Genomic DNA, 112,857 nt, shown 5'->3' with positions numbered 1-112,857 from the left:
AGTATTCTTGCTCTCTGCAGAAAAAGCAGATTTCAAGGTTTTCAAGTCTCATCAGGTGAGACACTGGAGGAGGAATATAGAGTGGAAGTATTGTAATTATCTCCATAAAAGTGATCACCAGACATGTCCTGAACAACTTTTTGTCCCGTTGAAACCAACAGGGAGAAGTAGGAGATGTAAAGCCAAATCAGATTACAGGGAGGTCAAGAGGAATGAAGTCTTTCCACTGATCTAAAACTATCAGCAACTTTGCACACACACACCCACCCCCACACACACCCCAAAAAAAACAAACTAAAACTTCTGCTGTAATTTCCACTGGCCAAAAATAAAGCTAGAAAGATGGGTTTTTTTAAATGTACAGTTTAAAAGTTCCAGACTTGCAAAGGAAGCAGGTGAAAAGACTGGTCTTAAGTTTCCTTTATTTCATTCTGGAAATGTGCCAGCAAAAATCAGCCCAAGATTAGAGAAAGGTACAGGAATTACATGCCAGATGGCAGATCAACCAGGTTTGACAGATCCTTCTTCTTCTATGGATTATAAAAACAGGTGCTGGAGTTTCAATTTGTGTGATTCAGTTAGGATTCACTGACTTCAGCTAACCAAGATCTTGTTCTCTTGTCTCCATTTGTACTGGATAAACTCATAAAGTAAAACAAAAGACAAATTGCAGACTCATTTATATTCTCTTTGGGAAATCCTATCTAGTCATGGGACAGACACCAATATCTGATGGATTAGCATCATGTCTCAAGAAAAGCATGAGCGTTGGTGTTTTCCCAGGCAGAGTTTTGTTGGGTTCTTATTTTGTGAATTTTTTTTTAATTCAAGTTAATTAGTAAATATACCACCTATATGTACACCTAGCCTTCAGTGCACACCAGAAATTTAAAAGCTGCATATTCTTTCTTTCCCTGAATCTTTTACACTTATTTGAAATATAAGATGACATATAAACAAAACTTCTAAAGATTATTATGTCTACCTGCCTGTTCCTTTTTTGAGACACACAGAAGGAGGCAGAAATAGATCCACCAGTGGAGCACATCTCATGGGGATTATACATTCACTCATCCATTTAGGGTTGTGTGGCTTTTCTCTGAATTCTGGACAGGCAGAACACAGACATCAAGAGTGATGATCAAAGTTTCAGGGTTATGATCTCTGGTAACTTATGATCTTTTCTGCTTCTCAGACAAGGTCAAATGGCTCATGTAATAGAAGCCTTCTGCAGCCCCTCACTATGTGCAACATCAGTGATTAAAAGGTACATTCCTAGCAAATCCCAGGGAGCTTTTGGACTTCTCAGCAAATTCTGAGAGCCCACATTGGACTTCCAGTGACTCCTAGAAGGACAGCACCATCCCCATGTGTTCCTGAACTGGCCCCTTACTGACCTGTCACTCTCAGAGCTGCCCTTATACAGCCTGTGCATTGCAAGAGGCTTTCTGAAAAAATACCTCTTGTTCAAAAGACCTCTGGGCTCAGCCTAAAACCTGGGGGACTCCATAGCTACAAGAAATCTTGGACATGCATAGGCTCTTCATTGGACATCTTCTGGACATCTTTCTCCATCTCCTTTCCCATGCACGGAAAACTGAACAATACCAGGTGCTGTTCACTTCAACACCACATCCAATTCCAAAATTAAAATTGGCCAAACAGATTAGGTAGCATGAACACCAAAACTGTCAGCTACACAGGGAATTTTTAATTCCATCTCTGTCTTTCAATGATAAGCCTCTCAAATTCTAAGATGCCTAGAACTAACCATCTTCTAGGACTATTTGTATTTCAGTGTCTCAAGGCATTCCAAGTACTATGAGCAATCCATCTGTATCCTAATTAACATGCAACTTGGAGAGAAGCAACTAGTGTTGAGGGGGAAAGGTGAGAGCTCATACACAACTGAATCTGTACTAACAGTGATTATGTTCATAACTTGAGTAGCATTTGGAGTAGGTTAAAAAGAAATTATCAGCACTGCTTTAAAATAAATCAAAACCAGCCACCACTGAAAAATTATTGCTTTTCATATGAGGTGCCAAACTTCTGGTTTCAGATTGAAAACGTCGGTTTCATTTGGTTTCTTTTTCAAACTAGCATTACAAAATCCTCTAGGTTTTGCTCCAGATTTCTGGGTCTTTCTAGCAGATGTAACATTTCTCATAAATTTTGAGGAGGGATTCATAAAATGGGAAAAAAAAAAGTTTTGATGGCAGCTCAGTTTACCTGGTTCTTGTGGACCTTAATGACAGTACTGGATATGGAGGAGGAACTAGAAAACAGTTTGTGGAGGTCTTCAAAACATTCTAAGATGCTCTGCAAGTAAAGCAATGGAAGAGAGCATGGAGGGCAGAGGACCTTGGACATCTGATTGCATTATTGTGCCAAGAGTTTGAAGTAGGCAAGGAAGTATGGGGAGGAGACAGGTTTGTGAACCGTCAAGCAGGATATGCTACTATGTATGCTAAGTGTAATTTAATGAACTCACTGAAAAACTTCACAGCAGAATCACTTTTCCATCTACAAGCTAACATTAGACTTTGTCTCAATAGGTTGGTTACTATTTGACATTAGCTCTGAAAGAAAGATAATGTTTGTGTCCTGAAAACAGCATTACAAACAAGTACATTAAGAGTCTTTAATCCATCCCCACAGAAGTAGTACTGTCTGTCACTTCCTAAATTTCTAAAGAATGTGGAGGTTTGCAAAGGGACAGACAAAGGAGTTTTAACCTTGAGAGGAGACAGCCAATCTGCAAATTAAAATCAAAGGAAGTGAGCAAAGCTCAGGGACAGCGCTGAGAGAAACACTGCCAATGGTAAGCACAGAAAGCACAACGCAGCAATCAGGAAATGTCTTCCTGGATGGTAATTAGATAAATGTGGACTTCCCCTACCAACAATGGGACACCAGTCCTGGCTGAAGGTCTCAGGCATGCAAAGCCACTCATGCTTTAAAAGATTTTCTGCCCATTTCGCTTCCTGAGCTTAACACAACACAAACTGGCAGCATCTGAATGAGCCTCAGGGTGAGAAGAATGAAGTCAGAGAAAAGATTTGTCGAGCCTGCTGTGGAAGTAAATCATGTCACACTTACTACTTCAGGGAATGACCTGTCTTGGCAGAACAGACTAATGAACAGACCTGCAAAACCTAGCTCAGGAGATGTGAATTACTGTGAAATAGCACTGCACTAACTGCAGCAGTATCACAGCTACTCCAGCACAGACACTGCCTTACTAGCATTGTTGCTGCAAGGAAACTGTCAAACACTATTCATCTCTCCTCCATACAAACCTGGAAAAGTCCAAGGGTGAGGATTTAGCAGTAAGAAAAAATGCTAACCCTCAGTTGAGGTTAGTGCTTGAGGCACTATTAACACAATTCTACTGAAAAAGGTCTGTAGCTATGATGGATTCAATCCAGGAGAGATGTACAGAAGGCCTTACTAGAAGATGCTACTAGAAGAGCTGGAGTAACTCCCTGGATCCTGCCAAGTTTTGTGCCCTACTGACACCTGCAAGGCAAAGCAATGCATGGTTGAGTGTGAAAATAAATGGCATCCATTATATGACAGCTTCCATATTAGCATTCCTCTCTGTTTAGCACTTCTCCCTGTCTCAGAAGAAACTCAACCAAAAAAAAAAAAAAAAAAAAAAACAAAATGCCTGAGCAACACCTGCAGAACTTGTGCCAAGAGAAGATACCCAAATGAGCAAAGCAACTGCTAATACAAACCACCATTGATGCACCATCATAGTACAGGGGTGGGGAACACTAACTGATCTTAATCCATGTCTACAAAAAGGGGGTTCTCCATGGTCACCAAGACATGGCATCTGTGCTCCTATGGATGTGTTCATAAAAAATGACACATGGGTTGCTTGATGTCTGGTGGGTATTACAACAATCCTGCAGCTCCTGCTCAGGAGGGCAACAAGGTGGACATGTAACCACAATACTCATAACACCTGAAAAGTGCTAAGTGTTATCATTCTGCCAAATTTGCTATAAACAGCCAAGGAGGTTTTGGGGTGGTGTTTTTTTTTTTAGACATCTAATCTGAGATGATAGCACTGTGTTTCACTTTATATTTTTAAGGATCTGGAATGCACACTTCAAGCACTACAGGATTTACTCCTGCGCTTTGGTTTTGCCTTTATCAAACCTGCACTGAATAACTGTTTGTGGCCATGGCACATTATGGGTAATGTGCTTCTCAGTTTTCACAGACCCTTTTGAAAGCATGTTTACCTTTATATTGTCCTATTCTGTGGACATATTTTCTTGCCTGTGAAACTGCTCATTTATGGTCATGCAGCTGATCACTTCATCCCAGTGTAATTCCAAAATTCAAACACAATGGAGTTGGCTAAACATTCGTGTAGGTGAGAACTGGGCGCTGTGTTCATTGCAATGTGAAAAATAAATCCCCCATAAATACAGATGCCATGTAAACTATATGTGACGATAACCAATTTAACTCGAGTCACTTCTGCATTCCCAAAGCTTGCTTGTAATGGTCTTTTGAAAAGAGGTTTGAAGCTTTTATGACAGACTAGTGGGCCATGACACAGCTCCGTTAATCCTCTCCTCTCAACTCAGAAGCTGAAGATGAATCTTCTTAATCAAAACTACAGAAGTTCAAAGATACATTATCTTAACTCATTAATTTCTTCATTGTTCATGTCCAGTGCACCAGAAAAAAAAGACACCTCATTTCGACATGCATCACCACCGGTGCTAATGCTCTGCTTCCAACATTGCCTTGGTGATGAGTGAAGGTTACAAATTAGACAAAGTTGGAAATTAAATCTCCTGAAACAAAGCTACCATTTCTTCCTGGGAATACTGTTAGAATAAACTCATAGAACTATCAAACTAATTAAAATCCAGCCAGGAAAACAAATATGACAAGAGTCCCATATCCCAGAGCGGCACTTGCCCAAATCAAATCTCAGCATATCAAAGACCCAGACAGTAAGAGGAAAGAAGTTTCAGCAACAGACAAAACCAAACCTTCCAGTCTGAACTCTTTGTACCCTCTAGAGAAATGTGGATCTCAATCAACACTTTGAGTCCTCAGACTATTTGCAGTTGTTCATCACCCCGTTCTCAGTGATTTTAACAAGCTCCTCATGAATGCAGTCATGCCATGTCATGGGAGAAGGGCTCACAGAGATCATATGGAAAAGTAGGTTTCAGCAGACCTCTGAGGAATAAACTCTACAACCATACAAAGGCAGCTTAGGTGACCACAGGGCTGACAGTTTGCCATTGTCTAACTTGGGTCACTGACTCGTCAACAACTTAAGAATTAACAGGGGATGAAGATGAGAAGATCGAGAAATGATGAAGCTACTCCATTCATCAATGGGCACCACTGCCATGGCCACATCGCTCTGTAACTGTCTCATTGCAATCATGCCCATCTCCTTTCTGCAGAGGTTTCCATTTCAACACATCTGAAGAGAGCCAAGCATGATCTTTGTGAAAGAACAACATAGAGGCCATGCTGAGAGCAGACACAGATCCCCCTTTTTACAACTATCATAAACCAATCCTGAATATCATCTTTTAGTCACAATCCATCTCAAAACCACTCCTATGAATCAAGCAAACAGCAGGCACACTATTGCATAGCAACATGCCATGACCTGTGAAATGCCAAATCCAGCACAGGACAAACAAATGCCCTGACCATGAAGTGTGTTGATATCTACTGAAACACAGGGCTTTCTCAAACACAGCTCTGTCTCAGAGGGAAACATCTCTCTGCCATTGGGAAGACATCTCTCATTACAATTTACAACTTATTTACAAATGCTGATATCACAGCAATAATAATTTCATACTTAAACTGAAAGGTCAGCTCAGAGTCTGTAGTCTTCTGTAATTGCAGATTAAGTGACAGGGTACCAAAAATTCAATTTCATGGTGCTACTGCTACACACCTCTGCTTTTCTTCAAGCATGTTTTATATTCAGCATTTTTTGTAAGCTATGACTACTTCAATGAGACAGATAAATCCTGATAAAAATAAAATGCTTTTGTAATTTAAAGACACTTTCAAACCAGAGATCAATTTATTAATATCTGTCAGTCTAACAAGACAAGTTTCATACTTCATTAATTTGATTCTGATGTCTGCTCCATCCTTTTATGCTCAAAGGTCAAATATGTAAATCATGGCCCAGTATAATAGTTTCTTGCTTTGACAGTGGCAGGCATGTGGAAAACAGATGCTGAAATGCAGCTGTTTAAATCCTCGATCAGCCATTAAAGTTGAAACCCAGCAATGGAACAACCAAAAGGTATGTTTTCAGAGCAGTGTGCCAAACTGTACCCCAGGGATTTCCACTCAATATGCTAAAAGGCCCTGAGTCCTTTCAATATATAAAGAATACAACATGCAGATGTTGCTTTGTAAGGAAAATGCATTACAAATGACTCACAGATAAAGCTGGAAAGATAATAAAATGCTGAGTTTGACCTTAATCATAAGGCTAAAAAAATTAAATATTTGCCTCTTTAATTACCATCAGTGCTGATTATATGAAGTGATCAGATATCCTGCAGGGGCCAGTTGCATGGAACTGAATTTCTGAATTCATGAACCTTTACCGTCACACAAGAGCAATGCACACAGTAGGCTAAATTTACAGGAGTTAGTAATGGCTAAACCTTCACTGGCACTGAAAGGGGAAAACTGCACTGGCTTATACCCCTGTTAGAAAGCCCACCCCACAGAGATCAGCCTCAGGGTGCTGGACAGCCATAGGTACTGTGATGGTCCCAAGGGACACAGTCCAACAGTTACCAGTTTCCTTCTTTGGGTGATACACTCTGCGCAGCACAGAGAATCGTGGTGGAACTAGCAATGTGTCTTGGTGACAAGGGCAGTTTCTCTATGTCACAGGTACACAGTATTTTGCAACTGAGAAAACATCTCACTTTGTTTTTTAAATGCAAGGAGCCAGTGCTACAAAACTGATTAAAATTGGCTGCTCTGTTCTTTTCCCCTGTTTTGGTTGTTTCATTACATGGACAGGTCTGTGTCTACATAGAGTTCGTGTGTGAGGCAAAGGTTTCCCAAATCTCCTTCTAATATGTAAGAAACAGCCAGTGACTACAGGCAAAGTAACAAAGATTTTGCCCGCTCAGTATTCCTGGCCCCACTCAAGAGCAAATCTGGAATGAGAAGAATGTCACAGGAATGTCTCCATGTCACAGGAATGCAGGAACTTCAAACCATGGTCCAAGGGTGTGGTCTTGTACCAGTCATCAAGGGAGTTTTAGCACTAAATCCCCTGGGCATTCAGTCTTCACAATGTGCCTAAAGAAGGCTCAATGGTTTTATTGAGAATGTTTCCTTCACCAAACCTGTTTAGCAAATAGGAGTAAGAAATAGCTGGAGGCATTAAATACAGCTCCCCGCATCTTCTCTTATCCTGTCCTTCAACACTGAGGAGAAGAAACTTCACTTCTCAAATGCCCACACAGAGGCCATATTAAAGGTTCTGCACACCTATGGAGACTGGGAACAGATAACTTCTCAGGTTGCCCCTCTCTACAAATTCCTATCACATAGCATGAAATTTCATCAGGGCTACTGCTGAGGAGATGTCAGATGCACTGACACTGCATCAGTGAAGTGCTCATCTATACCCAAACAATTGTTGCCCTGTACAACAAAACTACAGTGTCCAACCACTAGAACAGCACAGACAGTCAAAGAAAGGCCTCTGACTGATATGGCCATGACAACTTTATCCATACAGTGGGGGGACAGGAGTAAAGTGTTTTCCTGGATGTAAACAGATTTGACATATTCAAAAATTACTTGTTTCCCTAATTTCTTGAATACTTGATCATCCCTGAAGGAAGATAAATGTTGAAACAGACTTCACCTCTTCTGTTTTCACCTCATTGTAGCACTCCCAATTACAACACTTCTTTCCAAACTCACATTTTTCCCACATTTTTCTCCTCTGCAGGTGTGGGTCAGAGCGGTGCACGTAAGAGTCATAGAATCATGGAATTATTTTGATTGGAAAAGACATCTAAGATCCCTGAGTCCAACTGTCAACCTAAGGCCACCATGGCCATTGAAACATATCCCAAAGTGCCATGTCCACGTGTTTCCTGAACACCTCCAGGGACAGTGACTCCACCACCCATCCTGGGCAGCCTCTTCCAATGCCTGACCAATCTTTCTGTAAATAAATTTTTCCTAATATCCAACCTTAACCTCCCCTGGCACAACTTCAGGTCATTTCCTCTTGTTCTATTACTCGATACAAGGAAGAAGAGACCAACACACACCTTACTATAACCTCCTGTCAGGTAGCTGTAGAAAGCAATGATCTCTAGAGCCTTCACCAGCTTTGTGCCCTTCATGCAAGCTACCTTCTTCCATGATCTACAAAACATCATTCCATTTCCATTGCAGGGTGCAAAACCAGACAGCACTTCTCTGCATCATGCTGCTGTTTACTGCAGTCTGTATAAAATACTTCTCCTGTATGCATTCGGTACTCGACAACTGAAGAAAGTGAAGTTACACTGATTAATTTCCTTTTCCTACACTGATTAATTAACTTTTTCTCACATCAGAGACTAGGTAAGCAGTTTTTTCTTAAGACAGGATGTTTTAGGTGTGTAACAGAGAGTCTCAGTGCAAAAAAAGGAGCATCTTAATACCACTGGTCAGAAATCACCACATCAGGAAAGGGAAGCTCCTGCTCTTGAAAGCAAAAAAAAAAACAAACAAAAAAATTCCTTTCAGTTTCCCCAGTAGCTGAGTATCATCTTTTGAACAATGCTGCCCTGTTCATAACCTAATTGTGTCTAGACAGGCTTAGAAAAAACTGCTTAGCATCAAGGAGTTGTGTTTTATTGCATGTGCTAAAGTGCTTAACTGTATGCTCATGTACTGGTCACAAATAATGCAGTGTAAATGTATTTGGTATTTCTCTGGAGCTGATGGGTGCATTATTGCAAGACAGGCAGGAAGCAAACAAGAATCACATCTTCTCTCTGAAGGTTAGATCCATGAAAGCTTTCTAGAGGTCACCCAGCTAATATACACAAAATAGTAGATGATATTAGTAGGATAAATGTACTGCAGGAAGAGGAAATGAGTTCAGATCACTCCTGTTAGTTTCCCATACAGACACAGCAGATTTGTCCAATCTCTTCACAGATCTTTATTTCACTTTTGGTGACAGCAACACTACTTCCATCATCGACTCTGGCAGGAAGAGAATTAAGTCCTGCAGTTTACAGAAGAGCTGTACTTAATCTCTCTCATCGTGCTCTGTACTTAGAAAAGGGAAGATCTCCATCGTTCATCAAGTGTGAGTGCACCCAAGGTAAAAATAATAAAATATTCTTCTGGTTTGTTTGTTGTTTTTTTTTTTAACTGGAAGCTACAAATAGAAAAACATGGGGTCTATTTTGGGGATTAAAAAATAATTCCCTTCTGCAGTGGGACAAACTCTGTTCTGGATTAACACACATGTTTTTCCTACATATCCTCATCTGATTGGGTTTGGGTCATTACTGACCCATGTTAGCAGAGGATGCTTTTCATCTAGAAAAGGTAGGTGAGAATCTTGATTTGACCTGCCAGGGGATCCCACAGAAGGGTGAATACTAAGAGTATGAGATCTGGAGGGTAGGAGAAGCAGGTTCAGACAAAACTGCTGGAGCCTACAGGAGCTCCAGGTCACAGGCATGTAGTTTGGGGCTGCAGTGACTTTGGCATTAAGGATTAAGGGTTGCCTCTTTCCCCAGAGAGTTTATGACAGAATGAAATATGGCCTCAGATTAAGAGGAAGAAAAGGAAAACTGAATGAGAGTGGGTACATGACAGCTGGGATAAGGAGGGATCAGGAGGTGCCCAGTCACTGAGGTACTCAGGGAGATGTGTTGTGGGATGGAAAACCTAAGGACTAGGAAGCCATGGGGGAGTAAGTAAGGATTAGTTTATGGTCCTCTCTCCCCAGGAGATAGAGAAATCATACCCCTAGACAGCATGTATGTCCTTCCTGCATCATCATGCTCCCATCCCACCAGCAAAGGAACACCAGAAACCCTTTGCCTCATCATCTGCCCAGTCCTCTTTTTACAGACCAAAAGGTAACCACCCCAACTCTGCAAAGAGACATTTCCAGACAGGAAGACATTACTCGCAAAAATGTATTATCATAGACAAAACTATGAGAATGAGGAATGGAAATGGCAGAATGTGAACACATGGAAAACAATTCAAGGCTATGGTAAAGGAAAATACATTTCAAAGCTCCATTTTGGGGACTTTAATCACTACCATGTCAGGCAGCACAGATGGAGCAAGCCCATAAGAAAGTCAAGTCACAAAATTTTAACTGACAGATAGTATTTCCATAGCAAGCTTGAGATCACTGCTCCTAAGCCTAACGTGTATTTTGCACATCCTGGGTACAGAAAAAGATTATGCTTCTCCTTCAGCTGATTTTTCTCTTTCTGTTCTGTTCATTAAACCACTGAGATATATTACTTAACCCATTTCTGCCTTAAAATTATCCTACCATAACGAACGAAGGTTGGTCAAATAGTCATCCCATGAAACCAAGCTTATGCAGAAATGACAGCCTGAACACTGGAAACTGAGTTGTTATATATTATTGCAGGATCTGGATTTCATGCTCACACTCCCTGCTGCCATCATGATGCAATCAAAACAGGCTAGTCTATGTCAGTGACTAACTGAAGACCAATGAAAAAAAAACCCACACAGTATGACATTAAATGGCTTATTTAGAGGCTCTGCTTTTCTAGACAATGAATCCAAGCATTTATATTTAATTATTAGATTTCAAATCCTGGTAATAGGTTGGACACTGTTCCATTAAGTTATCTACCTCATACATTTCATTGCCAATGATTTGAAACTGGTTTGGTAATTTAGAATAGAAAGAGAAAGCAGCTTAATGATGGTGGATTCAGCAGGGATGTAAATTATCCTTGATTAAAAGGGCACACAAAAAAGGGGTGAGCTATGTGGTGTCTTAGCAGTCCAATTAATTCAGTTTATCTCTTTTCCTAGGCCCTGAATTCATAAGCTAAAGGGTCGACTCTATACAGAGCTGGTACCTGCTGCAAGGCAGCATGCTCCTGCTTGTAAATGCTATGGCCCCTTTATTGATTTGGTCAAGTCCGAAGCACTTGATAGAAACCAGAGGGCTGCCATTGGAATAGCACTTTTCATAAACCATGCAAGGAGCCTTGTACGCCTTTATGGTGAAGTTTCCCAAGGAAGCAAATTCTGTGTTATCACATCACATGCCCCTGATTGCTGGCAACTTCCCTCTCTCTTCTCCACAGCTTCTGTCTCAGTTGAGTTCAACGATGAGAGGTCAGTGCCTCAGAATGGCTCCTGCAAGCCATACCTACAAAGCTGTACAGGAAAGACATGGGAAGCCAAGAGTCAGTAGTTGTACTGATCTGGAACTGTTTGATCTTTGTTACTGAAGTGTACTCGGACTGCCCAGAAAATTACTAACATGCACTCTGCAATAAAACAAAACAAAAAAAGGGAGATGGACATTCAGAGAAAAAGATCTGGAAAAAAAATTAAAGTTGGTGGACTAAAATATCATGGGACAAGAGACACCTCTGCTTTCCCACATTCTGACAAAAACCTGCAAACCAGCAATAATTCTGTATTAGAAGATTCAAAACAGCTTATGCAGCCTGTGAGCATCTGATCTTTACAGATATCAATCTCAGATACACCTAACCTGAGGCATTACATCTCAAGGAGCTATGGGGGATAACTGCACTCTAGTGTCCATGCACAGAGGGGGACATGACATGTTGAAGATTGTGCCATAAAGGGGACTTACATAAACCTTCTCTGAAGCAGAGCTCTTGAAAGCAGCTCCTTTTTTTCTCTCATTTGTCATGTGTTGCAAATTTTCCAACTTACCATTGGCAGAATGAGCTCTAGAGCAAGAGGAAGAAAAAGTGGAGGGAAAAAAATTCCTTCTTTGGGTGATCTTATATTAGTCAAATCAAAGGCCTTATCTACTCTGTCTTTAGATGTTCTGTTGCATTTATGGCAGAAGCACTTCTAAATATTGGAGCAAATTTATAGAAGTAAAAATTTTCAAAGTACTTTACCAACAAACTCTGAATAAGCAAATAGCACTGGGATTTGAAGCAGGGGAGGGGCCTTTTAATTATTCACATTGGAAATTTTAGAGAAATTTAACAGATTTAAGGTCATTACACAGAAATACAATTTCAACTGAAAGAACATAGTTTCTGCCAAAGCAGGTCCAATGAGAAGGTGGTTCCACAGGACCTCTCTCTCAGAACAAACAAAACCCAATCCCAAACTCAGTTATTTAGCTAACCACATGGAAAAGTACTTGTTAGGATAAGGCTAAAATACCCACAGGCCCATAATCACCAGTCCTCTATAATTTTGAATAGAACAAGGATTTTTGCTTAAATTCAGCCCACTGGAAGCCTTCAAGCTTGTGTTTGCAGAAGCAGGAGCCTGGCATCACTCAGCAGCTTGAGGAGAAAGGAGGGCATGGGGCACCATACCACAGCAGGAAATACTCTTTCCTTTGTACCCCCAGTTGTTGTTTTTGTTGGGCCAGAATTGATATTTGAAATCTAGTGCACAAGCACCAACCATGACAATTACAGTCTGACAAGTGCTATGGACAGCAAAGAGCAAAATATCCCTTTGTGGTTTTCAGTCTCTGGACTAATAAACTAATTACCACTGTCTGAATTTCACATTTCCTTGCTCCAGAAATCAAGACTGTGTTTTGCCAAGTTTCATTTTACCCTGAGATCTGTCAACTGCAGACTTCAGCCTGCTGCCTCCAGGATGCCTCAAAAAGAATACCAGGGCTCATCATGGATTGCAGCAGTTATGTATACAGTGATTGTCCACATTATCTACACAGCTAAAGGAACATCTAGAAAAGCATGGGAGTCACCACAGAGCCTTAGCAATGACAGATGGGCATAAACTGTAGTTGCACTCAGTCCTATTTACCCAAAACTGAGCTGGACTGTTTGACCAGTTTGCTTACCTGGCTAATCCATGTTCACTTCCTCAGAAGGAGAAGGTTCAAAGCTGACCCAAGCCTGCTCAATGCAAAACAGGTTTGCAGGTAATCTCTGCCTTTTGCTGATGGAGGTCTACAAAGATGGTTGTACAAAGGAATTGTCTTTGCCTTCCTTGCTGTCAGGGCAGTTATGTTTGCACTTCCTTCTGCTTTAGCTGGCAGCTGGGCACACACATCCTCAGCATACCACTCCACCATCCAGATGTTCTATACATATTCCTCTTGGTTTGCTGCTTCCTCTGTTGGTGAAGTGCAGAAGCTTGGTACACAAGCAAAAACTTGTTCCAGGTGGTGACAAAGTAAGAATTTCAAAACCAAGAACATCCCTTTCTGATTCTCTTTTTGGAAGACCTTCCCGGATTCAGGCATAATGCAAGAGAAGTTCCCAGACATTTTCAAGTGTGTATCAAAGCTACGAGCCACAGCCCAGCTGCACAAAATATGTATTCCCATCCTTCCCTGAGCGATCTCTAACTTCTCACACCTTCAGCAATTTCGGAAAGTACTGAATAGCCCAAATTAATGGAGAAGAAAAAAACCAGCAAAACAGAACACAGGAACAAACATTAAAAAAAAAAACAAACAAAACCAAACAAAAAAAAAAAATAAACCCAGTAAAATACAATGTTTCAGTATGCAAGATTTTCATGTGATGGAGAGTTTCAGAAAAGCCCAGTCACCATTTACCTACAGTGGGTTAAGTATACTTTCAAGGACTTTACTAAAAAAATCAGGATATTCAGTTTGGCTTCAGCATTTAATCTTCAAAACCATAGATAGCTCTGAACTCATAATACAAGACCTCATACCAGTTTCTAGGTTAATATACAAACTATTGCTTTACTGTAGATTGAAGCAGTATTTGAATACAGACATACGAACAGCCTCCACCTGCACATAGAACTGTCCTCTGTAGGCCACAGACTTGTGATCTGGGGTCCCAACTTAATGCAAGATAAACTAGGCACTCTATCATATGAAAAATCAAAACATTTGGGAGAAGGAAAGACAGACAAAAGATTAACACAGCAATTATCATTACCAAAATTAGGAAACTCATTTCAATTTTTACCTCCAATCCTTTAAAGGTTGTTTTCTAATTTGCAAATACTGAAGACAAATCTTACCCTGAAGGCCAGCTTACTGCATGTACTCATTTGGTTTTTAACCTTTTTGGAAAAAATCCCTGACTCGCAATAAGAAAGAGACACGAGGTTCTTAAGTGATCAGAATATTGTCTTACAAGTATTTCAAGAGATTTGTGAGAATGAGCTCTTAAAAAAAAAAAGGCACATAAGAGCCAACTGCTGAAAATATGATTTGGGAAAAAATCAAAATGGAATTTTCAAGAATTAGGCTACTAGAATACTCCAAGCAGGAAAGAAGCAGATGTTTAATACATCCTGCCTTTTTATTGCAGCATTCTCCTGTGCTTCGCTAAGGCCATTCACCAGTGCTGACCCTTACCAGGCTCTATCCACGGCTCTCTCCAGAGGGGGTTTCCTGTGTATGTGACCATCTTAAGCCTTTCTCTTCCCTTCGAAACTGCAATGTAAGTAGCACAAGAACTGAAACAGTAGAATGATACTATAGAACAAGTTACTTCAGCAGCTGCAAAGTGTAAGGTTCAAAGGGTTTACAAAGAACAATATGTGGCTCTTTTCTGTACCCACTGTTCTTTACCTCCCCCACAAGCATGGTTGTATGCAGTACAAGGATATTCATCATCAGGAGAGGACCTTTAAGAAAAAAAAAAGTAACACCTTAATGAAAAAAGAGCATTTACTATGGCAAATCTGGCAGAAACTTAAAAAATTACCACCTCCCTCCTCTCCTCTTCCACCCCCCCACCCCCCCCCCAAAAAATGTATCCTTATATTTAAATACCTGCTAATGGGTATCTGACTGCTGGAAGCTCACCATTGAAAAGGTACAAGAAGTTAAGAGGAAAGAAAGGTGGAATAAAAAGCCAAGCACCTGAAAAACACTTCATTGCTTCTTTATTTAGATGCACCCACAGTACAGAGCCTCTTGAGCATGTGTAAAAGAAGAAGATTACACTTTTATAGCTGGGAGCACCATTAGTTAGTTTCTTTGAGACCATTTTTAAGAAAGTAAACTATTTCCAAAGAGTGACATTTGAATCCAAGAGTTTAAGACCTGCTTGTACTTTATCCAGAGGTGGAAGGTGTTTTCCTTTTATTATTACTTTGAGCAGAAGACATTTTCACAGTCTGGTTAGACCAGTCTGTATATTTTCATATGCACCTTTTAATATATATAAAAAATGTTCCATTCCCCCCCCTCCCCCCAACCCACAGACAGTTAAATGCATCAAAGATTAAAAACAGCAATGGACCAGAGCATTCCTATGGGGAAAAATGAACCTTTGCTGCCCTCTCCTGCTTAAACAATGAAATGCTAAAATATTAAGATCTATGGATCTAATGCTAACCTTTAAACAAAAAGCATGACAGGTCATTCGCTATACTACAATCAAAAATAGGACAACAACAAGAAAAGTATTGGTACTATTTATATTTGAAAAATCCTCATCATTACATGAGGTTATGAATACAACATATTTACAGGAAGCGATCCAAATAACAAAACCTTGTATTCAGAGAGGTCATGATAAAAAAAGCACGCTTCTGTGGATGGGAAGCAACACTCAGATAAAAGGTTTCAATCAACGTTAGTTCCATTCTGTTTCAAGATACTGTATTGTAGACCTCAAAAAGAAAAACTGGGTTATACAAAATCTGCTGCACATGTCAACTAGAAAGACTAATTGGTGACTCACTTCAGAGCTGCTAAGGGAAGCAGGTGAGCCAAACTAAAAAAGCCACATATAAATAAAAACATTCTTCAATCTTGCGCTTTGTCACCTTTCTTCTGTTTTAGGGCAACTGCTTCGGGATGATGTCGTTACACATGTAAGAGAGAAAAGGCCATCTTTGTTTTCCAAGACAGAACTGGGGTTGGACCTGATGATCCCTTGAGGTCCCTTCCAACCTCTGATACTGTGATACTGTGTAAAAGCAAATTATTTGTTTTACTTGGGGGTAGAAGAATCGAGTTTTTCCCCCTCCTCACAAACAACAAAGAGGTTTTTAAAGCTCCTGATATTTTCCTTTCCAGAGAGTGAGAGAGCCTGAGGCTGTACTTACATATAGTAAGTACAGCTGCTGCATTTCTTACTTTGGCAGTTCTTGGCTCTAACACCCTCAATTATTCCATATATAGGAGGAGCTAAAAAAATAAATCCTTTTATTTATGCTAACAAAACCAATATTACATTTACCATAAGCCTGCTAATGAATGCTCCAATGGCATTAGAATACTTTTTATTGAAAGCATTCCAACATTTGGAAGAGAGACAAAAACTACTCAAAAGCAATGAAAACAGTAAGAAAGACTTGCAAGATGAAGAAAGCAATGTGTGCTCAATTTAAAGTACGTGAGAGTAACTTTACTTTTACAGTTGTTATATCCCCATGACCTGATGCAATGCCCTACTATTGAAAACGCAGCTTCTTCCTTTCACCAGAGCATTCAATCCCTTCTCCTGAAACCAATATGGTACAGGACCCGAGTGACCACCCAACAACTGCTGTACACGCAGTTACTAAAGACGTTTACACAAACAAAAGGTAGTTTCTAGAACTCAAGAAGCAAACAAAAGCATAATTAAATGGACGCACTGATCATGCTTGGGCCCATACGTTGCCGCCTTCTTTGCCTACAACTCCAACTGATAGCAACAGGAGCTCTGCAGAGTGGCAGGACATCACCTTTGGATTGCGGCAAACAGTGGATCCCGGGGGTACAGTTGTATCAGAGTGGCAAGTGCTTCTTCAGGTACATCGCACAGTGCAACCCTGTGCCATGTCAGCCTTTTAGAGTCAAGTGACTAATATCACATCATCTTGTTCACTTTAAAGAAACATTCCTTCTTGGAAGTGATAAATCTTCTATAAACTTTAGATACTCTGCACCATCCCCACACCAGAGGTAACATCAGAGGTTAACAAAATATTGCAACCCATCAGGTTCTCATCATTTTTGTATGATCAATACCAGAATGTCACGTGAAAAACCAAAAAATAGTTATGAACAAACAACACCTACCTAAGCTCTAAGTACAGGACAAGGTGCTTTTTCTAATTTCATATTGTTGTGGTTTACTCCACTACACAGAAAACTTTAATCTTTTCTCCTCCCTTCTATCTCAGGTTTTCACAACTGAATATAGTCTTGGAGCATGAGTCTAGGTCCACTGTAAAGTATGATCATTTCACACAGAAATCACACTAGCAGGTATTTTTTTGGTAACAGAAATAAAAGACTGTCAAAATCAATGGGCTAAGGGACATGATTTGTTATAAATTTATTTAACCTTCAGTATTTCAGCTTGCACCTTTGCTTCAGCACTTTAAAATAAAATGTTTCAACCTTGACAGTAACTGCCTAATTTACATTGCGTCCCAGTCAATGTTCTTGAAAGAAGCTCATATTAATCCCATTTAAAGCATGTTGTGTTTGGTGTTGCGTGACTAGTTCCACTGTTTTTTTCCACAATTAACAGTGTCAGGTTCTTACAAAATCGTTGAGATTACAACATTTGTGTGCGCAGACCCAGGAGTACAAACTGTGACCTGATAATCCTGAAACAGTCAGTAGTCTGGAAGGGAATTCTTTTTAACTCTTTTCCGTGCCTGAAAACAAGAAAACTTCAAATCCTACTGCATATTTAAATGGTAGGAAGAAAAATAGACAAGCTTGTATTTATACTGTATTTCTATCAATGGTAACAGGTCATAAATTCATGTTTGCAACTATCACAAAGACTCATGAACACCAACTCAGTTTTATACTCTAAATACTGCTGGATTGATGGTTTAGGATTATCAATTCACTGTTGTCATATGTCTAGAACAGTTCAAAAGCATCCTGGAGAAAAATCCTGAAACACATACCTTTTGGTATAGAATAATGCAACTGCATTAGCTAAATATATACTGTACATAAGTCTTATCAGCATTTTACCTACCAAAGATGTAAGATTCCACTTTCAAATACAAAGCAGATAGCCAATAATGCATACTTATAATACAGCCCTCCTCTTTGTTTTTGCATTTTTTTCTCTTTTGTTTTAAACAATTTGGTCACAATGCACCTTTGATATAAAAGCATTTTAAACTTTATTATTAATACTCAGAACATTAGGATTTCCAGAATTTTTTTTTTTTCAGTAGCATTTGTAGAACCACTTTTGGTAACAAATACAGTAGTTAGGAATGAGCATCCAGATGAGAATGCAGAAGTATATTATCCAGAATCCTTTCCAGCTAAGACCATAGGGCTGGTACTGTGATGAGTAATAGTACTAGAACCACAAAAACACTATAGTATGTTTCTTAGAGGCTACATCCTCTTTTGCTGGAACACTTTATAAATACATATTAAAAAGTAAGGCAACAACTCCAAACAGTTCAAACTGCTATCTCAACTTCCAATTAGATCCATGACCACTGGAGATCAATTTCATGCTTGCACTGTTTAGTGTTTGTCTTTATTCTTACGAAATGGTCCAATAAAAACATACTGTAACAATTTAGCAGTTAGTATTTCTAAAATATCTCGGGTATGTGTCTCCAATGCTGTGTCGCTAATACTGGTTAGGTACTGAAGTCCACCGTGTTACCACTGCCCATTTTTAAAGGATTGTAGACACTAATTTGGATTTGCAATAAATAGGTGCATGAATCCAAAACTGCCTTTCCCTACTATGTTTATCACCTACTTGTTTTTTAACTCCTAATGTTCAAATTAAGGAAGCACCAGAGACACTCTGGTACTTTAAAAAAAAAAAATGCTCACACCAGTAAACAAAACTTTTATTCAGGGCCTTTGTTTTTCATGGCCCTGATCTGAATGGACATTCAATTCATGAAGATGTGCAAAAGGAAAAAAAGTCAAATTACAGTAAAGTTATCCAGAGAAGGAGGATGTTACACAAACTCATAAGGAAATGACAGTCTTTTTTCTCTTTTACTATAAATACACTGAACATTTTAGCAGAAAGACAAGCTAAATTTTAAGATTGTTCACATTTGAAAGTTGTATTATACTCTCTGCTAACGATAAATAAGGAACAGGTCCTGACAATGGAATTTGACATTGCAATTTTCATTAACAGATCTTTGAAGACTGGTTTTAAAGAAGGGTTAAAACAATGATTATGTTTGCAAAGTTCTGAGAAGTCCATCTGCTGTCCAAACTTTGGATTAAAGTCCTTATTTTTTTCCTTTACTTAGAGACAGGTATATACAGTGCTGTTGTAATAATGAAACAAATGTGAAATCTACTGTAAAGTTGCACAATACAGAAAACTGTTGCTCCATCTTCTACTACATAAATGTGTGACTCCACAGGTTAATAATGCTGTTGTGTTTTTTTTGTTAAGTTGGAATTATTCCATCACGTCTAAGACCTCTCTTCAACTCCAGATCCTCCAGTTTTTTCCACAGTTCTTCACGTTCTTTCTCTTTCTTCTTCTCACTGAGAGATTAAATAAAACAAATAGTTAGCAGGAGAGATGACTGTAGAAGGTTTATGTTATAAAATAAATAGTTGACATTAATTAGCAGCACCGATTTTTTTGAACACAACTGCAATTTTCCTAACTTTTTAAAATGTTTGTTACCTGTGTAAGTATCACTACAGATATCAAATTCCTACAAGATCTATGGAGCATTTGCTTTAGCTTCAGGCTTTAATGGCTGATTTGATCAAATTAAACAGCTAACCTAACACTTCCTGTCTCTGCCATAGCTTACTTTGAATAAATCTCCTTAATACTGCAAGGCACAAAATGCTTTGCATTTCTGCTACATCACTTTGTAGGTTCATATGAAATGGAAATCTAGTAATTACAGAGACTGAGATTCACTGCCAGTCACATTAGAGAATTCTTGAGAAAAAAAAAACCTTTCAGCAGAGTAGGAACATTCCTACACATCTTGATTCAGTCAAAATGCAACATCTGGCTCATTTATTTGTAATTTTGATTTCCCAAGAGTATTTTTAACATACATTAAAAAAAGAAATACGAACAACATTCAGATAAATCCCTGAAGAACAGTAAAGCCCACTGTGACTAGTAATTATTTAAAATTAAATATAAGTGAAATAGTCTGACACTTTCAGGCTACTTACTGATATTTATCTTCTAATTGTGAAATACATGCGTGTTTACCTAAAAGACTGCTAGAGGATCAACTCATCCAACTTACCTATTTGACCTATCAAAGTCATTAATATCGAACAGTTCTTTCCTCAAGCTTTAAGTGGACCCTTTGAAATGTGGTTTAATTAAGATGCTAAAGATTCTCCGTAAACATTGAAGTAAATATCCCAGTTTATACATTTATCTGTATGTTTTAAAATTACTAGCAGTAAGAAAAAATAGTGAAATGGTTAGCACCAGTCTTGATAGGATACAGTGTCAGCAGGTGCAAGAACAATTCTTTGCGCAGTTCAGTCAATGAACGTCACTCATTATCCTGACACAGGACATACTACACCAGTGCCTAGTCTTGTTAAGAGCAGAGTTCCCCATCTTAAGGGGCAAAGTGCAATCACAAATTGATTTCATTCACTGATGTCCCTAAGTAAACAGCTGGATTACATGACCAGTCCTAAGATTCTCTTCCTTTTCTGCTAGAAAACCATGCAGTGTTGTTATACACACCAATCTAAAATTTATCTGACATGTTAGCTCAAACCTATATCCAAGTCCCTAAAAGTAACATACTGTAATAATGAAAACAGTACAGACTTGAGTAGAAATTTTTGTATTTTGCAACAACCACGCAGAACAAAAGGACAGTGTGACTCCAGTCACGCAGTTCAAAAAATACGGCCTCCAAGTGACTTTAGAGCCTATACCAGCCTAACAAGATCTGACAGCATACAGTACTCTTTGCCTTGCTTAGGGGAACTCTGAGTCATGGAAAAGGTATGACTTAAATGAAGTTGCAAACTCTTCAGAATTCCCAAAATTTCCTCATGTTTTTGCCCTGATGCTTTGGATTAGCTGAAGCTTTTGAGGAAAAATGTTGCACTGTAATTGGAAAAGGAAGATTAAAGAAAACAGAAGAAATACAGAAAGCATTTTACTAGGGTAGAACTAATGATCATATGAGTGGTGTATCTAATGGATCCTACACGCTAAAAGACTCAGATACAGCAGATACTCTGAAGAAGTAATGAAAGGGCTGAGAGATGCCTCTTTGCTTTAGATAAAAATCTAGCCTACAAACAGTAGTTTGTAAAATCAAATTTTAGAGGTTTCCCTCATGTTTATTTCCAAAATTCAGTGTAACTTGTATTTAAGCAAAGAGTTATCTTTAAACCCTCGCTTTTATTTTATCATTGCAGATCTTGATACATTTAAGTCTTTTGGAATACAGAGTCAAAAGAAATTCCATGGGGAATCAGGATTCCCAAGCAGCCCAATGGATACTGCATTTCACAAGGAGAAGGCTAAAGGGTATGCAAGGGGAAAAATGAGGCATTGGATCTATTATGTGTGAGATTATGCAACTGCATCTGAATGTAAGGGAAAAAACTAAACAGCAGGCCTTATGCACAGCTGACAAAAAAAGCTTTAAAAAGTTACCGCTGACGATCTGACTTGTAAGTGGCTGTCAGCTCATCAAACATGGTGCTGTTCATTTCCATAAATGCCTTCAACACATTGTAGACTAAAGCCACAATAGCCCTGCGAAACATTAAAAAAGAAAAAGAAAGGAGTCTATTAGTTTCAGGTGATATCAAATGCAAAACCAGTGTTTCTCCAACCATTTCTGCTCTTTCAAGTATGATAACATGAAATTTCTTTTGATTAACATATTTAAAGGTGAGAATCAGCTTTCATATCTTTACTTAAATGGAGGAAGCCAAAACTCTAGGGTAAAAGGTAACAACAGAAAGCTATTACATATAACTACAGACTCTTTCCTCATGCTGTGGAGCAATTCTGAATGCAACTCCAGGGATTCAAATCATCAATGCTGGCAGAAGGGATAGAATTTAAACATGAAATGGAAGTGATTCATATTTCTAAGGAGCTGAATATTCAGTGCATTTATACTAAATACAAGACTGTATTTTAAGAGTAATTTCCTTGTACTCATACATTCACTTAGATATGGTAAAAAACTTCAAAAAACCAAACCCCACAAGTCCTTCAGATAAGTACTACCATATCTGTATAAAACTGCATGGTTTATGTATATAAAAACATATAAAATATATGTAGTGTCTATAGATCTATATAGGTATATTTCGAAGTATTTCTACAAAACTCTGCCTACTTTGCTTATTGCTGTTCCCAATCTCACCCAAAAGCCAATACAAAAGATGCTTATTTGAATTTGAGTTGCTCAGCTGCATAAAACATGACAGGCAAGATCTGTTCATGAAGGACGAAATGATGTATAACAATAATTTCAAAAAGACATCAATGGCATTCTGTCTCACAAGGGTTCAAGAAAGGCAGAAGCAGCTTACTCTTTTATATCATCTGACTGGATGACTCATCTAAAATACACTACAATGTACAAAATAAGATGGGTCTGACAATAGTCTAGAGGCCAAAACTCTCTGGAAGAGTTGAAGATAAAGAAACAATAAAGGAAACTGAATAGGTAGAAGGAAAAGAAACACATTTTGAAAACTTTCAAGTAATTTGGAATAGATAATCAACCAAGAGATCCAAGTTCCTGATCAGACATGGGGCTTACTAGGAAACAGCTTTTCAGCCAGGAGGCAACCAACCAGCATTTCAGGTTCCAGAAACCTTTAGAGCACATCCATACAGCAGACAAACTATGTGCCGTTTCCTACACACCCTTGTCTATCATTCGCCTCTTCAATAAACTTTCCTTTTTGTTGCCAACATTTGAAAATGTTCTTAGAAAGGTTCTTTAAATGCCTTCTTTATTTTACATGTATCATAATGTGCTTGTGTGTCAAAGGCACAAAATTCCTGCGGGTATGAAAATCACTAACTGGGATACTGGAACATCCTCATTACCAGAAGCATCCCCGAGCATGTTATAAATGGTTGGGCAGGAGCATTGGCAAGCTGGAGATCATTAATGCAGTACTATGCTGTACAAAGCATCTTTGTGTGACCAGTTCTAGGCTAGGTATAGAACAAGAATACTAATGTTTGAAAAGATGAAATATTTTACAAACACTTTACAGTAAAGGTCTTACATCAGCTGGGACCTGACCATAGCACAGCTTATTAAAAATACTGGGTTTAATGAACAGTGACCACCTTGACATAGGAAAACTTTTCAACTTAACTATAGAATATATGACATCTAACTGCAATTGCATTTTTCATTAGAACACTTCCTACTAGGTCACTCAGTTTAAAAATATAAATACCAAATGAAGAGGGTATCAATATGAAGGAACTGTTTTATTACTGCGCACAATGGAACAGCTGAATTTAAATAAATTTAGAAAAAACAATCTAACCTAAGAATCTAGTGATGTCTAATTACTTCATAGATGTTGATTAAAAAATTCTAGGACCAGTATGATCCATGACATAGTCACAAAGCTTGAGTAATGCAAAGCAATTGTCTTCTAGACAATTTACAAATCAGGCTGAAGACGTTAACTAGTTTATAAAAAAATGGTGTGGGAGAAATGCTCGATGAGTAACACACAATGTAACATCTAATTTTTCTTTTTTTTCCAGCTTGTGAAAAGATCTATTTTTATTCCATTTTTGTACACATACCAGATAATTAAAAACGTTTTGAGGTAAGATCAAGCATAGATTAATTTATATTGGCATTAACAGAGCTGCACCTGCCCATGCTAACTTTGGATTTGGATCTCTTCCATTCAGATGTTGCTCTGTTACCACTCCCTCTATTTATCAGTGGCATATCAAACGTTAAGATAAAGTGTAATGGCAAAAACTTACGGATTCCAGTGCTCTTTAGAAATCCTATAAAGGCTGGAAAACATGATGGGAAGTATAACATTGGAATTCTCCTCTATCAAACTCATGATGTATTCATTATTCCAATAATACAGTGCTCTTTCAGCCACCTTTGAGTCAAAGGAAAAAAATAATAGCGATTCAGATACCTAAAATTTTGCCAATTTCTAAAGGGAAAACAAATCATAGCGAAATTTCATGAAGATAAATTAACAAGCCATTATCTTTGGAATTAAAACTCTACTTTATTCAGTAGCATAACATGCACTAAAGGAATTAAGTTTTTATCCTATAATTCAGATCCCACAGCATCCACTCTCTCTTTCCCCTGAGCAGTGTGTTGTTACTCACTGAAGACCAGGTGCAGACACTGCATTAACGCTGCAGCTGTGGAGGGGAAGAGCAGACAGACTTTCCTTCACCCCTTTCCCTTAATCCTGTGACTGCAGTCAGAAGGAAGAGAGCAGTGCTAGGATACCAAAGGAAGTAGACAGGGAAAGGCCCAGTAGCTGGGGAGAAGCTGTGGGGGTAGGAGGGGAAAACACTGCTCTAAATGATAGTAAAAACAAATGTAGTTCAAGGAAGCACCAAAGTTACAACTGCCTTTGTGCCAAGCTAGGTCACTTAGCTTATATGGAGATGGCACAAGCCAGGAATCCTCTCTCCACATATGTTCCCATTCAAATCCTACTTATTCTCCTTCTTCTCGTTATGCAATGGGAAAGAAACAAGCTATCACTTCTATCACCTCTAACTAGAAAACTCCTTACAGAAGGAAGGAGGAAAACATGAATGCTGTGTAATACTGCACTAAGAAAGAGAGCAAGTAAATCCTACAGAGTCTATCAGTCCAAAGGCCATATGGTGAGTTCCCATCACCTACAAATCAGGACTCAAAGGCTTAGGTACAGTTCAAGGCCTTATGCAGCTCAGAAGGGAAACTTCTTCACTGTAAACCCAGAAACATCCGTGAAGTTACTCCTGGGCTTCAGAACTAAACTTCCATTGCAACACACCCTCCTCCACAGAAATCCAGAAGAAAAGTATTTAAAACCATGTAACATAGAATAATATTTATACTGTGAGGGGCGGGGAAAGGGGTTGTTGTGTTTGAAATTGAAACTACACATTCCTACACAAACAGTAACATTTACCACTGACCTGAAAATGAGGGCTGGAGACACACTTGGCAATTTGTTTAAACAAGGGTTCTTGGATTTTGACAAACTGTGACGGTTCGATTACATCCAAGATTTCCTCCAGCTCTCCTAGGAACATGACCTAAAAATAAGGAAGTAAGCATTGAAAATAAAACATCTGAATCAGCAAAATGCTGGTAACTATCCAATTCTACCATTTCAGGAATAATGGAAGCCTCGTGAGCTCTGCGAGACTCTCTCAAAAACAAATCCATGCTGAAAACATATCCTCGTTCGGATAAAGATTTTGGCTAAGGCTTAAACTTTGTTAAAGTAGGAGAGCCTCTTAATTTTACCTCATTTTTGGAAATAATATTCAAAATAACAGTTTTGCCGTGTCAAAATCTCATTAGGGAAAATCAGATTTGCGTCATGAATTTGAAATGCAAAGGTCAAACTGTACCTTTTACATGTTTAGTAGGCAAACATCAGACAATAAAATACCTTTCAACCTACCTGGAGAAATACTATCCTCACAATTCCAAACCTACAGAGTTTTCCAATCTAAAACCTCAACTATGTTTATCTTCTCCTTTCTAAAACAAATTCTTTGCAGAAGAGTCAGTATTTATTTGATGAACAGAAACCATGAATATCAACTTTTTTTCTCTTCAGAGACAAAACTGACCAGAACAACCAGAAATCAAGTATGGAAAAATCACCCACAAGAATCAATGCCAAGATCTACTGCAGTATGTGTTATATACCTGGAAATATCTAAAGATGCCCTGCCTATTAGACAATAGAATAAAATAACTTTGTTTTGCTAATACTAGAATATCACATACCTCTTTTTGACTGCAGGTTTTTGGCCAGAACTTCATTAAACCTCTAATGACCTAAGTTAGAAGGGGAAAAAAAAAGTTGTGTTTTTTTTTTTTTTTTTACTTTTCTCTCAATTGAATGAGACATTTATGATGTTAAAAAACCATGAAAGACTTACTGGTTCTGTGAGTGAAGGGTCTTTCTCCAGAAACTGTACTATGCAATATGCCAGCTGTGAAGTGTAAAGATTTAAAAAGTGAAGTTAGAACTTTTCTAACTTTTCTAGAAGCCACAAAGAAACTTTCTTTTGTTTTTCAAAAAGGACAGACTCAAGGCAAGATGCTATAGAGCATTCTCAAACTGCATCCAATTTTAAACTGAGATGCAAAGTTCACACTGTGCATACTCAAAGTTCAGTTCATTATAAACAATGGAACACATCACCAAAAAAATTAAGGTGACAAAGTAGCTTATACAATAAAAACCAGAACAATTTGGAATTCTAAATACATTTATACAATAAGCATTTTGAAGCTTCTGTTACTCTCCGAAACTGCATCTTTCTGTACATTCTATACATTGTCAAAAAGCATGAAAACTCTTATAAGATGAGCTGACAGTTAAAACCTGGAGTAACATTTAGAAATCACAGCTTTTTCAGCATAAGAAAGACTGCACTATCCAAACATCTGAGAGAAAGGCAACAAATACCACTTATCAGAGGAAAAATTACGTCATGAAATCTAAATGCAGCATTAAGAAATCTCTGAAGGAGAATCTCAGAAATTATGCAAAAATGTGGGTATTGGTATTCAGAAAGTTGTCATGGTGGAGATTCATCATGCAAAGCCTTTTAAATGAATTTTAAGGAAACACATTTTTTCCATATTTCAAACTTCCCCCTCCCCTTTTATGTGCTACACAATTATATTTCCACAGCAACTTAAAAAATATACCATTCTAATTAAGCAGAAAATATTTTTATAGTTTCTACCTGTGCATGGAAGAGTGATAAACTCCTGACAGTATGTAAAGGGATCAGCACCTTCACCAGAAACTGTTTATGCTCTGCCTTAAGAGGTAAAGCAAAACCATTGATAATACTAGAAAATAGAAGAGGAATACTTGTTAGTGTTATGACAGAAAGCATTCTTGAGGTCTAAATAAGCACTTTCTAGATTAAGATAATTTAGCAGACAGCGAATAAGTAGCAGGCCCATGTTATTTGTAAACAGGTACTGATTCTTGTCCAGCTTGATATGAGCAGTGCAGTACATATCTGGGTAGTAATCACACAAACAGCTGCACAAACCTGTTGCCAAACAGGTAAGACCTTCTCTCTGTGGTCTGTAAATTCATATAAGTAGGGTGTTCTTAGTAACTAACTTACCAGAAATACATTTATTTAAAATACTCACAGTATTAGTGTGCTCAAATTTATTACACAGCACGTTAAGGACGAGGTACGCAAATTTTACACACACAATCAATCCAACGCTTTTGGCTGTAACTTGCATCTAGTTATATACTCCTGGCAAAAACATGACAGAGATTTGCACATGGGCTTAAAGATGAGCATGTGTGCACATCTGTTTTCAGACTCAGGGCTTACACTAATACTTTTTCCAAATCTGATACTATTCTGATGTGTCCAGAAGGGAAGTTTCAGACAGATAATAAAGATTCATTTACCTTCCTAAAATTTCCAACAGTTCAGCTACGCCATTGAAGTGTTCAGTTTCATAAACAAATCTAAAAAAAGGGAAGTTAAATGTAAGTAAAAGATCAGTTTTCTAAAATGTTCGTTTAGGGAAAAGCACTTTCTTCCACAACTTACCGTAGAAAAATATTATTAATCTGTTTTCGGATAAATGCTCTAAGACCCAGAAACTTGCCATAAATTCTGTGCAAGACTGTTTTTAGGTAGTCTCGTTCTCGAGGATCTTCGCTGTCAAACAGCTCCAACAGCTGTGTTTAAAGGAAAGAGAGAACAGTAGACATTTACAAGTACGACACAGGCTCAGGACAGCACATGCATGTAAAAATGTGTTATCTGTGCTACCAAGGTGTAGGAATGCAGTATTTAAAGGTCTGGTTTCAGCTTAGCAATTTCCACTTTTGACATAAAACTTCGGAAATCTTCAAACGACTGATAAACTTTTGATTAACTGGCTCCAAAATGCTGTCTTTCTTCTCCCACAAAATAAATAAAATAAACTCTTAGATGTTGTCGCATCTACAAAGTAAGATAATTTGCCTCTTAATATCTAACCTTCAGTTCACCCTGCAGAACTAAAAGGCCCTCATTTGCTGTGATTCTTTGTTCCCACAACATTGTGCCATGGTCATATTTTTCTAATTGCTTGTCATTTGTATTATGAGCTCTTGAGCCTTCCTAGTGATTGTGTGGCCTTCACACTTTGGAAAGACTCAACAGTGAAGTCTATGCCAGCAATGGATCTGCTGTTAGAGGATCTCCCCCAGTCAAAGCAAATCAAAGCATCAGGGCAAAATTAATAATCCAAATCAAAATACCTTCAATACCACTATCAAAATGAACTTCAATACCCCATTTAAAAAAAACCAACCAAACAAAACATCCCCAACAACAAGAGATAACTCACCTTTAATAAGTAACTCTTAAATAAAAAATTTAAAAGAGCGAAATTATTATGTGTTTCTTAGACAAAGCCATCAGTGTCTTGTATTGCACAAAATATATCCTGAAATACTGAATTTGTCTCTAAGAATTAAGGCATGAAATGAGCAGAAGAAATACCACCCTGCAGATCTTTGTTCTATTCCCCTTGAATACTCTATCACAAAAAGTATAAGCTTGCCCTTACTCCTTCTTTGTCTTTTTTTGACACCACAACACTGGCTATACTGGCAGACATTTGTAATAAGTTAGAAGGTAAACAAAAAAAACCCAAGCCTCCCCCCAGCAAACGCACAGAAAATAGGGAAGCTTAAGGCACTAATCTTAAGCAAACAGTATTTCTCTTGCATGAAAAAGAAAGTAACTGTCAACCAGTACTTGACTTGCAAGAGAAAGGAAGACAGTTTGCTAAAGAGTTCTTACAAATGCGTAAGATGTCAGAGAATTATCACAGGAACAATAGAAAACAAAATTATCTTGGATTCACAAATATATAAATTATAAATATCTATTGTAAGCAGATGTCAGCATATGTATACTACCTATTAAACTGCTACGTAAGTTTGAGGAGGTGAAAAAGAAAAACTGACAGAAAAATGATTGCAGTTGTTAAGCTGTCTGGTATTTTGCTTTCTAACACTCAGGTTTAGGACTGATGTACGAATTCTTCTTCACTACTTTGCATGTTTCTGTAACTTGTCGTGAGGTCTCGCTATCTTTTCTTTGCAATAAGAATCTGAGGTAGGAACTTCATGAGGAAATTAAGAGGTTTGTCAGCTGTCCTCCAGAGGTTACAAACACATTGCTTTGCTCAATTAGTTCTATAGTTAAATAAATAAATAGTTGCCTCATCCTACCCCAAATCATAAATTTTACCCAAAGACAGCAAACAGCTGGAAACCCTTATGTTTTTAATTTCCTTATTGGATTACTTTTAGGAGTAAAATATTTGTATTTCCAGTTCTCTCACACAGATCCTCTGTGGAAACATTGCTGAACTAAGACTCAGTCTCTCACTGAAAATAAAAATTATTATTTTGGTATGTCCAATTCATTATTGGTTTCAACATTAAATTTTTATTTTTATGGATAAGCTGCAAGACTTCCATAATTTACGTGACTATTCTGACACTAAACATACATAGAAAAGGGAAATAAATTTTCCAAAATAGCAGCCTACATAACACAGACACTTGTGGATATATTTGAATAGTATGTCTCTTAGCAACCACTGCCAACCATTTCAGACTGTATATAAGCAGGCTTTATAAATGAACAGTTACACTCTTAAGAACAGCATTTTATCAAACCATACAGCAGAAAGCTAGAAAATATTTAAAAAAACCCAGGTAAACAAGTAAAAGCTTGGAAGATGCCCATTAAAAAAAACTATCACTTTCTCATACAGGCATTCTTTCTGCCGAGAAACACTTCATTGAAGTTACTTGAATATTTTAAAAAATAAAAGAAAAACCATAACAAATAAATTAATTTGGAAGAGAACTGATTTCAAAGATTGTGACATTTGTGTTGTCACTGTCATGAAACAAACGTAATTGTCTCAAACTGGTTTCCTATGTAAGTATCTGTAGTCACAGATTCTTAGGAGTTACCCTAGACACATAAGCACATGATGAAGTGGAAGGCCACTCCAGTTCCTACAGGCTGGACACAAACACATACACACAGGAATTTATCTATTTGCATGTAAATATAAGGCTCAACAGAACTTTTACAGAAAAAAGTGAATTTCAAATTGACACACTGTGCATAGCAATATATAAAAATGCATCAACTAACCATGTGCCAAGAACTTGGACATTCCTAGAATTCTGTTGGCCTCTTAATTATCACATCATACATTTTCAGATAGCGAGGTTTTAAAATCTCCTACTCCCTTCGTTCAGTAGATACCACACTTTCAGTAGTGGATTTAATAAGGACTAAATTTTTTTAAGTCCTTGTTTTAGACCCATTCTCCTGTGCCAAACTGTAGCAAGTTTGAATGCCTTGAAAGAGTGTGAGTGGGATGCTACCAGTCATGACTATGTTCAGCTGCATGTAAGAGCATTTAGGAATTACTTTCTCTGTATTTTGAAGTAGAACACAAGCATTCCTGTGTGGCCTAGCTTGTGCATAAGGAGACAGATACAGTATGTGCAAAACACTTGGCTGCCAGCTGACCCACTGACAGAGACCATCTCTTCCATTCAGCCATGAGCATGGCAAGCAAACAAGAAAAATAAAGCTACCCATTCTTTTCCAGTATTGTTTATTATCAATGCTACTTCTTCTTACATGCTTTTAATAGAGCTTGAACTTTCTATGGCCTTTTGATTTACTTCCTCAACAACCACTACAACATCACTGTTTTCAGTACTGTGCTGGGAATAGGTTTGTTAATGAACTTCTGCCCCTGTAGCCAGCCCTCCAGCAGACAAAAAAGGGAGTAATACTCTGCCCTTCCAACAGAAATATTTTAACAATATTAAGACACATTACAACCAGCATTTAAGTAGTCACTCTAGATAGCAGAATTTTTAGACTCATCGAGAGTAAACCTTTCATTTTTCAACAGATACCGTTTCAGCTCCCTCCCATAACCTATAAGTCAAATATTTTGATTAAGGTATCAAAACTAGAGTCAAACCAACTATTTTATATATCTATAGCAACAGAGACTGACATATAAACACACACACATTTCCCCTACCTCCACAGAATGAACACTCTTCGTTGTACAAGTTTGTTCAACCTTTTTCTGTTGCAAATAACATTATGATTTCAAATTCTAAACTAAATCTTTTTTAAGAGTCTTTTTTAAAAAGCAAAAGGAAGCCCCAAAGAAAACAGATCAGCTTACCTGCAATACAAATTTCTGATCTATGTACTTTTTGGCAATGCTGGGCTGAAATTCTTGGCTTTCCAAAAATCGTATGAAAAACTCATATACAAGCTGCAAATGAAGAAACAAAAACATGCTTAATGACTGGATTATTATTTGTATTTAAGTATTTACCTGAATTCTATTTTTTCTTTTAATTTACCTGAATACTAATCTTTCTATAGAGCAAAAGGTTAAGAAGTTTGTTTCTCCTTTATCAATTTGCTACCTTAAGAGACAGAACTAATTACAGGAGCTTCTAAGTTAGCTTTGCTTATTTAATTCCAGTCAAAGACATTCCATCACCAAGAACAGGCACTGCCCTGCCATCTTTTCATGCTTGTTATCATCTTGTAAAGCTTCCTAGAGTAATTGGAAAGTACATTTTAAACTGCCTTCTGAACTGCTAAGTCACATCAAATATAGACCCTATAATTCTGAAAGGGCTGGTGAAACAGCTGGAAATATTTAAATTATATTAGAAACTGCTTAGAGTAGCATTCTACTACAACTTAAAACACAGAAAAAGAATACAAACTGGAACTTATTCAGAAATTCCTAACTTACTGTAAAGATTAGCCTTAGGGCTGGAGAAAAGCCTGCTTACTTTCCTGCAGTTCAAGTGGGACAGCGACAGACTTTTCATTTAGTGGAGAAAAATAAAAGTATAAGAATCAGGCAAAAAGAATGGAAGTAAAACAGGAACTGCTGTGGCCTCCTGAGACAACAATTCTGACCTGTCATTGACTAGATGAGCTACCACCTACTAATTCTTTGCTGAACCTTTTCAAGAAGAGCAACCATTGAAGTTTTTTTTCCTTTTCTGACTTACATGAGTATGAGTATTGATAATGAAAGGAGAAAGGAAATTTAAAATTACATTATAAAATAATTTTTAAAACTTTCCCATTCAAAGCCCAATATACTGATGCTTTACATCTGTTTTCTCTGACTTCTAAAATGAGCAATAGGAAATCAAAAATCGGGAGAGAGGTTTAAGAAATACGACATGGGAAAAGTGACAGCTTACATAACTAATATTCATCAGGAAGTCAATTCCATCAACTCCTGACAAATACTTTGATGAATTTCTTCCTGACAATGGTAAATCATCCACTGGCTAAGAGATAACACCATTTCCATGTACATAATGACTTTTAAAACTACAGAAGTAGTATTAATGAACATAACAGCCATGTGTACCTGTACTGTCTCCAGACAGGTAGAGCTGTTCAGAGCTGCCTTGAATTTTTTTAATATTCTTAAATTTTGTGAAATTTAAATATAAATGAGGGATGAAAAGAGAGATTCTAAATTTGAAAGCACAAAAGGGTAAAACAAACTCTTACAGGCAAGGACTACTCATGCAACTGTCAAACAAAATCTTCATTTCAAGCTAAGATCAATTGTGCTCCTTTGCTCACCGAAACTCCCTGACTCCACCAACTGTTATTTAGGCAAGCTTCTAAATTTACTAATGGTCTAAGTCATCATTCTGACTAACACAGGCAGGATCTGCATCTATGTTTTCTGTAAAGGAATTTAATGCATTAGCATCAATGATGTTCCAGTATCAGTTTCTGTTCTTTGTTCAAAATGCCTTGGCACTTGAAATAGAGGAAGGGATGATACACAGTGGTTGAAAATGCATCCTGCTACAAACATCTCGACTCAGGGAAAGAAGGCTTAGATAGGGAAGTAGTTTCTCATCCATTTTTCTCATCGGCTGCCAACATCTGTGTACTTTTGTATGAAAATTAACTAGACTCGGTAAAACAACACTGCTAGCAGTGTCATCTCCACAATGCTCCTGCTGAAGCTGCTGAAAAAAACCCTTGTGTATCAGAGCAGTTTCTAAAGTAAAATAATTTTTTTTAATCAGTGAAGGGAAACAGGAATGAGGGACACCATCAATGCAATTTTGAAACAAAGCCTCAACATTTTGCAACCTCTCCAATCTTCATAAGCACAATATTAATAAATGTTAGTGCCTGACAGACAAGTTCTGATTCACAGGTTTAGAGAAACTGAGAAAATTATCAGACACATTAAGTTACGATTAACATTTCTTCTGAGATAAATAATAAAAAACCTGCAAATGCGGCCATGATGCCTCCAAGGTGGGCTCATCTTCTTCTGGATCAAATTCATTGCTGTCACTAGGTGGGAGAGTTCTGAAGATATTGCAAGATACCTGAAAAGTCAAATAAAGAATTATGAAAACTGTTTTTCAAGTAAATACTAGATTTCAGGAGTCTGGATGTCCATAGCTACTCTATCCTCCATCACACAAGCAGCAATTTTTTGCCTGCTATCTGACAAAATTATTCAGCAACAGCACAGATCTAAGGAACCTGTCATTTTACAAACCTGTCACCAGCCTTGGCTTTCCCGTCCCAGCAATTTTTGTTTCATCTTTCCACAGACACTCCAGCATTATCCAGCCTGCCACCAGTTCTGTGCACCACATTCTAGATGAGCCCAACAACATGTAGTCCCCAGTCCTGCTGGATATCAATGGGCTGAGAGCCAAGGCTGGTTAGAAGTTGCAGGAAATGTCACCAACATGCATTTATGAGTGTTCATATAACACCTGGTTATTTTCCTTTACACAGGGAAAACACTAATGATATCTGCTTAAGGTCTCATCTGTCAGCACTTGTTAAGAGTTGTCAGTGCTATTCACACATTATATGCCTGGACACTTTATGTCAAGTACAAAACTTGGTACTAAATGCAAGTAACAAATAGTAGTTGCTTGACAGCCTACATTTTATTTCATGGTTGATTCACTTTGCTTAATCTCATTTACAGGCATTTTGCTGAGACTGCCTTGGCTTTGTAAGGTTCATGCTATCAGCAAAGACTGAACCAGAGAGTTCCCTGGGTTAATTATAGGGCTGAATGGAGTGTACAGCTTATTATGCAGCAAATCTGATAAACTGCAAACATGCTGTAGGGCCTTTTCTGCACTTTGAAGGTGATGTTGTGCCTTCTTTGCACTCTGCTACTGCATTTGACCCATCTCTAAGCTGGTTAATCAAACAGCTAGGAAAAGCAGTCTGTTATCTCCTAATCCCGTCTATACATGACCCCTTCGTAGTAGTTCAGACAAACTAAGCTATTTAAGAAGCAAAACCAGTATGTGCTTCAACATCCTTATTCATTTTTCCAGCCTTTTACTTGCATAAATGTTTTAGTATTAGTCAGTAAGGCACATTTTCAATATCTTTGTGACTTAGTAGGAAAGGGCACTTTAAATCCAAGAGTTTAAACACAAGCAAACACTGATAAAACCAGACTGAGACAGACAGTCAAGTTTTAGGATTTGCAAGACAAATAGAGCAGATTCAGGTACTGCATAAACAGAAAGATAAAACAGCAAAAAAAAAAAATGGTAGGAAGGCACGTGTGGTGCATACCAGTGAGGAATATTTACTGAACACAAAGGAAAGACAAAAGAGTAAGAAAGGCAAACCAGTGAGCACAGAAAGAGGTCACACGGTTTTCTGCCTGGACTTTTTCCTTCTTGCCACAAGAGGGTGTTACAATAAAACATACTTGTACAGAAGCCTCCACCAAGTATATAAATCTCACATTTTCAAGTCGCATGGTTTTCAACCTTTACAGATACAGCACTTAGAAGCCTGTGCTGAGAGGTTCCACAAAGATTCCTGAGCTCCTCCTTCTAATATGATATGAAAAAGCAGGAAGAAAAGTGATCAGAATTAGCAGGGCAGAGTTGTTTCTGTGTTAGAGCAAAGTTGCAAAAGAGGGTGAACAGCCTAAAAGATTTGTAAATAAGAAGGGGGGGAAGCATACCTATTGGTGCCTTGGATTCAAATATATGGGATTCTGCAATACTTACTGAAGCATTTTTGGTTAATGCTTCACATTCAAAAATCCCAGCTTTCTCAGGACTTGGACCAAAACAGGGAACTAGTCATTCCACAGCTTTTTTTTTTTTTCCCCATTTTTTTTTCTTTTCTTTTTTCTTTTTACCCTGCTTTAAACTTCATTTGAATGCAGAAAGATTTTTTTCTGCAAATTTAACCATATATAAATTAATGAAACTTGTCCCAGCGGATTAAAGAAAATGTAATTGTTATCAGCTGATCTGTTTAGAAACTGAAATAAATATTAAATTATGGCACAAGCAAAACCTGCAAAGAGAAGTATACACTTTCAGAATAAAACTAAACTGAGAAATTCTTGGAAAATTCAAATTAAGTCAAACCAAGCCTCAAGCAGTTAGTACCAAGGCCTTAATAGCTTGACAGAAGCATGGAAGGCTTCAGCAACAATTAGTTAAGTGCCAGCACTGACACCTGAATCTTGAGCCTATAACAAAACCAGTAGGTCTTCTGGTGAGTGCCTATTGAAAAAAGGGCCGTCTCAAGGCAACTCAAAAGCAGATTTGTTGAATAAAATTGCTATAGAGGATTAAAGAAAATGCAAGCTAGAATATGGTCTGAGTATACAATTTGCTCTCTTTTATTATTTTTTTTTAAACACATTAGGAGTAAAGATAAGCTACATGAAGCCAAAATGCAGACACTCTCCTGAGAAGGACAGACAGAACAGGTTATCTTTAAGTGATTTCCCAGTTATTATAATTTTTAAAAGATAATGTGTGCCATTACAGTTACAGTAATCACCACAACACAGCATGACAGCTCATTTACATGCAGCATCAATTTACAGCATGCTTATCTAAACCAGTAGCCTCTGGGTGGCTAATGTTTATAAGCCTCTAAGGGAGAAGTGAAGGCAATAAGTTCTTCCATGCATGAACTGCCCATGCATGAACTGTACTTTCTAGAGACTTTGACAGCCACCACACAAAGATGAGAATATCAACTCTGGAAAGAGACAATTTTCTCAGATAGGCATAAAAGTAGGTGTTTATTCCTGGGCCCAAAATTCCTTCGGATGGATAGCTGAATCATTTCTCCTCTGACCTCTGTTGAATCATCAAGCCAAAGGACATCCCTGCCAGCCTGCATATACAGTCCCTGATGAGTCCTCCCCCATAGCCAACATAAATGACTACTGATCAATACTAACTTCCACCTTTCATTGATCAGGAAACGCCTCCAAGACCAGATGATATTTTTATAACACAAACCAGAACTCTAATATTCTAGAAAGTTTAAGCATGAAAGATCTCTCCTATTCTGTTCTCAAAGACATATGCAGGCTGCCCTCCATGACTGTCCCTTTCAGAAGTACACATCAAATCAGGTAAGGAAAAGTACATCACTGCTCCCTTGCTAACGCAGAATTTGAACACCCAAGTGCCAGAAATCAATTTATCAAATCAGTAAAATCTACCCAGGGCATTGAATATAAAATTTCCAAGATCAGGTTAGAAATCCTGAAAAAGAAATCCTTTCTTTTAATTGCAGCTGCCTAGAAATCTCTAAGTGCCATGTCGTTGTGTCTGTCAGGGACAACTCCAACCAAAAGCAAGACAAATGCTTTTCCAGATAATTACGAGTCAATATATCAATTCACTGAAAACAAGCAAGATTGCAAAGGCTACTCTGATACCCCCACATAGAACGAGCTGCAAGTTCTGCACAGATCTGATGACTGGTACCTGGCAATGCAAACCATGAATATAGAGTTCAAAGCAGCAAGCTTCAAGAAAGCTTTGATTTTATCACCACATTTATATTTGAAATAACTTTCCAAAAAGAAAGTACTAAGAGGCTTAAGTCTGAAATCAGGAATCAATGTTTGCAAAGTCCTCTCTTAGTCCCTCACTGGAGTGTTGTGAAAATGACAACACTGCAACAGAAGCACTTCACAAATTCAGTTGCAGCTCAGCGCTCCTACTCTGTGCTGTTTGAAACAAAGACTTTTATCAAAAACAGTTTTCCTGAATGGAATCTGAAATTAAAACATACATTCAGGGAAGCTTAATTTATTAGCTAGAGAAACCCAAGCTAAGTGAATACCCAATGAGCTCACAGGGAACACCTGTTCTTGTTGTCAGGATGTGAAACCATCCAAATAAACCCCATGCACATATGAAATTGAAACAGAGTATCTCTGCACACACAATGTTTAAACTATTGTGCAAATTAAGAGCATACACTAACAATCAAATTGAATTATGCCATAACGTAAAGCCATGCAAACTGGGAGACAAAAATGGCCCCTGGAACAGACACTAAACTTCTTCTAAAATATGTCTGCACCTAGGCTGTTTGGTTTGGTTTTTTGGGATTTTACATTTTAGTTACGGATTTAGATATTTTAGAGCCTCATTTTACTACTGCAATATCGCTCAGTTATAACATCTCAATATAAACCATTGAACTGTTCCCAGAATTTTGACTAGAGTACCTCTTGCAAAAAGTAGTATCTAATTTTATCTTAAAAGATTGTAAGTGATTCCATCCTGAAGTTCTAGCACTAATTACAGCAAAGTTTCTGGTTTCAAGGCTGAATTTTCCTGATTCCCCATTGGTTCTCATTAAACCACCAGACCTCTTCTACATCTGTATATATATTTACTTATGCAGCATCTATTTATATATAGGTATTTTTAAAGAGATGGCACTTCTCAACCTCCATGTTCCTACATGGAAAGACAGAGCTTCTGAACCCAGACAGTTGTTGGTTATACTCTTTGTATTTAATCCTGTGATTGTTTTTCCTTCCTTCCTTTGAGCTTCCAACTGTGCACAAGTATACTGGGGTGCATGTAAAAAGCCAAACCATGACCCTCTTGTTTTTTCCTGCACACTGCCATTTCGATTTATAAACATTCACTTCTTTGAACAGTGCACTGTAGCAGAAACTCATATTAATATACTCCTAATAGTAATCCACAATGTCCAGGTCCTTTTCTGCACCACTGCTTGCCTGAATACAGTCTTTCAGGGCTTAATATTAAATGTCTTCTTTTTGCCTTGCAGCATTACTTTTGACTTTGCTGTATTAAAATGAATTACACAGGACTGTGAACAGTCAACAATCCAGACCACAAGGTGGGGAGATGATGGTTCTTTTCATTTTTTCATGACCTCTAAGTCTTCTAAAATTCAATCAATAACCTGCAAGAATTTAGCTCTACATCAGGGCTCCTACACTTTTTAGCTTAGTATCACCCAAGCAACAAAACTGAGATCCTTAGCCAATGCCTCTCTTGATACAGAAGTGCAATAGGAGCAAGTCTATAGAAGAAAAGAGATGGTGCTCAGGTGCAACATCTACGGTACCTATGTCTGGAGGGAGGACTTTCTAGTTAAGAGACTTCTTGCAGTGAAATCCATTAGGCAAACTGGAAAGCATTAGGTACACTCATGGAGTGGACATTTTCTTTAAAAGGAACTTAATTTACAAACCTTAAGACTTCTTTATAACAAGCATCAAAGTCAAGGGAGAACAGAGATGAGATCCACTTCAAGATGACACTTGCATTCTGAGTTTTAAGTGCTACCACAGACCCCATGGCTAGGCAGCACCCTTCTTGCTACTGGGCACGAGCTCTGGGATTCCACTCTGTGTCACCTAGGCCCAAACTACAACAGGTTACCCTACTAGTCACAACCCTTTTCATTGCTATCTCCATGTAATTATGTTTTGAGATGAGCCAATGGTACAGTTATTTATTGAATGTGTGCACAGATAATTCTATACAATACAATCTAAAACATCACAGCATGAACTCTTTGACAAACTAAAGCAAAGTACCAGCACAAAGAGCTCCCCATCTCTAGAGCAGGCATTGGATCAAGTGAAAGCCTGCCAATACATGAAGTTGAACTCTGGACAGCATTACAAAACTCACGCTGTCTCAGACTACAAATGGAAGAACAAACAATTCAATATGCTAGAAAACAATCCCTGAGAAGATTCGCATTGTGCTTACCTAAAAACACAATGCTCATACGGTAACTAAAAAGATGACACAGTCAAAATGCGGGGAGAGAGGGAGTGTGCAACAAAATTACTTCTTGTAACAATAACAGTTTTTCCAGTTTATTTCTTTGCTTGAGACCTAGTCACTGTACTATTATGCAGATGAAGTCTGACAAATGAAAGGTCTATGTAACCACCAGGAGGAATAATGGATACTGGGAAATGTAATTACATACTGTCGGGAAAAATTATTAGGGACAACTACTGCAAGAGAAGCTGCCTCCAACTGATTTTTTGAGAGTATAGAACATTGGAGTCTCTGCTTTTAATAAGTATTGTAGGGTTTGTACAAGCTAGGTGTTTAAGAATGTGAACAATAAAAAGCATCTAATGGAGGAATTTGGAAATCATGCATAAAAGAAAAACCAAAGTCAGATTCTTTCCTTGCTTTAACAGAATTGATAACCTTCATGTTAAAGAAACAAGAACAGAATTTACAGTAAGATCTATTTTAAATTTCTTTTCATCAATAGCATGCTTGGTCTATCACGGCTGTACCTGCAAGGCAATTTTTAATCAAAGTTCATTTTGGAGTGGGGAGATGCTGTCAAAGAATATTACACCTTCATTTCAGCATTTCAGCATTCAGGTTTCAAAACAAGCTGGTCAGCTTTCACTGATCCAAGCTGAGTTTGTTCCCAAATATTTTACAGAATTCTTGAAGTTATATAAAATTCATAATAGGAAAGAAACATCTATCAATTCTTTTAAGAATATATGATATGATGAATAATATTTTGAGTTGAAGAGAAATAAAGAAATTCATATGCTCTCATATCTTTAATACAAGAAACAACAGGAACATATGTACAGGGGTCTTGCTAAATCAAAAAAGTAAGACTGAATATAGGTAAACTTGCATTAAGTTCTCTATTCAAGAACATTTTAACATGAAAAAACCTGAACAGCATGAACATTTAGCAAGCAGGATGTCATACTTATTCATAAGCTACAGAAAATAAAGAATATCATAATGTTTATGAAGTCTACAGCTAGAATGCTTCTAAAAATAGGTTCCTTAACATGATAAAAAAATCATGACTTAGTAAGATACTCTTTATGTTTAACAAGTCTGGTATAAACAAACTCCTGATCAGACTCTGGCCTCATATCTGTTGAGACAAATCTGCTGCAAAAGGAATGCAATCCCTCTAGATTTGTCAGTAGAAAGAAGAAGAAAAAACAAAAACAAAAACAAACCTGACCTTTGAAATACAAATTTTGGTATTTATTTGGGTATTCATTTAATAAAGTTTCTTTCTCTGTGTTGCTCAACGCAGCTTCTGAGCCACAGAACAACTAATACCATGTTTCACTTTGACTGTAGAGATTACAGTCTCATGTAACTTGATTCATCATTACAGAAAAGATAAAGCCAAGGGCATTTCTAGACTTAAAAGAGAGGAGAACAAAGTAATACTATTCTGTTCTAAAAGATTTATCTTAGAAAGTTTTATTAGCCATTTCTTACAGGCTGGCAACTGTCCACAGATATTGCATAAGCATCACAGTAAAGGTCAGAGGTTGTGTTTACAATATTTGAAGCAGCAAGTAGGAGAACTGAAACACTGCTCACCAACAAAAAGATCCATCCAGATTTCTCCATTTAACAGTTTGTCAATTTTTGCCATCTGATTTTTTTTTTAAATAGAAGAAATCAGTTTCCTCAATCTATGTCTTAATATCCCAAAGCACAAAAAGCTCTACTAGATACACCCTTTAGGATACCACAGATAATAACAAACATTTATTTCTTTCAACTAGCATTGTTTTATCTACCAGCAAAATCAGGATCATTACTCTAAGCTTCCACATTTTGTTCGGACAGGAACAAATTTTAGATTAAGTGTCCAATTACTGGCTCATAAAGTCACATTACTGCCATTTCCTTCTTAGCAGAGTGGAGTTTAATTGGCAAGGGCCTTTTTTTCTTAAGACTAGCCTAATTCTAAAGAATGTCATATGTCCTTCTGAACAACACATCAAACTGCTGGCAAAGCACACTGAGCAATACCCTCTTGAATAAACCTGTCCAGCTTACAACCATTAACACAAATCCCAACTGCTCTTCCCATCAACTGATATTGATGATAGCGACAAGACCACTGCAAGCCTGCTCTGGTGGCCATTAGTAAATTCAATTTTTTTGTTACTTTTAAAAATAACCAATAATATCTCAAACACTTCCGTATACATCAAGCTGAAAAGAGTGGTTTAAAGAAGCAGGGATGCACACAGATTGACAAATAGCCAAATAATTTCATCTTTAGCTATATACAACATCCTATCATATGCTCAAGAGAACAAGATGAAAGTATCTGATATTATGAGTTGGGATTATGGTTTTAATGGCATGAATTTAGGACAACTGGCAGTAAAAATATACCAGAGCTGTTATGCTGGCTACCACAAATGACTGTTTTTCAAATCCTTACATCATCCATACTGCGTTTTAGAAGTAATAAAAAGTATCAGAAGTAGTTAAAAATATCAAGAATTTTAGAGGCAAAATTTTTCTATCCTAGTATCTCTAAAGCCAAACTCTTTTGGGTCATGAACAGAAAACATTAATATACACATATGTTATAAAACTTTAAAACAAAAAAGGGCTCTTCCACAGGTATCACTTTGGACAACTTAGATAATTAAGGTAATAAAGCACTTCAGTGACTAATCCTTCTTTATAAGTATTAGCAACATTTTAAGCTTCAAGTTCAGACCAGCGTGTCTTTTTCTGCTTTTAAACAATGCCAAAACGCAGAAAACAGCTTCTTTCTTTTTCACCTGTTTACAGTACTTTGCTTCACTAGCCCAAAGGGTTAATCAGGAAATACTATTTCCTGGATTCATAACCACTAAACATAACAGTGAGGAGACCATCTAATGGGACAAAGAAGACTTGTGCTCCATTTTGATCAGTTTAATGATACTTGGTCTTTCAGTCAAAACACTCCCATGACGTTTGTGGCACACAGTCAATGGGAACACTGATGTGGTCAGGACATAGATATTGCTCTTTTCTTCACTATGACAGGCCAGAGATTGTCAGCTTGACAGCTTCTTTGTGAACACAGTTGGAGACCTAGATAAAAATTCTCAAAAGTAGATAAATGTGGCAGTTGCACTCAGGAAGCCAACTATGTACAATTAAGTCTGTCTCCATACATGATTATGGGCACAATGCTGTGTAAAACAAGAACATTCACTTACTGCAACGAGCAAGTTACACTGAACATGGTACTTCAACAAAGTGCCCAATGCTATTCACCAGGTAGTATGTGCTGAAACTTATTTTATATAATATTAGGAGCAATATCTTTCCCTGTAGGGCCTGTATAACTGCACTCAAAAATATAGGCAGAAACTAGATGGAAAACCAGCACTTTTACCAGATAGCATATCTGTAAAACACAAAATGCCTGCCACACACAAAAGCCCTGATGTTGTGGGTTAGTAGAAACACTCCATTAGCATTCATTGGGATGATCAACAGAAATCATTCATGCATTTGCCATGGATTCGCTCACACAAATTCAATACCAGAGTGCAGCATTCTGCCCGCATGGAATAAAACCACCGAAGTGGATTTCCAAGAGCACATGCACCAAGAATGCTGCTTGTTGTGACAGGCACAATTAGGTATCTCCAGCTTTCCAACATCTTACACCTTCAGCAAAGCAGAGGTGACAGCAGCAGGCTCAAATTTCGCACAAAATTTAAATACTACCCCTTTCCAAGGAAATTCTTTAGGAAAAAACATCACAAAAAAAAATCACAGAATGCCAGGTTGCAAGGGACACCAATGATCACCCGGTCCAACCTGGCTAGGTGATAACCCAGAACCCTGTCAGGCTGAGTCTTAAAACTGTCTGATGTGGGACAATCCACTGCTTCCTTTGGGAGATTATTCCAATGTCTATGTGTTATCCTGGTGAAAAAATTTCTTCTGGATTCCAATCAGAATCTCCTCAGGAGTAACTTGTACCCATTGTCCTGTGATCATTCTCATGATCCTTCTCTGGACACTTTCCAGCCTGTCTGCATCTTTTGTGTACAAGGACCAAAACTGCATGCAGTACTCCAGGTGTGTGGTATGACAAGCACTGTGTAGACCAGGATAATAATTTCTTTATCTCTGCTGGTAATGCATCCCCAGGTTATGTGTTCCCAGGTGCAAGACTCCACAATTGTCCCCACTGAACTTCATGAGGTTCTTGCTTGGCCACTCATTCAGCCTGTCCAGCTCCTCCTAGAGGGTAGTTCTCCCTTCTGGAGTGTCAGCCTCCCCAGTCATTTTGGTGTCATCAGCAAACTTCATCATGGTGCTCTTGATCCAAACATCCAGATCACTTACGAAGATACTGAACAGCACTGGGCCCAATACTGATCCCTGAGAGACCTCACTTGTGACTGGCTGCCAGGTTGAGAAATAACTATTTACTACCACCCCCTGGGTAAGGTCTGTTAGCCAGTTCCTCACCCATCGCACAGACCACCTATCAGGCCACAATGTATCAGTTTCTCTACAAGTAGGTTGTGGGGGACACTCAACTGCTGGCTCTGCATCAAACGTGGAAGTTACTTTGTTATAGAAGGAGGTCAGGTTTGTCAAGCATGATCTACCCCTGCGGACTCCATGTTGGCTTTTCCCAATCATGTGCTTCAGTTGACATGTCCACCTCCCTAATTACTCAGCTATCTTTTTATTTGTAAAAAATCAAATATAGGTAGTCAGAAGCCACTGAGTAGCCAGATACAGGACTTCAAGTATATTTTCAGTCCTCCCTTACATAAGTACCCTGATACCAAGAACATAGCTCATGTTCAGCACTGGAGGACAAATGCAAGGCAGAAGAAAGAAGCAGCATCACATAATGCAACAAAAGAATCAGGGAAATATTGGACAAAATATTAGCCTAGTTTTCCGTCAAACATGAGCAACCTGAAACCGGAATTATTGAAGCTCCCTTAGCAAATATCTGTGAAATCCACTAGGAAAATTCAGACTCTGCCTTTACTTCCAGTGACTCCTACCTATCATAGTTACAGACTATATTTAAGAAAATTATTTAAAAACCATACTTTTCAAACTATTTAGGGAATGCATCAGTTCCTCAAGACAAAAATTGGTTTGTAAAATCAATATAAGTGCAGGGACAGTAGCACATGCTAGTAAAGGGCTTTTGCTTTTTTTCTACAGTTCAAGTTTGGATTGCTTCACAGGTTATGATTTATGATTCAAATTGAACTTTGTGAGCAATTACAGATCAATTCTTCTTCCTTGGGGCCCAACCTAAGACAACACTAACTTGCAGAGTCTTTATTCTACAGTTATTTACTGTTGCAGCAATAAACAACTATAACCAAAGCCAAAGTGAGAATATAACCTCAGTAGCAGACTTTTAAACAAAACAAACAACAACAAGGAAAAAAACCTAATTCTCCCAGTGGGTGAATTTGGAGGCATCTTCGACACACAGAAACATAACTAAATTTTATAGAAGTAACCTGTGCATCGGTGTCCTGTCTATACAAAGGTCATGACATAATTTGTTCATCACAAGGGGTACAAGTAAGATTAAGCTAACCTTTGCAAATCATTTAAATACTACAGCACAGCACCAGCAGAAGAATTCAGCACAGAACTAGTACTTCTGTATTCAGACTGGCGTTCAAATTGTGCATTAGACCACACGCTGAACAAGTAACACCACAGACTGAAAAGCAGTTCATTCAGAAGATTGGCCCAACACAGAAGCGAGAAAGGGAAGGTGAGGGAGAAGGGGAAGAATCTGATCATGTACTTACACACCTTCTGACAATGCACACACACAAAGAAGCCATATTAAGATTTTTCCATATACACTTATAATCCAGTTTGTTTGTTTGTTGGGGGTTTTTCCCATTATTAACTGCTTGATCATTCTGTCACAATTTACAGCTTTTTTTATATATTACAGACAAGCAAGAAAGCACAAGTCTGAGTGTCATAAAAGAAGGAGTATATATAATGTATTATAAAATCTATTCACGTTTTTCTTCTTACAGCACACAGCCAATGGATTCCACAACCACTCAGTACTATTAGGAAACCAGCATCATATCTCTATTTAACTCACTGCCTTCTAAGCTAGGTAACAGGTTATAAGGGTTCTGCATGGTAGTACAGAACAAACATTTTAAAGCAGTGGTTGATTTATCCAATTGCAATGAACATTCTTCACCAGTCAGTATCTTGTACTGTTTCCACATTTACACTGGAAACACTATTATTTGAAAATTTATATACACGAGGCTTTATTGTTGTGCAATTCTGCTCACCCTAATGGCAGCTGCTATGAATCCACATAATACAACCAGGAAATTCTCACACTGATTCTGTGCAACTTTTTAAACATCAATTATTTAAAAATCATTATCCGTGCATACTTTAAGCTATCTCTGCCTAAAGTACACACTCTAGAGCTTGGATTAAGTTCAAAGAAAGATAGGAAACTTGAAAAAATTATTCTATTATTTATACTGCGGACAAGAGGAAGGGTAGGTGGGTGGAAATGTGAGGAACTCTGATTTTATGGCTTCTGGCTTTCTCCATTAGGAAACAATCCAGATTTCCTTTCATACACTTGTGACACTATAATAACCATCATCTACATGACTTTAACTAAGCATATATAAAAATTAATATTTTTGTCTTTGGAGAATTATCCCCAAGTGATGTCTAGTAGAAAATACAACCAAAGGCCTCATTTAATCCACCTCCTCCAGGGTTCAATTTCGCCCACAATGCGTAACTAGAATTGCAAGTGGATTTAAAGAGACCATGAGAAAGAAGTAACTCACCATTCTAACTACTTCAGGGTAAGTCTGCTCTGTCAAACAGCCTCTGCTTATTGTAATGTAGTCCACCAGTTCATTAAGAGTGGAGCGCTTGTATTCTTTCATTTTAAGGTCTGAAAGCGTGTCCATGAAGTCAAAAATGACACAGCACTGTTGAAGTTTCTTTAGGAACAGTTCAGGCTGCTCTGAAGATGGAACGTCTATGAAACAAGAAAGGAAATCTTTGTGAGTCTGGCATCTTATTTTACAAAACAGGATTCTTTTTGAAGATCAGTTTCAAAGGAAAGCAACATTCATACAATTTTTTGTAAAACAGAGCTCAGATTAACAAATGCACCCATTATAGAAACTTTATTACTATTGTGTGATTGAGATCTTGAACAATATGTTATAGAAGTATTTTAATCATTACCCGCTATTAAGAAAATTAAGTTCCCAGAAAAAGTCCAGGCTTAAGTGGAGAATGCAAACACAATATCATTCAAGACTTAATTCTACCATATACCACTATTTTCATCAGAGGGTAACATTCACCATTGTTAACTTGCACTCCAAAGAACAATGAAAGAACTGTCAAATAGATCAAACTTGATTAATTTATATTTCTACGAACATTATCATTTATAACTTTAGACAAATACACATAAATACATATATGAATAATTAGCAAAACTGTAACTCTGCAAACAACTTTTCAGATTCGATCATTATCCCCATGTTGACACTTTCCATAGCAAAATCAATTTTCCTGGAACACAGTGAGAATTTTTTTGATGTGCTATGAACACACAACATGCGTTAATAGAAAAATCTTCACACAAGATAATGCATGTGCTTGACCAACAAAGAAAGCAGAATGTCCTGCTTAATATTCTGCTCTTTCTTACTTCCCAGCAGATAAGAGACCTAACAATAAAATGAACTCAAAATTTTTGGTGTTTTGTTAATTTAACAACTGTATCAAAAGTATACAAAGATTGGTTTACCCAATGCTCACATATGGAAGAGGGTACTAATAGGCAGAAAGTTGCAGAAATGAAGCATGTCCCAAGACTAGAGGACACTTCACTTGCTTTGATCTACCTTTTTTGGTTTTTAGAGGCACAGAATTCAGTGAATGACCAGTACCGCATGTAAAAGAAAACATTTGCTAATTTCAACAACAACAAAACCTTGAAATAGTAAAAAATTGATTTTTTTATTGGTTAAAACCTGGACATAGTAGTAAAAAGTCAACCTAAGATGGAACTTTAAGACACAAGAGTATGTCAAAAGTTAAAGAATATTTCATGAACACTGGAAGCTGTTAGTAGCTGTGTAATAGTTTTAAGGACAAAAGTATCATGAACCTGTTTTAATTAAAACCACGCATACAACTGTTATTGGTTTCAAGTTCAAAAGACCTATGAGATGTTACAAGGTCACAGCAGAAAGCTACATTGCTTTAAAAAGTACTGATATGACCCCAAAGCACTTCACCTCAGCTGCCTGCAGTGCTTAATCACTGAGAAGGACAAATATGGACCGCAGTACAAATAAAGATGCTACATGCCTCCTGGCTTGACATGGTAAAGCACAACACTTCTCTCAACCTCCTTCCACTTACAGCACTGTGGCAAAAGCAGGATTCAATAGGTTAGCAAAGTGCATTGTGCAAAGAATAACCAAGATCTTGACAAATTTCTGTTGACCACACGAGGCAGCACACAGCAACATCAAAGGGTATGCTCTACGATAGCTTTAACCAAAGGAAATCAAAGATGACGAAAAAGTAATATATGACACCACACTTCCTATCACTGTAATTGTTCACCCCATTTTCCCACAACCTATATTCATCTGTGTCAGAAAAGATGCAGGAAACACGGTTCTGCAGAGCTCCAACAAGAAGAGCTATATTGGAGAAGAACCCCCCACTAAAGCCCTCTGGAAAAACTGCAGGTCCCCAAAACAGGTCATCCTAAAGATGGCCAGGTCTCTTGCATACATCCAAACACCTCACAGCAGGCAGTGCGGAAACCTAAGATAAACCCAGAGTCATAGAAAGTCAGCAGCCCTCACCCACGACAAAAACGACTGCTTCTATTAGCAACCTAAGGTTACAGACTTAGAAGAGATAAAGGGCCTGGGGAAGCGAAGTACTTGTGACTGCTACTTGATTACCTTCCTTCAGACAAAGGAGAATGGACTTCAGAATTCACTTATTAGCTAGCAGACAGCAATTGATTAAAAATTTCTTTGATTAATTAATTGATTAAAAATTTCTTCTGAATGACAGACTGTAAATGAAAGCTTAAAAACAAGCAAACAAAAAAAGAAGATATAAAAGTGCAATCAAACTGATCACTTTTCAAGACTATTATGTTTAATTCTAACTTCTGCTCTGTACTGAGTTGGGGGGGGGGAAGGAGGCTTCTGTAAGAAGCTACTAGAAGCTTCACTTATTGTGTGACAGTGCCAATGTCAGCTGGCTCCAAGACAGATCTGCTGCTGGCCAAGGTGAAGTCCAAGCCCAGCTGTGATGGTGGTAGTATGTCTCAGATAACATATTTAAGAAGGGCAATAAAAACTTCACAATGGCAGTTGCAGCCAAAGAGAGGAGTCAGAATATATGAGAAACAGCTCTGCAGACACAAAGGTCATTGAAGAAAAAGAGGAAGGAGGTGCTCCAGGTGCAGAGCAGAGATTCCCCTGGTGAGGCAGGCTATCCATTCCCCTGCAGCCCATGGAGGTTAAAAGTGGAGCAAACACCCATCTGCAGCTTGTGGAGGACCCCACGCCAGAGCAGGTGGATGACCAAAGGAGGCTGTGACCTCATGGAAAGCCTGTGCTGGAGAAGGCTCCTGGCAAGACCTGGGGACCCATGGACAGAGGAGCCCATACTGGAGGGACTGTGGCAGGACTTGAGACTCCCGCATGGTACCATGAGGTATCCATGTTGGAGCAGTCTGTTCCTGAAGGACTGAATCCCATGGAAGGGATCCATGCTGGAGCAGCTCATGAAGAACTGCAGCCTGTGTGAAGGACTCAAGATGGAAAAGTTAATGGAAGACTCTCTCCCATGGGAGAGACCCCATGCTGGAGCAGGGGAAGAGTGTGAGGAGTCCTCCCCCCAGAAAGAGCAGCAGAAACAACCTGTGATGAACTGACCACAACCCTTTTTCTCTCCCCTCTCCAGCTAGGCACCTGGCATCCAGCTAACATCAATCCAACATATACTTATGCTATCTACAATCCCACATAGAGCATGAAAACACTAAAGTGGTATCAGTAAAATCTATGATGTTATATGAACATAATGGGTTTGGTTGCATTGTTCTACATGCTCTGCACACATTTTCATTGACTGACAAGGATATCCTAGTCAAAGAAAAACATGGGCTGAAATAAATGGGGATCTATTAAAATAAAATTCAGCACAAGTAATAACCAGACTCAACTGACTCAAGATTACACTCATGTTAAGGTACGGTTGGTATTTAAAAAAAATAAATTGGACAATTACTAAAGCATTAAAAATAAAAGTTTCTTTTTTTCCTCCCATTAAGTATCTGGAGGTGTGGGAACAAAACAAAAAAATATAATTAAATTCTTTTCAAGAAAAACCACTCTAGAACACTATACGATTTCATGCCAGCATAACTACATCAACAAGCCATGCAAACTACAGAGGCAGACTAAAAAAAAATTAAAAAAAAAAACCCCAAACACAAAAACCCTACCACACAACAACCAACCAACCAACCCAATCAAAAAACCCACAAACAAACAAAACCCCTTGAAGTCTCCACAAAATAAAATCATAAAACCCAAGTTTTCTGGTCATATCTGCTTTCCTTCATTAAGCATTAAGTTCTAACACCACAAAAACAAAATTGCAAGAAGTTTCATACAATAACATTTCTTCTTATTGTTCTTTGGGGTACCTTTGGAACAGGGAAGCAATACCTAGGGTTTTATTACTTGGAAACAAAAAAACATAGGAAAGTAAATTCTAGGGGGTTCTAATACACACAGCATAAGCAAAGGGCAGCAGAAATCAATAAAACCAGTACTGCAGCCTTCCCACAGGCATTATGCCATTAACTGGTATCAGATTTGGATTTTTTTTTTTTTTTGTGGTGGTGGTGGACTCTGGGGTGTTGTTTTGGGGTTGGGTTTTTTTTGTGTTTTCTTTAATCCTTTAACATCTCTTTCAAGCTGTACAAACCTTACCAAAAGGTCTCTAATGGACTTCCCAACCCACCTTCACACCACTAGTTGGAGTAGAGAAGGCACTGGTACTTAGGGTACTTGCCTATTGAGCTTCAAGCAGAACTCAATCCTGTAATTCAATGACTTGAAATGAAACACATAGTTCATTACAGTTGTTCATAGTTGGCGAAAAACAGCAGACAGATGCTCAGAACTTGTAATGAATTTTGCAACATTTTGCTCTTCTTCTAACACACAGCCAAATATTTAGGCCCCTAAATTTAACAACTTTCAATATTACCATTTAATCAAATTTCAGTTGGGAAAACTAAAAATTGAGCAACTGCTCTATTAAGTCAGTGTAAATACCTAGACTACTTTAATAATCCACAAAATAAAATCAAACTGACACCACTAAGTAACACAAGATTTGAATCTAATGCACATGAGAGTACACATCCATTAAAATCAAAATTTGAAGAAAGGTCAACTTCTGCCTGGGCTTGACTGTGAGAGCTCTCCTCATTTACAGAAGGTCTTTGCTACAAGTAAATTTTCAGGCTTGTCAGTTTTGTCCTTAACCATTTAAAACTGCACAGAACTTGTGACATGCACTGAGCTTTTGACATTCACAGATTCAAAGGGAAATTGGCTGAATGAAAGTAGATACTAACACATCTAAGCAATAATCAAGACAGAATCAGAGCTTTTAACAAAATTAAGTGTTTTATAAAGTTATCAGAAAAGTTAACAGAAAGTACTGCAATTTTATTTCAGGCACAGAGCAGTAATTGTTACTGCAAAGGCTGAAATACTAATTCTAAAATGGCCAAGACAATTCAGTTTGTGTTTTTACGACCTTTTTTCCAGAATAATCCTAATCCAACCAGCCCATCCTTATCAGTCATCTCTGCAGTCTCTGCCCCCTGTATCCTTTTATCAAATAAAGACATAACAATTTGAAAGCACACTTTTAGTGCAAGTCTAACACAGATTAAAAAAATAATGTTTATCCAGGATTCATATTTAAAGTAATTTACAAGCAACTGATTGTGCATCAATATAAAAACAAAAACTATGCATGAGACCAGCAAAATTGCATCCAGAGAGATGAGCTATGGTTCTCCTCTCAGTGAAAAGCCAAGAAGGGTGAGATACTGAACACCTGGATCAGTTGCCTGATCCACTCTAGCCTGTAGTTTTGCTTTGAGGGGTATAATGCCAGGAAATGAAGAGGAGGGCAGGGATTTTGCCGTTTAAACCACCACAGCAACCGTAAGGAAAAGTCACAGGATTGCAAACAGAACACAGCATAGGGCCTAGAATTAGGGGAAGGGGGGAAAAAAGTGTGGATTACATTAAGCAAAAGTAGGCTATGCTCACGTTGTAGACATGGAACTTAAGGACATGGTTTAATGGCCATAGCAGTGTCAGGTTGATGGTTGGACTCAATCATCTTTGAAGTCTTTTCCAACTAAAACAATTCTATGATTCTATTCTATACACTATCCTGCAGACACATATGTACTATCACAACACATCCTAATAATTAAAGAATGCCCTCAGAATAGCTGTTTCTTCCAGTATATACGCTACTGTTATTAAATAGCTTGAAGATGACATTTATAGAACTAGTACTGTCGTCTTGTATGATAGTAAAAGCAAACACCCCATCAAGCATGAAGAATAAAGCATGTACTAAAAACTGAAGTATGTCTAGAATGGATGATAGATTAATAACCTTAAGACCTTCTTTAATTTCGCAACATCTGAGAGCTCTGTATTCACTAGCCTCCACCCACTGAGATTGTTTCCTGTATTCTTTCACTACCAACTCAATGGCAAAATAATTCCCCAATTTTTCTTCAATTTCCTTATCTTCAGGATATTAAATAAACACACAACTATTATTTTTCTAGTTATTTAAAACCTCCTTGGGTTCAAAAATGTTTGTTAAAAAAAAAAAATCAATCAATCAATCAAACTAAACGCTCCTGCTTTGGTGTCATTCATCAAGTCACCAACTTAACCACTACTGAAAGCAAGGACCTATCTGCACAAATTAGGCAGTTGTGCATAAGTCTCTTTATGTCTACATCTATCCCCCCCTTGGTTATTTATGAAGATTTTATTTTGTAAGAAGATAACTTTCCAGTTTTTATTCATATAAAACTGGCAAATTACAATTTGAAAGCCTTCTGGTTGTCTTTGAGAAGTATATTTCAAGGAAAGGTTTAGCAATGCCCTGTTCAAAGCTTTTGCTAAATGCAAAGTCCTGTTATACACATACCCCAGTACGAAATGGGATCACATTTCTACAAGCCACTTTTCACAGCAGAATACTGGTCTTGAGATGCCAAGAAGTATAAATGTTTGCCCTCTCTTTCTTACACACACTTCTTGAGAAAGTAATCACTATCCTGATTGCATTCGTTCAATTTTCTTGACTGGATGTCAATATTATGAACGTTTTGTGAAGTCAGTAATCACTCATTTATTATAGGTGGCTTTTTCAAAGCTGTTTTCCTCACTCATTCTCTATACTTGGTAATTATACAGGCAGGGCATCAGTTAGGCATTGTGTTCCAAACATACAGTCTAACCAGTACCAACATCATTCACACAGCAATAAATACAGTGGGACAAACTCAAGCTGACTTTCATGAGTGAAGCCACACAAAAAGAAAGGCAGCGTATTCAAAAGGCATGACTGGAAACTTAACAGAGGACATACTCCACTGCTTTTCCCAATAATCAGTATCTCTTCAGATAATCAGCCACAAAACTGAGAATTATTTTCCTGCCCAAAAATTTCTCCGTTGATCAAACTGAACAAGTTTTCAAGTGGGAGTCTCCTGAGCAGTTTTGCAGAGATCCTGGATACTGCAAATCCCTCTACTGCTTGCCAATGCTCCTCAATCATTTCACTGAGGTTTTCAACAAACATCATTTACTTGCACAAGTAGTATGAAAGCAGCATGGATTTATGATTTGAGTGCCTTGAGTGCATATGGAATAGCATTACAAGCAACAAGAGATACATCTTAAAACACACACACATATATCCACCCATACAACTCAACCCAGAGCCACAGCACTCAAGGTTTCAATGAAAGGATTCCTTTAGGCAACACATTGTCAGTCTGTGACCAACATTTGGTCACAACTGCACAAACGTTGTCTGTGCTGTGAACATCTTTCAACTTGGAAGTGGATCAAGACCATAACTTTGATCATCAAAGCTACTGATGAGCCATAACAAAACACTATTACATCCATACTTGATGCAAAACGACTGTATTATCAACGTGAATTAGCAACAATGATGTGCCACTCTGAAGTGAACAGACAGCTGCCAGGGTGCCACAGGCTTTAAAATTTGGGTGCTCTTATTCATCACTAACGTAACATGATGAATCCATTATGAAACAGTTAAACATCTCAGATAATAACAAGCAGTCAAGGAAATACATAGTGCATAGTCAGAATTGATGAGCAACTAAAAGACAAGATTACCAGGGTATTTGGGTACACCAATCACTGTTCTAGGTCCCACAAAAATAGAGACTCAGAAGGTATTTGGTAGCATACAGTATTCCTCACACTAATACTAATAGCCAGCACTTAGTAACGGTGTCATTTCATAATCAAGCAGTAACACTTTCTTCCTTAGGTAAGTGGACAATGCTTTTCAGTCCCTCATTAGCTCTTCAGCGAATGGGAGGAGTTTAAAGTAATTGTAACCCAAGGTAGTCAAAGGTTACCTGTCCATCTATAAGTACATTCAAGCCAAAATTATTCAGGTCAAAGAAGGTATGGAGAAGTATTCAAATGACACAAATTTTAGAGAAAAAATTGCTGGGAGAAAAGCAAGTTGGTGAGTGCACCAAGAAAATTCAGAGGACATGGAAGAATGGGAGTAGAGTTGTATTATGAGAAAGGGAAAGAGTGGGAAGCCAAAAGTGACACAGCAACAACACAAAAGAGTATTAAAAGACCAAAAAAGAATGAAGTTGATCATGCACAGGAGAATTGGGAAAGACAGAGAGGAAAAAAATTGTTTAGGGAATAGGTAACAAAATAAAAGCAGCACAGCATTTTAAAAGGAAAGAAAGAGGAGTTCAAAGTGTTTAAGCAAAACAGGAATGCTGAGTTCATGGTTGGGGGCTAGACTTGACTAAGCAGTTATATTATCTGGACGTGCCTGACACTGTGCAGCATCTTTAACATATCTCATTATGATATTTATGGAGAGTTGGCACAGACATCAAATTAACTTTTTTTTAATCACAGGTTTTGTAGGTTGCTTTCTTTCCACACCCTCTTTTTACTAGCATTTCAAAAATAATGGTTGCCAATTTTTATCTTCTTTTGAAGGGAAGCAAAAACCTGTCAAAAATACACATAAATGTTATTTTGATTTCCTAAATTGAATACATGGCACAAAATCCCTGAATAAGACAAAAATACTTTGGTGAAACAGTGAGAATTATTGTGGCCAATTTTCTTGGACTGACTGAAATTTCTTTTATACTGGCTCAGAAAGTTTATGTTAGATATTTTAACTAGGTTATGACTGAATTCCACTTTCAAAGTACAAGCTAACTTTGCTTCAGAAGAGTCCAAGTCACTAGGTTTGCTGAACAGTCACCAGAGAGACCTGCTGCCCATGTTTGTCGTGCTACTTGGGAATACCAAGATGAGCTAGTGGAGAAATTATCAGGATACTTTTGCCACATACCTTCTGCCTGTTTCTTTTCAAAGTCTTCTCCAAAGGCAAGAGTTACAAAAAAAAAAAAAAATTGGGGTGGATTATAATCATTCTTTTTTTCAGAAATTGTTTGCCTTGTACATTTATAGTATTTGTAGGCAAGTTGTTTTGTTTTTCAAGATTTTGCAGTGTGTTTTTTTAGGTATTGACCTGATAATTTAGGTAAGGTGTGTCCGAAAACCAACCCAACATTATGATTAAAACCTGGTGGTGGCTTGAAGCTCCCCAAGCACTGTTAGACCATTCTTAGGCTAATAATCAAAATACCCACAACCATAAAGATCTCTGAATTTTAGCACAGTCTTCTATTATAAACAAGACTCTACATGAAAATTCTTTGCCCTTGGCTTTTTTGAGACTCTGGGATTAGTATGTACAGATGCATCACTCCTTATACATTTGCTTAACTCTAGCTGCTAATGCCTCAAAGTGCTGAACCTTCCACTGGTTCCTTTCAGCTGTTACGAGGAAGAGCAGTACTCCAGACTTTAACTTGTGTCTTTCTTCAGATATCTGAATAGGAAAAGCTACAAGTAGAGCAAATGCAAATGAACTTACTGACTTGCTTGGTCCTCTATCCTAAAACACATGACCAGAGAGATGAACGCCATATAAACAAAGTCATCTCATTTTCCAAGTGATTTCTCACATTACAAATGTAGAGGATAGCTACACAATAGTAACTTAGTGCTCCACTGGATCACCCTACTGCTGTCTTCCTCTCATTTAAATTCACCAACTCCTTCAGGCTATTTTTCAAGGTATTTTTTAATTGCTTAGCTAGTCTCTAGGACCTTCCCACCCTTTGTCCATTCCTAAGTTCTTGAGAGCAATGTCAATAGAGACATATCTCAGCTCATTATTTCAATTTTGTCACACTATGTTCAGATCACTTTTTTCTTGTACTTCGTTGCTGTTAATTTTAGAGAGAATGATGGATTACACTGCAGCTTCAACTTTACCTTGCTACATTGTGTGCCATTTTTAATTTTTTTTTTTTTTTGCATAGGAAATTAATGGCAAATAATGAGAAAACAGCAAGACTAGCAATTTATAATGAACATCTCATGGTTTACAGGTTCCTCAGAGGGCAAAAAAATATCTAAGACCTAAAAAAAGTTTTACAAGTTCCAGGCTACTAAGAAACACCTTTGCAAAATACCCACAATGGCCTCCTGACCTAAACCCAAAGAATCCTTAAGAGGATTACTGTCTTCCTTTTGATAAGATTCTTATGAGATCCCTTCTTTTTTTTTGTACATGACATGAGAATTTTTTGCTCTATAATGACCATTAAATATAAGAACACTAACACGTCACAGCAATCTTACAGTTACCTTCTGTTCCAACTGCAGTCACAAGGCAGTTCAGGATTTGCAGTGAAACTTATTTGATTGGTGCATTAAGCACATAAGGAAATCATGATAAAATTATGTATCTGTGCACGCTTCCTGTAAGAGTGCAAAAAACCCACTACCTCACTTCGTAAGTGATCTGAAACTGCCATCTGTTGAAGTAAAAATGTGCAATACTCATTTTGCTCAAACTACAGAGTTGCTCTATGAAATGTATTCAGAAACACTTAGACACTTGCAAAAAAACTGAACCAAGAACACAGGAAACCCAAAACATAACTGTCATCCAAACGGGCTGAGAACAAATGCCAGGATTGCTGCTGTGCTTGATACAGACCCACTAATTTATCCCAGAAGTCACAGGAGCACTTCATTCTCCAGTGAAAGAACTAATTAAGTGAAAACTATTCTACGTACACAACCCACTGACTAAGAGCTCAGGCTTCTATTTAAAAATATTTACATTTATTAACTTACATAAGACACACACACATAAAAGATAGATTTCTATAACCCTATTTATACATTTAGAAGAGTTTAATTGAACTCTGAAAACATAACTTCTATTCCCTTCTCATTTGGTAGCATAAATTTAGTCAAGAACATACTCTACACTAATTTACCCTAACATTCCCAAGATTTTCCAGTAGTGCTCTAGGCAATTCAACTGTCCATGATGTGTTTGCTCTCTCATTCTCTCCACTGAGGGAACAATGTGTGTAATGCCATAAGAACTGTATGGGACTGAACAAGTGTAAGATGCTGTGTTTGTGTAAGAAAAAGACAAGATTTAATAAACGTATCTCAAAGTTGTGATGTAAGATGTGGAAATAAGCTGAGAGTTTACTCTAATGTCCCAAAACAAACCCTTCCGAAAGTTCAAGTTCTCATGCATGCTTCCTCTTTACTGCAGAAGCTCCATTATGACAGAACAGAATTATTGCATTTGGCTTTCATTATTCGTTTAGTCTTCTAAATACTAGTTTCAGCCCACTGAGATCCTTTGAGATGATACTCAACACCTCAAGCTGGAATCAATGCTATACCAAAAATGAGCCAAGCTGCAAAGCAAGATGCATCTGCAGCAGCACATCCCTCAGGAATACCAGCCACAGCATCCATTGCTCATAGGTGTTTCCTTCCTAAGCACGAGAACATAACCCCTGCTGCCTTCCAGCAGAGCCATGAGGAAACACAGGAAAACCTGTAGGTATATCCTGATCTATACACTGGGATAACATCTTCTGGACAACTTATAAACTAGAAAGTATTACTCAAAGGATGCTACATTAAGACTTTGCATCCACCAGCATTCCACGAGGCTTATTTGTTAAGAAAGGAGGTTAACGCATCATTTGCCCTTTCAAGATATTTTCCTTACATAAGTCCTTCAGGTGCTTAGGCTGAAACAGCTGCCCTGAGATATGGTCATCTGTAAGGCTCAGACTATGTTATTCATTACCTCATGACAGTAACTCAATTAGTCAAGCTGTTAGTTAAGGGAACACCCTTTCTCATATTGTCAAGCCCAGTAGATCTATCTAAATGACATATCAAAAACAAAATAAAATAAAACAGGTTTATTTATTACTGTACAACTCTCCCACATTCCCTGGTGCTCAGAAATATATCCCCATTCTAGAACAACCTCTTGATCTTCACATTACTCAAGATGTGAACAATTCACCAGTAAAGGAATAAAACACGACATTTATATTATATAATACTCCACTATAACCTGTGAAGTTAGTCTGAGTTACACTGGATACTTTGTCATTTGTCATGATATATGTCTACGTAGAAATACCAGCTATCCTTTTTTAAAAATAGGATCTCCTCCATCATGAAATGTTCACCGTTCTGTTATACCTGAAGTGGTTATTTTTGTTGAAACTTGGAAATCTGACTGACATCAAGCACTAGGCCACTTTTAACTTTTAAAAAGCAACTTTTTTTTGCTGCTTGAATCCTAAGCGGGGTAGGCATTTACCTCCACAACACGAAGTTCTAGAGATCTCATTTCTGAGTATTTATTACAGCCTAAAGAACAACCCTTTCCATAGCCTTGCATTATCATAATTTTTTTTCATATTATCTTTACTTCTGAACTCTCCCATAAACAATGAGTTTAAAAATAAATAAATGAAAGAAAATGCAGTTTTGTTTTGGCAAAAACATGCATGCATGTATATTAACCATAGAGGGGTCTGTCCCTCAGAAATGCCATCTACTACTGCATGAACAAATCTATCTGATTATCTCTGGGCCTTAGCACCTGAAGTGAATTATAATAGAGACTATTTAGCCTCTTTGCAATGTCATAATCAGTCTACCTCAGCGTATTACCTTTAAAAATAAATACTTGTACCAATACAAAACTCCTTATTTTGTAATAAGTTCTTAAAATTCATAAGCAAGTTTAACAAAGCTGAAAAACCAACTACCATAAAGGTATCACTCAGTTCTGTGTCAAGTCACTTATTGTCAAATATTAACCAGACACAACAGTTTACGCATTAAACATAATTAAAACCTTTCCACTACGGTTACCAAACAATATTCTTCTTCATTAACTGATACACTCTCTACCTCTTCCAAACTACTCAGTAGTTGAGGTGCTTCTCTAACTGAAGATGACAAACTGAAATTAGATCATCAACAACATTTATCCTCAGCTGTTCTGTGGTTGGCAATTTCATCTTCAGTTGACACCCTGGCCAACCTAAGTCAACAGGAGCATTATGTTGGTTCATTAGAATTGCAATTACACCTCTGCTCTAATTGGCAGAAAGCTAATGTCTTACAAATCAAAAAAGAGCAAGCTCATCAGTTATGTATTCCACTAAAAATTAATGAAGAAAAACCCCATCAAGAGAAGTGTGTGTTTTGCAGGTTAACACAAACATAATTAAGTCTGAAAGCTCCTCTTTGTGAGATGATGCAAATACACTGTTGGGGAATTCACACAACTTTTAAAAGTCATTTTTATAGAGTCTTTGCAAGTACAGACCACTGATCAAGAAAGCACATGTAGTACAGCAGCCTGCCCATACTTTTTAGGAAGTAGCAGGCTCACTACTAGATCACCAGCAAGAACTCAGCCTGCACACATCCTTTGTGTATTTAAGAATAGCACTTAAGGTGCATCCTCTTCTTGGGTTTGGGGTTCCCCCCCAAAAAATCAAACTAATGTATCATTAAATGACAAGTAGAGCACATCATTTACATTAAAGTGAGTATTTTAAGTAATTACCTCCAGTGGACTGAAGTTTATCAAGAGAAGGCAGGCAGCATTCTATGTTTTCTTTACATGCAGGCTGTATCAGCAGGCACATATACAGATGGCCCTTTCCCAATCCAATAGCAAGCACGAAATCAAAGTAGGTCAGTGAAGAACAACAGAGTTTGAAATTATACTAATCCAGTTACTTCAGTTTCCCACAGAAATGACAGAGAAGGGACATGGAAACTGTTGTGGTCACAGGATGAAGTTGTAACTGTGAAGGCTGGAATGCAAAATACAATCCCAGCCACCAAGTTCCCCTCCAAGTACCTGGCATGTTACTTAGTTATTTGCTCTCAGACTCCAACAGCAGTCAACTAATGATGTTCAAGCGAGGCAACTGAAGCAGCACTTCTGTGTGCTTTATTCCTTCTTCTGGCAGAGGCATTAAATTATCAATCTTTAACTTAAGACCTAACAATCTAGCGAGCTTTACACCCACTTCTCTGGTTCCTGTCATTTTCAGAAGATGTTAGAGCTTGTTTCATTTTAATATCAATGCCAGCATTATCTCTCTTGTCAGAAGAGAGTGAAGAACTCAGCTCAAGTATTCCTTCGGCAGCAGAGACCCTTCAGTTTGAGGGCCAAATTTGGTATTGCTTCTTGACATTTCTCTGGGCTGTTCCTACCTTCGCCTGTCCATGGAGTTTCTCACAATCATGTCTGTAATACTCCTTTCTGAAGCTTGCCTCTTTGTCTTCTTTCTCTGTCTGCAGCTGAAGTCCTTCTCTGAAACAGCCCCCACCTTCTCCAAATGCCATCTATTTTTACCTAGGCGCTGCCGTCTCATTCCGGATACTGCTAATTGGCCCCTTAGTCACAACTGGAAAAGTAACCTAGTTGAGTAACTCTTTCTGAGCTGCTGCACTGAGGAATTTGTATGTCTCATATTTGCATTAATTCAGATGAGGAAGCTTCTAGTGAATTTGTTGCCATGCAAGATGAAGCCCAGAGTTTAATTCAAAACAACCAGAGTTTAGCCTCTAAGATTCTACAGCAACTTCACTCACATACATTTTTGAAGTAATGACCCTCCCACACCAGAGTTACGTGTTTTAAGTTCTAACACCTGTAAGAAAGCACCACACAGAATAGGAGATAACTGTAGCACCAGAGATCAACTGTATTCTACCCATTCAATAATTTTTGGGGTGGTTTCCCACACACACATTACATAGACTAATCTGCAAATTTACAAGGATCTACTCAAAAGAAAGAACAGAAACCCCATGTATAGTTAGATTTTCAAAGAGTGCAACAAGCAAGGATAATACACACATAGAAGCAACCCATTCAGAATCAGATGGCTTTCCATCTTTCCTACATACATGACACAAACCAACTGGCTTCACAGCTACAAAATGCTGTTTCAGACAACTAAGTGAGTCCTGCTTGGTTTTTAAATCACTTTAGCAATCAAAATTGAAGCTGAAACATTTTGGCATTTCCTCCCAACTATTCTACTTCTGCATAGTTATCAAAAGTGGTACAAACAGAAAAAACAAACCATGAGACAGACAGACTAGTCAGGAGGCTTTTACTAGGAAAACACTGGGAAAAGTAAATAACTAAAGTATCTAAATTCATTCTAAATTAGTCATTGTGATGTTTTATTATTCTAGTAGAAAGGCATATTTAAATACTGAGTATTTAAAAGTCATCGCTTCAGAAATATAGAACATAAATGAGCAAATTACCATTTTATTAAGAGAACTTGACTCATTTTTACTATGGAAGACTGTAATAGTTTACAAATATAATGAATCCCTTCTACAAATTCTAAGGCTACCACAGACAAACACAGTCTGAATTTTTAACACCACAAATGCAGCTATCAGATGTCTTGAACATCATCTGTAAAAACTAAAAGCAGAGCTTTTCAACAGATTAGTAATCCTGGATTCAGTTAAATACTGGCAGGATTAATATTATTTCCTAGGACGAACGAAAGATCCTGTTCCACCCCATAAAGACATCACAGGCTGCCAAGAGCAAAGGGAAAGGCCTTCAGCTGTGGATCATTAAGAAACAGCCATTTTAATAAGTGGGATGTTTTGGAGAGCACAGCATCCAGCAAAATGGTAGAGTTTTGCCATGTGGGCCCAAGAGAACTTAAAGTAATTTATTCTACAAATGAGAAACTGGATGCTTCTATGATTGTCTGTCTTGCTAAGAAAGGAATATCTTTTCACTTGAAATTAAGGCAAAAAGAGATCTGCTATAATGTGATTCTGCTAAAAGGAAGGAACATGTACAGCAGACTGCAAAATCCTTGCCCAACAAGCCACCACCATTAGCCCTGCACATCCCTACTTCCCACTCTCACATAGTTTGGTTTTGTGTGGTCTATATTTGCTCTTAAAGAAGCAATTCTGTATGGCTGTGTACAAACTTTGGTCCAGATAGATTTTTCCAGTAATACAGCAAGAACTCAAGTTAATTATGTTATATGTATATATATATATATATATATTTGGGTTCAAATATACAATGCCTCAAAACCAGTGAGGAGTCCTTACTTCTCATGACAGATATTCAGTACCCAGATGGATCAAGCAGTGAACACACAGGGAGCAAGGACCCACAGAACAAGTAGAGCCTACCATATGAGCACAAATGCAACCTGGGCTGCAGAACCCAGCTCAAAAGCATCCTCCTTATTCTCCCTCCAACTCCTCATGCATGTTGATCCACACTGCTGGAAAAAAGTAGAGGATTTTCTAGTTGTGGACACAACTGGACAGGACACAGTTGCTCCCAATTACATACTCGCATTCTCCATGGAATATCCAGACATAGCCAAAGTAGTTTTTGCACAGACCAAGGCCTGACAGTTGTTGATCGTTTTGGAGAAGGTTCCTTCCCTTCAGTCTCTGAGACCAGATGTGGCAGGCAGATAACTCAGCCTCACAGCTATGATAATCTATGACAAACCTAGAGACTCAAGAGATCTCTGGTGGTACTCAGCTCCAATCAGTCCAAATGCCCTAGGCTGGGCTCAGTTGCAGAAGAGGACATAACTGCCTTTCCATGCAATGCATCCATTCATCGGGCTTCCCTCCTGGCTTTGGACTCAAAGGTCCTTAGTGTCCATGGGGCTTTTCTGCCATTTCAGTATCATCTCTTGCACTCAACCAGGCCTTCCAGACATGGAGAAGCTCTCCTGAGTTGCTTGTTCTCAACTCAAATAAGGTGCAAAGAAGAATACAGTTCATCCTCTCTCACTGCACACAGCCTCACCTGGACACACAGGTTTTCTTGGCCTAATATGAGGTTACGGTCAGGATACAGCAAGGCAGAGGAAATGTAAAAAGGCTGCTTGTGCAATGAAAAGGAAAATGGCAGGTTCTTCTGCTTTGGGCACTAGTCTTCCTACTATGAGATAATCCTTCCTTGGGGCACTGGCACCACCTTAGGGCACTCATGGTGTAAGTATTTACTTCCAGCCCTCCCTTCAATTGTGCTGATCATCTGAAAAAAAAAAAAAAAAAAGGCAACCCAAAAAACAACTAACTAATTGTATTACTCCAAAATTCAGCCAGCTTGTAGACTGATGCAAGTTTATGCATCAGTATTTTTGATCAAAGTTCTTGTCAGGCAAAAAAAATTATATTATTGAACAATAATGTAGTTCAATTGTTCAAAAATAAAATTTTATGATCATTTGTCCACATCCTCACTATCTCCAAGTTACAGCACACTAAGTAATCCTTTGGAATTTCTTCTTTTTTTCCCAACATTACAAAACACTCAGAATTAAAGTTGAAGGGAAAATGGTTTAGGTATTAGAGCAAGTTCAGATATCACAAACAGCTTCTCTGCAGTAGCTCTTCCCTTCTCTCTCACTTGCAGAATAAATAAGCTCATATAGAGCTCTCCCTGTTCCTCTGTACTCGATCCGATTCTGGTATCAGGAAGCTCGATTTGCCCACCACTGCACTGCACCTGACCAAGCAAAGCCCAGCTCCTCTTATACAACAGGTCTGTCCCGTTCCTCTCTGCTTCCTGATTCTGTAACTGAGCAACAACTTCCCTTGATTTCCTCCCTTCCCTGATCATCCTACCTTCCCTGTCACTACTTAGCAAGTTGCCATTAACCCTTCAGGTTTTGGTTGGTCCAAGATAACAATCATACATCATTTTAGGTTTCTGAGCTTCCTGCACCTCAAAAAAGTAAGTAATGAACTCCTTTAAGTTCATGGGAAGAAGAATTTTAGAACTATTTGAAAATGTTTATGTAAAAAAACTCCAAAACTGATATCCAGAAGAAATGTCTTAATAACTGAAACTCCTTTTTCAAAATGTCCAAAGGGTAGAATACACAGGCTAGCAGGAAGTGCACAAAATTCCCACTGGACTGGTTGATTTGAAAATGAGCTGTTTCTTTATTTCTATCCAATAAGCAATGCCAGTGTCCTTTCTTAAATCACACAGAACCACAGTATGTTTTTTCTCCTATGGAAATATTTAAGAACACATCACTGATACAAAAGCTTTGGGATTTATAACGTTCACATAAAAACTTGGACAACTGTAATTCTGACCTGGTTTTAAAAGTCACTTTAACTTTTATTCTGCACATAATTCTCTATCTCAAATTTGAGGATAACCATCTTAGGCCCTGGTATGTTCAACGACAACTTCAAAACTTGTCTTAATTTCAGCAAAAAGATGTGCAAAAATTAAAATATACTGCAACCTCTCCTTTGAATTAAAATACAAATACAGACTCTCTAACATCTTTCCACACAGAGATGAGCCCTTGCCTTGTTACTGTTGCTACATAACACACTAGCCATAGTAACACAGACATTAATACACATCTCCCTATATGTCTACCTTTCAAATAGTGAACCTGCTTTAGCAACCCTTCATCAGCCAAAGTGTTAATATAATCAAATTAGACTTCTGTTGAGATAATTAAAAAACTTGTCTTCACATTGTAATGGTTTTTCCTGCATTTCAGAGTTAAGACTGACCCTGAGCTTCCTCAGACCTTAGGTCTCTTGATGCTAGAAGAATTCTGAATACAGGAACAGGTTATAATTGGATCTAATTTCCACTCACTGTCTCATAAACCTCATCATACATCTTTAAACACAAGCCAAATAAAAGTATCATGTAAAAAAAATAAGGATCAGCCTTCCTCTGAGTCCACTGCTTTGCACAGACAGAATATTTTTTAATGGTATCTGCCAATGAAAGTTTATGACTGCTAAAGAAACCCATCTCAAGTTATAAACCAAATGAAAAAGCATCCTCCTGAAAACTTAGAATCTAAAACATAACTAGAAAGAGCAAAACAACAAAAAACAGAATACCACCAAAAAGACACTAGCACCTTATCTGTTGATTATGCATGAAAGTTTCACATTCAGTAGTCATTCAAAACAGTATCTCAGGAAATTCTTCAAGTACACAAGAAACTACAAGACAAAAATAAAGATTTCCTCTGTTATCAGACCTCTCTAACTTGAAGATCCTTACCTTCATTATACCCACAAGACAAATACTGCTTCTTTCCCTCAACTCAGCACTCTGAAAAACACTCCTCCTTTTAACAAGAGTCCTTACTAAAGATACGTTTGAAAGTCCAACACTAGCCTACAGTTTAATTCACTTGTCTAACAAGTGAATTATATTCATAACTGGATGGTGATTAACACCAAACAACCCAGCGCTCACACAAACAGCACAGCAAATCATTCTTTTCAAACTGCCAATCACTGAGGTCAAAACATTCATGCTTTTAAGTCACATTACAATCAACTTCCTCCCCACCCATTCTATTATTTGTTATTCATGCATTGACAAGAGCATAGAAGCCGCAAAAAATCATGGATATCTTGAAAGAACCTACACTACTTAAAGAAGAAACCTCATTTATAAATCCAGAGAGGAAAGGGTTTAATTGAGTTTTAAGAGGAAAAAAAAGAAGAAAAAAAAAAGTCAACCAAACAAAATTTCTTTTCCCCTTTCATTTTAGATACTTCCTTTTATGCTCCTATCATTTTATATGCATCAGAATATGCAATGAAAACCACCTGTAGCACTGAGCCAAGCGATTGCTTTCTACTCCTTTTTAAAAAAAGGGTTATCCAGCAACTCTTCAAATCACAAACAGTTCACAAAGTTCAGTGCTAGCCTCTGAAGAAAACGTCAGATTTACATTTTAAACTGTAGTTGTTAACAAAAAAACCTAAGAAAACAAACAAAAAATGTGGCTTTCTACTGTACTGGCATTCACATTCATGCTATAGCCCCTCTTTATCTTTCTAATCTATTCCAGGAAACTATTTGCTTATAACTCAAGTATTTCTAACAAAATGTTAGAATTCTCCTTGAAATACTACCTATGACAGGAGCAGCACACAAAAGACAGCATTACTAAAAACTTTTAAGAGATCGAGTTTTCACGGCAGAAACTCCAAACAGTACTGCTGACATGTTTTTGAACCCCAGAGCGCTCTCGGTTTCTGCTTACCCACCCTGGATTTTTAAAGCAGCTGTGACGTAGCAGCAACGTCCATCGTGCCCAGCTGTTTACTGTCTCTAGCTCCTCTCCAGTTTTGCTGGGTAAACACACTGGCCAGTCCTTTCATTATCTGCATAATCCTAGGCTCTTTGATTACTGGACTTTAATACCAGTGCCCGAATGAGCTTTCATTCCTGAATTATGGCCACACAGAACACGACCCAGGGAGTGCCAAACAAGATGATTAAGCAGCGAAATATGACGAGGCATGAATTATATTGTTAATATTCCTATCTATCATTAGCCACAGAAACAAGGGGTTTCTGCAGCCAACAGGAGCTACACACACGGAAAGCTCCTCCACTTTGACGCACTTTCAAAATAAAAGCCACTATTTCTTTCCAGTAATTTTATTCTTTGGCTGCTTTTCACACTGAATTGTATTTCAACAGTTTACAAATTACTTGCTTTTTCAAGCTTTACCTTGAAACAACATTAGAGAAAACTGTTTCTGAAAAAGGCAGGCTCAAATTACAGTCCCTGACTTTCAGAGAATCAGAGAATCATCATTTTTCAGCAACTCACTGTCTGTATTTAAGCATATATCAACTCCTCACAAGTTTTGGATTTATCAGTGTATTAATTTCACCAAATCCTAATTTAAAAAAAAAAAAAAGCCTGTTCACAGGAGTTTGTGTAAAACAGCCATGAAGCCTCATTGCTATTTTTTTTTTTTAAATCGTATCATCAGCATCTCTGAGGTTTCACTCATTCCTATAAGGGCAGTCATTCCCTTCCTTCAGACCTTCAATGATCTGCTTGACTACTTTTAAGATGTGTCTGAAAACAGGAAGACAAATGCCTAAGAAGGGCAAAAGCTAGACAGTATAAGGACATGTAACACATCGCAAAACACTACTCTATTTTACGCCACAAAATTAGTGGAATGAACACACTGGAAGCCCACACTGATGAACTTGCTGGCACTGTAAAATACCACTTCACAGTACTGGGCAAAGTTGTTCAATATTCCCTAAAATGTTTTGTATCAAAGAAGAGGATAGCGAGAGAACATAGAAGACATTTGCTACTGAACTGTTTTCAGCTGACAAGGAAGATCACACAAATGCATGCAGTACCAGCATTCTCCCCAGCAGTAAAGAAAGAGTGGAGAAAGGGCATGCAAAGGCAGTTGTGCTCAGGGCAGGCAGAAGGAAGTGAGAAAATAGAAGAGCTTAAGCAGGATCGCGATTTCAAACTATTTTAAATCTACAGCCCTAATTTAACCTGGTGAAGCTTGCTAAAATGTGCTTGTGAAAAAAACAGACCTGATGAAGCCACAAAATAAACTACGGATGCCAGTAGAAACAATAGAAGATACACAGCATACCGCTCTTAGGAAGAAAATTTAATGTTGCATAGTGAAAGAATTAATTATATTAATGAATTTTTTAAATATATAATTGGAAAATTTTAGTATTTAAAAACAAACAGTGTGATTAAGAAGGACTCCTCACTCAAAAAGCCAATGAAGCTACAGTGCTCCAATCCAGACAATATCTGTATCTCACTAGCCTGTATAATTACTTTTAATCAAGACTTTAAAAATGTGACAGTCTGTGATTTTTTTAAAGAAAAATAAAAATAATTGAGTCAGATATGTTTCTATTACAATGCTTTGCTGCAATAAAAGCTGTGAATCTTACAGAGCTTGTATATTTAATTTTTATCTCATTTTTCCTCAAACAAAAGAAGACTAACATTCTTAAAGACCGTCAATTTAAATTAATATCACTGTCAATTAATATAACAAGATATTAATTTAAAAGAACACTGACAAATAAAAATATCCAAATTAAAAGCAGCCATTAATTTTCAATGTCCAGTTTGAGACAGCCTGATTTTTCTTAACATTTACTTAGCACTGTGTAGTATTTAGGATTATTACCCATTAAGTTCACTTGCATTTTGAATCATCACCCATTCTGTAAGTCACAACCCAGTGTCTCAAGCTGAGCAGCAAAAAAGAGCAAGCAGTTCTGAACAACTAGCAGAGTATCACCCAACATATAAAGAGCAGAGTCTTAGTCTAGTTCCAAGGAAACATCCAATTTGTCTACCTCGTGAAAAGTCTGGCTATTCCTTCTTACTGCATTTCCTAGACACTTTCAAAGCTTCTGAAACAGGTAACGCTGGGCATTTTACAGCTGCAGTCGGAAGCAGCAAGCTGGGAGAAGCTACCAGAGCAGAGAGTTTAACCTAAATGAAACAATCTCTGAGATTTCCTAATGAAGCAATCCTCTGTGAATTAAGTCAGTAATTTGTGTTGAACTAAAATATAACTTCTCTAGAAGTCATGACGCTTGATTTGGAAGCACACAGAGACTCTAACATCACTAAGTGCTCTTGCCAGCTTGTATTTTTCCTCACTATTAAAAACACATGCCTAATTTCTGGCTTTAGGCAACAGCATTAGTTCCTCTTGTATCTGACCAGTATTTTCCCTCCATAAGACGCTGAGCCTATCAGTTTTCATGCTTTTTTGATAAACTATTCAAATAGATTTTTTTTTTTTAAATTGTATCACATAAGACATTTTCTCTGGGTCTTTGATCATTTAATGGGTCTATATCACTCTCATTCTCCTATAGCTTCTTCCAGCATGCAAAGTCCCAGACTCCAAGATGCATGCTAGTATTGATCACACCAGTGCCACAGAGAAGTAATCCTGATGCCTCCATTATACGTTAAGAGGAAACAAATCATGTTCATTTGCTCTGTGAGGAGGTTAATGAGAGACGTTAAATGGGTGATCATTCTTAATTATGATAACCCTATCTAGCTGTTACACACAAAAAGTAATCTTCCACCATCTCAGAACTCTGCCAAATTTGGGCTGGTGTTCACAGACAACGCAAAAGGCTGATACAGGGCACCAAAAAATTACTACTGACAAACAGTAAGGGACCAGTAGAGAAGCCCTAAAGCAACAACTTCACATGGGCAAAAGTGCACCCTTTCAGAAACAATTCCTTAGAAATTCTACAGGAAAAATGAAAAATGAAAAACTGTACAGAAATTTTAGCCACATTGGTGTACAGTGTAGTAACAAACAAAATACTAAGCAAATGACAAAAACTGTATTTATGAGAATTGAAAATTCTATCAGAAGCAGAACTAGTAGCCAAGATAGACCAACACAAGACTTGGCAAAAAAAGCTCTTGCTATTTCTCTGTCTCAGTTTAAAAGAGAATAGTTTTGGGGTTTTCTTGCAGGAAAAATTTCACCAATCTCCTAGCTTTTAGTTAAATTAGCCTAAAATGAAATTATAATTTCTGCAACAATTAGGCCATAGAAAAATTCATTTTCCATGTACATCCAAGTAAGACATTCTTGTTTGTATAAATATTATTTTGTGGCTAGATATGAGGTATGGATGGGACATGCTAAAAAGGTAATTTTTTTCCACATTTCTACAGCACCTTCTTTAGCCACACAAAATTTAACCTATTCCAAAGATCAAAAACATTACTCACCTCTTTTCACTTTTTTGCAGGTAAGTATGAAATGTATTCTACAGGAAATGCTTTTACCCACATATGTGCAAATCTCAGGTTCTGAAGCATAAATATCCCTATTTATGTTAACTATTTAATGACCCAGCACAGAGATCCTGTAATCAACTCTCCCCACAAAAGAGATCATAAAGGGAACCACATTCACAAATAAGTTCATATTCCCTGCTTAAGTCCTGAGCAATGGCTTTCTTAAGCCTCTTCTCTATGTTTAGTCACGCAGCAAAACAGCTTCACACAACTTCTTTATCTCCTCACTCCACTCGCCAAAAGGGAAAACAAAAATGCTGGGGTAGCTCATTTCACATGTCCCACACAGCATGTCACAGGTCAGATATGGATATAGTGCATTTACACTCTGGCCTGGCAACAAGATGAAAAACCAGGGCAGCTCCCAGGACTATCCAACCCAGAGGAGGCCAGAGCAGGGATGAAAGTCGAAATGAAGAAGGTTTCCCTTCATGGGCTGTATGCAGTTTTGCATGCACCCAGTAGAAATCCAAGCCCCAGTCCCATCACCTTGCTTTTGGTCTCTTTAGGATGGTCTCGAAAACTGCAGCACAAAACAAACCCTTTTGGTAAATTTTCAGTGTAACAGCTGAGAAAACCATTAATAGCAGCAGATACCCTGAGCTTTATGAAAACTTCAGAAAACAACACTCCAGAGCTTTCAGCTTGACTTACATAATCAGAAACAGTGTTACACCCTTTGAAAAACAAAGCCCAAATGTTGCATAAACTGACATAATTTACAAAAAAACCTTCTAAGACAGGTGGGAAGAGAAAGAAAGGCTTGGGGTTGGATTTTTTTGCACCCCTCACTCAAGCAAAGTATCTGTAGCTGAACTACGTGTTGTTTTATTCAAGACAAACAGCAGATTTTATCCAGGCAGTAAGTACATTTTTAAACCAAAAAACCTCTGTCATTTTCCCCTGCAATTCTTCCAATCATTAAATGTTTTTAGGCAAATCTACTAAACAGCTGCTTAATATTTTCAAGCAGTTTTGGTCCAGGTAGCATTTGCCAACCTCTTAGCTACATTTAGCATCCTCCCACTGTTGAAGCCTAACAGACTTCTCTATTGAGACTTAAATCAGCCGCCTCTTTGTCTCCATGCAACTGCTGTTTTACTGAAAATGGTATAGCAGCACTGAAAGCACAACATGAATTTAAGCATTGAAGCTGGTAGAAAACTTCTTGTTGTCCAAAAGGAAAAAATGCAAAATTCCCACTTATTTCCTCACTGGAAAATGTAAAATGCAGGTCCTCCCTCCTCCCAACAGCCACATGGATGCTATCACAATGGCATATGCAATTGCAAAATAGAATTCCAGAGTTCAGATTCACTAACTGCTCTGCTAGCCAGCTCTCATCCCTTCCAGGCAATGGGTTAGATGGAATAATTTTTAAGGGCAGGTAGCAGAGAAGGACCATGATGCTTCACATGGCATCTATTTTTGTTTTCTATAAAGGAAACCTCTACTCACGTAAATAAGCCTCCCCACAATTTACATGTCCTCCCAGGATTCTCTTGAGTTTTATGAAAAGAGAATACTGAAACTCCACACTAACTTTTTACTTCCCTTTAGTATTATAAGAATGTGGGGGTTTCAGTGTTATGCATGTTCCTAACCATTCGTAAGAATATTAGGACTGATGTGTCACATTTACTTAGTATTGCTGATCTTTGCCTTCTTCTAAAATACAAAACTAGGAATATTGGTGTTTAAGACCAACTACCTTTTAAGAAAAATCTTAAAAAACGAAGTACTAGTGGTGTTTGAAACCAGGCCTGTTATGAGGTCTGGCTTCACTAACAAAAAATTGTGCTGTGCAAGTTTGCCATTTAACATAATCGCTATTCCCATCCCAAATCCAAAAAAATTCACAAAATCATATTGTCACTAAGTGAAATGACAAATCCATCCACCCTGACAAATGATACCTAATACCTTACTATTAGACAAATACAAAGACATGACCTCTGACAACTACTTTAACAATCTTCTTCAGTTACCAAAACATACAAAAGTAAGAGTAACATTTAGGAAAGAAAAATAATTCCACTGGATTTGCATCTGACGCTTCAGTGATCACCTAATAAAATACTCTACTTGAAAATTACAAACAAAAATAGTGGTTTTATATAAAATTTTGAGAGTTGATTGTTCATGACTGGTCTTCCCTATTCTCCTACTTGAAAAATGTGTAGTTTATCAAGTCCATTAAAAGAGACACCCCCAAGAGCACCAATGATCTTGGTAAAACATCATGTTTTGCCTAGTACAGGCATGGTTTTTTCTAAAGTTTTTCTCCTCCGTTATTCTAATGAAGCAATCATAAGAGGAGCTCTTTGTGTAATCCTTATCAAAACCAACACACCAAAATGTCAAAACCACTACAAACCAGTACCAAGACACACTTTTTCTTTCAAGACCAGACTTCTCAGCATGCATGTGCATGCACACACACACCCCCTCCTTGAACCCAAGTTAACGCATCCACTCAATCTCAAATGCTCAGTTCTAAGAAATGTGTGCTGTCTCTACCTTAGTCATGCACACAGAAGTAAACATTTTTAAGTTCGATTTGACTTTGCACAATAACCACCAAAAATAGCAAAAACAAGCACAAAAAAAAAGAAAAAAAGAAATCAATTCCTTTCCCTTAAAACTCTTAGAGATGTTTACAATTACTCAGGTGGTAGATTCCACCTCTAATTTTATCATGTTTCCAGATATGAAACACTGTAAAACTTTACTTATTTGTCCATTCCCTAGGAATGAAAATAAGTATTTTTTTCTGTTATTTGCCAAAATCTATTAATATTCACCTCAGAAATAGATTTAATCTTTCCAAACTTATACCCTTAGATTCTATCACACTATACTCTTCCCTATTCCAAAGACATAGTTCTGTAGGAGATAAAGTGGATTAAAGACATATTGAGGATTATAGATTATGCAGTTAGAACAAACACAGGCAAGTATTTCAAATAGCTGACCCTACAGAAAGGAATCACATTCTGTACTCAAGATGATAGACAAAAATAGAAAGCACATTCCACTAGGAAAATGTTTACTTAATAATTTATCATTTAAGAACTACTACTGTACAAATTAAAGTACAACAACAGCATATTGGAATCGATACGAAGTTATAAATGCAATGATTATAATACAGCTTCAATTTTGATTCTGAACAGATTTACAAAGTTTACTCTGTTCCAGCCAGAATCACACTTCTGTTTTCCACAGAAGTTGTAATTATAAAACTGTTTTTTTTTCTTTTTAATAGGAGAGACTGAGAAACACAATACTGCCATAAAGTCTAGAAATAAAAGGATAAAGATCTCAATGTATCCAACTGGAAAGAAATGCCAGTGAGAAGTAAGAATCAATTTAGCCCACATATTAACAATTTCCTTAACGATCTATATGATTAAAATAGCATATAGATAACATCTGAGGATATTAAATAGAGAACTCTGAGTAAAGTCAGAAATAATACAAAGAAACCTAAGCAAATTCCTTACATGGCAGAAGATAAAACTGAAATTCAGTTTGGAAAAATACCAACTAATACATCTGGGAAAAAATAACCCCAAATATAGATACTCAGTATGGACAAGAAACTTGGGAGACAACATGCAGAAAAACTGCATTAACCACAAATGCATTATGAGCTCAAAAGAGGGGGAGACATTGTCTCTCTAGCCACTGAATCTAGGAATGGAGGGGAGGTTAAATTACTTCCCTTTCACCCATTTGACTCCTCCCCCAAAACAAAGCACAGGCAGGTGGACACTACCTTTGCTGCAGTTCTGGACATGAGATAGGTCCTGTCGCTCAAGACATTTAAAACTATGTGGGTAAAATTATTATCAAGTATTGAATGCTTTATCTAAAAAGATGAACTGTAATAAAAACAAAACAAACAAACAAAAAAACAGTCTCTGCTTTATTATTGTATATTATGTGTTGTCACAGAACTTTTCCATTATATTTAAAATATCAGGTTTTTATTCCTGAAGTGTAATACTTATCCAGAAACAAACAAACATGAAAATATGTTCATTTCCAAGGCCATTTGCTTTTCATTGACCATGGAGTTTTGGCACCTTCTACCACAAGTGGAGTAACTTTCCCAATGTTGGCTCTCAAATGAATTTCTGCTGTACTGCAATGCCCATTCATGCTAGGATCAACAGTGCAAAACAAGGGGAGATCACAATGCGCTCATGTCAAATGAGGTCACCCCAGAATCTATTCTGAAGGGCATGTCAATTCTTTCTGCAAAATCCTTGATTAAGGAAGTTTCTGCAACAGGAATGACTGCTCCTTACCAAGCAGGAAATAAAAGATGCTTAGAGATACTTCAAAATCTGTTTCTCAACACTTCTGGTTCCAGGTATTTTGGCATTCTTTTATTAGAAGAATATCCTGAAAAATCTATTAGAATCTCCCCAATTCCTTTACATTTTCTCAGAACCAGCTCTAGGAATGTTTTGGGGTTTGTGAGGGTTATTTTTTCTTTTGTAAAAGGGCTGCTCTGGGGTGGAGATGTCCCCCTTGAGTATGTCAGCTGGAAGAATCTGTCCCACTTGAGTTTAGATACCCAAGCCAAACCTCACACACAGCTCTTCTTGCTCATGAAGCAACAGGCTCCAAATGCTGTTTGTTGAACTTGACTGCATGTATTTTGCATGTGATAGTTTAGACAGAACAGGACACCGAAAGAACAGGAAGAGGAACAGACTTGCCCTGGGAAATTCAACACATTTCTCCTGCCTTTGGAATTTCCTACTACTAGAAGGAGAAAAAAATATTGAGATACTCTGATGAGATCACTGACTCTGTGGTTGTTCTTTACTTAAAATGATGCATCTTTTTAATTTATTATTTAGGGCATTTTGTTTGCTCTTCCTGAAATTAAGGAAAAGTGCAAACTATCACTCCCTGACTTTAAAATTTCACAGTTACTGAGAGGACAGGTTAAGCATAAGCTCAAGCATTATGTTCCTTTCTCTTTCCTTGTTAGAACTCTTTTTGACTCCCTGCAATAAAGTGTCTAGAATTTTTCCAGGAGCCTTTTCACTAGCTTATGCCTACCCCACAACATAGATCCCATATGTTTATTTCTCTAATATTAAGGAACTTGACGCAGTTCTTTTTCTTGTAGCTAACAAGATTTAAACTGTAACTTAGATGATATTATAAAGCAGTTTATAGTAACACTTTTCTTTTTCAGATTATGGCATCCAAAATATAGGCTAGCAACCACTCTGACACACTGTCTTCTTCTTGAACTGCTTCTATAAAGCCCTATATCCCAAACCTCCCCCACATAACTAACAGGTCTGCTCCCATACCTTAGCCCCATCCAATATATCCTGAGATAACTGCACTGCTTTTCCAAGAGCCAAAACCAGGTTCCACAACTTTGGCCACAATCTCTGTCACTGAAAACAGACAATTCTGGAGCTACTCTTCTCAGAAGGCCTAAAAACCCTTTTTGCCATTATCTTTTCTAACTAGAGTGGCTTCTAATCTTCAGTAAATTACCTGTTAAACTCTAGGTTTTGCCAAAAGCAGATACAGATTTCTATTAAGATCCTATACTAGAGGCAAATCGCAGTGGTGGCTGTTTTCTCTCTCTCTTTGCCTTGCTTTTTGCGCTTTTTAAAGATGAGTAGAAATTTCAGCCACTGAAGTTTCTTAGCATTGGTAAGGAAGAAGGCTCTGTTTCTTCTAGTAATAACCAGAAAGGGAGTAAAAGGGGGGAAAATATATCTACACAGTGCATGGAGAAGAAAGGACAAGAAAAATTATTGCATGAATAACAGAAAGGGAAGACTGTCATGCAGTAAAGTCTGATTACTGCAAGAGAGGCAGGATAGCACTAGCATGTTCTTCATAGGGTGGATCTCCATCCTGACAGGTCTAGTCTTGTCTCCAGAAGTGCAGACAAACAACTATTCTAACACACTGATGGCGCTTAAGAAGATGATCAGACTACTTTTTTCCTTTATAATTTTATCCAATTTTACTATATTGAGATTTTTAATAACCTCTACAATCCAGTCCACCTGGATTGCTTGTTTTCACATGTATCTGTGAGTTTTATCACCCTCTTGTGGAAAAATAAGTGAATTGTATCAATCAGAGGTTTTAAGAAGCAGCAGAAAGTGAGAGTGAGAAAGGCAGTGCTAAAAAAAAAACAAAGGCAAGCAAAGAAGAAGAAAGGACAAGTATGGTCTGGGTGGGATAAAGTCAAAGTGAAGGAGAACCAAGATTACGAGTAGTGACACAGTACCTCCTAAATTTCTTCAAAAAGCTATCCCAAAAATGCTATTTGAAAACACCAAAGATAACAAGCTGCCAAATTTATCCTCCCTCGGTAACACTGACAATATTCACCAAATCAATTATGTTCTCCACAGTGACTAAAGAATTGTCTCAGCTGCAATCAGTCTTTTGCACCTTTGTTTCCACAAAGATGGAAAAACATATTCCCTATAAACAATTCTGAATAGTTAACCTTGTGTGAAATCAGAAAACACTGTAACTAGATCAATTTTTCTTATTTATAAAGAGACTGCATGGAACATCTGTGTCCTGTTGTTGGAATATGGAAGAGGAGAACACACAAGCTAAACTTGCAAAGAAAACTAATGGATTCACATTACAACCAACTGGATAACATAAAAGACAAATAACAATATTTAAGTCCTCTAAAATATAACTCCTCCTTTCCTCATTTTCTGACTATCCCCAACTTGTTACATGAGAAATTTAATCTGCACTAATCTTCCTTTACAAGGTAATCCATATGACAATATTTTCAAGACTTTGAAAGCAACAAACAAATTTCCTGCCACTTGCATTTTAAAATTTAAAAATCCAAGATTGGTGCAAGCACCCCCACACAAAAAAAGAATCAAGAAAATCAGGATAATATTAAACTCATGAGTCTGCAAAGAGGCACAGAAATCACAAACAAGCAAAGGCCAGCTCAGATCAGATAGGTATCACAAGGATGGTTAAAAAAAAAAAATTAAAAAAAGAGAGAGATTTCACACAGTATATGCAAAACTTATTGAGCATGTACTAAACTTCTCAAAAATCTTCCATGAATCCCATGGAAAACTGCAGACCATGTCCAACACAAACCAGTGTCATTTCTTCTTAATGACACTTAACTTTTTTTCTGAAGTTCCTCAAAAAAGAGTTAGAAACCCATTAAAAACAGTAATTGTAATGAGAATCTTAACCTTATGGTAAAAGAATATCTAAAGAAACATTTCCCTCCCATTACACAAACCACATTTATCCCCAGCCACCATTCACTATGAAAAGTATAACATGCAATCTGACAGTAAAGTACTTCCTCCAGACACCATACAATTTCAGCTTAACCTTATTTTTCATGAAGGTATCTGATTTTTCTGAATAAAAACTACTGTATCTGAGTATTTAACCATGATCTCCAACTGGGAGGTCAAGTCCTAAAATTAATTTACCAGTAGGTACGCACAGTTACCTGCATTTATTCACCATCCCTGAGGTACCACTGATGATTTCCTTTAGCCTCTGCAAAACGCCCATCAAGTAAGGAAGGCTACGTCTGCAATTGATGTTTTGCAGCAGACAGATCTTTTTTCATTAAAATCTTGCAAATCCCCCAAATTATGCACATACTTGTATAACCAGAGTAACAAAGTGAGTGCTTGCCTCCACCTCTCATAAATTGGTCAGTTCTGAAGTCCAACATTAAGTCATTAGAACAAGGTTTTTGGGTCAGGGAACACAAAAAGCTACTATTACAGAAGAGCTAGCAATGTGTCCAACAATGTTCAGACTTTAGAGCAATCTGCTATTCTATTTTTTCTTACAGGAAGCTACCCAGAAATTGTTCCTTTTCATCTTCCCATCCATTTTGCCCATTTAACCAGGTACGTCAACTCTGTCATAGTGCCCCAAACTCTTGCAAATGCTAGGGGAAGGAACGCTTCACAGGCAAGGAAAATACCACAGTTATGAGCATGTCATACACATCAGAAAGTGATAAGTAGTGGAAAAATTAATAAAGGCCATAAAGACAAACTAGTGACCTTTTCTTATAAAAGTATATTGGTAAAAACATCACAAAGTGTTGAAGTATTTTAAAGTTACTGCATTACACACTTGGTTTTCAAACATCATGACTTAACAGAATTAATGAGACATACTGTCACTTGAAAAACAAATTTTCCTCATGATATTGAAAAATACTAAACCAATATATATAAAAAATATATATGTTAAACCAATCTAAGAATATAGACGTTTTCAAAATTACAGACATGCCACTATCCACTAGAAACACCTAATGGTGAAAAAAAAAAAAAAAGTATGTAAATCATTATCACTGCTAATCAAAACTCTGTAGCTTAAATTCAAGACTTTGTCCAAAACAGACAATTTTTTCAATCAAGTGCCACAGTTAATGGCACAGAAGTATTTTTATGCCAGTTCTTTCAACAGCTGCCTTATCTTTTGAAAATTCTTGACAAAGATCCTCAGGCTGTAGCTGCAACTTATTTATTTTTTAATTCTTAAGGAGAAAACCTCACAGAGAAGCTATCAACCCTACATAGCTACCCCTACTGCATAACCCTACTGTTTCAGTTTTTCTCAGTTACCTGCTTGAGACGACACAAGATCAAGAACACCACTAAAATCAGGAGGAGGCATAATATTTTTAACAATCTGGTTTATACTGTGGCCCCACAGACATTTGTCTCAAAGATGAGAAGCAGTGTACTGTGGTGTATACTTGGGAACTTCTTGAAGAAGCTCTGCCATCAGAAATAAAGCCTCATATAACTGCACCTGCAAGAACTGACACTTAAAACCAGCAAGGTTCGGAACTAAAAGTTCAGGCATATCCTTTTGAAAGAAGACTCTAGTATTTTTCTGACAGATGCTCCTTAACCTTTTTTGAAGTAATGTGTGCCCATTTGCTGATACTTGTGGATTAGAGAGTTATCAAGATTACACAGTTCCATCACTAATCCATAAATGCCCAACTCTATCAAAACTCACTGAAATCAGCAAGTCCTCTTGCCTGCTACTTCTGACGATTTTTTTCATGATTGAGCCAAAGAAACAGTAATATCTTGAATGAAAAAAACGTAGGTGAAAGGAAGTTACCCTGAATCTAAAAATAGTTTTCCATCCTCCTCCCACTCCCCAGAAAGCATAAATGAAAGTGGTCTGTTCTCAGGAAAGCAGTAGCTCACAACGGATGAATGAGAAGGGATTGCTTCCTTACTACAAAGCACTATCAAGGCACATAAGTAGTATCTCATGTTAAGTACTCAATTTTAAAAACAGAAAATAAGCTCAAAACCTAAACATTATATATGACATTAAATATAAAGCTTATTTATATACACATACATACATTATACACATTTAATATACATATTTTATAAATAAACATAATAATTCCAGAGACAGAAAATGTCCCTTTCACAACAGTAAAGCTCCATATCATTACTAATTATAAAAGCAGCAGTATACTTCAACAATGATGTGTACTATATAGAAATAATTGCATAGCTAAGCCATAACTTCAATTTGTCAAAGGTGCTTTGGAAAAGGAATATAAAGGAGGTACTTATTACAGAAACAGGAGGTTCTATTACAGACCCACAAGGTTACACTTGGACACAGAAAGAAAATTCTAATATTATTAGAGAAATGTTAGAGAGACATAATGTACAAATACAGACTGAAAACAAAAGTTTGTGATGATAGTAAAGTCTAGATATTCCTGCAGAAAAATATCAAGCTTTTAAAGTTAATCTTGTAAAGAATAGAAAAATCTATTCCATGTAGTAATTACGCATTAGTTCACTTTAAAAATAAATTAATTAATTAAAAAAAAAAAAGACACAAGGAAATGATGGGAATGACCAGCATGTAACATTATTTTCAGATGGTAGACAGAAATTCCACAGATGAAATAGTTACACTGAGGGCTTCAGATTAAAAAGCAAAATACAAGGCACATAAGCAAACAAAAAAAGCCACCACCACAGCCATAGGAAAATCAGCAGACTTAAAAGAGACTCAGAAATAAATACAAGTGAGTGGAAACCCTAGAAGATCAGGGCTAAGCCGACAGACTTTCTCACCAACTGCTGTTTCACTAGCACACTGTTAAAATAAGGAGGTATTCTTTTACTATGATCTTGACTTCAGGTCAGCATTTCTACTCGTGTTCATTCTCTACAGAACTACACTCCCAATGTAGTTGTAGAAACAAAAACAAGCAAGGAAAAAAAAAATCAAAAAGCTACTATGTTACTATTGTATGGCCCCTTCTAAACACCACCAAACAAACACTTGTTAGGAACCACCAGAAATATTTAAGATTATTGGAAAGAATTATTTTACAACTACCACAGGTTAAAATTAAAAAGAAAGGTACGTATAGACTCAAACTGCCAAGAGAAAGCGAAGAAAATAATTCTGTATGAGAAGAACCTCATACATCTTAAGGAAAAATAATTAACAGGCTAAGTTCTTCTCCATTTGGGGATTGTGGCCCTAATTCCAAATTTTACACAAAGGTGGCCTATTATGTCCAGATTTATTTCAGCCAGAATAGGCAGAAAATTCCTAAAAGCAGTTCCAGGACTGACACTTAAGAGCACTAACCAAGCTCTAGCATTTCTTCCACACAATGAATTAGGAGTCCTGTAATCTACTGCCAATCATGGAAAGCAATATTTATTTAACCACTTTGACTCTAAATTCCTGTTTGCAAGGTAATAGAAAGTATTTAGCCTAAGTATACTGCTAACAGCTTATTGATATCAGTAAAGCATTCCAAATTTCACAGTGTAGCAGAGGAGACAAGTAGCGTTCAACCCCCATGAACTCAACAAAAAATAGAAGCTCTATCTTTTTTCTTCTTCAACTCCAATAACAACTAATTCCTGTATGTACAGTTCTGAAGGCAAGATCCATAAGTCTGAAATATCCAGACTTCTTTATCATAAAGGAGATTTTTTTTTTTTAAAGCAAAAGTAGCTATTTGAAAAAGTAAACGCACATCTTGCAATTCTCAGTCTTTTGGAGATGGTAGGATTTTTTTACTATTTAGGAACTTCACCATTTGACCTATAGATAGCATTCATAAGAAAAGCTTGTAATAAAATCTCAACTTTAGGGAAATAATACAATGATCAAAAGCAAACAGCAAGTGAAAAGAGATTCTCCCTTTTTGACCATGCAATGCTCTTTTGTTGCCACTACAGTAATTCTTTAATGCCATGGAAACTATCTGATAAATGTATTAGAAGCTCAATAAATTTCATAATATTGAGGTAGGAAAGCAACTGGTGTTGTTGACAGAGAACTTCTGTTCTAATAGCCTGTTTTAAGGAATAAAATTTATCCAGTAATAAAAATTGTATTTTGAGCTCTTTTCAATAAAAATCTACAATAGTTTGGAAAACCTGAAAGTAAGCTACACTAATTACATTAGATCATTGGAAAATGTGAGAAGTTGATAGGAAAAAATAAAAACAGGCAAACCCTGAAATTACAAACCCTGAATTTAAAACTTAAGTCTTACTTCTGGATGGTTTGCTCTAATGATGGTGAAGGAGATGGGAAGAATACTGTGAATAACATGCAAGTTTTCTGTCCAGTTTCTTAAGATGATAAACACCTATTCATAAGACATATGATCTTTTTAGTCATCTTTATGGATGTCTTCATCCAATGGACACTCCCCTCCATTACAGATACTGGAAGAAAATCAAATTAAGTCCCTCTTCACCTTTCAGAGGTAATACTGAAATTGCTCTGCTTTCACATGTCCAGTACTACAGTATATTTTTTTCCAACCAATTACTTTCTAACAACTGCTTTCTAACATTGTATGCCTACCCCTTAGAGACTTCCAAGTAAAATGAGGATGTATGCAAAATGAAAGTAAAATAACACTTCAATAAATAATACACATATCCAATGCACACACAGTATTATCTTTCTCTACCCAATAAGCATGCTCTGAGGCATGCCACAAATTTAGTTAACAAATTCGGGCTGGGTTTGACTAAGGTACAGAGGTGGAAGTACTCATTCCCAGAAAAGGGCCCTTAACTGAAACTGTTCTGCTACAAATCAGTTATCCAAGAGATGTGCCAGCCCTGACCAACAGCCTCTTTAAAACTAAAGCCAAAATCTAAACCTATACTGCACTGGCAAGAGCATGCAAACATTTTTAAATGCATTTGAGATTAAAACATATATAGAAGTACACATACTGAAAATAAAGATAATTCTATCACAACCCCCATAAGCACTTCTCATCCCATTCCTCTACACTTGAAACATCAGGGAAAAATGATAATTCCAATGAGTTTTACTGGACATTAGTCATACTAAAAGAAAAAAAAAAAAGTAGCTCCAAAACAGATGTAGTCACAATACAAGACATAAAAATATAATTAAAATTTCAGAAAAAGTTAAATCTTTACAACAGGCAAGCAGAGCAGTTTCTTGGTTTGTAGCTTTAGAAAGCCTACACTCAGCCCAACAAAGCCCTTCAGAAGGCATGTTTTATTCTCTAAACACATTAAAAGTTTGTTTACAAAAAGATACAATACACACACTTCTGTTAATTGGGAAAAAAAAAAAAACAACATTAACAAACTAATTTACCTATTCTGGAATAAGCAATACTGAAAATTCCAGTTATTACATTTCCTAAAAAGCAGGTTATCCTTCAGACTTGCACATAGCATCAAAATATACTGTCCCTACCATTTTTCTTTCCTGAAATATTTTTATTACCAAATGAACAACAACAAAGGTGACTTACCTATCTGTTTTTGCAAAACAGACATGTATGTTCACAGAAGGTAACAGATTGCATTAAAACACTACCAAAACAAGCCATTTCACTATGTATGACTCTGCCCCTAGGGAAAGGAATGAGAGCAGATAAGATGTGACAGATGTGTAGTCACGTCACTTAATACACTACTGGAAGGTGCTCAAATCATTATGGTGACAGCCATAGTATAAAAATTTGCAAAAAAACCAAACTAAGCATTTATCTAGTTTTTTGCATACATGATTCCTGTAATCAAAAAAGATACTGAAGTCCATAAAAGTGCCAAGGCAGCCTGCAAATGTCAATATGCAATGCCGTTACCAAAAAAAAAACCCACCCCTAACAGAAAAGAAGGAAGTGAGCAAGTATGGTTTTGTTAGTAAATGCCCTCTGCCATATGAAATATGTCTTAAGGTTGAACTCAAGGTCTGTCCTATAAAAACTTCCTGTACTGAAATATTTCTGAAGAGGTTTAATTACAAAACAATAAGCTTAAATAAACTTAGGAACTAAAGATATCCAAACTGATTTCAATTTTCTGAGACTCTAAGAAGTATTTTGCTGAAATCTCTTCCCTGTTTTGGTCTGAAAGACCCAAACAAAAAGGATAAAATTATAAATCTTACAGTTAATACACTAAAGCAATAGGACTAGTCACTTGTTGGAAGGTTAAGTGTAAACCCAGAATCTTAAAAAACTAGGACTTTCAGATAATTGGCCAAGAAAAGCATGAAAAAATGGAGAACATTATTTCCTCGCTTCTTTCAGATTTAATAATACTTAATGTTGTAAATATAATGTAGGTCAAGAACATTTCCAAACAAGAAGCACAATTTTTCACTGCCAGTATCCGTTCAGCAGGGATCAACAGCACTGTTGTTTCAGATAGATTGTTAGGCCCAAATCCTGCAAATTAATCTGAGCAGGTAGACCCCTGTGCCTCTAGGAATCTGCATTAAGTCAAATAGGAAAAACTAACTCACAGGATCAGATTCTTAACTTGAAGCTGGACCACTGTAACTCATTGTGACACTAATCATAAATGTCTCAACAACACTCTGCTCCCCATCTGTTTGTTTTATCTTATTATAGTTTTATATCTCAATCCACTGGACTAGCTACCATAGTCAAAATAAGCACCTGCCTATGCCCATGCTTCTGCCATACCAGGTCCCCAGACAAAGGCAACGTTCTTCCTAATGCTTGTGCACAGGCCTAGTTTATCCCCTGAAGAGGACTACTTAATAGAATGAAAGAACTGTAACATCAATGTCTTCATTTATACTAATAGAAATCTCACTGTTTTCTACTTAAGTCTAAGGACAAACTATTCACCTTCAGAAGTATAGCAATTTACAAAGGCAGTTACCTGCCTATTAAAAATTACCTGCAAAAGTTTTCAACTTATTTTAAAGGAGCATCTACTTCATCACAGTAACAAAACAGTGAGAAAAAGTTGTAAAACAATATTCATTGCAGACTACAAAGTCAAGTCCACTGGCACCATCAGACCCTAAACTGACAAATGCTGAACAGGGGAGAGCATTCTTGCAGAGCATTACTCTAGGCCTCCCACCCTTCTATTCTCTGTGCTTCCAAGGTCACTGTCAGGCACAACGCAATTGGACTGCATGGACCTTTCTTCTGACCCAGTACGAACATGTGTGCAGTTTCACAGGTATCCCACACAAAGAAGCCGCAGAAGTTTTAACACCACCACCAGTAGAATCAATCCTAGAATTCTAATTTTAATTAAATTAAATGACACACGTTGAATTATGAGTTTTTTGTGGAGGTTGGATTGGGGTTGAGGTATTTTTTGGCAATTTCTCTCCTCATATGAAGAAGTGGGGTTAGGAACTAAACCGAAATGCCATTACACATTTAATACGTACTTCAATAATCTGATTAACAGATCTGTCAAACAGGTTGAGGACTGAATGTGGGAAATATAGGTGCCCAAACCAAAAGTGAGACAGACATAATATAAAAAAACCTATCAGTCTTGCTATTTTCCAGAATTATCAGCATCCACTATGCTTATTTTCACTACTATAGCAGAAAAGAAGAATAGCAATAAAAAAAATCCACAAAACTAAATAAACTGAGAATTCAGTGTAAAAGAAACACTGCTGAAAGGCAATTCCCCCTTCCTCATCAGACAGACATAATTCTGGCCTCTAGATTTGTACAGAAATTCAAAGACAACTAGGATTTAGGGGAAGCATTCAAGATATTACAGAGAGACTGGCATCCTTTCAAGAGTAGTATATGCTGGATTGTAATTTTCTTTCCCACATTAGAGGTTAAATCTGCCAGCAGAAACTCAACCACAGATAGGATATCTAGGCTCTCAAAACAGTAGTTTCTTGCCTAAGACCTGATCAGCAGCATATTCCCTCTTGAGAGGCTGCAGCTCATGGGACCTTTCAATTTCAAAACCCAGCAGAAGCCAGGAGCTGCAAGCTACCTATTCACAAACAATACGAGAGAGGATCCCACCTCACCTCTAACATCTTGCTGCAGGACATTCAAAACATGCCTCTGTGCTGCATTTGGCATCACTGTCACAAGTTGCAGACCCACACATCAAGGAAAAATACTAAAAACCTGTTTCCCTCTGCTCACAAATCAGTTTACGCTTACCAAAACTATTGTTCATTTACCTCAACTGTTGAGGAATCACAAACTAAAATACACACAGCCTAAACAACTTGAAAATTCAAGTCATGATACAGGTTAGCAATAGCATTCAAAACTTTCAAAAGTATTGCAAACAATTACCACATCCTCAAATCACAGATTAAATATTTTGTAGTGCTTAAGTACATACATTTCTGGATGAAATATTTCTCATTGCTGGCAAAATTTCCCTGCAATTTCTGGCAATAGAATACTTTAAATTTAGATTAAATTTATTAAAAAACCTTCTTGATCTTACCTTTTAGCAGAGGCAGGGGAGTTAACTCAATAGGCTTGCCCTGAGACCTAAACTGGGAGGAGCTTTGTGACCTCTTCTGTCTGGCTTTTCTGACGGACTTCCGAGAAAATCCGTCTACTTTATCCACTGATGGAGGAGTAGTTGGTGCTGAGGACATATCCCTACTGAAGGAAAACAAACATTACAAATATATTCCAAATGGATCAAACAGATAAAGATTAATATGTTTTTTTTTTAAATCTTCTTTCCACACCGGTTCTCTAATGACAACTCACCCAGATCAACTGTTAAGAAAGCTCATGTGCATACAAACCAACATACATACAAATTGTACAGAATACACTTAATGGAACATTGTAGTAAGTCTTCTCACTCACTTTTTTATCTGTGTCTTTCATTTGCCAAAAGTCCTTCACAGGAAAAATTCAGACCTAATGCTGACATCATAACACTAACAGAACTTCAAACACCTAAGACTTGACATAGGATTGTAGCTTTAACCTATATTTTCTTTAGGACAAAGTAATTTCAAGTCATTCTGCAAGGCACCACACATGATAAAGAATAGGCACACAAAAGGTAGAAATGGGTTTTTGGCATTAAAGTCATCGATACACATTAAGACAAAAAAAAAATAGGACAGAAGAAGAATTCAGTTTATTTGCACAAGATTTTACAGAAATTTAAGAAAGTATAGCAAAAAGTACTGCCATGCTTCACTAACACTGACAAATTTTACATATTACTTCTTTATTCTTCATTTTAGAAATACTGTTGTTTTCTTGTGAGTCTCTTTACACAGTTACTCCACATTTTGGTATTTCTGTAAGAATAGCAGTGTGGTAGCCATAGCTGTTCTAAGGGCATAAGCTAGACAAGGTTTGCAGGGAGAAGCAGAGCCAAAAAAAGTTTCTGCAAAGTTTGTTTCCCAACTGTATCAGATGGTCTATGAAATAAGCATTGCTTCTTCCTGTAAAACTTTCCTTGGCATTCCTGTAGCTGATTCCATACTACTAAGAAATACCAAAAGAATACCAAGATTCAAACAGTGAATTAATCCATCAAGCTATTGTATTTACTAGACTTGTCCTGTCTGTTAAAAAAGCCCATCACATCTGGGGTGAAACACATGAGTAATAGTCAAGGGAATCGAGCTGGGAGGAACTTAGGCCTACATATTTCAAGCAGCAATGTGTACAGTGAACTTGAGCACCAGCATGTGCATCTCTACTGAAATCAAGATAACTATCTGCATTAATAACATGATCATATTAACAAGAGCAGCACTGTTGATTTCCATAAGGCTACACACTCGGGCAAAGCATCGGCATAAGCGTTTGCAGGATAAGGGTCTTAGAACACGTCCTTGGAAAGCATTACTCATCCTCAATGTCTGTTGACTTCAATTACTCAAGTGACTCGTATGCTAAAAGAAGTTGTTTTCACACTACAGAGAACACTTTCGAGTACTTGTTTTATTAAAATATTTGGTTACTCAATTACTTCATAAAATATTAAGTCCACTGAAATAGCCATTATTGGGGGTTTTCTTTTGTAAAAAAAGCTTTAGAAGGTATGATTTATTGCAACAGTGTAAACAATTTCCACAAGATAAGAAGTATTTAATGCAAAATTACATATAATGTGCACTGTATCTAAAAAATGGGAGTATAAACTCCAAAGCTTCTTGGAGAAAGCATGTGCAGCCCCCAGGAACTCAACTGTGAGGCTGGCATTACTACAATGAAAAAGCCTTATTCCATCTTTTTTATTTCTCCTGAGGTATTCTTTCACTACCTACTTAGACTTTCTAAATATAACATACTATCAGCAACACGAACCTGTACCTTAAACTGGTCTTGTTTATCATCGGGGGGAAAAAATGCCACCATCATCAGGGCATTCAGGCCTCAGCCAAGATTAATAAATAAAGAAGTCAGATAAACTGAAATAGAATGGCCTGTACTTTAGCAACCCACTTCTAAGATTTCAACAGTCTGCCAAAAAACATACAAAGTTACCTGTTACATAAACCAAATCCTGAAAATATCAACAAAAATATATTCTTAAAGCTTGAGCTGGTTGGCCCTATTTCATCTCATCAAAAAGATTCACCTCCTCATCACGTGCATCATTAAAGTGTAACCATTTCTGCAGAAAGGTTTACATGCTCTCTCAAAATTACATTACAAAAAAACATAATAATAATGGATAGACACTAAAGTAGATCACTTAAACTGCAGGATCATTGTGTGAGCAAGAGGCTTTACTGACACTTCTCTGCTGTAAATTTAGTAACAGTTTCCCTAACCTGCTTTATAAATTATTAAAATCTAATTCTAATTCAGCAGGACTACATCCAGCCTAACAACCCTACAGTAAACACTGATCTTTTTTCATCTCTCCAAATGAACATTCGCTCCCCTGAATACACAGTGAAACACACCGTTTCAGCCAACAGCGGATTTAAAAAAAAAAAAGCCCGAGATTATTTATTGTGTGCCAGTAGGAAAGCTGCAAACCCAGCCACTGCCTCTCGCTTCTTTCAGCAGGGAATTCTGTTTTATTCCCGAAGTATTTTGGTAAATAAGAAGCCACGCACATCAGATCTGCTGGTCCCCGGGGGGGAGGGGGTGTAATCTACGGAGAGGCGAGTGGACGTGAAAATAACGACAGATATCACAGGGGAAGGGAGCCAGAGGCTCGCTCCGCGCCGGGGAAGCAGAGGTGTAATTAGCTGCCTCCCGCCTGCTGCTATCGGCTGTCATTTCCAGAACGGAGCCGCGGAGCACCGCAGCTGGAACATGTCCTCCCCGCAGCCCCCAGCGCCTCCTCACCGCCGCCCGGCCCCCCCCCACCCCGCCTCGGCCCGCCCGCGCCTCCTCCCCGCACCACCGCCGCCGCCTCGCCGCTCCCCCGCGGGCCGGCGCGGAGGAACGGAGGGATGGAGTTACCTTGACCCTCCTGGTAGAGAAGCCGGAGACGGGATGGAGGCGGCGGTGTGAGCCGGGCTTGCTGGAGCGCGGCCGATGCCTGGCGGCGGCGGCCCGAGTATGATACGCGCCGGGCTCGGTCCCTGCCGCGGCGGCGGCGGCGCAGGAGCCTGTAGGCCTCGGCGGCGTTGGCGGCCTCCCCAGCGCAGGGCGGCGTTGGCGGCGGGTTCAGGAGCGGGCGGCTGCTCGGGCTCTGCTCAGTCCCATGCACTCGGCGCGGCCCCCTGCCTGCGATGGCTGCTACCTCACTCACATTCCCGGCGGAGCCCTGCGGACGGGCCCTAAGGAGGCAGTGGGGGAAGAACGCGAGGGAAGCCGAGTGCGGGCCGAGCCGAGGGGGAGCGGCGGGCGCGGTGCAGGCGACCGGGGTGGGGGCAGGCCAGGCAGGCGGCACGGCGATGCTGCGTGGGGAAGAAAGGCTTTTCCGCCGGCGGCTGGCTCAGGTGAGAGGGGAGATCCCAGTGGGCGTCGGGGTCGCGCTCCGGCTCGTTCCTATTGTCACTCTCAGCGGGCTCCGGCCATGGCACTCACTCACACACACTCACTCACTCACAACCGTGCGTGCTGCCACCGCCCCCCAGCCCGCGGCCCGCCCTCCGTACCCGCCCACTGGAGCCTGCCGCCGGGACGCGCCGCCTCATTGGCGCCCGCCGCGGCCGCCGGGATAGCCGGGAAAGGGGAACGCTGCCGGAGGAAGAGGAGGCGGTGCCGGTCGGGGGCTGCGCAGCGACTAGCGGCTCGTCATCGCCATCGCCCTTCCCGTCCGTCTGCGGGCTGGAAGCGAGGCGGACGAGCGCCGGCTGCCACCAGAGTGAGGTCTGTCGGCTGAGGTAAAAAAACTGGCAATGCTCAGGTAAAATCCTGCCAATGCTGAGGTACCGTTCCTGTCCCGCCGCACCGGGCCCTTTTGGTGGGGTCCAAATTCCCCTTTCCGGGGAGGGCTGCTGGCAGGAGGGGCCCTCCGTGGACCCCTGGGGCCGGTCTGGCTGGGCGAGATGCCGCGAGGACGGAAACCTGCAGGCCGCGCCCGCAGTTTCTGATGTTCCTCAGTAATGAAAGCCGGAAGCAGCGGCTTCTCAGCGACAGCGTTTCAGCATCCCTGCACTCTTGGGTTTCTCTAGCCAGTGTATGATTGCTGTCTGAACCATTCTGCGCTTTTTTTTTTTTTAAGCGTATTTATAATATGTGTAGCGAACAGCACAACGAGAGTTTGTAGATAGTATTGTTAAATACCATAAATTGAAACTTGCTTACCTGATGGCTCAGTGTTTCGTGTTTTTTTTTTTTCTTCCTTTCTTTTTTTCCAAATACAACTACTTGTGTTAATTTGACTATTACATTTTAAAATACTATCCCTTCTTTCCCCTGTATTTCTGGGAGCAGCAGAGCTCATATGTGACCAGAACCCTCTGAGGTACAGCTGCCTTTTTTTTTTCTGCCTTTTTTTTTTTTAAGGAAATGAGCTCAAGGGCAGTTTGAAGAGCTGGTTGCTTTGATGGGTTAATCACACACACACCCCACCCCCCCCTCTTTGTGCAGGTAGTGTCTGAACCCTTCGAACATTACTAATCTTACAAAGGATACCTAGCTCAGCTTACCCTCTAGGTATGCAACTACCAATATTGACATAATGGAGAAGGTGAAATTGGCAGACTCGAGTTAGAGTGATTTAAGCTGTTTTGAAACGACTTTCAAAACTGCTCATTTTTAGCCAGATAAGTTACCTGGTCCAGCTCACCTTGAGGAACCTGGAGCACTAATTAAAGGCTTACTGCTAACTGAAATGTAGCTGTAATGGACATGAACAGTTTTGCCTCTTGCATACCTTAAGAAATGTGACTTCCCCTAATTTTTTTTAACTGTAGACTAAACAATTCCACCTCATTGCAGTCCTTCCTTGCGTGTCACAGTTTTAAACCTCTCAAGATGCTTGTTTCTTCTCCCTCTGTTGTCTCAAAGTCCTTCACATCCTTTTTGAATTGTAGCACTTAAGACTGGACACAGTACTACAATTAAGGCCTCAACAATGCGAGCATCTGCTGTCATGCCTGTCACAGACTGCGTTCCTGTTTGCACGTGCCAATACAAATGCTTTTGAGTCAGTATGATCTATTCGCAATTTTGCTGACCTGCTTTACCCCTGCATCCATTTCTGCTGACGTTCCAAGCCAGCTATTTCTCCCACAAGCAGACAGTAATGCTACTTGAGAAATTATTTACTATAACAGCTCTAATGCAATCCATTATTATTGCTGGGCAGATGGACAATCAAGCAGTCAAGACATCTTTTAAAATAAAATTCCATGCAGTTCTAAGTCAGGAAACTGACTTAAATTTGTACATTTTGTCATTCTTTGTAAATCAATTGCATTTCTACTAATTGTATTTTTAAAAAGAAAACTAAGACTGAGTAGTGCCACAGTTACAGCGTGGTTGTATAATGCTAAATTTAGAAGAGAAATGTGTGCATATTTCTGCAATGTGTGCAAAACTTCTAATTCACTTAAACATAACCAGAAAAAATAAACCTAAATGCAAGCAAGAGTTGATAACAAGGAATGGGGGGAGGGGCACATTATATCTATATAAGGTAAAATCTGGAAAAAACAGATTTTGTCTGGTTGTCACTTGTGTTGCCCCATGAGTGAGGGACAGATTCACATTTTGCTTTGTTACATGTGCTTAATTCTGTTAGTTGTGTTTGTTTAATTCTCAGATTTACTCACTATCCTATGTGCTGCTTTTGAACTGGACTGAACAGCAACGAAGAGCAGCTCATAAAGTTGCTGGCACTATACTGCATAGAAAGGAAGTTCTAACACAGCCTGATGGCTAGACTGGCTTTTAGGTGAAGTTGAGCGTGTCATTTTTCATGGTTATACTTCAGTCTTAATGTTATGAAATGAAATCCATCTTTGTAAAACACTAAAAATCTAAAACTGAAGCATGTGTTGCAGGTATTTAATAAAATAACTGCCACAGAAGGGATAAAAATCACAACTGCTATCCAAATCCACCCTGTGTACCATCAGGAGTTTTTTCACTTTTCATTCTGTCTGTATAGTAGCTAATAGAATTCATCAGTATAGCTGGACGGGCTGGTAAATAATGCATTCAGCTACTTATTTCTTATATGAAAAATGCATCATGTGGTATGTTTTGTCTATTTTGATTGTGTAAAGCATTTTTGTGATGCATTTTATATAAGGTGATGTTTGTATGGTAACAATTCAAGAAAAATGTAGGCTTTATCAGTGTGTAATCAGAGATCTTACCTTTTCTTTATCACTTGGCCAGTAGAGTTTACAGAGTTGGCCACCCTTTTATTCCCAGCTTGCTTTCTGTTTTCTACTTTGTTCCACAAAGTCTCCATCTGTGAGAAGATCAAAGACCACAACATAAGATATGCATGTAAACCTGCTAATATTTCAACAGAGCACTGTTATGTGTCCTTCTCCTGTTCTCTGTTTAGTGTGTAGTTTGTAAAAATTGCTACTTCAAAAATGAATACACAAATCCTGAGCAGAGATGGAGAAGAAATAAGTACTAAAGGTGTTTTACATAGATGCGTATCTGCATATATTTATGAATTTGTATAAATAATATGAACTTGCAAGAATAAAAATTTACTATGATCAGATAAAGTTCACATGACCAACATCTCCCACACAAGTGGGCATATATTTAAAGATATGCAACACCTGCAGCCTTTCCTGAAGGACCTACAAGCAATACTAGTTCTTTTGATCAGCATTTCTCCACTGCTATCAAATTCACAAGCCAAGCCTATCCTTTTTAAGGATTACTGTCCTACAAAAGGGACTTTTAAAAATAGCTTAGAAAGGAATTTTCAAAGCCAGCTCCTCACCAGTGAGGCACTGTCCTTTTTAGCACCTGAGCGGTCAGAACAGCAATTGAGTCCTCCAAAACAGAGATTTTGTACTAGTGACTCACATTTGTGCCCCTTCATGTTTGTGTGTCTGTGTGTGATTGAAGTTCCACTACAGACCATCTGCTATGGCTACCCAGTCAGGAATATAGAGTTTGCATCCACACTGGCATTCTGCTCTCTACATAGCAGCTTATCAAAACAGGATTGTACATAGATGCCATTATTGAAACCCTGCTCCGCTGAGCGATAAACTTAAATGGATCTAGGTGGAGCTTGTAAATGTTTCACATAGCACATCTGACATATATTTGTCTACAATAAGGGTCACATAATGCTCCATAAAGGATCTCCTGTATGTCAAAAGGAGTGTTATTGGGGGTACCATGGGATTAGTTCAGATATTCCCTGTTCCAGTACTAGTAAGCAAGAAAAGATTTGATCTCCCCAGAGAACTAATTATTCAGACCAGCAGGAAAAAGACCAGAAAGTGTTCTGGAGGAAGCAGCAGTGCTGTTTGAAGAGGCAAATCAGCATGTGAACAAGCCTTTTCTGATACATCTTTTAACAAAAATGAACACAGTGGAATGCTGCATCAAAGGAAGTGTCCTGCTTCATCAATTTGATTGAAACAGTGCAATCTGAGATGGTTTGTTTACTTTTCAATCAAATTCATATGTAACCAAAAAGCATTCTATTTAGTCTGTTTACCCTACAGTTGCCTTCTGATTCGCATGTTTAACATTTTGGGGAGGAATGGTATGTCCAGCTTTTGGGCAACACTTGTAATCACCATAGCAAGATTCTATAATAACAAGCAAGTGCTTACTGGATTTTGCCTGCTGCTCCTCCCTGTACCAGCTCTGTGATAACACTGTCCATGCCCTCGGGAGCTGAATTCCTGAGGCATGTGTGGGGTAAGGATTTTAGGGTCACAGACACAGCTACGAGAATGGGAACTAATTCTTCGTCTCTGTTTATAGACACTGCGTCATTTGAAGTCTGTTTCTGTAGTCAACATGGCAAGATAAGTAGGAGCTCGCTCGCCTCGGCAGCTGGCTAGCTGCCTCCTCCTAGCACAACGCTACTTTTACTCATTCCCCAATTTACGGGTTTGTTCTCATTTTGTTCCCCTCCCCCAGCCTCTTCACTTGCCTCCAGGCCGCAGGCGCTCCTTTAAGCCTCGCTTTCTGAATTTTCTGTTAACTTTCCTTTGCCTGTTTACCTCTGCCTCCTTCGGGCTTTGCGGTGTGTTCCTCAGCCAGCCTTCGCTCTCCAACCGTCACTCCCCAACCGCCGCTGCAGGTTCCAGCCCACCCTGCCTCTCGTCTCCCCCAGGGCAGCGCCCACGGGGCTGCCTCTGGCGCCTGCAACTACACCTGGAAACCGAGCGCCTGCCCGAGTGCTGCCTGGGCGCTGTGCCACTGGAGTACCTCTGAGTCCCAAGTGAAACTGCTTCTGTTTGTTTGCGTTGTGATCAAGTCTCCTCGTTTCAGTTATCTCCTCATTTAGTGTGCTATAAGCCAATTACGTGCTATTATGGGCACCCTGTATACAGCCATCGTCTTCAGATGAGCACCCTCTACTGTGGCCCTACGTCATCCTACGGCTTCCTACGTCATCACTCCCCAAAACAAATAAAAAGAGTAAAATACCAATGTGTGGTTAAGGTGTCCAGGCAGTGCTTAAAGTGCATGAACTGCTGCTTTCATAGCACTTTCTACACCTCATGGTAGGTGAACTCCCTACCAGCTTCACCCCAAGCTTGGTGCATCTCTCATGGTTATAGCAGCAGCTGATAAAACGCTTGAGCTTTTTCCCAAGGACAGAGTAGAATGAGGCACAGATAGCTTGTTCTTTTTGTTATAAAATAGAAAAAACATGTATTTGTGTACTTTTTTTTTCAATTTGCTTTGTCGTCTTTATTTTCTAGTTACAGTTTTAACCTAATAGATATTTTTAAACTCAAAGCATTCAAATTCTGGCAAATTAAAGTGTTCCATAGTCTGTAGCTCAGCTCAGCATTGTGGAGAATGCCTAACATCAGAGCGAGTCTTACAGCACTTAAATAAGTTTAAAATATGAGTCCTAATGGGCTCCAAAGCTTGCAGTATGAAGCTGGGCAGAGGATGGGCTGTACAGGTGCTGAGGGCACTTCCACAAAAATTCTGAAGAACTTGTTAAGAAATGTTGGCATCAAGGCTTCTTGGGAAAAAGTGGCCGAGTGTTAATCATAGGTGTAAGCATGAATCTTCCTGGGACTCTGTTGTGTTGACACGGGTGTTCTCACACTGAACACAGCAGCAGAGACAGTACCATAGAGGAGCACTGGGAAGGAATCTGTGTGAATGCTACTGAAGTAGGAATGTCAGGAAAATAAAGGTTCTAAGAGCATTTTCTAAAATTTTTCCAGATCCACTGTGAGGGTTAAACAAGTAGGATCATTTCACCACTGAGAAAATTACGTGACTAAGTAGGCTCTTAATTCTTTCCTGACCCTGTACAAAAATTACAGATGCCTTATAAATCATGAAATTGTTTAGTTGGAAAAGAGCTTTTAGGATTTTAGAGTCCAACTGTAAACCTAACGCTGTCAAACCCATCACTAAACATCTACATGTCATTTAAGTAGCTCCACCACTTCCCTGGGCAGCCTGTTCAATGCTTTACAAACCTTTTGGTGAATAAATTTTTCCTAATATCCAACCTAAACTTCCCCAGGCACAACTTGAGGCCATTTCCTCTCATCCTATCACTTTTTACTTGGGAGAAGAGACCAAACCCCACCTCACTACAACCTCCTTTCAAGTAGTTGTGGAAGGCAATAAGGTCTCCCCTCAGCCTCCTTTTCTCCAGTCCCAGTTCCCTCAGCTACTCCTTCTAAGACACGTGCTCTAGACTCTTCACCAGCTTTGTTGCTCTTCTTTGAATGCACTCCAGCACCTCAATGTCCTTCCCGTAGTGAGGGGTAGTGACTAGAAAGAAAGTCACTGAAGACAGGAACTGGAATTGAAATCCAAAAGCTATGAATCCTAGAAAAGACAGAAATTTATTAGAATTAGACAGAAAATGGCAATGGACAACTTAAACAATCTCCTGACCAAGCAGACCATACAAAAATAGGTAACTGGAACTGGAACAAAAATGGTGATGTTCTGTGCAAATGCTGGAAGTTTAAAAACTTAGTTGAGGAGATAGGAATGTACAACTTTAAAGGAGCACTCTGGTAAAACTGATTTTTAGGAAATACTGAGAAGGAATTCCATTATGCATCCATCCTTTAACTCTGTGTAATTTGGTATAGACTGTACTTTGAAAAAAGCGTAGAGAGAAAATAAGAAGTAAGATTGCTTGGTACAATTCCTGCACAAGGAGAGGATTAATACACTGGGGATTTTGAGGTCAGGAAAAAAAAAGTTCAGGCTGAATTTGATAGAGGTCTGTCAAGATCTTCAATGTGACTTATTTTTCAAAACTGTTTTGTATTATTTGTCCTTGTGCTATCTGGCAAGATGGAATATTACAAGATTTCACATCCTCTTATAGAGGCAAAAGGTACAACTAAACCAAAATTTAACAATCCAGCTGCCCAAGGGCACCAAGGAGATTAAATTGTCCTTGAGCTTTAACAGGCTTCCATAATTGCAACATACTTTACATATACAACACATTAATGAGTTTAGAAGCTTATTTGCCACTAAATGAAAATGCACCATTATCAGCTTTAAAAATCTGTTCTGTAGAGAAGTCTAGACACCAGATTTAGGGTAAGATAACACAGTAAATATAGAAGAATTTGAGCCAGTATAAAATGTGATATGTGATGATAAGATTTGACATGTTATCATTACTGAGTGGCTTCTTTGACATGCTATGCAGTCCCTACACTTAGAGAATTTTCAAAATTATCCAGTGTCAGGTGTGTCCTGGAAGAATTTATAGCAAGAATCAATAGCCAAGACTTGAGTGAGAGGAGATAAAAAATGGAGTAGAGATTTTTCCTTTAAAGAATATGCAAGCAAGAGTTTAAACCATGATTCGCTAAGGCACCAAGCAGCACCAGCAGACACCTTTGGAAAAATCCATCTAAAGCTATATTCAAAGAATTTTTGGCTCCCACTTGAGCCATTTCATCTCAAATACAGATAAAAAATAGTCAGATCACATAGACTGTTTGCTCATCTTAAATCAGTATTTAACAGAATTGTGCATTTCTGAGTTCTAGAGTATGTCTTCCTAGGTGAGCTTCTACCTCTGAACAGATTAATCTCTAATGGCAATTCTGTAGGTGTGCATCTGCACTACATGTGTTAAAGTCCATCAGAAAAACACTAGACAAAGAAATTCTAATACTGAGAGCTTTTAGTACACCTATGACTAGCAAGAGCTCTTCAGACAAGATCTTCCCTGCAAGTTTCTTTTTAGAATAATTCCAGTGTTTTGGTATTACTGGGTTTTAATGATGGGCTGTTGAGACAATTTTTTTCAGTCCTATAACCCAAAGGTAGAATTAAGTTCTTGTCACTGTCTTGTAGCTTGAACATGAAATACTCCTGGGCAGCACTGTTCAATGCTTGCTTGAGTATAATTTTAAAACATTTTTTTTCTTTTCACTGATTTCTTTTCACTGATTTCATATTATTATTTTAGGGTTTTTTCTTGAAAACTCACTTCAGCTTCATTTAGGATCTTAAAATATTATGTAAGCCACATCCTGGAAAACATGAAAATATATTTTCACCATCTTCTACATAAAACATCCTTTCTGAGCTATCAAACTGCCTTCCAAAATACACTATTTCTGATCCAGAGTTTCATTCCTTGACATTCAAACTGTTCTGACTGCATCAAATGTAATTCCACTGAATTCCGCTGAAACCCACCTCAGTCCTTTTCCCAATGTGATCCAGGTATTTTTCACTGGGACATTCTAGGAAGTTACACACTATCGTTCTAATACACATGAGTATGCTTTAGAGATTTTTTTCATAATTCCTGATAGCATTGACTTTAGCAAACTGTTTGATACATCTGTGTAAGGAATTTATCTTGCCTCCTGTTCCCCACTACAACTCATCTCTTTGGTTTTAACAAAGTGACAGAATTGTAACAAATATGCCTGCCAAAGCTTTCACAGGGTACTGTTACCTATCATCCCATTCAGAAGTGTTTCTTCAAGAAACCAAAACAGTGTTGGTCCTGCTGGTGACCGTCTACAGTATATTTCAACCAGAATGCCACATATGAGGAGTATTTTGATTTAGTTGCAAAAATATTCTCCGTCTGAAATGTTATCTGCTTAGTCATGCCATTAGGCAGGAATACAAGCAAAGTAGTCTGCTGTCATTTGTGATTTACAAAAGTAATCATTACATCCATGGGAAAGAAAGGTAAAAGACACTCTCAGAAAAAAAGTAGGGAGGGCATCTAATACTTTTACATGTTTCATTTTATTTTATTTACTATACTTAACTTTGTTGGCAAAAACAACCTTAGCTGTTGCTAATGCTGTTTGCCAGCTTCTCCATCTACATCTTTGGTTACCTTTTGGATTTGTTCTCTCAGTGTTTGCAGAATTCTAGTTGCATCCTCTGAACTCTGGTAGGAAATTTTCCCGTTTGGTGGGAGCAACAACATGAAGATATTCACAGCAACATGAAGGTATTCACACTGTGGATGACATAGATACCTGAGCCCAGTTCCCTTTCAGGTGGTCTTGATGATCACTGTCAAAGATAAAGGAATGCTTATCTCATCTTTAGAGATCTTAGATACATGCTGTACATGCACACTTTTCAGTTTTGTCAACAATGCCAAATCCCCTTTTGGAGAGTTTAGATTCATCTCAGGTTGTAATTTTGCCATGTAGACTTGTTTTGACACTGGGCGCTTCCTTACCTTTCCTTCTATAGATTTTTTTTCTTTTAAGAGTGGTTTCCATAAAGCACTTTGGAGAGCAGTGAGTTTAATCTCAAACTTAATGCTGTATTTGTTTCAAATTTCTGTCTGTCCTGTTTTCTGCTGACCTTTACTTCAACGATTATGTATATGCATGTGTGCACGTATATTTGTAATGCCTTCTATCATGCTCAATTTTACTGCATAAAACAAGCTTTTCTCTTGTGATTTATGTCCCAGTTGTTTTATTGGTATTGTAACAAGTCTGCTCATACAGGGCACATCCACAGCACATAAAAGTAAACATCCTGAGTTTCTCAGCCTTCTCTAAACCCCAACAGATGGCTGCTACTTTTACAAACTGTGCTGAATAGGATGGCTCACATTTCCCATGCAGCAGACTTATTTCTGGAATCCAAACCCAGTACACTTCTTGCAGGTGAGAACATTGATCTATCTACAAAGTGGTTTAGCCCAAAACAGTCCTACATGGTGATTCCTCGTAGCCCAGAACATCTTGATTTTTGGAATGGATGTGCAGTGGGGTGTATCTGATAATGCTGATCCATTCAGAACTGCAGGGTAACTAATTAACAGCTTCCACAGGTAGGTCTTTGAGCATCAAGTCTAAGAGTCGTGATTTCCCTGCAGCAGCAGTGCACTGATGTTGTCTGTGCTTAAGGTGACCTCTGGAGTCAAGGACACTTCAATGCCTGAGTGAATTACCAGCAATGCCAGCTTGAGAGTTGACTCTGCATGTGTTCTTTTTTTTACTAAAAAAGAAGCAACAAGGGAGCTACTTTGGCTGTAAGTCCAGGCAAGTAGCCTCTATTTAGTCTTCAAAACAATGGTGAGTATGTTTTGTCTTAAGGGAAAGGCAGTTTGGGAGTGGGATTCATCTGTTCTTGTTTAAAGCTTTTCTCCCCTGAGTAATATGCTTGGTCTCAGATCCTTGTGCTCACTTTTCATTGCATATTAAGAATACTAATCATGATAGGAAAAACCTTTTGGAAGACAGCCTTTCATTCTTCCAAAACCTGTGTGCTAACTTTTTTGCATGGATGGTCTTCAATGGGCTACACATCTGTTCATTCAGAGACATTTGAAAAATATGCCATTTGCTTAGGAAGGAGTTTTGAAGAATTAAGAAATTTCTGATGTTTCTCCTCAAAATACACCATTTATCAAAATGGCCGAGCACAAACTAGTCTGGCAGTATTTTTCCTTTTGTGCCTTCATCAGCCAGAATTTCTCTGATACACGAAAGCCTAATACACAGTAGCCATACCTCATGGGATATTTCCCCCCATCATACCAATGAAAAAGTTCACAGTGGCTCTTGAGTGCATATTTTTTTTAAGGATCTAGTAGACTGGTTACACTCCAAAGCCCATCAAGTCTTTATTATTTTCTAAATCAAAGTGATTTACATATCTGATTTCCTTTACAATTAATCTGCCTGGTAACACACTGTTGTTAAGCCAAATTTCATGTTTTTTTAACATTTCCATTCTATTTTTTTATCATTAACCATCCTGCCCTTCTATTCACTATTTGGTCATTTCAGAGCAATCCAGGAGGCAAGAACTGTGAAACCAGAGATTTTATAGGTCTCTCACTGGCACTCTGCTCATAATGACTTTTTTTGTAACTCCCCATAATGGGAACATCCTCCTGAAGTAGTTTTTCTGTGGTTAAACAGAGTACAGCATTGGCTAAAAGTTCTAACTGGTTTGAGTAAGAGATGACACTCCATTTCAGCCTGTCTTCCAACAGCTTCTTCTTTTTCCTTGAAGAGACCCTCCCTAGGTGGTTGTGTCCATTTTCCCACTAATGGGACTGTGTCATTGACTGGTGTACACGGCCAAAGAGTTTCTTGAGATGATGGGGTTTTTACAGAAGGTGGTCCTCAGAAAAATCAGTATTACAGAAAAAAAAAATCAGCATTTTCCATTATATAGAGAGGATTTTTCATTTGCTTTATTTTCTCTTGTATCCTGGCCACAGACAGATGGGCACTGAAATCAGGTGGACTACCTGCTTTCATTGATCTCTGCCAATAATTTAGCATATTTTGCTAATTGCAATATTCCAGTTCTTACTTTAGTTCCAGAAGAAAGATTTTAGGACTGCTTGTACGGACTTGCTTGCAGGTGTTTTTAAATAAGCTATGAACCACAAAGTTGTATCTACTTATTGCCCTTTTTTTTTCCATTTATTTACCGCAGCCATGCCTCTTCAGCTTTTCCACTGAGTTTCTTGAACTCAGCAAAAAAGCATTTGTGAACCATTTTGCCTACTGCAGCAAGAGACATATTTATGCATGTAGGGTTCCCTTCTCATCTGGCGAGCTGGACAAGGGCATAGATCTGTGTACCATAAAACCAGACTAACTTTGCCATCTGTACACAAAATTGTGGTTCTGACATAAGTGTGCTCGAGTAAAAACAACATGAATGATATCAATGGTCAAATGAGGCATCAAAATCCGTTATCTCTCACTCAGAAAGTTGGATTCAAGTGTAAGCCAAGCCACGAGAGCATATATAATTTCTACTGATGTTTGCTATATCAAGAAGCAATGGGCCATGCATATGGCTTTGCAAATTTTAAGTGGGAGAGAAGCTTCATATGAAAATGTCGATTGCAATCACAGCCTAAAACACATGCTGCCAAAGCCCCTAATGATCACCCTTGGCCTCTTGCCTTCTTGCTCCATACTCATAGATAAATCTTGCATTGTATGTGTATCCTACAACTAGCTCATGGGTTTCCTCCATTAACTTGTAACTACTGTGCATGCCTCACAGCTGGCCAAAATCTATTCAACCCAATCAGGGCTATATCATAGCTTGAAAGAGGGAAAGCAAGGCCAAGCTAATCCAGCCCTTGCAGAGGGCAGGAACTTGTGTGGCTGTTAGAGAAGGTTACCATAGGCTCACACCATTCAGGAGAGAAATACAAATAATTCCTTAGGAGCATAAGTAAAGCACATTCAAATGTGTTTAATTGTGCATGCCTGTCTGAAAATTTGGCTTATCACTCTTCTTTCCATTTCTCACTCAGAGGGTCACTAGTGCCTGAAAACACTGTTAGGCCAAGGAAGCCAGTTCCTCATGGGAGTGTGACTCTGCTCCACACAGGCATTTTCCCTCCTGTCACTTGGCATAATTTAGTATGTGACTTGAAAATTCAAAATATAAACAAGAGAGAGGAACCAGGGCCAACAACAGTGTTGCAAGCAGAATTCTCAAACCTTCCCAGTAAACGGAAAATGCCAATCCTCTAGAGATACTACCCATTTCTCCAATTTTTTAGCTTAACTACAACTAGTTCTTTGTAGCTCCTAACTTAGGGAAAAATGAGGGCAAAAATACCATAGTCAAATACTTGTTAGACTGTAAAAGCACACCACTCAATGCCTCACTCCATGACACACAATTTAAGAGGCAAGTTTTTCCCATCTCATAGTTCTCCTCTTGTTGTGAATCACTTATTTCCTTTTTCTTCTTAGGATCATTTTCTCCCATAACTTTTTTCTTCTTCAACAATTTTTAAATATAGTTATGAAATATATAGGTATGTATTTAAGCATATGTTTGTTCCTGCTGTTCTTATCCATGTTACAAATGCAAATTAAAAATCTTCAATGTATTCATGCATCATTCCAAGGAAGAAAGAACTGTCCTTTACACTATCTTTTACTAGCTTCTGGTTATTCCCATGCCCCAGGATAGACAAAATTGCTGCAGCTTTGCAGGTTTTCCTGAAAATTGATAAATTAGGCCCCTGAGCTAAATAAATGGAAAATATACCCTGAGCACAGGTGGACATCTTTTGAAAACCACATCTGAAGTGTTGCCTTTCCTTCAGTTCCTTATAAAACCCAGTGAGTGCTGACTCTCTCCCAGTGTGGCACTGAACAGCAGGACGCAGTGATGTTAAGGTATCTCTGGAGTAGTTGCTTCAATAATCATAGAAGCATAGAATGGTCTGGGTTGGAAGACACCTCCTAAAGTCAGCTATTCCAACCCCCTCTGCAGACAGCAGAGGGGGATCCTCAACTAGATCAGGCTGCCCAGAGCCCTGTCAAGCCCCATTTTGAACATCTCCAGGGATGGGGCCCCAACCACCTCCCTCAGCAACCTCTCCCAGTGTTCCACCACCCTCAAAGTAATGAACCTGCTCCTAACATCCAATCTAAATCTGCTCTTTTCTAGTTTGAAGCCATTGGCCTTAAACCTATCACTACAGGCCCATGGAAACACTCTCTCTCCATGCCTCCTGTAGGCCCCCTTCAGGTACTGGAAGGCTGCTATTAGGTCTTCCTAGAGCCTTTCTTCTTTCTCCAGGTGCAGCAACTGGTTCTGCTCTGCAAGGTGAAACTGGGAGGTTTGTTGCATAGGATCACACTGTCCTATGTGTGGAATTCTTTACTAACAGTTATGGCATCTTCCAAATTAACTGCTTTAGCAATTGCACCACTGCCTCTTTACATGAGTTGCTCATTTGGTACTCACCAAATCCCTCCAAAATCCTTTCAGAACTGTTAAAGCTTTCATGATGCACAAAGGCAACCAAGTGAATGGGGAAGTGGTTGCCAAAAACATTTGCTCTTTTGGCTACTCCCTTTCTGCAGAAGAGCTCGTCTGCAGTTTTATTATGAAAAGTATTCAAAAACTAAGACGACACAAAACAAAAGCGTGACTCTTTTCGCTCAGAGCTGCACCTGCAGCATGGGCCATACCCGTGCAGTCCTGAAACAACCCAGTGTTACTGATGGCTCAAGTTCCACTTCAGAGCAAGGTTTGGAAAGGTCAGGCTGGTACAGGCATTTTAAGGGAGATGGCTTCATCTTTTGAAGCATTTGAATATGAAGTTCAAACATTTAACCTTTCCAATTAAGGACAGCTGAGCATTTGTGGGAGTGTAGAGGGCATGATGCCTTTAAGAGAATTATTACACTGAATTGTAATAATTACTTAACTGCAGGGAAGACAAGACAGAAGACTTCAAAGTTAATAAATTTGGCAAAAAGGGTTAAATACCTGTTCTCTTGCATTTTTGTCAGTGAAAAGGGTTTGAGGAGGAAAAAAATGTATTTATCGGTGTTTGCACATAACTGTGTAGTGAATGAGTAGCTGTCATTTCTTGTAAAGAAAATCCAATCTTAATTCTAGTATTTTCAGTGCTGTGGTCTTGCATGGGTGTAGACACATTGCTGAACTGGTTAATTTTGGCTTCTGAGATTGTAATGTACTTTATTTCTCCTTTGAATGATGCCTAGTTTTGGCTCCCAGGCATTCATCCTGTCATTTATTGAGTATTGTAATAAATATTGTGATTATCAAATGTTATTACCGTATGCAGTCATTAACTGAAGAGTCTGCAGCACTCTCAGGCTGTTGAGGCAGGGATAAGAAACCTCTTTATAATCTTTTTCTTCTCTCCTGTGGTTTTCTCCAGTGCTGAGAAGAGGTGAAGGACAACAGGGTCTTGTGCAGGAGAGGCTGTGGGGCCAGGTTTGTACTCTCTAGGGAGCATATTTGAATGTAAGTTCTCAAGGCAGCACATAGCCCTCAGCACTGAGCAGAGAACCTGACTTTAGCTGGCCCACACTCACATGCACTTCAGAGGGACTATCCTATCATTTTAATGTTATATGGAAAATAATTCTACAAAGATTGACTTCCATGATACACACCTGTAAAACAAAACATGCTGCATGGGAGGGGAGGCCGTCACGTTTTCTCTCACATTATGACCTCTGCAAGGAAAATATTGATGAAATTTAGGGCTTCACTCGATGTAGTCATCTCACCAAACCTGAAATCGGCGGACGTGTGGCAGGATTAGGTACTTATATTCTTGGCTGTCAATTAATTTTACCACAAATTCTAGTGTATTTACAGAAGCCTCTGTTCCAAAAGAAATTTTAGGCATAGCCAAAGTCTGAGTTTTATACATACAATGCTGGAAGGTTTTCATCTGTGAGCAGATTTCAGTGACACATGAAGTGTATTATCTACTGTACTTGAGTTGAAGCACTGCAAGTTAGGGGGATGACAATTACTTGTAGAGTTCAGTCATTTGTGTATATTTCTACATTGCTAATGCAGGCTGTGTTGCTGTGTGAACATTTCAAGCCAGCTAAGGATTTACAACTTGCAGATATCTAATGATATTGGCACTTACTCTCCATTTCCTTATGGAGAAAGAAGAAAATGCAAAACTTCAAGAAGAATGAACTAAGGATAAAACAAACATCAAAGAAGACATTGAAACACTAGTTTTTACTCCAAACATTTATACAGTGTTGACATTCATGACAAAGTTGTCTTATGGAGCTAATTCTAGATCTGGGTCAGGCTAAGTTAACTAAGGACAGGAAGAGACTGGGAAATTCTTAGTCCCAAATGAAAAACACATTTAGTCAAGTTTCTCGTACTTAGTCTGCAAGTGTAAAATCCAGCCACTGGTACCACTACTCTGCTTAGAGAACACCTAAAGAGTAGTGTTGGGGCTTTTTTGAGTCACAAGTATTTGTGTCTCACTGTGAGAGCTGCCTGCTTGAGCTGCCCCCTTTGATTTCTGGAACAACTCATTATTTCATTTCCATCATCCCGGGGGTAGGGAATTCATTTCAGTAAGCACGGTCTGAAGCAGGTTCATGGTGCTTGTGGTGCAGTAACATGACCACCCTCACTCACAGGTGAGTCTCCTATCAGTTATCTTGGCAAGAAGCCCTGTAGAATACTGGCACCGATGAAGGTGACCAAGCCCCTTGGAATAGCACTTATACACCCCAAATCCCCCAAAGTATGATGTTATTACAAAGTATTAGAATATATACATACAGAATAAACATCACAATGCAGTTGGAGGCAGCGCTGCACCAGCAGATTTGTACAATTTTCTGAAAGGACAACAGCTGCCCTCACTTCACCCAAGAGCATCTCAAGAGGTGAGGTCTGCAGCTGTGTGAAGAGATTTTCTTCTAAATGGTTTTTAAGCATACAAGGGAGGCAGAGGCAATATGCAACTTTGATTCCCAATGATGATTTTTCAGAGGGCTTTAGGGTTGATTTCATATGTTTTCTGTGGTTAGGGAAAACCTGAATGTGCCCCTGTGGTGGGTTGACCTTGGCTTGATGCCACATGCCCACCAACCAGCTCTATCACTCTCCTACTCAGCAGAACAGGGAGGTAAAAATAAGATGGAAAAAAGCCCTTGTGACTCAAGATAAGAGCAGTTTAAGAAAGCAAAAAGGCTACATGTGGAGGCCAAGGAAAACAAAAGGTTTGCTTTCCACTTCCCATTAGCAGGCAATGTCCAGCCACTCCCCAGGAAGTAGGGCTTCAGCACACGTAGCGTTGCTCTGGAAGAAAAACACTGCAATAACGAATTCCCTCTAGTCTCCTCCTTTCTCTTAGCTTTTATTGCTGAGCAGACATTACATGGTATGGAATATTCCTTTGGATAGTCTGGGTCAGCTATCCTGGCTATGTCCCCTCCCAAGATCTTGCCCACCCCGAGCCTCCTGGTGAGGAGGGTAATGTTGGAGAGACAGCCTTGATGCTGTGTGAGCACTGCTCAGAAGTAGCCAAAACAATGGTGTGTTATCAGCACCTTTCTAGCTATCAAAGCATGGCACTGTGAGGGCTGCAACATGGAAAATCATCCCCATCTCAGCCAGGGCAAATACAATACTAGAAAAATCTTCAGCCTTCCTGTAATGGTGATGGGCGATCACAGCCATTTAAGACCTGCCCTGGTTTCCAAGAATGATGATTTTAAAGGAATTGTCAGTGCCTTTAGGGCATTAACTACAACACTATTAAATTGTTGGTAACCAAACAGACCCACGGGAATGCTCCATGGATTTATCAAACTTAAGTGAACTGAAACAAACTTGTTTTATCATCTCTTCTTACATTATGTACAGTTGCAACCAAGCACAGCCTTGGCTCCTGCACGCACGTCACGCTATTATCCCAAGTGTGCGTGGTATTAAGAGCTACCGCTATTTATAAAATCCACACAGGAACACAGGAGGAAAAGTGAGTCACTGCAACAGAGGTCAGAAAGCAACAGCCTCTGTGTGCCCCATGGTCTATTGGTTCACACAATCTTCTCCATATCCATGCCTCGGACTCACTGTTAATGCTCTCCCCTCTGGCTCTTTAAGGGTGAAAGCACACGAATAAAAACCCACCAAGATTGCTTTAACATCACCCATGGCAAAGCATCTCCAATCAACTTTGTGTTGGGGCTGCTTAGGATAACAGCCTGGGCTTTCCCCTCACACCAACACCCAAGACCCTCTGAACAGGCTTCTGCCTCTGGTGCTCAACCTGAACCACTTGTTGTTGAGCCATACCCTGCAATTAGAAATGTTTTGCCAGCTGCTGAAGCTGTGCAGCAGCCACACACATGCTGCCCTGTCTGCTGAGTTGCCCTGAGTTCAATCAGATCCCACTTCAGAGTTACCCAGCTGTAAGTCACTGAACAGTGCAGACTGGGCAAGTCATGATGTTTGTGATGTGGCCTTAGAGGTGAGCAGCTGGGACAGAAAGCAGGACCAAGTTCTGTGCTGTTTTACTGGGACAGTTTGTACCCTAGGCATGCAACACGTGCATGCAGGTGCAACATGTAAACAGGTCTGAAGGCAGAGACTGGCACAAATCCTTACTCAAGGGAGAGAAGTTGTGCTGAGCACAAGCCTCAGCCCAATACCCAGGCAGAGCTGGCTGTCGGGTTGGCACAAGCAGCTGCCTGTCCATGCTTGTCTTCCACTACTGTTCATTAGCAAGGAAAACAAAGTTGGCTGAGCAGAGCTGGCAGGAATCCTACCATTGCGTTTGCTAAATGGATCTACTAAAATGTAAATAGAGATCGCACTGCAAGGCATCATCATAAAATACCACGGGTGACATCTTAGCTGATTCCCAAGCAGTCCTGTTGCCTTTGACACTGGCTGGCACTATGCCACTGTTCCTGTTGCACACCTTGTTCAAAGTTACACTGACTTTTCCTCCTCTCTCTCCTAATGGTCACCCACTGGGTCCTTTGAAGGCTCATCATTATCCCTCTGTCACCTGTGGTATAATACTGCAGTCTCAAACCCAACAGAAGCACCTCTGTATCTCCAGCACATTTTGGAGCTATGCAATCTCTCTGAAGCTTTCTGCTTTAGGAAAGCATGACTCTGGGACCTTAATATCCACTTGACATCCCTACAGAAGCCCTTAAGTTTGCAGCTGAGCCTTTATGGAGCACACAACTGGCCACACAGGTTACACTTGTCTTACTCCTGCCTCACTGATACACATCTAGTAGGAGTTTCAATCTCCTCCTTGTCCAACTTTCAAATGAGCATTTTCCTGCTTTCTCCTTTGCTGCCACCCCTTGCTCTCTCCAGGGACTCTCAGGAAGCAACCACCAAACCATGACTGTTCTCTTTCAACAATTCTTCAAAGCCATGTGTGCATTCCCCTCCTTGCCACCCATGTCTGCAAAAGCTTGACAAAAATTGGGAAGGGGCTCAGGAAAGGTTAGTTTCTGGCTTTGTGACAGTGACTTGGCTAGCTGGTATTCTCATCTCTTTAACCCTCCTTTCCTGTTCATGTGTAGCTTATTCCCACAACTGCATGTTCCATGTCTCTCTGTTCCCTGGGGTTCCAGACTTCAACAGAGGCTTCAAAGCTTTAAATTGACAAAACAACTTACCTCTGTTGGTAACATAATAAACTCCAGAAAAGGTCAAAGCAGCAATAGCCTTGTGGTGCAGAGAAATGAGAGAGAAGCAGGAGTTCTTAGCTCTGATCCTGTTCTGGCACAGATTCCTTAACATGCAACTGGGGAGGTTTTTGCCTGATTTCCCCACTCATACGACGTCCACTCCGTGTTTGAGACACTTAACAATGAGCTCTCTGTCAGGACACATCATTGTTTATCCACACAGCTGGTACAGAACTGTTCATCTGTACAGGGAAGCCTTGGCCTCTGCTGGTGTCTCCAGCCACAATGAGCAAAACGAGCAGGTAGGAACATGGGTGAGGAGTAACTTAGTGGCACTCAGGTAAGAGTTTCTTAGGGAACATAAAAAGAGATGCTATTTTGCATTATTCTCTAAAAGCTGATATATTTTAATGGTTTTCAAGACCATTTCACACATAAAATGTATAATAACAAACCCCAAAACCATCTTGACAGAACAGAACAAATATTATGTAGAAATCACTGCACTTTTAGAAACCTAGATCTGGTTTGGTTCTACAGTTTAGGAGTTTTAATTGCACTCTTGAGAATAACTGTGTAACATACCTTTAAACACAAGCTGGTTTATTTCAGTTACAATGGAGATAATGAAAAAAAACCCCAAAACCAACGAAAAAAAAGTTTAAGTCCTGTCTAAATTCTGGGAAAAACAATCTTTGAATGACAGAACACCATTTTCTTCCAGAAGATCAGCAACAGTTTATTATTCCAAGTATATATTTAGATTATGTTCACTTACAGTTGCTTTAATATCAACCACATTGAAACGCTTCTGATAGGTGACTTCATAAGTGATTCCAAGCTCCTCCATGTGTTCTGTTACACCAAACACCTCTCAGAGCAGCATTTCAGCTCTCAGCAGGGATCCCTTCACACAGGTAACAGGGCAGGTGACTGCAACACTCTGCACTTTCCACTCATTTTTCAGCATGCTGCACGAAGCTACATGGCCCAAAACATCAGCAAGAAAAACAGTGCTTTTACAGCACCTACTTGGTAACATTCCTGCAGTGTGGGGATTAAAAACATTTATTTTAAAGCAGTGTGTTTCCTGTTTCTTTGGTGCTGTCCCAGTGCTTGTGCTGGCAAGCAAGTCAGTTGGAAATTGTCCTGGTAACTGTCATGTTCACCATTGCCTAGAGAACAGAAATAGTTTGAGATCAAGAGGAGCAAGGCAGGGAATAAGTACAAAAGGCTCTTAGAGATACTAAGAGAACTTCAGTAACTGTCTTTTTTTGTATTAAGATGACCTTGAATTGCACAGTAAATTAAATCAACTTTAAAGAAAAATAGGCAAAATAATAGAAAGATGACATGAACACAGCAGGAGCTGCTCTTCATATTTCCTGCAACACGTGTGTGCTTTATCCCCCAATACCTTGGATTCTGACCCAGCAGAATGCTCTGGTCTGCATCTGCACAAGCTGTCTAGAGCCAGCTGTGGCCTTTCTTCTGTAGGGTTTGTAGGAGGGTTCATGAACATGGCACAGATGGAAACCTGTGATCGACAAGAAAAACCAATGCAGTAGCTTTAACTCACCTGACAGCGTGGAAAAAAAACGTTAAGAACTTGAGGCCTTTTATATTTTGCAAACAAAAGGAAGTTCATTTCCTCTGCTAGCTCACCATAGCATTATGTGCAAAAACACGCCTGGAGCTCTTGAAATACCTTTACTTATTTCTGCATCTACCAAATTTATTTATAGAGCCATCTGGAAAATGCTGGCTTTTCATTTCCGAGACATTACGGAACTTTTCGGAACCCCTTCACAGAACAAGCTCATGAAAAACACCCACACCTACAGAAACTGCCAACTATAAGCAAGTCTCAGTACTTTTTTTTTTTTTTTTGGTACATCTCAGGAGTATTGACAGGACAGTTGAAACACCATATTAATGCATAAATAAGCAATTCTGCATGTGCTAACTTTACCAGGTCAATAAATCTAGCAATCAGCCAAGGCGTCTAATATATCACACATCCCTGTACGAAACCACAAACAAAAAGCCACAAATCTCATTTGAATGCAGTCTTGGTGCATTCTAACAGTTTAGAAAATAAATGGAAGCAAATTTTTAAGTGAAAAACAATAAACATGCAGGCTTAGAACATCTGGAACAATAGTTAGGTGAAAATTGGGAGGCACAAGTGTCCTGGATGGCAGGTGAAAAGGGAAGAGAAGCTCTCACTCACTGCATGTAGCACTGAGCTACTCCTAACAACCAAGAATTACAGTTCACTCACCGTGTAGGCATCCTGGCAATAAAACACAACAGAAATGTTAAAATAATAAAAGGAAATAAGGATTTGGGCTTATTTTAGCCAAGAAGTTTTAACAAAATGCTACCATTCATTCCTTGGCAAGTGGTGGAATGCCAGCGTGCCCCTATTACATACCTTAATTGTCTTCAGACTTTCTATTATTTGAAACAGTAATTTGCAACTCAATAAATTCAATCCAACTATAAAAACTAAGTCCAACAATCATTTTATGTTCCTGACACTCTAATACCACACACTTCTAGAAGACTGTCCAAGATCTTTATTACTACCTTTTCAATGGTATTCCTTCTGATCCATTATATGTCTTCGATACCAACTACTTGGCATCTGAGTGCTCATTTGGTAGCATAATTGTTAAATTTGCATGTTCAAGTTCACTAACTATACATTTTTTAAAGCATCATAGCAAAAGCAAATCTATTTCTATGTGTTCCTACTGTAAATCTACAGCTACACAAACTTTGAAAAAATACTGTACCTCAGCAAGGAACGTCGCCCTGCTTCTCCTGATCCCTCATTTATCAGTCCTAGACTGAGAGTCACCAAGGTCATTGTTACAATGAAGTCTCCAGGCTTCCTTCTTCAAATGATCCCCAAATTACTGTTAGAAAATGTTGCACTATGCATTCTCTAGAAGTCCAAGCAAAAGAATTCCAAAGCAGCATTGTAAGATCTATCATCAAAGTGTGTCAGTCTTGATTTCTTTCAAGACACAATGATTGTCTCGCATACCAGCTTGCGTCTTCTGCAGCACTCTGGTGACTTCTTGTGGGCTTTGTAATGCTGAGAGATGCCCAAGAAACACCTTAAATTTTACCAGATTCAAACACAGGAACATATTTGAGAGGCATGTGCAGATGGGCAACTGCTGACAAGGCATCAACAGAACCAGAACTTCCAGACCAGGGTCTGTACTTCTTCCTCCCTCGCTTCAGATGTGATAAGCAGAAACAAAAATACATAGAGAAATAAATTATTTTCATCTATGACAGGAGACATGAAGCTCTGAATGCAAACTTTACATTCACCAGCACAGAGTAATTCTTGGCAGGAATTACATTTTAACGTAGTGTTACAAACACTTTATTGGTTTACCCTTCCACCTTGTTCCTCATATATTCACAGTACTGAAATCAAAGACCACTGAACCTGATTTCTATGCATTGCTCTCTAGCACCTTCCAGAAATCCCAGTAAAAGTTGAGTCATTTCCAGCTGGTTTGCCTATGTGTGTATTCAGTGTTTTTTAAATCTCAAGTAGCAAGCGTTGGCATACTTTGTACTCACAGGTAGCCAACTTTGTTAGCAGTTAAGAATTCCTGTATTAAAAACACCCAGAAAAGTGAATTGTGGGTCTGTATTTGTTCTTCAGCTTTAGTCTGATATACTTGCCAGTGTTGGCAATATGCTACCTGGGACACAACAGCCCTTTGCTGATCTGCTCTACTTTTATTAGACTTCCCCAAATGATCATTTCAAATTAGCACTGAGAACTCTCTTGATCTCCCAGCATTTCTCATTGCCAGTTCTGAGTTCCTGTGGCAACAGGCTGTTCAAATACCACATTTACAGGATCCTAGCAGTGTGGAATCTTTATTCAGAGCATGAGATGGCAAGAGTGAAACTGATATTGAAGATGTAATGTATTCCCATAAAAAGATTGGTGCCAAGATTGCAGCAGTATGTAGAGTACTGTTTTTTTGTCCTTTGCTTCCAGAAAAGTAGGTAACTTCCAAAATACAGATTTCAAAGTATCTATAGCCACGAGGACACAAGACGTAGAAAGACATGAGTTTTGACATCTTAGTAGGACAGAACACTGTGACAGTAAACTGAGGCCAGGCAGTCAGTGGCAGTAACTGAAGTTAACCCCACTCCCATTAGTCAATGTATCTGTGGCAGTTTACAAACTGGTATAGAAAAAGGAAACAGAAAATAAGAAGTCACCACAGATACTTACAATTGGCCGTTAAGGTATCTGCAACTAAGTCTGATAAGGACCCAAGGAGTGGAGCATTGTTTAATCACCGAACAGCCCAAAGTTCATAGGCTGGATTGT

At 38.4% G+C, this 112,857-nt stretch overlaps 1 protein-coding gene across 3 annotated transcripts; it reads right to left on the bottom strand.

Annotated features, from left to right (window-relative positions):
• Positions 1 to 17,501: 17,501 nt before the first annotated feature.
• On the bottom strand, positions 17,502 to 88,942 carry PPP2R5E (protein phosphatase 2 regulatory subunit B'epsilon). Of its 3 annotated transcripts, none has more exons than XM_054400323.1 (14): positions 88,909 to 88,942; positions 85,955 to 86,118; positions 46,462 to 46,658; positions 33,776 to 33,877; positions 31,663 to 31,755; positions 27,978 to 28,108; positions 27,833 to 27,892; positions 27,135 to 27,243; positions 26,319 to 26,372; positions 26,164 to 26,214; positions 25,338 to 25,457; positions 24,159 to 24,286; positions 21,828 to 21,929; positions 17,502 to 19,705 (listed from the first exon to the last, which is right to left on the bottom strand). In XM_054400323.1, the coding sequence occupies exons 2-14, from the start codon at positions 86,109 to 86,111 to the stop codon at positions 19,606 to 19,608; spliced, it is 1,404 nt and encodes a 467-aa protein (XP_054256298.1). In that variant the 5' UTR covers positions 86,112 to 86,118; positions 88,909 to 88,942; the 3' UTR covers positions 17,502 to 19,605. The 3 variants fall into 3 exon arrangements, with proteins under 3 accessions (XP_054256298.1, XP_054256300.1, XP_054256299.1); XM_054400325.1 differs by having other exon boundaries at positions 21,843 to 21,929; XM_054400324.1 differs by having other exon boundaries at positions 85,955 to 86,115; positions 88,909 to 88,937.
• Positions 88,943 to 112,857: the final 23,915 nt, after the last annotated feature.

Source organism: Indicator indicator, chromosome 4 (genome assembly GCF_027791375.1).
Source record: "Indicator indicator isolate 239-I01 chromosome 4, UM_Iind_1.1, whole genome shotgun sequence".
NCBI classification, from domain to species: domain Eukaryota; kingdom Metazoa; phylum Chordata; class Aves; order Piciformes; family Indicatoridae; genus Indicator; species Indicator indicator.
Note: the sequence above shows the minus strand (reverse complement) of the source record. Positions and strands in the feature narration are given on the sequence as shown.

Coding starts and splice junctions, on each gene's coding strand:
- PPP2R5E (XM_054400323.1), bottom strand. CDS start 86,111: ATGTCCTCAGCACCAACTACTCCTCCATCAGTGGATAAAGTAGACGGA. Junction 31,756..33,775: donor CATCATGGCCGCATTTGCAG/GTTTTTTATTAT, acceptor CTTCATTTGCAG/CTTGTATATGAGTTTTTCAT. Junction 26,215..26,318: donor ACCCTTCACTCACAGAACCA/GTAAGTCTTTCA, acceptor CTTCTAACTTAG/GTCATTAGAGGTTTAATGAA.